At 45.5% G+C, this 144,179-nt stretch overlaps 6 protein-coding genes and 1 long non-coding RNA gene across 12 annotated transcripts; 4 read left to right on the top strand and 3 right to left on the bottom strand.

Annotated features, from left to right (window-relative positions):
* Positions 1 to 52,840: 52,840 nt before the first annotated feature.
* Positions 52,841 to 53,173, bottom strand: LOC140223422 (peroxidase 49-like). The gene has a single exon (XM_072295260.1). It carries the CDS (start codon positions 53,171 to 53,173, stop codon positions 52,841 to 52,843), a length of 333 nt encoding a protein of 110 aa, XP_072151361.1.
* Positions 53,174 to 61,650: 8,477 nt separating this feature from the next.
* Positions 61,651 to 62,886, bottom strand: LOC140223421 (uncharacterized). The gene is made up of 2 exons (XM_072295259.1): positions 62,154 to 62,886; positions 61,651 to 61,919 (listed from the first exon to the last, which is right to left on the bottom strand). Exons 1-2 carry the CDS (start codon positions 62,884 to 62,886, stop codon positions 61,651 to 61,653), a joined length of 1,002 nt encoding a protein of 333 aa, XP_072151360.1.
* A 20,816-nt stretch (positions 62,887 to 83,702) lies between these two features.
* On the bottom strand, positions 83,703 to 84,801 carry LOC140223363 (uncharacterized). Its single transcript, XR_011898767.1, has 3 exons — positions 84,307 to 84,801; positions 84,113 to 84,217; positions 83,703 to 84,008 (listed from the first exon to the last, which is right to left on the bottom strand). It is a non-coding gene; the product is annotated as an uncharacterized lncRNA (long non-coding RNA).
* Positions 84,802 to 84,811: 10 nt separating this feature from the next.
* LOC117865856 (uncharacterized) lies at positions 84,812 to 97,938 on the top strand. Of its 6 annotated transcripts, XR_004642649.2 has the most exons (8): positions 84,958 to 85,487; positions 86,763 to 86,894; positions 86,996 to 87,652; positions 87,727 to 87,789; positions 94,351 to 94,441; positions 94,556 to 94,604; positions 97,166 to 97,456; positions 97,540 to 97,938. XR_004642649.2 is itself a non-coding variant. In XM_034750108.2 (7 exons), the coding sequence occupies exons 2-7, from the start codon at positions 86,882 to 86,884 to the stop codon at positions 94,566 to 94,568; spliced, it is 726 nt and encodes a 241-aa protein (XP_034605999.1). In that variant the 5' UTR covers positions 84,836 to 85,487; positions 86,763 to 86,881; the 3' UTR covers positions 94,569 to 96,146. The 6 variants fall into 6 exon arrangements, 5 of the variants coding, with proteins under 5 accessions (XP_034605990.2, XP_034605988.2, XP_034605996.1 ...); XM_034750108.2 differs by lacking the exons at positions 97,166 to 97,456; positions 97,540 to 97,938 and having other exon boundaries at positions 84,836 to 85,487; positions 86,996 to 87,487; positions 87,599 to 87,652; positions 94,556 to 96,146; XM_034750107.2 differs by lacking the exons at positions 97,166 to 97,456; positions 97,540 to 97,938 and adding an exon at positions 95,685 to 96,146.
* On the top strand, positions 89,814 to 92,280 carry LOC140220028 (uncharacterized). The gene has a single exon (XM_072295105.1). The coding sequence runs from the start codon at positions 89,814 to 89,816 to the stop codon at positions 92,238 to 92,240; it is 2,427 nt and encodes an 808-aa protein (XP_072151206.1). The 3' UTR covers positions 92,241 to 92,280.
* On the top strand, positions 93,048 to 93,880 carry LOC117865857 (transcription factor PCF1). The gene has a single exon (XM_034750110.2). The coding sequence runs from the start codon at positions 93,063 to 93,065 to the stop codon at positions 93,579 to 93,581; it is 519 nt and encodes a 172-aa protein (XP_034606001.1). The 5' UTR covers positions 93,048 to 93,062; the 3' UTR covers positions 93,582 to 93,880.
* A 13,331-nt stretch (positions 97,939 to 111,269) lies between the features above and the next one.
* On the top strand, positions 111,270 to 117,310 carry LOC117865347 (ABC transporter G family member 25). The gene is made up of 13 exons (XM_034749520.2): positions 111,270 to 111,607; positions 111,761 to 111,837; positions 113,163 to 113,438; positions 113,550 to 113,613; positions 113,706 to 113,849; positions 113,951 to 113,985; positions 114,065 to 114,138; positions 114,325 to 115,211; positions 115,290 to 116,045; positions 116,131 to 116,279; positions 116,361 to 116,650; positions 116,738 to 116,862; positions 116,981 to 117,310. Exons 1-13 carry the CDS (start codon positions 111,378 to 111,380, stop codon positions 117,135 to 117,137), a joined length of 3,264 nt encoding a protein of 1,087 aa, XP_034605411.1. The 5' UTR covers positions 111,270 to 111,377; the 3' UTR covers positions 117,138 to 117,310.
* Positions 117,311 to 144,179: the final 26,869 nt, after the last annotated feature.

The raw sequence follows: 144,179 nt of genomic DNA, 5'->3' as shown, positions 1-144,179 counted from the left end.
TCGGGCTAGGTGATCATCCCGAGAAAAGGGGTCGGCAAGGCGATCCACACCAAAAAGGGGTCGGGCGCATCCGATCTCGCGAACCGGGGTCGGCCAACTTGAACAGACCCACAAAAAACAGCGGGTGTGGTCACAGCACAACTGACTTAGTCTAACATTCCAACATTTTGTAAAGAGTTAAAGGTCAAACTCAAGAATTGATTTCACTGGGATCTTTTTACAGAGGTGTTCCAACACAGGGAGTACTCGACTCAAGGCTAACCTATTACAGATCTTTCCAAAATTTAGGCTGCCGAGGAGTACAACAAAAGAATAGGTTCCCTGCAATTCTCCATCTACAAAGGAACGCTATGAGTAGGAGAAGGGGTGTCGTCCTCTTCAATGTCCATGCTGGACGCTTCCTCAACCTCCTCGGGGTCCTCTTGAGCTTCCAGCTGCATCTGGAGGGCGTGCATATCATCGAGCTCGGCGTGATGCTCGTCCAGATGAGCATTGGCAACCGCCAGCTCCATTTCCACTTCCATCTTCTCCTCTAATAGTTCGATCATGCCGTCCACCAAGTCGGCTACTTCTCCCTCGAGCTAAGAGATTCTGTCCTGCATGTCATGGATCTGAACGCCTCGTTGGATGAGCTGATATGTTTGGCCTACCTGGTCTCTTTTGGCGGCCTGGAGGTGTCCTTGGGCATCCACGGCGGTCCAAGCAAGGATAGTCATGGCTCGTCCTTGGAGCTCAATCAGCCGATAGAGGGCTGACATACACCGGATGTTGGTGGAGATGGTGACCATTGAGTAGGTGGTGGCCAGCACCTCGATATTGCTGACGCGGTCGAGCCACTCCGGGTCCAACCGGTTCCTGGCAGGGAACAAGCCGATGGGGTCTAGGGTGACCTCCAGTGGGTGCAGCTGACAGAATTGAGTAAGGAGCTGAAGAGCGGCTGACTCCCAGGTGTCTTCCGGGGCAAGGCCGTATGCTGATATTCCAAACGAGGGCCATTCAGGCCGCACAGGAGGGGGTGGTACTACTGCTTGTATGTTGCACGTTTGGACGCCTCGCTCCAGGTACAACCATCGCGCATACAACGGTGGGGACTGGTACCCGAACCATTTCAAGGTATCCCACAAGATCGCGCGAAAGCCCTCGAAGGGTAGACACGTCGAATGGAAGGTGCCGTCCGCTCTATACAGGACATGTCCGGGGGCGGCCATGTGGAACCAAGAACCAAAACCACGTGAGATGGACTCTAAAGGTCAGGGGTCGGACAGAGAAAGCATCCAGATTTTTAACCGAAAACAAGCTGGAGGAACTAGAAATCCTTAGAACCGAAGAAGAGCTTCTCCGAGCAAGGTTGCTTTAGAGGAGGGTGACTTTACAGATTCTTAAGCATATGTCGCATGCACGGCCTACCTCGTTCTCAACCAAAACAACTGCCAAAACTTGGTCTTACGCAGTTAGTGCCGGTGGCAAGGCAACCAGTACGTCTCTCCCTATAATAACTAGTCGGTTCTAGCAACGTTTCCTAAGCGAACGCGGTTAGGGTACCTGCAGAAAAACACAACCACACGAACCTTTCGTGCCAGCACCCACGAAAGCGTTCCCAAACATTACCGCTCACTATAGGAACGGCACCCATGCGTTCAAGGCTGCATGGACAACACTCAACCGTGGAAATAGGTTCCCTTTGAATGGAACCGTATAACCCTTCGCATACTCGCGATGCGGAATCAGCGCACGTATGATAGACGTGGCGAACAATCGTGTTGATAGGCTCGTTGGAATCGAACCGTACCAACCTTCGTATGGATTACATACGGAACCTGCGCACGTATGATAAACATGGGCGAAACAACCGCGATGATAGGGTCCTTTGAATAGAACTCCCCATCAACCCTCGCATACTCGTGATGCGGAACTCGGCACACGTATGATAAACGTGGCGAAGTGCTGGAAGGGTTAGCAAGATAACCAAATAAATATTAGCCACCTAAAACAACCCCAAAATCCCCTAGGGCCTCTCGCACTAAAGTCATCCTTAATAATCGTACGAGACAGTTTTCAAAGAGTTTCTTGCAACTTTTATCATTTCAAAGAAGTGTGTTAGGGCTTGTTGTGTTCTCTGTCTTACTAAACCTGCTCTGGTACCAGCTGTGGCGGATCACCTTCAGATTTGCTTAGTTAACCATGATTTAGCCGCATGATACGCGACGCTCATGCCTAACCGAGTAAACCCGAAGTGCCGTCGGATTTCATCCGATTTAACCACTGAACAGGACCGAATAGCAAACCCACACGAAGGTGAGCGGTTCGAGAGAATACACCAAGTCCACTGAGTTAACAAATTAACCATTTAGTTTGACCGTTAAAACAACATCAGAGTTTTACAAGGTTCAGTGGAAAACAACAACAAAAAGGTAAAACGACTAGCGGAAGCTACTTCATCGGGGTCGGACATCCCTGGTGAGGCCAACCGGGACGTCAAAGATCCCTCTCCTCACCGTCCGAGGAGGGATCCCACTCAACCGTCCAACTCGAAGGGAGTTGGGGCGGCCAAGTGCCAGCAGAAGGAAGATCGGAGGCAGCAACTTCACCTGAAAAGAAAGAGCCACAACAAGGCTGAGCTACTAAGCTCAACACGACTTAACCGACAGGGAGCACTCTAAACTACCTCTTCTAGACATGCAAGGCTTTTTGGCTGAGGGGTTTGTTTGCCAAAAGCGCTAGATGTATCATTACTTTCAAGTTTTAGCTTCGGTTCTAAGTTCATTATCAGGTCTAAGTTTGCAACCTATTCTAAGCAATCATAGAACCAACCAAAAGGTATATACAACATCAGCAAAACCATGTCATCATCAGATTCCTTACTTACTTAGGGTGACATAGCGATCAAGCAGTCTCAAACTGTGAGAGGCAGATGAATCGATTCGAGTTTCTTAACCATGCATGGCGAACCTAATCTCACGACATCCGCGCACCACAAGGGCCGCTTCCTGTGTCGGCCGTCCCCATCAATTCCCAGGCGCGTGTCAGGTCCAAACTTCCCTTGGCATGCAATGCTCCACAGTCCCGGCCTCTGCCGTACTGTGACCGCACTTGCACCCACATGATGCACCATGGGAACCTCGTTCCAGGGACAGCAGGGGTATAAGCCACGCCCTAGTTCAATCAGGTACTAGGCTTCCCCATCCCATACTAGGTATGAGATTAGTACTTTCAAACACTTGATCACGAACACCACCACTGTCGGGCCTTAGCAAGTTTCATAGACAGACGGAGCGATCATCCGACCACCAAAGAGTTACCTCAAACCCTGCCCCGTCCATCGTCCTTATAGTTGTGACAGAAGGGTAAAAATCCAACTCCTACAACTCGCGAGTGACAGGGAATCACTCAGCTTTTACCATTTCCTATTTAAGCAAGCATCTACTCAGTCCAACAGCTAGTGTTCAGATCAGGGGAGCTAAGTTATGCATCTAGGGTTCCAAACAACTCCTATACGTAAATGCACAAGATGTTAAAGAAGGCATGCGCAAGTCTGGTAAAACATAGGGGGATTCATGCAACTGGGGCTTGCCTTCGAGCAAAGAGGAAGGGAACTGCTTGACTTCTGGGGCAGCTTCAGCTTCTGGGGGCAGGAGCTCAGCTACACCATCATCTTCTGGCGCCGGGTGCAGCTCGTAGTAGCCGTCGGCGAGACGCAGCTCTACACGAATGCAATGCATTGGTTAGCATAGACGGTTATTTCAACAGCAACACTTGCAAGTCTGAGCCATGAAACTTGCGACAAGTTACAGGAGGGTGGGTAGGTTCAATGTAGTTGATGGAGATCAAGAGGTAAGGGTCGGAGGGAAGGAACTTATGATCTGACCCTTAGTCTAGAGGGTTTGATGTGCTAGGGGTCCTTAGACTCAACGCTGAAAGGTCCTCAAGTTTTACACATACACCCTCGGTTCAATGAAAAAGATACAGCCGAGCCCTCGGGCGAGGCGGAGAAGGGTCGGCAGAATAGACAGGGTCGGGCGAGACGGAACCGGGGTCGGGCGGATAAGAGGGGTCGGGCGAAGCGAACAAGGGTCGGCAGCCTACCTTCGTCTTACAGAGGAGGCTTGGGCGGAAGAACTAAGGGCTTGGGACGGCGACGAGAATGTCCGGCGGCGGCGGTGCTTCTTGTGGATCACAAGCAAGCTCTTGGGCAGCACTGAAAGCAGTGGCTGGCGGATCGGGGAAAGCGGTTTTGCTTGAGCAGAGAGGAGAGTTCCTCAGACTTAGGTGGTGGCGCTGTGAGCTCGAACAGGGAGTAAGAGAGATGGCAGCTAGGGCAAGGGAAACTCCGGTGGGACTTCTGCATTCCCTTTTATAGCGGCGTGGGAGTGAGAAGGGGGAGCGGCGCGAAGGCCGGGGAAGAAGCGATAGAGTGCTCTGCCCGGGCGGCGATTGAGCGATGAGGGCGGTGATGCAGGACTTCGGGGATGACGCCGGCGGTCATTAGGCACTGACGTCAGGGCGGCGCAGGCACGGGTTTGCCGATGGTTGAGATTTGGCGGAGGCGGGTGTCGTCGTGCGGTGGATCTGATGGAAGTGATCGGGAAAACGGCGCTAGGATCGAGGGCGCACAGGTGAGAAGACAGGCGGCTGCGGGTGCGTGGGTGAGCGCGGAGCAACAGATTGTCAGGGCGGCTTCTGACCGGGCGGGAAAAGGAGCTGTCGCTGCTGCGGTCTGGGTTAGCGGAGGAGGAATCGTCGTGTAGCGAAGACCGGGGTGGCGCGACTGTGGCGAGGTGACGGAAAAGACGGGCGGCATCGGGCTCTGCGGCTGGGATCTGGCGATGTGTTGATGGGTGCGGGCATCGAGGTGCTGCAGAAAGGGTAGAAGGGGAGCTTCCACCGCAATTGGGGAAGGGGGCGCGAGAGTCCATCCGGTCGCGGGCCGAAGACGGGGCGGAGCGGCGGGCGTTGGAGGAGTTGAGCCACGCGGCGGGGGAAAACTGAAGCGGGCATGCAACTCGAGTGCGCCTGTCGCGGGAGATCTGGGGGAAAAGATCTCGTGGGCCCACCGGTCAGTCTCGGTGGTCCACTGCTCGAACTGGAGGGCGATGCTGCGGGATGGCTTAGGAAGATCTGACGGTGGGTTGGGGGTCGGCGGGGTCGGAACTGAGGAGAGCACGGCGAGGGGTCGGATCGCAGGGGTCGGAAGATCTGGAGGTTGAACACTTAGGTTTGGAAAAACTAAGACAGGTGATCAGGGGCTCGGATTAAGATTTACGCAAAGGATTTTTGTCCGAGGCTGTTACATATGGGAACTCGAATACGGACCGCTGTACATGCCTCTATTTCTTTACAATTAGGTGAAGCTAACTGGTGTAACCACAGATCAGTACGGAATGACAATAGTAGATCTGAGCAAGACTGAATACAGTGATGACCCATTCGTACTTGCCAATGATGTGCATCTGGTGTTCTATGTGAAGGACATGTGTAGCAAACCCAAGAGAAATCCATAAGAGACATGGGAGTCAAAGTGCGTTCTTCCAGGTAAAAGAAAAATTGTGGGAGTCTAGGATAAAATAGACCAATCAGATGATTATGATCAGTTTGATGGCATGCCTCCATTCGCAGTTGAAGTTGATCCAAGCATCCTGCTATCCAAGGAAGAGGCTCCGTACTTACGCCGCGATCATGATCAAGGAACTTTCATGAAGAAGAAATTTTACAACATTGTATTGTAATGCGCTAAATTTACATGACCGTTGTGTAGTACTTGATACAATTTTTAATTTAACCTATGTATCATTTCATGTGTTCTTAAATTTGTTAGGTGAAGATTTATTAGATAAACATGAACAATGCTAACCACATACATACATGGATTTTTTTTGCGCGTTGAAATTATTTAATTGAATAATTTCTTGATCATAGCGATGCAGTAAAATAATTATTTTAGAGGCTAAATGAAATGGTATAGAATTAATGACTAAATCACACTTATTGTCAATATACTCGCTAATTAAATATATTTTTGCATGTACAAAACATGTGAAGTTTTTTGTTTTTGCATCCTGAAATGCAGTTTAAACATAAATAAAATCCTTTTCCAAAAAACAGGCAGGAGATGAAAGTGTGGGAAAAGGCCCTTTTATCTCGGGTGCGAATTGAAACTAGGACAAAAGGCCCCCCTTTTATCCTGGTTGACAACTGCAATCGGGATAAAAGGGTAGTTTTCGATTCCCGCCGGGGACGTACCCTTTTATCCCGGTTACAGTTAGCAACCGGGATAAAAGAGGGGGGCCCTTTTGTCCCGGTTGGTATTGGCACCCGGGACAAAAGGGTTGGTTTCGATTCGCACCGGGGGACGTACCCTTTTATCCTGGTTGCAGTTAGCAACCGTGATAAAAGGGGGGGCTCTTTTGTCCTGTTTGGTGTTAGCACCCGGGATAAAAGTGCTTTTAGTCCCGGGTGCCATTACGAACCAGGATAAAAGGGGGGGATAAAAGGCACTGTAGCCTTTTCTACCCCCCACGCTAGTTACACTTAGCCAAATTTTCACCAAGATCCCACGCCCTCTCACCTGCTCTGTCGCCGCTCGTCCACCTCCCTCGTCGGCCGCCGTCATCGTCATCTCCAATTGCCCTGGCCATCATCATCCCGCCGCCCGACCGCCTCGCCGGCGCCCGGACCGCCTCCTCCTCCATCGCCCTGGCCCGCCTCCGATCCTCCTCCGTCACGCCCCCTCGACCTCGTCGCCGCCGGCCGCCTCCATTGTGGGGCCTCATCTCCGCCTCTATCCTCATCGCCTCCTCCGTCAACGCCACCTCCTCTATCGTCGCCACGCCCTCGTCCGTCGTAGGGCCTCCTCGTTGCCGCCTCTGTCGCGCGTGCCACCTCCGTCCCTCGTCGCCGGCCGCCTCTGCCCGGCGTTGCTTCGCTCCGTCCCCACCTCCGCCGCCCCGGCCGCTGTCGTCCCGCCACCCAGGCCAGCTCATCGCCTCGGCCACCATCGACTGCGCGAGGTCCGCCGGCACTGGCGCCGCGAACGAAGGGCTCTTGCTAACGCAAGCCCACCGGCTTGCGTCAGCAAGGGCCTTTTTTATTTTTTAGTTAGAAAATGAATAGAAATTAGTAGATTAGTTAGAAAATCAATAAATATTTGTATATTAGTTAGAAAATGAAATTAGTAGAAATTAGTAGTAATTAGTAGTAATTAGTTCGAAATTTTGTAGAAATTCATTCAAATTAGTAGGAATTAGTAGTAATTTGCTAGAAATTCCAATAAATATGTATAAATTAGTAGAAATTTTATAGAAATTCTTACAAAGTACTACTAATTTGTTGAAATTTGTATAAACATTTCGGACTTTGTGGGATTCATGTTATTGTAAAATTAGTAGGAATTAGTAGTAATTTGCTAGAAATTCCAATAAATATGTATAAATTAGTAGAAATTTGGTAGAAATTCTTACAAAGTACTACTAATTTGTTGAAATTTGTATAAACATTCCGGACTTTGTGGGATTCATGTTATTGTATGATTTCATGTATATACCCTTATGTACATGTAACTAAGGCGATTTCTATGATTCATGACTGTCATGTATGATTCCATGTATGTTTCAATCAGTAGTTGAAATGGCAGACGACAAGACCGCAAGGTATCTCATGGAGCAGATAATTTCTGGTGATGGTAGTGGCAACAACCTTCCAATATCATACACCGATGAAGAGGGCACCCAGACGGACATGTTCCTGAACATGTCCGCCGACGGGAATGAAGAGCATGAGCCCCAGCAACACCTTGCCGTGGCGGAAGGTTCCAGCGAGGTATATATAATTTGTATTGTTTGACGCCACCGTTACTACTACGTACTAATTAAGGAATCTTGAACTGTTAGCCCTCTGGATCGACGCAAGGGCAGAAGACTCGAGGTCCTACAAAGGTGATGGAAGGGAGGCTTATCATCACGGAAGTGACAGAAGAGGGCAGACCGGTTGCTCCCGAGAAAGTAGAAAAGAAGTATGTGAGTCAGATCGGGGCAATCGTAAGGGACAACGTGCCTATCAGCATTAGAGAATGGAAGGGCAGAAGCACTAATCCGTACGCGCTCCCGGAGACACAAAAGAATATGCTATGGGAAGATGTCAAGAGACATTTCACATTCCCCGAAGGATATATTGAAAAGGATGTGAAAGCGTGGACGCTAAAGAAGATGGCTACACAATTCCAGACATTCAAGAAGATGCTGGATACCAACTACATTAAGAAGGGCTGAACTTCAGACTTCAATATGTGGCCAAAGTTGAGGGACCACTAGGAGGCATTTGTTGAATATAAGAGGAGTGAAGATGGTGTGAAAAAGATCCTGACTAACACTACAAATGCTAGTCAGAAGGGGTACCATCATCATCTAGGGTGTGGTGGTTATGGCACAGCCATTCCCAAATGGAGGAAGATGGAACAAGATCTGATCGAATGGGGAATCGTACCTGCAACTATTGAATGGTTCGAACGATCAAAAAATTGGTATTATGCTCATGGAGGCTCCCTGAGCCAAGAGGATGGGATGTTGATATTCAATGATACAATACGTGAGAAGGCCGAACGTCTTATGAAGAACATTGAAGATTCTAAGCCTAGGAGGTTGCAGGTGTACCAAGAGAATGATGAGCTCACATTGGCCCTCGGTAATCCCGAGCACCCAGGACGTTGCCGAGGATTCGGGGTCATTCTGTGGAACTTTGCTGTCCGAGGCGACAGCGCATCGTACAGAAGCCGCAAGCGAAGAAAGAAACAGATCGAGGAGAGCTGGTGGCAGATGCTAGAATCCAAAGTGCAGGCACAAGAAGAAAGAATGTTGGAGGAAATCAATCGTCGAGTGGCCCACGCAGTTACGGAGTTGGCTCAATCTGGAGCATTGCCGAATCCAAACTACGCCAGCCCTTCTCAACGCCTCTTGAGCAGTTGTGCTTCTACAGGGGTCCCTGATGCATAGACACCCAGGTTACTCGTGAAGGAGCAACGGTTCCCCATGGATGCCATCACGCAATGCACCACATGTGAGCTGCATGCACCGGTCGGCAACCTCACTATTAAGGTATACTTATACATAATATTTATGCAATCTTGTCAATTGATCCACGCCTCATGATCGGAGTTTAATAACTTATTTGCTTCTGCTATATGTACAGGTAGTGTATGGGAGTGCGTTACCAATCCTGGCGGGGCAGAGTAGTCATGGCATGGAGATTCCACCTGGCTACGCCAGCGTCCGCGTAGAGCAAATTGTTGATAGCCAATATGAAGGCCTAGAGATCAACCTCCCGGGAGGCGACGGGGAAAGGACACTGGCAGAAGCGCTTCATGGGATCATTCTATGGTGAAAACGCTACATCCTCATTCCCGGCACGGAGCCATCTCCTCAAAGCTCAAGACCGCTCCCTATAATCCCCAGCAGCGACCTTCTCCTCATAGCTCGAGACCGTCATCTCCTGCACAACCTGCTCCAGGACCATCACTTCCTGCTATATCAAGGTCTCCATCTCCACCACATCCTGGTGGTGGGAGCGATGATGATAATAACAACACCCCTCCCCGATCACCGTCACCGGGACCAAGAGCAGCCCAGATGAAGGAAGCTGCAGCACCACTAAAGAAGTCATGAGCACCACCTCCCAAGTAAAGATAGAGAAAGAAGAAAACAAAGGAGCCTGAAATGACTCGTAAGGAACGCTGGGAGGCAATGAGTCATGCAGAACAGTGGACAGAAATCCAGGCAGAGGCCAGTGCGTGGTTCAAGAAACAAGTTGAAGAAAAAAAAGCAAGGGAGATGGAGCCACCGCCAGTAAATCGAAGAGATTTAAACTTTTTTATCAGGATGGAAGAAGGAGCCAAGAAAAGGATACCACTCTTATCAAACTATGAACATGCTTTAGTAAAGGCTGATGAAAGGGACAAAAGGAAACGAAAGTCATCTTCCAGTGGTGCTGTCCCCGACCTTGGGCATTTATCAAAAAAAGATGCTCAAAGGGTAGCAGCAATGCCCTTGGATCAACAAGCAGAAGTATTGAAATTCATGCAAGAAACAGGTCTGGGACTTGATGAATGTTTAGGGCATGTTGAGACGCCAACTGCACCGCTCCCTGAGCCGAGATGGACTTATGAGCTAGGCAAACCTCTAGTAAGGCCTTCGTTGGTATGGAAGCTATCAACAAAGATGTACGAATTCCATCAATGGTACATGATGGTGTCCGCTGACTCGAGGGAGATGTTCAGCCTTAAGGTACAACCGATAGATTTTTATGGCGAAGGCAAGAAAGTTCTGTGGCTAGACTTCAAGGATATATACAAAGTGTACCATCATGATGCCTTGGACATCTCTCTGATCAGCGCTTGAGTTTTGTAAGTGTCCGTTTATCTCTACATGTAACTTTTGGCTCATATTAGTATTTTTTTGCGTGCGTCACCGTACTAACTTCGTCTTCCATTTTATGTAGGATGCTAATTCAGACGTGCCGACAAGAGGCATACCTACATATTGGCTTCATGGATCCATCCGTAGTTATCCAAAAACAGATACAATTATCGCCAGAAAAAACCTTGGTGGAATTAGACAATTTCCTAGACAAACAAACATTCAAGGATTTCATACTACTTCCATACAACTTCAAGTAAGTATGTGTATACCGTCTACTTTCGTTGTCTTTTTCCTTACCTGATTAATGTTAGTTAGCTCTAATATGCATGAACATTCTACGTACGCAGCTTCCATTGGATCCTTATTAAAATTGAGCCTGAAAGAAGCCACGTCAGTGTCTTTGATTCGTTGAGGAAAGATCCGGTGGAGTACCAAGACATGCAAGACATGCTAGGCTTGTAATAATTCTGGACCTTTATCTCTATGCAAATGTTTGTTTACTAAATTTTATCCCTGTTACACTATATCATTCATTATTCTAATCTGCAGCGCATGGAAATAATTCATAAGGACACACAAAGGTCCATTCAAAGAAAAACTTACATGGAACACAGACTTCCCGGTACGTATGAAGTCTGCACATTTATTACATTGTATAACACGAATATTTCATAAATTATTTTTTTCCGCACTGAAGTGCTTAAGACAGGAACCCGGAAATAATCTATGTGGCCACTACATCTGTGAGCACATGCACAGATTTATGGGACCCAATGGACTAAAGATTACGCCGCACAACTTTAAAGTACGTACAAGTAAAACTATTACTAGTTAATTATTTTCTAGCTCCTTATATTTAATTGTTCGTGTAACATTCACAAATTTCCAAATTATAGATGTTAAATATTCAACAAGGACTCTTGAAGGAAGAAAGAGTAGCGGCAATATGTGAAGGTCTCATTGGATTCCTAATGGACGAGGTGGTAAATTCAAAAGGAGAATTTTATTATGATGGACGACAATTAGACGCTCCGAGCAACACCTCGACGGGAAGATTGTAGATATATAGTTTGATTTATTTGTATATATAATACGCGCTAATTAAAATCAATTTGTGCTAGTTGAATTGTGTATATGAATTGTGTATATATATAGTAATTGTATAATTACAAATTTCATTCGTTTAAATACTAGTTCATTTCAGTATAAAAAAAATCTCAACTACTAAAGGTTAACAAAAGGGCCGCGGTACTACGTACGTGATGCATGAAAATTTCAGGCGCCATGCAGGGCGCCCTTTAGTCCCGGTTGGGCACCCTTTACTCCTGGTTAGGAAACCCAACCGGGAGTAAAGGGCCTATCCCGTGCATGGCGTGGCAGACTAACACCAACCGGGACTAAAGGGTGACCTTTACTCCCGGTTGAAAGACCCGGGACTAAAGACCCCCCCTCCCTTTTGTCCCGGATGGATTTTCGGGAGATATGCACCCTACCAACCGGGACTAAAGACCAGTTCTCTACTAGTGCATCAAAAGAGTTTGATATTTAGAATGAAAAAAATTGCATATACGGTGGCGTGCAATCTTAATTTTGTGTCTTGTGGATAGAGAACCTGGATCAGCTTTAGCATTTCCATCCTAATATTTTAGGTCTTTGCTGGAGGATAAACTAACAGCTCATATTTTGGTGTGTGATGAACCAGAAATAACAGAGGTACAGTAGTCCCATTCATAAGCTTTCTTCTAATCCTAGATAGAACCATCATGCAAATCTTATTTTGATGGCCATGGTGTTATACAGGAATAAATATCTTATGAATTTTTGTTCTTTGAGAAAAACAACAGAAGATTGCATTGGCTGGCTTGATTCCTGCAGCAAATAACACATATATTTTTGTTGGCAATATCCTTTAACCAATATTTTCATAATCAGGATTGAGGTAATCGCAGTGTTTGTCGGTGTTTTAGACCGACAACCGGCCTAGGGGGTACCTGTTGGCGCTAGAAATCGGTCAACCGAATCCCAGCAACCGACACACGACCCGGGAGAATCTGCTTAGCTCCTGTTCGGGTGAATGCCCTGGTGCGGTTCACGCGGCGTGCCAACCAATCTGACCTGTTGATTGGCAAGGAAGAACACGTGTTAGGTCTAGAAATCTCGATCGGCTGAGTTTCCGATCTTGAGCGAGTTTATCAACGAATCGGCCGATTTACTGTAACGATGAAATCGGCTGTTAAACAGCCTGATTTCTGTAGCCTTGTAGACGGGAAATTACTAAAACAAACGGTACAAAGCTATGATAACAACACTAGGAATAGATCTAATCGGCAATAGATAAATTTAACGATGGAAAACAGAGAAAGCCGACACTACCGATTCCTAGCTGGATAACTGGTGATAAAGACTAGAAAAACAGGTAGAAACCTATGAATCTAGCAAATATCGATAACTAGTGAATAAATCTAAACGAAACAACAGCGATACGCCCGGAGTTAAAGCTTAGATATTACTCGATAAACGGAACTTACAGAATCGGCCGGAGATCAAGATGATGCAGCCCTGCCAACCCGCACGAACTCGTGGAAAAGAGAAAAGCAATAGCGAAGTCGCTTGAAAGTAAGTACTAGGAAAAAAGTAGCTTGTTGTATTGATTGGTTGATGATTACAGATTTACAAAGGTAGCTATTTATAGCCCCGTACAGATAACTTCTTAACCGACTAGAATCCTATCTCTAATTCAAACAGAAAAAGAATATCTACAAGCACAATTCGTGCTAGGTTAGTTACTCCACGCTTCGTGGGCTGACCTCCACCTTATCCTTCCATCCCTTTCCAAGCCCATACAGGCCCAATTAATCCCCCCTCCTAATCGTCCGATTCCTTATCGGCAAAAGATTACCGATTGGGACTCTGGTGTATCCGGCCAAAAGCGAGACAAAGGTCACCAGCCGATTCCGCACTATAGCACCATTTGACCGATTCCCAACCGTGCTTCTTCGATTTCCTTTCTTCTTGGCGCCGATTCTACTAGTGATGAAATCTGGCGTCAACACATGCCCCCCAGTTTCGGAGTAAAACACAGTCTTTTACTTCGAAATTCTTTATAACCTCTCCTCCGAAACGGCCGCAGTGAAAATATCCTTCCGTTTCACGGTCTCCCAGCTGATCATTGCAATTTTTCGAAACAGGCGCCCACGACAACCACTACCCCCGAAAAACTCGAAGCGCCGGCACGGTGAAAATTCCATTTTTACCCCCCCTTCAGGTGTCCTTTAAATAGCGCTTCACCGCACTTCATCTTCAAGCTCACGTCTCTTTTCCCAGCGCGCGCGCATTCTTCCTCTTTCAGCACTTTTCCCTTGCCGCCGAAGCTTTCTAGCTCCACCTCCTATTACTTCTTCCCTTTTTTCTTCTAATGGCGGCTCCTTCCGGCAACTCTCCCGCACGCGATGCCCCAGAGTTAGCGCCTGCGGTAGTGGTGGCGACGACCGTCACTCCTTCCACAGATGAAGGAGCTCCGTCAGAGATCCCAACGGCGATCCCCATTGCGGCCCTATCGTCCGCATCCGCATCGGCGACCACACCGATCACTCAGAACTTCATCCCAGAGGTAAATACCGAATCCTTCCTCTATCGGCAATGTATTTACCTTAGATCTGTTTCTTACTTTTCCTTACTCCCTTTCTTTTTTAGGCGGTTAGGCCTAGAATTACTATTCACCTTACGGGAAGTCCTGGCCTTGTTTGTCTCGGTCCCATGGGAGACCCAGATCCGATAGATCTTGTAAATTCGGAGACTGACCGGATACCCTTCAAACGGTCCGATATGAACTTAGATCACTGGGTGGGTACTTTCAGATCCTGGCCGAATGAAACCCCAGGTTGGAGGGAATGGTACCAACGGATGGCCGCGTCAAGGAGCGTCTCATGGGACGAGCTGAAAATCAGCCAGTGCATCAACCTTTCCCTGTCTCAAATGGAGAAAAATGAGCCGTTAGTGATGGCGGCTTCTTATTTTTGGTCTGATGCACTTAATGCGTTCTTATTTGGGCACGGTCCTATGACCCCCACACTGGCCGATGTGGTCCTGTTGACCGGCCTGGACATATCCTCCCCTGACACACCCTTCCGCCTTTTGACCACAACGTCACATCGGCTGGACACAAGGGGAATCGGCGGTTGGAAAGGCTTCATCAGAAGTAATAAGAAGACCGGGACCGTTGAGAACAGGGAGCACACAGCTTTCCTGATGATGTGGCTAGAAAAACACTTCTTTTGCGGAAGAGCCGCCGGCCCAACAACCAACACCCAAGCCTTAGCTGAAGCACTGTCCAGAGGGGACCATATCCCTCTCGGGAAACATCTACTGGGAGCCGTGTACCACATGCTTCATCAAATCGGCACAAGACTATCCAAGGGAGAACTGATCGGCAATCAAGGCGGGCCTTGGTGGTTTGTCAATCTATGGTTGAACCTTTACATGAGCAGAATCACCCGGCAGCCGGTGGACCACATGACGTTCCCCAATATCGAATCGGCGGAGGACCCCACCGAACGTCGCCGATGCATGTCCTTTGGCGAAGCGGCGTCAGCTTTTCCAGGTTGTGCGTATTCTGCTACAAAGGTAGCCGAGTATTTTCGGTGCTTTTACAATGGATTTAATGAAGACGCAACCATTTGGTTTCCGTACCAGCGAGACAACCCAGTCTTTGAGCTCCCACCTGCTTCGATTCGACTTCTGGTCGATTTGATGAAGATCTTTATGAAGGGCTGATCAAACCAGGACTCCTACCGGCCAACTTCTTTTCAGGGAAGGATGCCCCTACGTACGAATTCTACAACCCGTCTGCTGCAGCACGACAATTCGGCATGGGTCAACTGCCGATTCAAGTGTATTTTGCTGGCCGAATCAAATTTAGAGATGAGCTCACATCTGGCCTGGATTACGGTCGGTTGTGAGACCGAGTTCCGGACTCCAGTACAATTAACTTGAATGATTGGCTATTATTTCCATTTGTCGTCCAGCCGTTCAAACTCTGGTGGGCCGAATGGAAGCAATTTCTCTTCTGCAACTCAGCATCGGCGTACTGCAATCTTCTGGATCCGGCCAACATCGACCCAAACGCCGAGGTACTTCTTATAGCCGATTTTTATTCTTCTTAACATGATTGAGTACTAATGATTTTATTGTTTCTTTAGGCCGGGAATCGGGCCCCTCCAACGCACAGCCACAGCGGACAGTTAATAGAGAGCCATCCTTACACCACCTATCCTCTTATCGGCTACAACGCCCCGTCAGTTGACGTGATCGCTGGCCGATCGAAGCAGGTTCATAAGAGGACCACCAAGAAAACCAGTCGCCGAGTCCGGGCTCGTACGGAATCGGCGGATCCTCCTGTGCTTGTATCGGCAGAAACTTCGACCGCACCACCTTCTCAGGTCATTCAAAGTGCTGATAGTCAAGTCATTACGCAAGCTGGGGCGGCCGCCGCGTCATTGCTGTTGGAAGCTATACAGGTAAACCTGAGCCTTACTGTTCCCGATTGTAATTCTGTTATTAACCCTTCTTAACCTTAGTCTACACAAAGCACTCCTGTGGAAGCGCAACAATCGGCAGCAGCTCAACCAACCATCGTCACGCCCTCTTTCCCACCTTCTGAGGTATAGTGCTTATCTTACCGATTTCCCGCGAGTATTTGCGTAATGTGCTTATTCAATCCTCTGACACAGGCCATCGGCACACCGAGCGTTCCTCGACCACCGATCTCTTCTCAGGGAGCTGGTCCAAGCTCCTCGCCGATTATCGTGGAATCTTCCTCATCCGATGAACCCATGGTGCAGGCTACTGAGCAAGGCACGACGGCTTTACAAGCGCAGCATGAGGAAATTCGCTTCAAGATGGTGAGTTCCTAACTCGGCTTTCACCCAGCCGATTTATTCTCATTCCCCGCTGACTCATCCTTTTTCTTCATTCTCTTCAGGAACAAGACTCTCCTGATAACAGCCTCTTTTCCTTTGCGGTTGCACTTTCTGATGACGAAGAAGTTGCTTCCCGCCAAGTCGCTCTGAGCTCCGTTCCTGATGACGTCCGAGCTAAACTTACCAATATCCGATCCCTCCTTCAGGCGGACATCGGCCGATTAGTAGAAGATGCTTCGCCGATTCGGCAACTCTTTAGTGATGTCAGCGGACGAGTATCAGAGGAGGCGGAAGAGGCCTTGGCGCCGGCGGCCTTCATTGAGTCCATGAGGATCCCAGTCTTTAGGGCCCTTCGCCACATGGCCGATCGCGCAAAACTGGCCAAGACTCGTGAAGATGAAAACGCTTTCAAGCGTCAGGCTCAAGAAGCGCATCGGCGTATCCACGTTCTAGAAGACTCCCGCCCGGCGATCATCGGTGAAATAGACCGCCTCAAACGTCGGAGGGCGGAACTTGCCAAGGAGATGGAGCAAGTGACTAAAGCAATCAGTGCCGAAGAGAACAAACTCCAAGAGCTGCCCTCTGCTATTGCCGATTTGACACGGGAGAGGCAGCGTCTTGCTCATGAGGCCCTGAGACTCCACCGCAGTGCAACGGAGGTCCCCGGATCGGCAGAAGAAGACCAACGGGTTCTTGACTCCGCCGATCAGATCCGGCGTCGGGCCATCACGGCTATCGATACCCTTCTGGGTAATCTGTAAAACACTGACCGTTTTTGTATGAACATTTACTGTCTTCTTTGACCACCCCTCGCGATGGCCTTTCTATTTACTGCCTTCCTTATTACCGATGGGACGTGGCCTCACCAGATTTCCACGCATTTTCCCATAAATATCGACCTCGGCGCCTACTCCCGATAGTATTAACTTGGCTCTCATTTCACTTCTCTTCTTCTTCTCATCGGCGCGACTGCTTCGTCATGGCTTCATCGTCCTCTTCTTCTGTTAATCAGGTGAAGCCCTGACCTTTACCTTCCCTTAGATCTTAGGAAAAGAATTTTTCTCCTTATCCCTTCTTTGTTTCAGCCTCAACGTCTCAGCCCGGAGCTCGTGCGCGCCATCGAGTGTATCCACTCTGAGGACCCATTGTCATCGGAGGACAAGGCGCTGATCCTGGCTCACCGAGAGGAACTCCAAGACCACATTACTGCCGAAGCTCGTGCGGTCTTGGATTCCGTGGTGAGTGAAGGTAATCGCCGATCTCCAACCGTCAGGGGCCGTCGCCGTGACGAACCTGGAGATGATGTCACCTCGGCAGCCCGCACGATCCTGGACTTCATGGAGAGGAACGGCGGCCAGCGACCTCCCACCGATAGGAACCGTCAGCTTCCTCGGACAGTCGTCCTTGCGGCGGCAGAGGCCTCGCGCCTCCGTGTTGTGAACGAGTTGGAGCGGAATGGGAAGGCATCCCAGAAGAAGAACAACTAGTTTGTTTTTTGTATTTTTTGTTCTAAGGGCGACTAATGTTTTGTCGGCCATGTAATCCGTCGCCCGTACCGAATGAATGTAATCAGCCGATCCGGTCGACTTATGTGTTTTAAACCGATTTGTATCGGCTACGTGTGATCGTGTTACGGTTGATTTCTTACGCTCCGACCCATATGCTAGGGTAGTATCTTTTTAAGTACCTTCCATTCAGAGCTCTAGTGAATTCTTCTCCTTCTATTGTGTCCAAAATGTAAGCATTTCCTGGAGCGCATCTGCCGATTTTATACGGCCCTTCCCAGGTAGGGGACCATTTTCCGAATTTAGGATCTTTCGACCCGATCGGCAACACTAACTTCCATACCAAGTCTCCGGGGGAGAACTGCTTGACTTTGACCTTCTAATCGTACCACCTGGCTACTCTTTTTTTATTCTCTTCGATACTTATCAGAGCCCTCAGTCGTTGGCTAGCCAAATCGTCGAGTTCCCCTTTCATCAGTGATGAGTAATCGTCGGCCGATAACTGGTCCTAAAGCGAAATGCGTCTTGATCCTGCCCTTGATTCCCATGGTAGCACTGCATCGTGACCGTACACCAACTGGTAAGGAGACAATTTGGTAGCCCCGTGACAAGCCATCCTGTACGCCCACAGGGCCTCAGTCAAACATAGATGCCATTTCTTCGGCTGTTCTTCGATTTTCCTTTTGATCAACTTGATTATCCCTTTGTTGGAGGATTCTGCTTGACCATTGGCTTGGGCGTAATACGGAGAAGAATTTAACAATTTGATTCCCATATCGGTCGTAAACTCCTCAAATTCCCCCGATGTGAACATTGTTCCTTGATCGGTTGTTATAGTTTGAGGGATGCCGAATCGGTAGACGATATGGTCCCTTACGAAGTCGGCCATGATAGCCGATGTCACGGCTCTCAATGGGATTGCCTCCACCCATTTGGTGAAGTAATCAGTAGCCACCAGAATAAATTTGTGCCCCTTGCTTGACGGTGGGTAAATTTGGCCGATAAGGTCTATTCCCCACCCCCTGAACGGCCACGGCTTGATGATGGGATTCATGGCCGACGCGGGTGCACGTTGGACATTTCCAAACTTTTGACATTCTTGACAACCCTTATAATATTTGAAACAGTCTTCGAGGATCGTAGGCCAATAGTACCCGTTGTTCCTGATCATCCACTTCATCTTATGTGCCGATTGGTGTGCTCCACATACCCCTTCATGGATTTCTCCCATTAGAGTCTTGGCCTCTTCTGTCCCAAGGCATTTAAGAAGGACTCCGTCAATCGTTCGATAGAACAGATCATCTTCGAGCAGTACATATTTGGTGGCATGAAAGCGTACTCGTCGCTCCACCTTTTTAGACGGATCCTTCAGGTAATCGGCAATTTCTTTACGCCAGTCGTCGGCTGTGAGTTCTAAAGCCATAGCGCCCAGAATTGGCCGATACCCAGATGCGTGCTGGGCGAGTTTATTTGCTTCTTCGTTGCGGTCCCTTGGAACATGCTCGATTACTGCCGATCTGAATTCCTTTAAAAGCTGTAAGCAATCTTCGTAATAAATTCTTAATACGTCATCTTTGCACTCAGCCTTTCCAGTCAGTTGATCCACAATAAGCATAGAATCTCCGAAGATCTCGACAGAATCGGCCTTGACTTCTCTCAATAATTGTAACCCTTTTAATACAGCTCTGTACTCTGCTTGATTGTTAGTAGCGGCGGTTTCTATCGGCAGAGAAAAATCATAGCTTGCCCCCCGAGGTGATATGAGAACGATGCCGATTCCTGATCCGACCCCGCACGACGATCCGTCGAAAAATAATTGCCAAGGCGCCAGTTCCACGAGGGCGATCTCCGGTCCACAGTGCTGGGCGACGAAATCGGCCATGACTTGACCTTTGACGGCTTTTGCCGATTCATACCGCAGGTCAAATTCTGATAGAGCCAAGATCCATTTGCCGATTCGTCCTTTCAATATCGGTAGTGATAGCATGTATTTTACTACGTCATCTTTGCATACGACTACACATTCTGCTGTCAGTAGATAGTGCCTGAGTTTTGTGCATGAGAAGTAAAGACACAAGCACAAACGCTCTACTGGAGGATATCTTGTTTCAGCATCCAGGAGTCTTCTACTGATGTAATAAATTACCCGCTCTTTGCCTTCAAACTCTTGGACTAGAGACGATCCAATAGCTTTTTCATCGGCTGACAAATACAGTTTAAACGGCTTACCAGTTTGAGGGGGAACCAAGACTGGCGGTGAGATTAAGTATCGCTTGATATCTTCTAACGCCTTGCACTGTTCTTCTCCCCATATAAATTCCTGGTCTGGCTTCAACTTCAGAAGTGGCATGAATGCTTGAATCCGTCCAGATAGATTAGATATAAATCTTCTAATGAAGTTCACCTTGCCGATTAGAGACTGCAGTTCGGTTTTGTTCTGTGGGGCCGCGACTTTGTTGATGGCCGCTATGGTCTTCTGATTGACTTCTATTCCTCGTTCGTGCACCATGAATCCTAAGAACTGTCCAGCGGATACGCCGAAAGCACATTTGTTGGGATTCATCTTAAGGCCGTGCTTTTTGGTACACTCTAGCACTTTTCGCAAATCGGCCAGATGTTCCTCGTGACTTTTGGACTTGACCACAACATCATCGATGTAGATTTCTACCAGGAGGCCAATGAGTTTGTGAAAAATGTAGTTCATGGCTCTCTGATATGTAGCGCCAGCATTCTTCAAGCCGAAAGTCATCACCACCCACTCGAACAGACCAAGATGGCCTGGGCATCTGAAGGCTGTTTTGGGTATATCCTCTTCGGCCATAAGTATTTGATTGTATCCGGCGTTTCCGTCCATGAAGCTAATGATTTTATGTCCCGCAGCGGCGTCGATCAATACATCGGCCGTAGGCATTGGGTAACCATCCATCGGTGTGCCTGATTAAGATTCCTGAAATCAACGCAAACGCGTAACTTCCCATTTTTCTTGTATACTGGCACGATATTAGAAATCCACTCGGCATAACGACATTGCCGAATAAATTTTGCTTCGATTAGCCGAGTTATTTCAGCTTTTATGTCTGGTAAAATTTTAGGATTGCAACGCCGTGCGGGTTGTTGGTACGGCCGATACCCTGGCTTTATGGGTAGCCGATGTTCAACGATAGATCGATCTAAACCGGGCATCTCGTGGTACTCCCAAGCAAAACAATCCTTGAATTCTCTTAATAAATTTGTCAATTTACACTTGTACTCTGGATCTAAATTTGCACTAATAAAAGTCGGCCTTGGTTTGGTTCCATCACCTAAGTCTATCATCTCTAATGAATCGGCCGACGTGAATCCGTGCCCTAGCTTCCCATCTTCTCGGGCGAACTGATCCATCTATTCTGAGTCTCCGGAGCCGACTGCTCGGATCGGCTGTAGGCCAAAATCGGTGACCTTCAGGAAATCGGTCTCCCACACCCTGCCTGATATGCATCTGACGGTTTCGCAGCTCCACTGCTGTGTGTCGGCTGCTGCAATGCTGTACACGGAGTCGGCTTTGACCACCTCGATGTTATCGCCGACCCATTGTACAAGGCACTGATGCATAGTTGACGGGATGCAGCAGTTTGCGTGTATCCAGTCTCGGCCAAGAAGCATATTGTAGGATCCCTTGCCATTAATAACGAAAAATGTGGTAGGAAGGGTCTTACTGCCGATGGTGAGGTCAACGCAGAGAGCACCACGAGCGTTTGACACCTTGCCCTCGAAGTCCTTGAGCATCATGTCCGTCCTGGTCAGGTCGTCGTCGCTCTTCCCCAGCTTCTGGAGTACAGCGTACAGCATAATGTTGACAGCATCTCCTCCGTCGACCATTAATCTAGTAAGGGGGCGACCGTCAACATGCCCTTTAAGGAACAATGCCTTCATATGTTGTCGTTCGTCATCTTCGGGTTTTTCGAACGTGGCCATCATTGGCTCCAAAGCCAACTGTGCTGTCTGTTCTTCTATCGCCGATACGTCATGTTGATTGGCGGGAGTCATGAACTCCATCGGCAGTATGAAAACCATGCCGATCTCGGCTGCCGATTCGTCGCCCGCCGATTCATCGTCTCTTTTATCGTTCCTTTTGGGGCGCCATACCTGAGGCCTTCCTTCCTTCTTGTCTGACGTGCTCTGTTGCTCTTCCTCTTGTTGCTCCCATTGGCGGAGACGCTGGATTCTCCGTTTTTGTGACTTGGTCAATCCGTCGGGGCACCACCTGGGGTTTATTGGCCTCCCCTCTGTCCTGGCGCGTTCCCACTCCGGTTCGCGTCCTAACGGGTTCTCGTCCATTACCCGAGCATCGGCCATGTCTTCGAGTCGGCTGTGAACGCTGGCTTTGTTGTTTGACTGATCATGTCGATCAGCCCTGCCCCCCCTGCCTATCATGGCGTTTATCTTCCGACCGATCATGTCGGTCACTTCTGCCCCCCAGCCGATCACGCACGGGAGGGCGCTGGTCATCTTGGTTGCGCCAATTCCTGCTGATCGGTTCTGGCCTTCCGTCCCTGGAGCGGGACCTGTTGAACGGTCGATTGCCCCGATAGGGACCGTTGCACTCTGGGCAAGTGTCGGCCGAAGGTAACCTGAGATTATTTTCCCAACAATGAATGAAGAACGGGCATCTCCAGTGCTCCTCGTGCCGACGCATCGCTTCTTCTCGGGACCTTGAGCGTTAATGTTGTCGTTGGTACTTTTGGAGCAGGAATTGGGAAGTAATGCGTGGTCCTTCTGACTCACCATCATCGTCCTCCATTCGCCGCTTCCCCTTGACATCTTCAGGCGTAGCTTGATTTCTGGGATCGACAGCACCACTCTTTTTGGCCGATTCGGACGTCAGCACTTTTGTTTGGAGGGAATTTTTCCCCGTATCAACCATGTTGGTAGGAAAGGGGTGTTGGTTGATCTTCATAGGTTTAGCCGGTTTTGCCGGCACTTCAAATTTGAGTCTGCCTTGCTCAATGGCCGACTGTATCTGTTGCCTGAAGATTTTGCACTCGTTGGTATCATGTGATGTGGCATTGTGCCACTTGCAATACTTCATCTTTTTTAATTGTTCAGCAGAAGGTATTGTATGGTATGCGGAGAGCTTAATCTGCCCTTCCTGGAGGAGAAGATCGAAGATTTTATCAGCCTTAGTTGTATCAAAACCGAATGCTTCTGGCTCCTTTTTGCCGAATGGGCATGATATCGGCTTCTTCCCCTTGATCCACTCCGCAAGTCCGATTTCGACATCTTCCTCATCCTCCAATTCTTCCAGGAACGCCACTTTCTTCTGGAAATTCCTCCGTGGATCGAATGGACGCACCTCCTGTCCGGATAATTGGTGAACAATCTGGCTCAGGCTCTCGAACTCTTATGAAGCATATTTCTCTTTAATGTGTGGCAGAAGGCCTTGGAAAGCTATATCGGCCAACTGCGCATCGGTTAGAGCTAGGGAGTAGCACTTGTTTCTGATTTCCCGAAACCTCTGTATATACGAGGGTATCGGCTCATCACTCCTCTGCCGGAGGCTGGTTAAATCGGACAGCTTCATCTCATGGACTCCAGCATAGAAGTACTTGTGGAATTGTCTTTCTAAATCGGCCCATGTGATAATCGAGTTTGGTGGCAAAGTTGTGAACCATTGGAAGGCCGATCCGGACACAGATGACGAGAACAAACGTACCCATAGGGCATCTTGTGTAGCTGCCTCCCCGCATTGGATGATGAATCTATTCACATGCTCCACGGTCGAAGTATCGTCCATCCCCGAAAATTTAGTGAAGTCAGGAACTTTATACCGATGGGGGAACGGCAATAGGTCATATGTGGACGGGTATGGAGTTCTGTAGGTATAAGTTTGCATTTTCGGCTTTAAGCTGAATTGTTCTTGCATCACCTCCGCAATTCGTGCCGACCAATCTGGTTGTTGCTGGTGAACTGTTGGCTGAGGTATCGGCACGTGCTGGAAAATTGGAGGCTGAATAAAAGGGGATTGATGAAAGGGTGGCATCTGAGTGTAATCCGGCTGTGTAGTAAAGGTCGGTTGTTTGAATGAACCACTCGTTTCATCACATAGTATGAGTGCTGCTATCTTGTTGACCTCCGGAGTGACAGGCTGGTATGGTGGTATGATCGGCCGAATGGCCGCCTGGGAGGATGCCTGGAACGGAGGGTTTCCTTGACTGGCCGATTGACTCAAACCGGCCGTGGCTGAAGGTGCCCCCCAGGGTGATGGGTTGATTGGAGGGAACGGAGCAGAGGACAGCTGCATGGAGCCATATCCCAACGGAGTTGATGATGCAGACGCGCCTGAACTCCCGCCAGGAAATTGAATCGGCTGTGAAGCCAAATGCGGATGAGCCTGATTTGGTGGAATCGGCTGAAAATATGTCGGTCCCCTGTATCCTTGGGGTATGCCTCCAGCAAAGGAATTGACAACGGCGTTGTGTACCATGTTTGAAATCACCGGGGACTGATCGATGAAGGCATGATGAATAGATTGTTGAATCATATCGGACATTTTATCCGAATCCTCAGAAATTGTGATCTGACGGGGAGTAGGGAAAGGAGTTTTCTTAATAGTCTCCCCGCTCCTGGAGCGACTGAAAGATTTCATGCAAGCTTTCTGGACTTGTTCCATATACTTGTCCAGATCTTCTTTTTGGTCGTCCTTCAGATCTGCTTTCGTCACCTCAATGACGTTATCTTCAGAGACTTCAGCAGCTTTCGACATGACGGCGGTTGTATTCGTCCCACCGGGCGTGCCAAAAGTGTGTTGGCGCTATAAATCGGTCAACCGAATCCCAGCAACCGACACATGACCCGGGAGAATCTGCTTAGCTCCTGTTCGGGTGAATGCCCTGGTGCGGTTCACGCGGCGTGGCAGCCAATCTGACCTGTTGATTGGCAAGGAAGAACACGTGTCAGGTCTAGAAATCTCGATCGGCTGAGTTTCCGATCTTGAGCGAGTTTATCAGCGAATCGGCCGATTTACTGTAACGATGAAATCGGCTATTAAACAGCCTGATTTCTGTAGCCTTGTAGACGGGAAATTACTAAAACAAACGGTACAAAGCTATGATAACAACACTAGGAATAGATCTAATCGGCAATAGATAAATTTAACGATGGAAAACAGAGAAAGCCGACACTACCGATTCCTAGCTGGATAACTGGTGATAAAGACTAGAAAAACAGGTAGAAACCTATGAATCTAGCAAATATCGATAACTAGTGAATAATCTAAACAAAACAACAGCGATACGCCCGGAGTTAAAGCTTAGATATTACTCGATAAACGGAACTTACAGAATCGGCCGGAGATCAAGATGATGCAGTCCTGCCAACCCGCACGAACTCGTGGAAAAGAGAAAAGCAATAGCGAAGTCGCTTGAAAGTAAGTACTAGGAAAAAAGTAGCTTGTTGTATTGATTGGTTGATGATTATAGATTTACAAAGGTAGCTATTTATAGCCCCGTACAGATAACTTCTTAACCGACTAGAATCCTATCTCTAATTCAAACAGAAAACGAATATCTACAAGCACAATTCGTGCTAGGTTAGTTACTCCACGCTTCGTGGGCTGACCTCCACCTTATCCTTCCATCCCTTTCCAAGCCCATACAGGCCCAATTAGTCCCCCCTCCTAATCGGCCGATTCCTTATCGGCAAAAGATTACCGATTGGGACTCTGGTGTATCCGGCCAAAAGCGAGACAAAGGTCACCGGCCGATTCCACACTATAGCACCATTTGACCGATTCCCAACCGTGCTTCTTCGATTTCCTTTCTTCTTGGCGCCGATTCTACTAGTGACGAAATCTGGCGTCAACAGTACCCTAGGTGGTCTTTTGTGCGGTAAGGGCCGTCGAGAATCAAGGAGTCAATGGTGACACTGAGAAGACTAAAGGCCAGGCTATGGCGGCGGGTAAGTTGATATCTAAATCCAAGAAGGGGAAGGAGCTGGTGCTGGCGGTGCCAAAATGTGGTCCGACGAACCAGACTGCGCCGCTGCCGCCTGGGATCACCTGGCAGAATTCTATGATGAGGGAGACGGCTGTTCAAGCTTTGGTTGATGCTAAACTTCTGCAGCCAAAACTTCAACTCGAGTGGAGGCCTGCCTTTGGCAACGCGTGGCAGTTCGAGGAGCATCCAAATGAGACTGTTATGCTTGCGCATTTTGTCGAGAGGGGATTGGCAGTGCCTGCTTCCGACTTCTTCAGAGGTATCCTCAAGTACTATAAGCTTCAGTTGGTTCACTTGAACCCCAATGGTGTGCTTCATATGTCCATCATTGTACAATTGTGTGAAGTATACCTGGGTGTACCTCCTAGTCTTGAGCTCTTTAGAAAATTGTTTTGTTGCAAGCCTCAGCCTAGTGTAGTTAGGACTGAGGTTATTGGAGGCGTCGGGTTCCAACTTAGGAACTCGGGAGCTTATATCGACTACAACTTGACTAATTTGCATGGTGACTTGAAGAGAAGGTGGTTTTATATTGGGAATCATAACCCTCATTTGCCGGTAGTCACTGGTCATGCCCCGAAGCATGCGGAGAACTAGGTGAGCGAGCCTGAGGATACTCCTGAGGTTTCCAACCTACTGAGCTAGATTGCTGAATTGAAGTCGCTGGGTTTGACTGGCATTAATGTGGCTGCCAGTTTTCTCAAGAGGAGAGTTCAGCCTTTGCAGCAGCGGGCTCACTCGGGTTCTGTGTACTCGAGTTTTGATGACCCGTCGAGTATGTCTCCTAATGATATATCTAACGATGATGTAGAGGCGCTGCTGGCAAAGTTCTTCAGGAATTATCAGGGAGTACCGGTTATTCCTGGAGTCCTTCGCCAATTTGACAATTGGTATGGGCCACAAGAGGTATGTTCTTTAGCTTGACTTGTATTTTTTGAGATGTTGGGATATCTTTGAGTAACAACTCGTTTGTAGTCCTGGGTTCTCTTTGGCTATCTGGCGCATTCTGAGGAGGAGTTGGTCGTTGATGACTCAGAAGACGAGCCTTCTTCTCCTGCGAAAAAACGGCGAGTAGTTCGGAAGAGGCCTGCTGCGAAGTCTGTTTCAACCTCGAGTTTGACCCTTGAGAGGTCGTAGAGTACCAAGGTACATAGTCATGCATTCATTGGTAGCTTTTGGTAGAGTTGTCCTGTAATCCTTTGATGATTTTAGTTGTCTGAGAAGGTTGTTGACGCGACCCTTGGTGGTGATGAGGCTACTTCTGATGAGGTAGTCGCTACTGCCAAGGATGATGTTGGTGTTGCGTCTGTTGAAGAATTGCCGGTGAGGGTGCCGCTTGCGGATTCTGGAGCAGCCCCCGAGCCAGCAGTCCCGACCCCGTCGGCTACCGAGTTGCCGGTCCCTGACCGGCAGTTTTAGGTTTGCCTGCTGGGGTGGCGGATGTTGCGAAGGCAAAATTGCTAGTGATCGCTGCTGGCTCCTTGTTGTCCAATGTTATCGCTAGTGGTGAGTTTTTTCTGACTATTTTTGTTAGTCCAAAATTATTGTAGTCTTATCTCTGATTTTTCCAGGACTTGGCAAAAATGTTGTGCCTTCGGCTGACCCTAGGGTGCCGAATACTCGACCGCTGTATTTGAGAAGAAACGTGTGCGGTTACCGCCACGGTCGCCTCGGTGAGTTTTCGCTTTCTTTGTAACGCATTGTCGATTTTCTGAAGGGCATGTGATGAGTTTTGTGTTTTGATGTAGGGACGTGGAGGACACTATCCCTGTGGACGCAGGAGTGGAGTCTTGTCCTTCGACTACTCTTTCTGCTCCCTTGGTTGATTTGTCCATTGATGATGTATCCGGGGTTGACACTAGTCGTCTAGGTGCCACCATGTCCATGCTTCAAGAAGTAATATGTTCGGTGGAGAATCTTGTGGTTCCTTCGGGTTCTGGTGGTGTACCATCCTCGACGTCTACTCGTGGTGTGCTGGCTTTAGTTTATGTGGCCAGGGCCAATGAGGCAGGTGCACTAGGTATGTAGTCGGGATACAGGTGTCGTAGACGTTGTATTGTTTTGTAACGACTAATGTGTGTCGTTTTAGGTACAACCTTGGGTGCAGCTCCAGAGCCTCAAGTTGTAAAGAATGATGAAGGTCCAGTACTCGAGCTTCTGTCGGAGTCGATGTTTCGGTGAGCTATCCTGAGCTTTCAGGTGTGTTGTCATTTTTGTCTGACTGTATTTTGCTGGAAACTTGATGATTTGCTTTTATTTGCAGGATCTTTATGATAGAGCTCAAAGGAATGCTCGGGCCCTCTAGGAGCGAAATGATTCTGTGCAGCGGCTAGCGCAATTGGAGCAAGAGTGCAGCCGTCTCACTGAGTCTTTGAAGGTTCATGAGGAGGTTGCGAAGTCTTTTGCTGTTGAGCGGAGGGATCACGAGGTCTTACAAGAGAAGTTGGAGAATCGCTACAAGTCTTTGAACAAGAAGTATCAAGGTGAGTATTTGCGATTTCTTTGAGTATTTCGGACTATACTTGGGATTTTTGAACTTGTTGGCTTTTTGCAGAGCTTAAGAGAAAAGAAGCTGTTGCGAATAGCCAGCTTCTTGATTGGAGGAACGCGCATGACCGAGTAGCTGATGAGGCTGATCGTCTTCGGGCATCACTGGCTGAAGCTCAAGCTGCATGTGAGCATCAGAGGGACAGGAAGAACCAGAATGGAGTTATGCTTGCTATGACCATGGTAGCCTGTAGGGACCATGGCCGGACCATAGGAAGGCTTTGAGGTGAGCTCCAAGAGTTGACTGACGCTGCTCGAGATGTTGTTAATGCCATTGCTCCTCTTGAGGATGACGCAGAGCCCCGTTCACTAGTCGAGCGTTTGAAGACTGCTCCGGGTAAGATTGCTGGCCTCTGCAAGGCTGTTTGTAAACAAGTCCTTGCAGTGGTCAAGTCTTACTACCCGAGGGCAGATATAACGGCGGCTGGTGATGGTGTGGCTCGGAACTGTACGGAGGATGCTTATGCGCAGTATCTTGAGGAGGTTGAGCCAATCGCTTCGAAGATGTCTGAGTTTGTATTTTTGGAGGAGCCTTAGGCCTATGTAGCCTTGTAGTCCTGTCGAGTATTTTACTCGAGACAATCTTTTGCTTGAAGTCTGATGAATGATTGTCAATCCTTGTCGTTTGGAGGGAGTATGAGTATTAATCGAGTAGTCACGGGGTTTGTCGAGTACTCTATCTTTTTACTCTTGGGAGGGGGTGCACGGGTGTACTGTACTCTTTTATCTTTTGCGGTGTGAATGCTTTCACGTGAGCGGAGTCAAAGAGCATCCTGACTCGTCAGTACTTTTTGTCACGGGCGAATAGTAACAGTGGTTGTTAGTTGTGGCGCTTGGCTATAAATAGACTACCACGGGATCGATTGGGATCGGACTTGAGTAGCAATGGATTGCTTTCGATTGCTGTTATTTGATTGTAGGGAGCCATCAAAGAGTACTCTGGTGCTAGAAGATTCCTCATAGATTAGAGCCACCTTCCCTCCACAGACTCTAGTGCTCATAGGGATAGCCACGATGCTAGAAGAATCCTCGTAGGAGTGTTCGTCACGTGCCTCATCTTGCAGCTCGTGATCCAGCTAAGTCCATGCTAGAACTCGCGAGTGATGGGTGATGAGTGTTGTGGTCTTTATCCGGCTCTCTTAGAGGTGGATGTGTGGCATGCGGTGTGGGACGGCTCGCCAAGGCTAGCAAAAGAGCAGCCTTGTTTTTTCTCCCTTATGCAGCACTCGGGATTCATCGTTGCCACTATCGAGGTAGCGGCGGTGCAGGAGTTGCTGGTACTATTTTGGAGGAGGACCTGGATGTGGCTGCATTTTGCGCAGCTTCCTTCCATGTGGGCCCTTCCCTTTGCAGTAGTCATTAGGCCTGTGTGCCCTTGTGATATTGTAAAAGCCTGAGGCTTAAATGCAGACTGCTAGTAGGCAATTGCTTGTAGTCTTTGTTGTGCTGTTATGTTGTATTTTGAGTACCCTTACTCTAGTATGAGTAGTCATATGTAACTTCCAAATTTGTTCTGTTGGAACCAATCTTGAGTAAAAATGGTTGATTTGTCCTTTGGAGTTTTGGAACTCATACTAAGGCTTCTAACAAAGTTGTTACCAGTAGTAGAGCGTCAGTAGTCGGAGTCGGGCTTTGTAGGCTCCGAGTAGCTAGAGTGAGTTTGTTTAAGGCTTGGGATGAAGGCCCGAGTACATTGTCTACTATGGGTAGTAGCGACAGAGATGTTCTATATTCCAGGAGTTTGGTACTTGTTCTCCTGAGAGTTCTTGTAGTCTGTAAGATCCGGGTCCTGTGACCTTGGATACGATATAAGGACCTTCCCATGGTGAATTGAGTTTGTGCAACCCTGATGTGTCCTGGATTTGTTTGAGGACCATGTCACCTAAGTTGAAGGATCGCTCCTTAACATTGCGGTCGTGGTATCGTCTTAACCCATCGAGGTATCTGGCTGTTTGAACTAATGCTGCGCATTTTGTTTCTTCTAGACTATCCAGATCTGTGCTCTTGTTTCTTCTGCCATTCCTTTGTCGTATTGTTCGACTGGAAGAGACTGCCACATGACATCCGTGGGTAAGATGGCTTCTCATATACTAGAAAATAGGGGGAGAACCCAGTTGTCTTGCATGGTTGGGTCCGTAGTCCCCACAGAGCGTTGGGTAGCTCCTTGATCCATTTGCCTCCTTTTGTATTGACGATATCGTGTAGCCTTTTCTTGAGAGCTTCGAGTATCATGCTGTTGGCGCGCTCGACTTGTCCGTTGGCTCGTGGGTGAGCAACTGAGACGTAGCGGACATCAATTCCACTATTCTCGCAGTATTCCCAGAAGTCGTGGTTGTTGAAGTTGGATCCTAGGTCTGTGATGATTCTGTTTGGAAAGCCGTAATGGTGTACGATTTCATCCAAGAAGTCGAGGACTCGGACTGCCTTGAGGCAAGTGACTGGTTTGACCTCGATCCATTTGGTGAATTTGTCGATGGCCACGAGTACTTTGTTGAAACCTCCTAGCGCAGTTGGCAGTGGTCCTATCATGTCTAGCCCCCAGCAAGTGAAAGGCCATGTTGGAGGGATTGTGACTAGTTTGTAAGCAGGGACATGTTGTTGTTTAGTGAAGAATTGACAGCCTTGGCATTTTCGGACTAATTGTTTTGCATCTGCCAACGCCATGGGCCATTAGAAACCTGCTCGGAAAGCATTGCCTACGATTGTTCATGAAGATGTGTGGTTGCCACAAATTCCTTTGTGAATTTCTTCCAGGATTTCTTGGCCATCTTCTTGGGTGACACACTTCATGAGTACCCCTGATGATGCACTTTTCCTGTAGAGTTTGTCTCCAACTAGAACGTAGTTTTTTCCTCATCAGGAGATTTGCTCAGGTTGACTTTTGTCGGATGGTATCTTATGGTCTTTGATGTAGTCGATGAAGGGTATCCTCCAGTCGACTTCTATCATCATGATTTCCCGATTGGTTTTTGTAGTCTTGACCACTGATGGTGTAACTTGTTTCGGTATGGATGGTTTATGGAGTTCATGTACAAAAATTCCTGCAGGAACTTCTGCATGAGTCGAGCCCATTTTTTATAATACATCAGCAGCTATGTTGTTGTCGCGGACGACATGATGAAATTCCAAGCCTGAGAACTTGTTTTCCAGTTTACGGACTTCTTTGCAGTAGGCGTCCATGTTGTCCTTGTTTCGATCGCATTCGTCATTGACTTGGTTTATAACGACTAGTGAGTCGTCGTATACGAGTAATCTTTTGATTCCGAGGGAGATTGCAAGACGAAGGTCGTGTAGCAGTGCTTCGTACTTAGCTTCGTTGTTTGAGACTTTCGGGGAAATGAGGAGCACGCCTGCGCTGGCTCCTTCGAGTTTGAAGGAACCGTCGAAGTACATTACCCAGTGCTCTGGCCTCTCGACTGGTGCTGGGAATTGGTTTTCTATCCATTCAGCTATGAAGTCGACCAAAGCCTAAGATTTGATGGCTGTCCTTGGTTTGAAGTCCAAAGATAGGGCTCCAAGCTCTACTGCCTATTTAGAAATTCTACCCATGGCATCTCTATTGTGGAGGATTTCACCGAGCGGGAAGTCGGTGATGAGTGTAATGCTGTGCTCTTGAAAGTAGTGTCGCAACTTCCGTGAAGTGAGCAGAATCACGTAGAGCAGTTTTTGTATTGGCAGGTACTGAGTTTTGGAGTTTGAGAGTACCTCACTGATGAAGTATATGGGTCTTTGGACTTTGTAAACATGGCCTGGCTTAGACTGTTCGACCACTACTGTGGTGCTGATGACGTGAGTAGTAGCCGCTATATATAGGAGCAAGTCCTCATTTTGAGATGGAGCAGTGAGGATTGGTGGTTTTGACAAAAAGTCTTTGAGTTGCGTCAATGCTTTGTCTGCCTCTTCTGTCCATTTAAACTTGTCCTGTCGTTTCAGAAGCTTGAAGAAGGGTAGACCTCATTCTCCAAGTCTTGAGATGAATCGATTAAGGGCTGCCATGCAGCCCATGAGTTTCTGCACATCCTTGATGCTAGCTGGTGCATGCATATTTGTGATGGATGATATTTTCTCTGGGTTGGCCTCAATGCCGCGATGGCTAATGATGAACCCAAGTAGTTTGCCGGAAGGTACTCCAAAAACGCATTTGGTAGGGTTAAGCTTCCATCAGAAAGCTCGTAGGCTTGAAAAGGTTTCCTCCAAATCGACAATGAGATCCTCCCGACTTCTTGTTTTGACGACTACATCATCTACGTAAGCTTCTATGTTGCGATGCAATTGCTTTTCGAAGCACATCTATATAGTGCGTTGGTAAGTTGCTCCCACGTTTTTTAATCCAAATGACATTGTTTTGTAGCAAAAGGCCCCAAATGGAGTGATGAAGGCTGTCTTAGCTTGATCTTCTTCTTTGAGGCTTATCTGATGGTAACCTGAGTAACAGTCGAGAAAGCATAGCAAATCGCACCTGGTAGTAGAGTCGACTACTTGGTCGATCCTGGGTAGTCCAAAGGGGTCCTTTGGACAGTGTTTGTTGAGGTCCGTGTAGTCGATGCACATTCTCCATTCATTGTTTTTCTTGCGAACGAGTACAGGATTGGCTAGCCAGTCAGGGTGAAAGACTTCTTTGATGAACCCTGCTGCGAGTAGTTAGGCTAGCTCTTTTTTGATTGCTTCTTCTCTATCTTGGGCGAACCTGCGGAGGCACTATCGCTTTGGGGTAGCTTTGGGGTCAACGTTTAGAGAGTGCTCAATCAGTTCCTTGGGCACACCAGGCATGTCAGCTGGTTTCCAGGCAAAGATATCGTAGTTAGCCCAAAAAAATTGATGAGCGCGGTTTCCTATTTAGGGTCTAGCCCTGTTCCAATCAGAGCTGTCTTAGAAGAGTCACCGGTCTGGAGGTCAACTGTTTTGAAGTTTTTCTCATTTGTTGGCTTTACCTTTGCTGACCCTAACTTGTTTTCTAGTATTTCGAGTTCTGTTGGGTGAAGTTTCTTTGAAGCTGAGAAAACTTGTTGCATAGGGCTAGGTGCTTGAGAGGTTGCGGCAATCTCCACGGCTTCGGTGTTGCACTCGTAGGATCGCCGTAAATCTCCTCGTAGCGTTAGCTCCCCTTGGGCCCTCGCATTTTGAGTACCAAGTAAACGTAGTGTGGTATAGCCATGAATTTAGCCAGAGCTGGTCTCCCGAGTATGGCGTGGTAAGAGGTCTCGAAGTCGGCGACTTCAAATCTAATGTACTCGGTTCGGTAGTGTTCCTTGGTTTTGAAAGTAACTGGCGGGATGACTTGTCCTAGTGGTATGGCTGCATTTCCTGGTACGACTCCGTAGAAGGGTGAGTCTGTTGGAGTGAGCATGTCCGTGACGTCAAGACACATTTTCCGTAGTGTCTTGGTGAAAATGATGTTGAGTCCGTTTCCTTCGTCGATGAGTACTTTTTGTAAGTTTTGAGCCTGCAACGACAGGATCGAGTACTAGGGGAAATCGGCCTGGTTCTGAGAAGTTTGTCCATTGGTCCCTTCTACTTAAGGTTATGGGTATCTTTGACCATTTTAACGGTGTTGGATCTGTTGGTTCGATGGCCATGATTTCCCTGAGTACCAGTTTACTGGATCGCTTGGATGCGGTACCTAGGATTCCGCTAAAGATGACGTTGACTATTTTGGAGGCGGTCTGGAAGTCACCTTCTCCTTCTTCGTTGTTATGGACTTTGTTTTTGCCTTTATCTTTTTTCTTGTTGTACTCCTTGGGAGGTGGTGGTGCGAGTAAGTCTTGCATTACTCGGCGCATGCTGTAGCAGTCTATTGCTGAGTGTTTGGTAGTTGGGTGCCATGGACACTGTTTTTTGAGTAGTTCGGTGAAGCTTTTGTTGGGATACGAGGTAGGCTACACTAGCGCAATTCAAAAATTCTACCGCGTATAACTAGGAAGAACTGCCGTATAAGGATCGCGGGATTACCACTCGACGCACTACTGGTGCGGAAGATGTAGATATGCGTCGATGCAGTGAAGACGATCACGTAGTCGTACATAGTCGATCAACGTAGTCGTACGTAGTCGATCACGTCCAGCAGCTCCTCAGCAGCTCGTCCACGTGCAGCAAGATCGCCTCCGGTGCCGCGGCTCGTCGTCGGCTCGTCGTGGCTCGTCGGTGGCTCATCCAAGTGCTGCAGGCGCAACACCTCCAAGGTATCCACACGTGCAGGGAGGAAGCGTCGCAAGCCGGACTGCTAGATCCGCGAGTTGCAACAGGCGAGGGCGTGGGAGGCGCGGCAGGTGTGTTTCGCCAAAAAGGCGGGAACCCTAGGGCGCCTCCACCCCTCTATTTATAGAGGTTCCTGACGGGCCTCTGGATCCGAGGCCCATTAGTACTTCTAAACCTAATCCAACTCGGATCAGATCCGAATTGGGCTTCCAGCCCCTTAAGTGTGTGACCCTATGGGTTCGGATACGTATAGACATGGCCCAAGTACTCCTACTCGGCCCAATAGTCGGTAGCGGCCTCTAGCAAGACGTGCCAACTCCTATACGCACATGAAGATCATATCAGACGAACCATCACAACATAATATACATGCTATTCCCTTTGCCTCACGATATTTGGTCTAGCTTCAAGCCGACCGCTCTTTCTCGATCCTGTGATTCGGAATCCCTTTGTAGGTTAACTCTTAACCGTACGTAGCATGGCCATGCATTTTCGGATCCGATCACTCGAGGGGCCCAGAGATATCACTCTCAATCATAGAGGGGCAAATCCCATCTTGATTGACCATGTCTCATAGCATGCTTCTTGACAAACCCGAAAACTACCTTTATAACTACCCTGTTACGGCGTAGCGTTTGATAGCCCCTAAGTAGGTCGATCCACATCTTGAATACATGCGACAATCTCAGGTCTAAGGACAAAGCGTATATGTTGTTTAAAGAGAGAACTACTTCTCGTGTTGGGTCAGTCCTAGCACATGTCTCCACATGTGCCCACATTATTAGTTCAACATCTCCATGTCCATGACTTGTGAAACATAGTCATCAACTAATACATGTGCTAGTCTAATATTCATGTGTGTCCTCACATGAACTCCGACTAGGGACAACTTTAGAATAACCATACAAGTAAAGAGTTTCACATACAATTCACATAATTGCAAATCAATTCAAGTAGCCTTCAATGGATATTCAATGAACACAACATACAAATCATGGATACAAATGGAATATCATCATCTCTATGATTGCCTCTAGGGCATACCTCCAACAGTCTCCCACTTGCACTAGAGTCAATCTAGAAGGTACCTAATATCCATAGCTCTTACATGCGCATCATGCTTAGCCTGCGGGAGTGGTTTTGTCCACGGATCAGAAATGTTCAGATTCGTGTGTATTTTGCATATCTTGATCTCACCCCGGTTAACGAAGTCTCGAATGAGATGAAATCGCCGCATTACGTGTTTGTTCTTCTGGTGGTTCCTTGGCTCCTTTGCTTGCGCAATTGCCCTATTGTTATCACAGTAGAGATTCAATGGGCTGGACGCATTCGGGAACACACCAAGCTCTATGAGGAAATTCCTTATCCAAACACCTTCCTTCGCGGCTTCCGAAGCCGCGATGTACTTGGCTTCTGTCGTAGAATCGGCCACCGTCTCCTGCTTGGAACTCTTCCAACTAACAGCACCACCATTTAGCGTGAACACAAATCCTGATTGTGACTTTGAATCATCTCTGTCGGTTTGGAAACTAGCATCGGTGTAACCTATTACAACAAGCTCCTCCTCACCTCCATAGACGAGGAACATATCTTTAGTCCTTCTCAAGTACTTAAGAATGTTTTTCACCGCTGTCCAGTGACTCTCACCTAGATCAGATTGGTGTCTGCTTATCATACTTAGCGCATATGAAACATCTGGGCAAGTACTTATCATTGCATACATGATAGATCCAATAGCCGAGGCATATGGCACTCTACTCATGCGATCCCGCTCATCAGCAGTCAAAGGACACTGAGTCTTGCTGAGATGTATGCCACGTGACATAGTCAAGAACCCTTTCTTTGCCTCTTCCATGCTGAACCGCTTCAACACTTTGTCAATGTAAGTATCTTGGCTTAAACCTATAAGCCTTCTCGATCTATCTCTATAGATATTAATGCCCAGAATATATGCCGCTTCCCCTAAGTCCTTCATCGAAAAACTATTTTTCAGTGAAGTCTTTACGGACTCAAGCATAGGAATGTTATTTCCAATCAGTAATATGTCATTCACATATAAGATTAGAAATACTACAGAGCTCCCACTAACCTTCTTGTAAACACAAGACTCTTCTTCGTTCTTGGTGAAGTCAAACCCTTTGACCACTTCATCAAAACGAATGTTCCAACTCCTAGATGCTTGCTTCAATCCATAAATGGATCTCTGAAGCTTGCATACCTTTCCAGCATTTTTCGGATCGATAAAACCCTCGGGCTGTATCATATACACGTCCTCAGTTAGGTTTCCATTCAGGAAAGCTGTCTTGACATCCATCTGTCATATCTCATAATCAAAATATGCAGCTATAGCTAGAATAATCCGAATGGACTTAAGCATCACTACGGGCGAGAAGGTCTCGTCGTAGTCAACTCCTTGAACTTGTCGAAAACCTTTTGCGACAAGTCGTGCTTTATAGATGTGAACATTTCCATCCATGTCCTTTTTCTTCTTATAGATCCACTTGCACTCTATGGCTTTAACACCATCAGGCGGGTCAACCAAGTTCCAAACTTGATTGTCTCCCATGGACTCTATTTCGGATTACATGGCACTCTGCCATTTTTCGGAGTCTGGGTCCATCATTGCTTCTGCATATGTCGCAGGCTCATCATTGTCCAACAATAATATTTCCCGCATTTCGCGGAGCCTTGCCGACCTTCGTGGTTGTGGCGGTGCTTCTCTTGCCATGGGTATCTCAACTTGTTCTGCTACGTTAGCATCACTCATTGATTCTTGCCGGATCGGCTCATCTTGAACTTCTTCAAGATGCACTGTCTTTCCACTCTTTTCTCCTTTGAGAAACTCTTTCTCTAGGAAAACCCCGTTCCGAGCGACAAACACTTTGCCTTCTGATCGGTTGTAGAAATAATATCCCAAAGTTTCCTTTGGATATCCCACAAAAATGCACTTATCCGACTTGGGTGTGATCTTGTCCGACTGAAGTCGCTTGACAAACACTTCACATCCCTAAATCTTTAGAAAAGACAAACTAGGAACCTTTCCAGTCCATATCTCATATGGTGTCTTAACTACAGATTTAGATGGTACCCTATTAAGTGTGAAAGCTGTTGTTTCTAGAGCGTATCCCCAAAATGACAACGGTAGGTCCGACTGGCTCATCATTGATCGAACCATGTCTAACAAAGTTCGATTACGTCGCTCGGACACACCGTTTCTCTGAGGTGTTCCAGGCGGCGTAAGTTGTGGAACAATTCCGCAACTCTTTAGATGATTGCTAAACTCGTGGCTCAAATACTCGCCTCCACGATCAGATCATAAGGCCTTAATTTTCTTGCCACGCTGATTTTCAACTTCATTCTGAAATTCCTTGAACTTTTCAAAGGTTTCAGACTTGTGCCTCATCAAGTAGACATAGCCATATCTACTAAAATCATCAGTGAAAGTTATGAAGTATTGGAATCCTCCTCTAGCCGCCGTGCTCATTGGTCCGCATACATCACTATGTACGAGTTCCAACAAGTCTACTGCTCTCTCAGGAAATCCTATGAAAGGCGTCTTGGTCATCTTGCCTAGCAAGCAAGCCTCACATGTCTCGTATGATTCAAAATCAAACGAAGTTAGAAGTCCATCAGAATAGAGCTTCTTCATGCGCTTTTCACTTATATGACCCAAACGATAATGCCACAAGTAGGTAGGACTCAAATCATTAGGCCGAGGCCTTTTAGCACTTACATTACAGACAGGTGAACCATCAAGATTTAAAACAAATAATCCATTCACAATGGGTGCAAAAGCCATAAACATATTATTCTTAGAGATCACACAACCATTGTTTTCACTCGCAAATAAATAACCATCCTTCATCAAGCATGAAGGAGACAAAATGTTTCGACTTAAACTAGGAACAAAATAACAATTATTCAACTCCATAATAAATCCTGACAGGAGGTGGAGTTGCATCGTCCCGACGATCAACGCAGCAACTCTTGCATTATTGCCCACGCGGAAATCAACTTCTCCTCTTTCCACGCTTCTACTTCTTATCATTCCCTGCATCGAATTGCAAATATGAGCAACCGATCCGGTATCAAATACCCAAGAATTAATAATTGTATCAGCAAGAAATATGTTGTCTATAACATTAACAACAAGCGTACCTGAGGTAGAAGTACTCTTACTTCCGCCATTCTTCAAGGAAGCTAGGTACTGCTTGCAGTTTCTCTTCCAGTGACCAAGTTCATGACAGTAAAAGCACTCTTTGTCTGGAGCAGATCCAGGTCCAGCTTTAACCTTGGGCGCTGGGTTTGGCTTGGACGTTCCAGCCTTGCCCTTCTTCTTCCAAGAATTGCCCTTCTTCTTAAAGCTGGGCTTGTTCTGTATAGCCATCACATGGCTGGTACTAGCGCTTTTCTTGATGTCAGCCTCTGCTGTTTTAAGCATGCCACACAGCTCATTCAGACCCTTCTCCGTCCCATGCATATGGTAGTTCGAGATGAAGTTACCATAGCTAGGCGGAAGAGACGAAAGAATGAAATCAGTGGCCAACTCTTGGCCCAGTGGGAAGCCTAGCTTCTCCAACCGTTGAGTGTAACCAACCATCTTGATTACGTGTGGTCCTACTGCTGCGCCTTCTGCTAGCTTGCTCTCAACAAAGGCCTTAGACACATTGAACCTTTCAGTCCTGGCCTGTGTTTGGAACATGTCTCTAAGCGCCACGATCATATCGTGCGCCTCATGGTTTGTTTCGAACTGCATCTGCAGCTCGGGTTCCATGCAAGCAAGCATAAGGCAGCTTACTTCGAGGTTAGCATCACATGCTTTCTTGTAAGCATTCTTAGCAGCAGCTGGTGCATCATCAGCAGGTTCTTCTGGTAGTGGGTTGTCTAGAACATCTTCCTTTTTCTCAGCCCTGAGAACAATTCTCAGGTTGCGGATCCAATCCGAGTAATTTGTTTCATTCAACTTGTCCTTCTCAAGGACCGAACGCAAAACAAACGGTGTAGTGCTGCTAGGTGCCATTTAATCTACAACAAAGTAATGCAAAATACACTAAGACAAACGTATCCATGATAGAGCAAATCACATTAAACTATTTTAACAGAATCTACTCCCACTAAAATCAATATCCCTCTATTGAAACTTAGTGATTCAGGATCCACAACTAACAAGTCCACTAGTGAGCTTTAGCATCACCGCTAGCAAACAAGGTAGATCGGTAAGCAACTTTTGCTAATCATATCACATATGACTCCTGTTGTTGGGTGACATCTCCATGTCTCGGCGTCCAACCGTTATGCCCCAAGGTCCTTAACCGTTAAGATAACCTCGTTAAGCAAACCAACCCTTATGCGTGTAAGTGTCCGACACAAACCCGTCTAGTCAAGGAAAACTAGTGGTACCCTAATTTCATAGACCCACCACTAATTGTACAAGACATGGGACGGTGCAAGTTTTAGTTGGGAGGGCATACTAACTTAAACTTTGTGAGGGATCGTTCTACTTCTAACATCACAGCATGCAGAAAGTAAAACATAAACAGAATAGCATTCACACAGTTGTGACACAGTATGGCCCCGTTTTCATATGGTGATCTCCATCTCCATAGAACCTGTTCACCATGGTGATCTCCATCTCCATGTTCCATGTGTGCCATCCTCCTGGTGATGAGTCCTCCAAGAACTAGAACATGCTATTACGCCTAATAGCTAGTAAAGAATCTAGTAATGAAGATTACATAGTTGCTTGGATCATCACAGATTGGTACGCAGACCATTAAATACAATAAAGTGACAACACATATGGCTCCTTCCGTGTTGCCGTACGCGCGACACGCAGGTCACGAATGAGTTACACACATGCATCACATACACAAGGGGGCCATACTGATCACAAGATACATACATACATCCTGCAAAACAGAGTTAGACGTCCTAACGTTCCAAACTTCGAATGCCCGAAACTCCATCTTCCAAGCCGAATTTGGGAAATCTAATTTCGCCGAAAACGGCAAAGCAATTGAATTTCATGTATAACTTTTTCTGTAGATCAATTTTCATATAAATTCGCCCCGATCCGAGATCGTACCAAAAAAGTTATGGCTGATTTACCGAAGCATACGCATACGGCAAAAATCACGACCCCAACAGTAGATCTCATCTACTATTGCACATCTAATGCGCCTGGCGTATGACCCTGGATCTCGATTCGACTAATCATATTGATCTTCGCTCACTGCAACTGGATTTACGTGTATCACTTAACTCCGATGGCGGAAACCGACCGGTAGGAGTATGTCGTTACACTACCATTGCAGCAAGGGCACGAAACCAGGACATAGATCAAACGGAAAACTCGCATATCTCCATATGCACACATCCCGAATCCAAAACTAAGCAGCTACGGCTCTGATACCACTGTTGGGATACGAGGTAGGCTACACTAGCGCAATTCAAAAATTCTACCGCGTATAACCAGGAAGAACTGTCGTATAAGGATCACGGGATTACCACTCGACGCACTACTGGTGCGGAAGATGTAGATATGCGTCGATGCAGTGAAGACGATCACGTAGTCGTACGTAGTCGATCAACGTAGTCGTACGTAGTCGATCATGTCCAGCAGCTCCTCAGCAGCTCGTCCACGTGCAGCAAGATCGCCTCCGGTGTCGCGGCTCGTCGTCGGCTCGTCGTGGCTCATCGGTGGCTCGTCCAAGTGCTGCAGGCGCAACACCTCCAAGGTATCCACACGTGTAGGGAGGAAGCGTCGCAAGCCGGACTGCTAGATCCGCGAGTTGCAACAGGCGAGGGCGTGGGAGGCGCGGCAGGTGTGTTTCGCCAAAAAGGCGTGAACCCTAGGGCGCCCCCACCCCTCTATTTATAGAGGTTCCTGACGGGCCTCTGGATCCGAGGCCCATTAGTACTTCTAAACCTAATCCAACTCGGATCAGATCCGAATTGGGCTTCCAGCCCCTTAAGTGTGTGACCCTATGGGTTCGGATACGTATAGACATGGCCCAAGTACTCCTACTCGGCCCAATAGTCGGTAGCGGCCTCTAGCAAGACGTGCCAACTCCTATACGCACACGAAGATCATATCAGACGAACCATCACAACATAATATACATGCTATTCCCTTTGCCTCACGATATTTGGTCTAGCTTCAAGCCGACCGCTCTTTCTCGATCCTGTGATTCGGAATCCCTTTGTAGGTTAACTCTTAACCGTACGTAGCATGGCCATGCATTTTCGGATCCGATCACTCGAGGGGCCCAAAGATATCACTTTCAATCATAGAGGGGCAAATCCCATCCTTATTGACCATGTCTCATAGCATGCTTCTTGACAAACCCGAAAACTACCTTTATAACTACCCTGTTACGGCGTAGCGTTTGATAGCCCCTAAGTAGGTCGATCCACATCTAGAATACATGCGACAATCTCAGGTCTAAGGACAAAGCGTATATGTTGTTTAAAGAGAGAACTACTTCTCGTGTTGGGTCAGTCCTAGCACATGTCTCCACATGTGTCCACATTATTAGTTCAACATCTCCATGTCCATGACTTGTGAAACATAGTCATCAACTAATACATGTGCTAGTCTAATATTCATGTATGTCCTCACATGAACTCCGACTAGGGACAACTTTAGAATAACCATACAAGTAAAGAGTTTCACATACAATTCACATAATTGCAAATCAATTCAAGTAGCCTTCAATGGATATTCAATGAACACAACATACAAATCATGGATACAAATGGAATATCATCATCTCTATGATTGCCTCTAGGGCATACCTTCAACAGCTTTGTCCGTCATCATTTTTGCGGGATCCCTTCTTCCCTGAGTTAGTCATGGAAGCAATGGTGTTGTCAGGTTTCCGTTTGCGATTTTAGTTACTCGAAAAGTTGTTTCGAGTATCACTGTGTCGGTTCCTATCCTGGTCATGGTTGTTATTGTCACGCCCGCGGTTGTAATGAGAGCCGAACCATTCTCGCTCTTTGTCTTCTTCATCTTCCCATTGTTGCACCATGACTTTGAGATCCTTGACAGTGAGTGGTCGTCATCTGCTGAAGTCTTGGTATGTTCGTCGATCATAGAGGCCATTTTGGAAGCACTCGATGACGTCTGTTTCTGAAATATCGACTATAGTGGCCTTCTTTTCGAAGAATCGTCATAAGTAGTCGTGTAGTGTTTCACCTTTTTTCTGTTTTACTTGACTTAGGTCGATCTTGTTGCCTGGTCTAGTCATGGAGCCAGCATAGTTGTTGGTGAAAGCTTTTGTCAAGTCTTCCCAAGAGTCAATTGTTCTAGGCTTGAGTGACTCAAGCCATGTTAGAGGCGCGGGTTCCATGCATATGGGAAAATGGATGACTTTGGTGTCATTATTGCCTCCGGCTGCCTGGACTGCCAATGAGTAACATCGGAGCCATTGAATTGGGTCTTCTTTGCCATCATATTTTGTGATTCCTGTTGGCTTGAATTTTTCGGGTAGTCTTGTCCTCATTACCCGAGTTGTGAAGGTGGGAAAGTGATTGTAGTTGTCGACTTCTCATTCGCGGCGACTATTGATTATTTCCCGTAGATCGCTGAAATTTGATACTTCATGGTTTTTCTTGATATGGCGAGGACTTTTTTGCAGAATTGGTGCAGCTGACCTCCCCAACATCTTTTTGTCGTATTGGAGCTTCGTGTTTGCTCAGTCCTTGGCTATGTTGCCTTGGTTGGTAGACTACTTCGTTGTTACTCCTTTGTGCTTCGTGGAAGCCATTGTTGATTGCAGCACCCTACTGCCCCTCTCGATGAGCCAAATTGCGAGGAACAGATGGGATTGGTGATTCCTTATCGAGTAGCTTGTAAGCTTGTTCTGCGAGTTGTGCAATTAGTCCGTTGCCTCGCTGCGCAAGTTGAGCTGTCATTTCATTATCTCTATCTTGAGGTATGAGAGTTGATATAAGGTTGATTGAGGCAATTTCTGTGAGTGGAGTGTTGTGCTCTTGAGCTTGTACTACGTCAAATGCTCTTTCAAGGTTTGTGATGGGAATGTTTGTAGCTAGCATTTGTCAGCGTTCAGCTCGAGTAATATTTCACATCCTTCTTTGGTTTCTTTGATCGGAAGTTTCATCTTGTGGGGTGTTAGCTGATGACTCGTCCTCTGAGACGCTGTCGAGTTGTGTTATCCGTCGAGGGGTTCTCTGTTGGCTAGTACCTACGTTGTTATTTTGAGTAATGACAAAGACTTCTCTGTCTGGGTAGTAGCTTCCAGAGTTTGATGTTGCGATTTATGTGGAACTTTCCTCGTGGCTTGTAGTGAGTGGGACGCCTTCCTGGTACGGAAGGTTGTCTATATGAGCAACGAGGCGTGACTCGTAGTCGCGGGCGAGGAGAGATGGTCTCATTCCTGGCCAGTGAATGAATCTGCCTTGCGGTGTTGAACTTATTACTAGACCTTGGGCTGGTCCTGATAGCAGGATCTCTAGGATGTAGTCCGAGTCAGAGTCGGAGTCCTTGTTTTCCCTGTATTCGAGTTGAGTTCGAGTGAGGAAACCTTGGTAGACTTCAGCTGTATTGCGGAGTCCGTATGGGAACCGTTTTGGAGTCGAAGTCGATTTGTGAAGTGACTGGGATCGACTAGTCCAAACTGGGGTCGAGTCTGCAGCGTAGTCGAACTCGGTGTTGTTGATTTTGAAGTTATGGTTTTTTCTGACCGAATCCTCTGTTTTCGGCTGAGAAAAGCTTTCGTTGAGAGGTTTCTTCCCCTGGATGTTGATGATTTGGCGCTGAAACGATCCAGCGCCATCGGCGATGCAGAGCTAGGATCCGAAAATGAAAGTTGCGCATGTCTCAAAGGTGAAAGCAGGCTTGATAACAACAGGTGCCATCGAACTCGCGTAGAGAAACTCGACGACTCCCCCAACCTGGCGTGCCAGCTGTCGGTGTTTTAGACCGGCAACCCGCCTAGGGGGTACCCTAGGTGGTCTTTTGTGCGGTAAGGGCTGTCGAGAATCAAGGAGTCAATGGTGACGCAAGGAACATGATTTAGACAGGTTCGGGCCGCTAGATCGTGTAATACCCTACGTCCTGTGAGTTTGTTGTATTGAACTTGGATGAGTTGAAGGAGTTGTCTTTGACGGGGTCCCTGCCCGCCCTTATATACTTGGGAGGGCAGGGTTACAGGTTTGAATCCTAATCGGGTACGGTTATAGAGTTCTACTCGGTGTAGACCGAGTAGTTTCCATATGCACACCTAACTAGTTCGAGCGGGATACGCTTCTTGCCGCGTAGCCCCCTAGTCTTGATTATATCCGAGTACGCCCCTTAGTGGGCCGTACAGGGCCTACTTGTGGGCCTAGGATGCATACCCGACAGTGTTCACTACCAGAATGTGCGAAGCTACCAAGTGTCAAAAACACTCAGGGAGCATCAAGAAAACACTCGGGGCAAACTTTCCCGAGGGTATACACTCGGTGAATCGCACTCGGCAGTGCCAAGTCGGGAATGTTAATGTTTTCCGAGTGTTAACAAGGAAACAGTCGGTGTATAAAATGTTTTCTGTGTGTAAACTTAAACACTCAGGAAACATAGAGCACACGGAAATGAAAATAGGTAACATGAAAATAAGTTGCAATATATCACATCTGAAATTTATCATAGTAATAACATTTAAGAAAATAAAGAGCATATGTTTCCTACAATACTACCGAACTGATGCCTATCTAGCATACCAAATTAGAAGAAGAATCCTCCACCCATCCTAAAATAAAGTCATTTTGTGGTTCAAAATTTGTTTCATATTTCTTGTCATTGTTAATCCATTTAGTATGTGCATGGATGTGGCAGAAAATTAGCATCAAATATGGCTAATAATTAGGGACAAACAAAGTCATTTTTCACTTTTTCTATTTTATCAGAGTTTTTCTACACCACTACAAAAATACCTATCATTACCACCCTATCCGTACTGCTGGTTGCTTTGTAACCAGCAATGATGATATATCACTACGATTTGTGATAATAAGAGAAAATTGCACTCACCGTACAACAACTTATTACGTCGGTGCATATTAGTCCAACAGCTTGTAAACTGCACAAACTAGTACATAACTTGTCAGGTGGGTGCAAATTAGTCCAACAACTTGTAACATGCTCGATCTAGTACAATAACTTATCATAAAAGTTACTGTACTAGATTGAGCATCTTATAAGTTGTTGGACTAATCTACACCCACCTCACAAGTTGTTGTATGGTAGCTACAATTTACTCTAATAATAACATGCATGATAATAAAATTGGCGATGATAGGTGGATTTTTACAACCGGTATAGCCATTTTTCGCATGAAACCGAACGAAGAGACAAACTTTTATATCTAAATTATAGTGCTCAACGAGATCTAAACCAGTTGATAATATTTTCATTTGAGACTGTTTAGGTGCTCAAATATTCAATAAAGTTATTAAATTATCAAGCAACCTCAGATGGAAACAAGCTCAATATCAAAGTTGTAGCACTCCACAATATCTACCACTTTATAGTTGATAATTTTTTTATTTGAGATAGTTTACAGTGCCAAATATACAATACAAGATTTGTATATGTTAAGTTAAAAAGCAACGCCCCTTATATAATCACAACATGCTTTGTAGGTGGGCATGTAAGAAAGCTATATATTGTGAGTCTTGAGGTTGAGGGTTTGGATGCCTAAAAACACATATTTTGATTTGTTTCCTGTTGTTATCACTGCCGATTCTAACCACAAACCGTTAGTGATGCCCTATTTTTAACCAGCAGTGATAACACTGCTTGTAATTTAGCAGTTGCCAAAACCAGCGGTGATGGGGTTAAGAACAGGAATTGGTAATAATGTTTATGTACTAGTGCTGAGTGATTTCTTTAGGGACGGAGGGAGTATAGGTAATTTATTTTTTATTTATCATCACCATAATCACACTGTAATATGCTTTGAGGCCATATGGATTAATTGCACAAAGGCTGCAACTCTTTCTAAATTATCTAAAAATATGATATAGCAAAACAAGGAGCTGCATCTGACATGGGGAGAAGTTTGAATTGGCTGCAGAAAACATGGAAATTTATTCATCAGGAAAATAATTGCTACTTGGATAGTTCCTAGCATAGAGAGTGTAATCAAATTAGTTTTATAAGATTCAATATTCCCCACAAAGAATGAAAAAGTAGATAGAAAAATTTTATTATGCTATGTCCTAATCAGGTGGAGCCAGGCCCACATTTGTCAAAATAACAATAGAATTTAGTTACAGTTTTATTTCCACATAAATAACTGCTACCACTCGTGATCTTCTACTCCATTTTCATATTCATCCCTGTTGGCTTTGCCTAAGGATCAAATGCACATGAGTATGGGAAAATCTAAAAACTCAACATGAACACAAGAGAATTTTTTTGGAACACAACTAGCACCTCTTCCTCTGTTGATTTCAAAGAGGGTTACATGGAGATATACACACACACACACATACATACATACATATATATAAATATATATACATATATATATACACACATATATACACATATATATATGGGCAGCCCCTAGCCTGTTTCACATTGCTAAGATACGTTCACATTATCTAAGACATGTTCACATGAAGTAATCAGTCATGTGACTGCTTGTTTGCTTCCAAGTCTACTAATATAAAATTCTGCATCAGGATTAATTTGCAACATTCTCCCCCCTAATAATCTTGATGCATCTCAAGCTTGTTAAAGCAATCGGTCTCAACTATGATTTGCTCAGCTCACAAGTATGATAAAGAACTCATCTCTTCAACATCTTCACACACATAGGATGGAGGCTCATCTCATCAACATCCTCTGCTCATATTTCCATGGTGTCTCAACTCGGGACGGTGATCACATCTCTTCCATGTCTTGGACACAGATCTACCATGGACACATATTTTCTTGTGGGACACAACTGGCACAAGAGCTCACCCTCTCATGGACACAACTTCATGAGAGAAACACACACCACTAGTAACTTAATTGCGCATACATAAATTATAATATATAATAGGATATGGTTCTTCATCAAAGCAATGTTGGCTTGTCATCATCATCAGCTTGAATCAAATGTGCCTATGCTCCTTCAACTTTTGACTTGCTGCACTCCCAAGTATAATGCCCAAAATCTTGGCAATTGTAACACCGCACCCTTGTCTTGTCAAATTGCCTATTGCATTTGCCTTTTGTTGCCTCCTGTGCTGGCACAGAGCACGTATGAGAAGTAGATGCTCCTCTCCATCATCAGCGTATCCTTTGGTGTGTTCCTCATGTGTCTTCAGCGGCCCAATAAGATCTTCTACCATCATGGTCTTCATATCGGCAAATTGTTCAATGCTAGAAGCGATTTCAAGAAACTTACAGGAGACAGCACGAAGTAATTTCTTAACTGCATAAATCTCTTATACTTTCTCACCAAGTGCTTGAATCTTATTGAAGATAGTCGTCAACCCGAGAGCAAAATCATCAACAGATTCTGCTTCCTTCATGCGAATCGTCTAATGCTCCGGACTTAAGAGTTTGCACCTCGACATCCTTTACATGATCAACACCTTGGTTCATCATCTTGAGAATCTTCCAAGCTTCTTTGGCTGTATCCTTTTCAGCCAATAACAATAGGGTTGCTTTTGGTACTGCTTGATAGATGGCTGCCGATGCAAACTTGTCCTTCCTTTCACTCACCAACTCCACTGGATCAGAGGGCTCAATTGCATCCCAACCTCCTTGAGCACGCATGAATACCTTCATTTTCATAGCCCAGATTGTATAGTTGGTCCTCGATAGCATGGGATAGTGGAGGGGCAGACCACTACCCTCTAGTGCTCGAGATGTTGAGCCACCGTCCTTGTTGCTGGTGAGGTCGCCTCCCACAATGACATACACCACGCTCTTGATATAACTTGTTGGCTTTGCCCAAGGATCGAATGCACATAAGTATGCGAAAATCTAAAGACTCAACAAGACTCAACACAACTAGCACATTCTTCTCTGTTTATTTCAAAAAGTGTTATATATATATGGGCAACCCCTAACCTGTTTCAAATTGCTAAGACACGTTCACATTATATTGGATATGTTCACATCAAGTAAATAGCCATGGCTCCTCGGTTTGCCATCAGTCATGTGACTCCTTGTTTGCTTCCAAGTCTACTCAAATTCTATGTCAGGATTAATTCGCAACAATCCCATGGTTGTGGCCTGCACCTGGAAGTCTATGGTTTTTGTTCTCTATACATATACCCTTTGCAGTAGACCTGATCCATATCTTTTTATACCCTACCACCACAACTCACAGCCATATTAAATTTTCTGTACCTATCATCCTAGAATGCTTGCATTTAACTTTTTATCTAGGGCAAACAATATATACATAAACAAATTAGTGGATTTCTCGTAAATTAGTTTTGCAACAAACTTTTCTATAATCTATATAGGTGTAATGGTTTAAGGTAAGAACTTTGATCATTCAGATGTCAGAAATGTAAGTAAGAAGAAGGAACCTCGGGAATGGATGGCTACTGCTACAAATGTTTAATAACAAAGAACATGCACAAAGTCATTTCAGGAAACAGTCATTAACAATATTATATTCTTTATTGCCGAAAACTGGATCACACAGAGATCTGTAATTGAAAACCAACGTATATATCCAAGGCTATACATATGCCATTAAGCCTTATTTTCACATTGTTCTTGCAATGTGCACTTAAGTGTGTAATCAAAATGACTAATAATTGCCTATCAGACGGCATGGATCGATGCACACAATCCACTAACAATTTGGTTATTTTAGCCATATTTCATACAGCTCTTCTGTTTTTTCTAAGTAGAACGTGAAACACAAACATGCATGCATAATTCTTCATTTAGGTATTACATACATTACCCAGATACTAGTTCAAGCATTAGATACAAAATTTTCAGTTGTCTTCTAATTCGTTTGAGAAGTTTCAGTTATCTATATGCTTCCCAAACTAACATGCTGTTCTCTTGGAATTGAATGTATACTGAATCTCTCTACATTTTCTTCTGTGGGGGCAGGTATATATCGAATGCATTCATGGGTGCAGTGGTTGTATAGCAACCTAATAGAATCTAACGGCTACTTTCGTTGTGTCTCTGGATGTGCTGAACATCGTGTTAAATTAAATTCCTTTAATTTGCCTATATGGTGCCCACAGCTGTCCAATCTGCATGTAAAATTATGGGTGTGTTTGGTTGGTTGTATCATTTGATTCATGTATGGAATGATTCAAAATAATAATGATCCTTTTGTTTGGTTGAGTGAATTGTACCAGCTCATCTAGGATGAGACCATCCCACTTAATACATTATTCTACTAATTAGAGTGAATCATATGGTACAAGCAAATTGGTCGAACCACTCCATCCAGGATCATCCATGCATGCATCATGTGGTGCATGTAACCAAACACACCCTATAGCTCGATCGAGGTCCTTCTTGCTTTGAATTCAGCACATGCAACACATATATGCTGTTAGCTATAGGCACGGATATGTAGATAGGTTGATTATATTGAACACAGGTACAAAAATGATTAGTAGGCACTACCGCACTAGGCAGTACTCAGGAATCGGATGCATTTCAAGCTATGGCCTGTACTTTTTGTTTCAAGTAAAGGAACACCTTTTCTAGTTTTGTTTCATTTGCAATCAAGCTTTTATTTCCCTCCCGGCAGCTACCTGCCTGCGGACTTCCAGAAGGAACTTAGAAGATCGTGACATACAAAACTAAACACATGACCAAAAAGGAAGGTACTTGATGAACTCAGGCAAGACGAAAACAACGTTCAGTTAACTGAAAATTTATTTATATTAGAGCATGTTCATATGTCCTATTTTGCGTTTTTATGCGATCATACATGACAAAGAATTTAGATGTCAAATGTAGTAGCTCAATTTGAAGCAAATCAATATGTGGTCAAGAGATTCGCCAGTACACGTGGAGCTTTGTGCAAATCTAGTAAAGAAGGGGCTCTCTTTTTCCTCAAATGCGTAATTTAAGAGACCCACCAAGCTACCCTTAGATACTCCTAATAAACTAAAAATTCATGTCTGTGCAAAATTGAAAGATGTGACAACGACCCTGCACTACAATCACTATAAAAATGATTTATAGGCGCCCCCCATTTTTTTCTAGGGCTGGCTCAAAATGCGGCCCGTTCCTACAAACAAGAGCGGGACTGTAGATTTCAGCCCGCTCCTGGAGACACATTTGCAGGGCGGGCCACCCCTAGAAATGGCTGACAAAAGCACCCATCCACCTTCTTCCTCCTGCCGATAACACCGTTCGATTGCAAGAGGTGCTGTCCAAAAATCTAAAAAAAGAAAATGTGGGGGGGGAGTTTTTTCAACTTGATTTCATTGGAGTTGGAGGTTGTAGGAGGTAAATTGATGCTAACCCAATGTTTTTTTAAGCTTATTGCATAGGTTTAAAGCTCAAATAGAGTTGCTTTACCTCTAGGTAGATCTAGATCTCCAAGGTGTGGATTAGCCATTTGGAGCTCAATTTACTTCAAACTTTTGGATGAAGTTAGGTTATTTAGGTAGGAGAACAAGATTATCTAATCATTCAGATGCAACTTTGATGTTTTAGCCTCATTCATGAATGATGAATTTCCTAGATCCAGGGGGGAGAGAGAAGAAGATTTGGTTTTTTTCTATATTTACACAAGCATGATAGTTTTTTTCCAAGATCTAGTGGGACAAAAAACTTAGGTTCTGATTATTTTTTAATTAGCACATATTACATTTAGTTTTTTCAATATCTACTCATACATGTGTACTTCATTTACGGTACACAATACTACCACTTAGTAGTATATAATATATATAAGATCAAATTGTTCATTATTATGAATATTTTAGTAATTATTACATGGTAAAAAATGATATTTCAAATGAAGTGGTCTTTTAAACTTTACGCTAGTATAAAAACTAAAATTATAGTGCCGCCATTTGTACTTTTTAGCATGATACCCTTACACTACATATACTACTCATGTATACTACCCCTACCACAGGTGAAGGTTTCAGTAGTGACCGTCCATCTAGGTGCTTTAGTCCCGGGTCAAAAATGAGATATCGAAGGCCATCGACGGGAGGAGCTTTAGTTTCGGTTGCAAAGACCAACTAGGACTAAAGCCCCCCACCCCTTTTAGTCCCGGTTGTAACGGCTACAAAATATCGCACCGATATCCCACACCCCCTTGTCCCGGTTGGTAATTCCAACTTGGACAAAAGGGGGGGCTTTTATCCCGGTTAGAATTTCGAGCCGGGACAAAACACCAACCGGGGCACGCAGGCACGCACGCAGCTCCTCCACTCTCTTTCTTATCTTCTCCACTTTATTTCCTCCTCCTCTCTCTTTCTTATCTCTCGTGCACACAAGCAGCTCCTCCTCTACCTTTCTTCCTCCTCCTCCTCCTCTCCCTCCTCCTCCTCTCCCTTTATTTTCCAAGCGGGCACTGCGGGCGACCGGCGTGGGTGGTCGGCTCCTCTCCCTCCTCCTCCTCCTCTTCCAGGTGGGCGAGCAGGCGGCTCTGGCATGGTTGGGTGGCAGCGGTGGGCAGCGGGTGGGCGCGCACCTCTCCATCCTCCTCCTCCTCTTCCAGACGGGCAGGTGGGCGGTTCCGGCACAGGCGGGCGGATAGGCGGTGGCGGCGGGCAGCGGGCTGGCGCCGAGCGGCCGGGGCGGGCTTGGGAGGCGGGCAGCCAGGGCAGGCATGGTGGCGGGCAGGCAAGGGCGGCCGGGGCAAGCGCGTGCGGGGGCCGGGCGGGCACGGGCCGCCGGCCGGCGGGTGGTCCATTTTTTTTATTTCTTTTTAACCTTTTTAAGTCCCGGTTGGTAAAATAAATCGGGACTAAACCTTTTGTCTTAAAAATTTAGTCCCGGTTGGATTTTCGGGATCTATGACTTTATCCAACCGGGACTAAAGGCGTGTTTTTTCCACCAATAATAAATAATCTTAACCGTCAGATGTCTTTATACTAGTCCTTTTCAAACACTAGTATAATCTAGTATTGTGTACCGTAAAAAAGCTCTTGAATTTTTCATTTTTTCCTTCGATAAAGCAACTGAGTTTGACATGTCGGGCTAATCTGTAAGTGTTATTATTCTTCCATCTTTCATAAAACCATGCAACCGCTTAATGTTACACGCATAATCCTACACTTTGGTGCCTTCTCACAAACAAGTGCAAGAAATAGATCCCACAGACGCATGCATCACTCACTCCTCATGAGTTGACAACCCTGCAGTTCTTGCGGATTTCCCCTTCCGAGCCCGTGAGAGGGATGTTCCCCATCTTGATCATGGACCAGCCGAAATTGCAGAAGAATTGAACCTCGTCGTGGCTGTAGGTCCGCACGAGATCCTTTGTGTTGGCAGTGCCTTCCGGGCTTGAAAAGAGGCCCTGGTCGGAGGACAACAGGCCCTTATTGGCTAGGAGGTTCTGGTAGTAGTAGTTGTCGAACACGTCGGCGGAGCTGACGTAGAGAGCGGTGGTCTGGTTGCCGTCGCCGCCTGCACAGAGGCTCTGAAGGCTGTCGGCGAGGCTGGCATCCAGCATCGGATCGACTGAATTCGTCGCCGAGAAGTTTGACAGGCGATTGCTGAACAGCACGCACCGGGATCGGCCGATCGTGTGGGCTCCTGTCCAATTTCAGGTTGAGAGCATGTGGGTTCCTTAAAATCTTAACAGAACAGATCACGTGAAACTTGATGTATAATTGATAATCTTAATAACTGCTTCTGAGTGAGCTACGAACGTGTAAGGACTAGCTCTGAAACTTGTAGCAGAACGTGGAAGTAGAAGTAGCTGTAGCTGATTCATGAGATTTACCCGTGTTGGGTCTCGATCAAACACTAGGCAAGGTGAAGCAATGTACGAAGACAATAATGATTCGAGCAAATGTAACAGAAGCTATCCTATCAATGAATAGTACCCGTCTTAGGGGGACGGTTCACCTCCCTTTTTAGGGCCATAAAGTTACATTTCCACATACCCATTATACCCATACCTAACAACTACATCCCGGGCATATCCCGTATAAGACAGTAACTTGACCCCTATTCAAGATGTCGCTTTCAAAGTGGGATTACATTTCTAACCCTTTCCAAGATCCTTATTACAAAATTGACCCACAGTAATGTGGTCCCAGGGCTGTCTTGATCCCTTCCTTCCCTACTCGTTAGCTTCGTCGGGACTAAGTATGCTTACGTATGCTTTCCGCCTTCATTGGTCAAAATCAGCTAACCTCGGGCTTTGGTCACAGGACCTCCCCGAAGTCAAGTTGCCGGGAGTTCCGTGGGGGCTTTAACTTCGGGAATCTTTGCCTGCAAAATCACAGAATGGGCATCTTCGTACTAGTTAACTTCGATTAATTGTTAGCTTCGTAAAAGAGTATAATGACGAGGTCAGCGTCGGTGTCGGGGAGAGGTCCGCGCTAGCTTCGTTCAGGGCACGTTGTGGGGCGGTCCCCAACAGTAGCCCCTTCGTGGGCGAGGTCAGAGACGCCGTCGACCGATCCCGCGAAAAGTCCAAAAACGCCCTCAAAACGTCACCCTAAACGGCGGCGCGGGCCGAGGCGATTTACCGTTAGACGAGGGTACAAACGTCATTTGCCATGCGGCGGTTGGTGATTCGAGGCACCGTAAAGGCGTCTTTTGGCATTTTTTACCGTGCCTATATAAGGTTTGCCGGGGGGCGGGTCATATTTTACGCTGTCGTTTTCGAGCTATAGCTTTTTGTTGCTTGCGCCTTCGCTACGCATCTTCGTTGTGTGCCTTTGTTGCCTTTTCTTGGCGGGGCGGCATCTTCGCTTTTCATGGTGAGGGTAGTTTCTGTTTGCTTGGTTGTGGTTGTTTTTCTTGATTTCTTTTTAACGTTCTGGCTTCGTTCTCAATGTTATGTTGTTCTGCTTTTGGTGCGACAGGCAGCCCGCATCAGGTAGAGTGTGCAGATAATGTCTTCGGTAGAGTTGGCCCTTCAGGCTGCCTCTGGTGGTGGGGGTAGTCCTGCTTCGCAGTCGGTGTCTGCAAGTAGCGGAGAGGCCGAAGGGAAGAGGTCAAAGAAACAGATTTATACGAAGGATGGTTTAGTTTCTGCAGAGGAAGGCTCTTCCGGCAGCAGTTCGCCTGATTGGTCTTCTGATAGGAACGAAGGTAAAGGTGAACAGGGCCATGCCGCTAAAGATATAGCAGAGACCGAAGTTCATGCTGTATCTTCGGATGAGGAGGCAGAGGAGGAGGAGGAAGGGGGAAAGAGGCTGGCGAAGCTGAGGAGGAGGAGGAGGAGGATGTCGAGGTTGAATCGAGGTCAGAGACGGCCGCTGGGGGGAAAGCTCAATGCATTCCTACACTTTACTTCGGGCGCTCCCAAGTGACTCCGCGAGACATTGCGTCTTTCGAGGAGAACAACTTCTTTCCTAAGGGGCTGGGCAGAGCGCCTGGGAATGAGGCAGTACCCGCGCTCAAGGTTGGTGAAGCTGTTGTTTTCAGGGACCTGTTTACTACGGGGCTTCGATTTCCCTACGATAGGCAGCTGCCAGTTATTTTGGATCGCTATCATGTTAGGTTGCACTAGCTGACCCCCAATGCCATCGTGAATTTGTCTAAGTTTTACTGGGTGCAACGCACTCGTTCGGTGGCAGTATTGATGTAGAGGGTTTTGCGAGGTTGCACGAACTTCATATCCAAAAGAAGAGGACTTACTCCGAGGATGGGAAAGGTGTTTGTGAGAATCATTTCGGATGCTGTACCTTCGTGCCACGCAGGAAGAACGATAAAAGGAATCTGGCGAGGGTAGAGCTTACCTTCGCGTAGAGGAACAAGTGGGATGATGCATGGCTGACGCATTGGTTTTATGTTAAAATTGAGATGGCTGGGGTTGGGACTGGATTCCCATTTTATGCGCCGTTTGGGTCGATGGACGTGCTCACAACTCCGTCATTTATTCATACGGCAGCTGTGACAAAGTGCGAGGCTGCTTATAGGGTTGTTGGGCCCTTCGTATCTGGACGTGACCTCGTAGAGGAGTATGTTGCTGCTAGAGTGTGGCCTCTGTCCGCTGAATTTGCGAAGCCATTTAGGCTCGTTGAGAAGAAGGTGTCTTGGAGCGAGAAGCCTGTGCAGTACCCCTGCTTTGAAACTGGTGTTGAGAGGGATGCCAACTCGGACTCGTTTGTCCAGACAGTGGAGAACATGGTTTACCAGATTTTGGGTCCCGTGACCCAGCCGGAAAGGCGTTCTTTTGAATCCGTTGTGAGACACGGGCGTCGTGTCAATCGGATTTTTGATTTTCTTGATATTGTGGTTCCGCCTCGTCCTGAAGTTGTGGACAAAAGGCGCCATCAGGGTGCTGGTCTTGAGCAGAGGAAGAAGGTGAAATTTGATTTTGCGCCCGCGGCGAAGCTCACTGTTCAGTTGCAAGTGGCCGCCAAAGTGAAGCAAAAAGCCCTGAACTTGGAGGCGCAAAAGAGGAAAGAAGTTACTGTAGGGGCTTCGTCTGCCGTGTTGCCATCGGGGTCGACAGCTTCGTCTGTCGACTTGAGCAAACCAGCACACGTCATTCCTGTCTCCGTGCGCCCTCCAAAGAAGGTCCCTGCTTTTGCTCCTTCATCCGCCGAGCCCGCCACGCGGACCAAGAAAGGGGCTAATAAACCTCAGTTTGCTCGTGTTACTATTTCAGGTGCCAAGGTTGACGCGCCTTCAGCAGCTGGTATCAAGATCACGGCACCCTCTACAAGCTCGAAGGCTAAGGGCGCACGGCCTCTCTTGATTGAAGCTGGGAAACATGAGAGGAGGGTTGCCGCCAAAAAGGCAAAGCTTGTGGATGCGTTCTTGTCTGATCCAAAGGGTGCGTGCGCCGAAGCTGTAAGATCTGGTAAGCATGTAGAGGTGTTTCTACCGAAGCTGCGGTTCTTTGATTGTGGGAAGGCCTCGGTGGGATTTTTGAAGGACTTGGAAGCAACTATGGGGGGCGTTGGCGAGGTTAGTTGTGAGGATCATGTGAGGCTGAAAGTTAAATGTTATGATGTAGGTGAGAGTTTGGCGGCGGGTCTTCAGGGACTGAACGAAGGTCTAGGCTTGAGCGGGCGCACGGAGGTTCTAGCGACATGCGCCGAAGGTAGGGTTTATAATCCACACAACCTGTCTTTGGTCTGGGGGGATGAGGGTGAAGATTGCGGGCGCTATACAGATATTGGCGGTTCAAAAAGAGGGGAGAAGGCGGGCGCGGCGACTTTTGGGGAGGTTGAAGGCAAAGGAGGGGTTGTGGTTTAAGTGGTGGAAAGACGGTGGTGACATCTAAGGGTGAGTCTAGGGAAGTTGTTCCGGTCGTCGTTGAGGCGTGAAAATATGAGGGTGAGAGCTGCTTGTAGGTGGTTTTGCTATTCGTAGCTTTTGTTGTTGTTGTATTACGCTTACAGTTGTATTCTTTGACGCACAAATTTTCAGCAAGCTGTCAAGTCAATGAGCTCGGAAGAGCTCTTTAACTTGGAGGCCAACCTCGTAAAGAAGGTATGATTACTGGATAATTTGGTGATGTGTGTGGTGAGTGTTGTCCATTACCTTGTTATGTCTTTGGTGACTTGGCTTATTGTTCTTTGTTTAAACTTGTAGGTGTCTTATTCTTCAATGATTATGAGGGATCAGCTTGCTAAGAGTGAGAGAGCAGCCTCGGAACTTTCGAAGAAGGTAGCTTCACTTGAGGCGACTATTGCTGCTATGTCCTTGGAGATGAAGAAGGTTAAGGTTGAGAATGTGGAGTTGAAAGAGGACTCTCGCAGACTCAGCGAGAACTACGAGGCCAGGGGCGATGAGATTGATCGTCTGGTGGCGGATATAGCGGAGCTGGAGGGCCAGATGAAGGAGAAGGACCGAATTATTGAAGGCTTACATGAGGGTGCCCAGCGTGACAGTGAGGTTATCGCGGGTTTGAAATCTAAGGTTAGCCAGATGGAGCCTGAGTTAGAAACGAAGGCAAAGCTGTTGAGCCGAATAGAGACTACACTAAGGGAGAGGTTCGAAAAAGTTCATGAAGCTTACAAAGTCTCCCTTGGTGTGTTTGGTGCTGAACCTGATGATTGCCCATTGGATGAGGGATGCGAGTGTATGTTCGAGTGGCTTTTGGACGAGGTTAAGAGTCTTCTCGAGGTCCTTGAGGGCTTGAACGACTACTCCGCAGTGTTCTATCTAGAAAGCACCCTTTACTTGCTGGAGCAACAAGGATGCGAGCATGTTAAGAATATTTCCAAAGATAACTACGTTGTGCCAGCTGCCTCGGAGATTGGCTGCACTGTCAAGTCTAATGATGTGGAGAATGCGAAGAAGAATTTGTTTGAGCGTATGTGGTCAACCTCCGGGCAGGACTATGTGAAGAGGCTCGCGTGTGAGCGGTTAGCACAGCTGCGCTTGCAGTCTCGTGTTGGCAACGACGAGAAGGATGCTGTGGAGTAAGTTGATGCGTGCTAAGGGGGGGTTTTGACTTGTTGGTTTTGGTGTACAAAGTTGACGAAGTCAGATACTTTATTTGTTTGTGAAACTATGCCCTCTAAAGTACCTATGTGCTAGTTTTGTTATGTATTCGACTTTTGTTACTGTTGTGTTGTATCCGTCTAAATGTGCTGGTTTCTGGCATAGTGAACTCGTTGCGAGGTTCGATAAGTCAAAGTCGGGTTGCTGCATTAGGCAACCTGCTGACTTAGAAAATGCGAGAGCCGGTTGATACAGCGACCCGAAGTTGCTTCAACCATAGTCGTATTCGTTGCTATATTTTGCATGGGTCGACCTTGTGCGAGGTCGTTCTTTTGAGTTGGTTGCCTTTTGCCGAGTGAGATCGAAAATGTTACTTGGGCCTTTTCGAGGTTAGGTGACACGAACCTTGTAAACTCTTCTCTTGCAAAGTTGCAAAAAAATTTCATGTTTTTTCGAAAAACGTCACCCCCCCTTTGCGATGTTGCAATCGAGAGGTCAGGATCACAGACTTGCAGATCCTTCCCTTGCGAAGTCACAGAAAATTTTCATGTTCGTTTGAAAAATGTCAGCCCCCCCCCTTGCAATGTCGCAAAAGAGAGGTCAGATAACACAGATTCGCGGCTGGAGGTTTCAGTGTCTTTGATCTGTAATGGCATTGTATTTACACATTAGGATTCCTGCGTGGTCTGGCGCGAGGTTGCGCAACTTGGTGTTGCCTTTTGCATACTCGACCGCATACATGCGCGAGGTCATGCAACTTGTATTTTTAGGGGAAGTTTCCTTTCTTTCTTTGTGAAAAAAGGTGTACATGGAACTGCCTCGTTAAAAACCTTACCTCCATTATGGAGGCCCTAGCAAGGAAAAGAGTGCAGTCCGGACTCTCTGACTTTACAAACGAGGTAAATTTGGAAGTAAAGAAAAGAAAAGAAAGAAAAACTATTCTGTTACCTTCGGCGTTGCTTATAGTTCCGCAAGCCGAAGGTAGCATGTACAATCATGGGTAGTATTTTTGTAGGCTATCAATGTTCCAGGTGTATGGGAGAGTGTTTCCTTGCTGGTCTTCGAGGTGGAGAGAGCCAGGTCTGCCACTTTTTGTGACAATGTAGGGGCCTTCCCATGTCTCTTGTAGCTTGCCTAGGTTTTCCCAATTCTTTTTCCTTTTGATGACGAGGTCACCGACATTGATCTGTCTTTCTTGAATGTGTTGGTCCCTCCATCTTTGGGTTTCTTCCTGATACTTGTCCAGGTTCTCGATGGCCTCGTTGATGTCATGCTCAATCATGTCTTTCTCTATTCTGGCAATTTCGTCCACATCCCCGGGCTTAAGGACTCTTAGGCTTTTGTTTTTTATTTCTTCAGGTGTTACAGCTTCGGCTCCGAATAAGAGCTTGAACGGGGTAAAGTATGTTGCCCTGGATTCTATTGTGTTATGGGACCATATGACTCTTGGGAGCTCGTCGACCCATTTGCCCTTTTTTTTATCGAACAAACATTTTTTGACTGCAGTGAATATGGTACTGTTCGCCCTTTCCATAGCTCTGTTTGATTGTGGGTGGTATACGGATAAGAATTTGATCTTCGTGCCGATGCTGGCGCAGAAATCTGTGAATGAGACGCAGTCAAACTGTTTGCCATTGTCAACGGTTAGTTCCCTTGGAACTCCAAACCGGCAGACAATGTTTTGCCAGAAGAAATTTTGTACCGAAGCCGATGTGATGATGGCCAGTGGTTTGGCTTCGGCCCATTTGGTGAAGTAGTCTATTGCAACTACTGCGAATCTACAATTTCCTTGTGCTATTGGCAGCGGACCAACTAGGTCCATGCCCCATCTCCGGAGAGGCCACGAAGGTGGGATGAGCTGGATAGGGAGCGAGGGTGCATACGTCTGCCTTGCTGTCTTCTGGCAGGCCTCACAGCTTTGTACGAGCAAGTGTGCGTCTGTGTGGACTGATGGCCAGTAGAATCCCTATCGGATTACTTTCCCTGCTAGAGCCTTGAGCCAATGTGGGTTTCGCAAAAACCACTGTGTATTTCTTTGAGCAGTTCGCTGCCTGTTTCATAATCGACATAGCGAAGCCACGGTGTTGAAATGCCTGTTTTGTAGAGCTGCCCCTCGATAATTGCGTAGCCCCTTGCCCTTTGCTTTAGGCGCGTACGTTCGGCCTCGTTCTGAGGTTCGAAGTGACCTCTAAGGAAAGCCATTATGCTCGCGCACCAGTCGTAACGCTGGATGGCGTTGACGGGGGCTGGAGCTTCTTCTTTGATCGAAGGTGAGGTTATGACTTTGTAGAATGTGTCGGGTGGGACTGGCTCGCCTTCTGCAGCTTCTTTTGCAAGCTTGTCCGCATTGTCATTTAGTGATCTTGGTATATTTTTGACATCAAACCCCAGAAAGTGCTTCTCCATGGCTCGGACTGCCTCAAGGTATTTAACGAGCTCTAGCTCTTTGGCCTCGCTATCTTTCTCGATGTGATCACGGATTACCTACGAGTCCGTTCTGATGATGAATGTTTGTTGCCCTATGGCTTTCATTTTCCTTAAGGCCAACAGCAATCCCTCATACTCTATGGTGTTGTTGGTTGACTTCGCGGTTGGTGGGAAATCTAGCCTCGCTGCATACTTGATTCTGGCACCTGTTGGTGATGTGACCACTGCTGCGACGCCTGTCCCTTTGCAGCACCAAGCCCCATTGTAGTGGATGACCCATGGTCTTTCAAGCTGTTTTGGCTCCTGCTTTGGCGAGGTCCAATCGACCACGAAATCAGCCAGTACTTGGGATTTTATAGCTGTGCGCCTTTCAAAGTCGACAACGAACTCTGAGAGTTCAGATGCCCATTCGGCGATACGGCTAGAAGCTTCCCTGTTTGAGGAAAGATCATGAAGAGGTTGGCTGGTTACAATGACTATTCTATGCATCTCGAAGTAGTGTCACAGTTTTCGCACTGCCATAACAACTGCGTATGTGATTTTCTCAAGTTCAGAGTAGTGTAGCTTTGAGCTGCTCAGGGCTTCGGATGCGAAGTAAACTGGTATTTGCCTAGTTTTGCCTTCGATTTCTTTTTCTTGAATCAACGCAGCGCTTACGACTGTTGCTGAGGCTGGGACGTACAATAGCAGTGGTGATTTGGGCTCTGGCGGGCATAGCTTCATCATAGATTGCAGGTACTCTTTGAGGTCTTGGAATGCTTTGCTTTGCTCATGTCCCCATTCAAGTGTTTTGGAGCTTCGGAGTGCTTTGAAGAAGGGGAGGCTTCGCTCTGCTGCTCTTGGAATGAAACGGTTTAGCGCAGCAACCCTACCCGTGAGTCGTTGGACTTGTTTGAGCGAAGTTGGCTCTGACATATTAGCTAGCGCCTTGATTTTATCTGGGTTGGCCTCGATGCCTTTTGTCATTACCAGGCAGCCTAGGATCTTTCCTCTTTGGACCCCGAATACACACTTTTCTGGGTTTAGCTTTAGGTTGGCTGACCTCAGGTTAGCGAATGTTTCTGTGAGATCCAGAATGTGGTCGCTTCATTTGGTGCTTTTGACGACGATATCATCCACATAAGCCAGGATATTAAGCCGAAGCTAGTTGTCCAGGACTGTTGCCGTCATCCTTGAGAATGTTTGGCCTGCATTCTTTAGCCCCTCTGGCATACGCACGAAGCAGAACATTCCAAAAGGTGTCACGGAGCTTGTTTTGCCTTCGTCCTCCTTCTTGATTCTGATCTGGTGGTACCTCGAGAAGAGGTCAAGTAGCGAGAGCATTTCACTGTTTGCAGCGTCATCCACTACCTTGTCAATCCTCTCGAGAGGGTAATCATCTTTTGGGCAGGCCTTGTTGAGGTCTGTGAAGTCTATACACATTCTCCATTTGTCATTTTTCTTTTTTACTGGTATTGTGTTAGCTAACCAGTCAGGGTACTGGATTGGCTTGATTACGTTAGCTTCGAGGAGCCTGTCAACTTCGGCCTTTACGGCTTGGACCTTTTCGTCGGATATTTTTCTTAGCTTTTGCTTCTTTGGCCTAGCTCCTTGCCTGATGTCGAGGCTGTGCTCGATGATTTCCCTATCCACTCCTTTGAGATCACCTGCGGACCAAGCGAAGATGTCTTTGTTCTTGTTGAGGCACTCGATGAGGTTGTGTTCTTCTTCGGGGTCGAGGTTGGCTCCAATTGTTACGAACCTGTCTGCGATGTACCCGTCTAGGAGTACCCGCTTTGTTTCGCCGTCAGCACTGATCTTTATTTTTTCTTTGTCCCACTTGGGCTCATTGTGGGTCTTTTGCTTTGCTGAGCTTTCCGCTTCGTTTGATGAGGCTAGGTGGTGGACATTTTTTTGGCCCGGAGCTACCCCTCTTTCTATATTCCTTGCCATTTGCTGATCACCGTACACTGTTATGACCCCCTTGAGCGCGGGTATTTTCATGCATAGGTATAGTTGCCTAATTGTTGCATCCATTTTGGTGATGAAGCTGCGGCTAAGTATTGCATTATAGGGATAGTGCATCTCCACCATGTCGAAGGTGATGTGCTCTATTCTTGCATTGTCGTGGTCCCCGAACGAGACCGGGAGAGCAATTTTTCCCAAGGCCTTCACCGGCTTTCCACCGAAGCCGAGAAGTGGGATGTCGACTGGGTCGAGCGTGTTCATGTCAATGTTCATTTCTCTGAATGCATTTGCGAAGAGGATCTCCGCGGAGCTGCCCGTGTCAACTAGGACTTTTCCAACTGTCCAACCTGCTATCAGCGCTTTGATGACCATCGCATCATTGTGCGAAGTTGTCTTGAGCTTGAAGTCTTCCCCCGTGAAGCTTATGGGCATGTGTGCCCATTCTGGCTTCGTTGGGGGTCCGTCGGGTATGATTACATTGACTTCTCTGAAATAGTTTTGCCTCTACCTCTTGTTCTCGAACTCTAAAGAGGAGCGTCCGGTGATTGGCATTATCATGCCGAAGGTAGGTAAGGAGTTTTGGTTGTTCTTTTGCATGCTGGGCTCTGGTTTGGGCATTATGGCTGGCATGCTTGGGGGAGGAGGTAGTGTTTCTTGAGGCTTTTGAGGCGGATTTGGGTTAGCATGTAGTGGGATTGTTTGGTGGTATGGTTGTATGTGGGGCGGAAGAGGCCAGGTCATTGGTTGCTGGAAGTTGGCGAAGCTGGGCTGGTTGGAGTAAAAGCTTGGGTGTGGGTAAAAAGCTGTGTGGTGGATTGTTTTGGGTGCTTGTGCGGCTGCTTTCGCGGCTTCTTCTGTAGCTTTCCTCTCTTCTTCTTTCTTTTTGGGGCACCACTATGTATTATGATGGTTCTGATAGCCATGGTTGACGCAGTAGAACGATTTTTGCTGTCTTCCTCGACCTCGTCCTCTACCAGAGTGGCCCCCTCTTTGGGTATTGTTGTTTTGGTTTTAGCTCTAGCTTTGGTTTTGGTTTCCCTCAATGTTCATGACGCGGTTTGGTTTTGGTTTTGGTTTTGGTTTTGAGGCTTGTTGTAAGGCGAAGATTGCCAGCTTCGGTTCTGGTTTGTTTGCCTTTCCTTGTTACGTTCCGCCACTCTTCTGCGGTGGTCCTCGTCAGACCTGATGTATTCATCGAGTTTGCTGAAGAGAACACTCATCGTTTTGGGCTCTTTCCCTGATAGCTTCGACGCTGTTGGGCCAGGGGTGAGGCCCGCGATGCACGCGGATATTGCTACGGATTCCTCAATGTGCGGTGCTTGAGAACGAAGGTAGACATATATTCTTACATATTCTACGAGTGGCTCCTTGTCTTTTTGTTTGCATTGGAAAAGATCTGCTTGGGCCGTTTGTGGGTAATGGAAGCCCTGAAAGTTTTGTGTGACCTTCGCCTTGAGGTCGTGCCAGCTAATCACCGTGTGTGGAGGGAGTAGTGAGTACTAGTTCAGTGCCGCGCACCTCCACGGAAACCTGCACGTTCACTGGAAGAAGCAATGCATTGTCCACTACCACAGGATCTTGGTGTTCGACACGGTGGCTGAGTTGTTCAGGCAGATGCGCCCCCCTGCTGTGAACCCCCGTGATATTATGCGGTTGTTTGACATGGATGGCATGCTTGCTGCATCGTGCAGCAAGGATGCCATGATGGGGATGAGAATCTTTGCGCTGCAGGACTACAAAATCGAAATCTGGTCATTCCAGTACCGGATCAAGCTGCCAGAGATGGAGATCCGGCAATTCCAGGAACAAGGAGATTGGTTTGCCAAGATCGTGTCTGAGGGTGACCTGCTTGTCATCTGCTTTGGCTGGCTCTTGCACTGTGACAGAATGGGCAATTTGCTGGCCAAGTTCCAGTATGATGATGATCTACCTGTGTTGATCCCTTATAGGCTCAAAGAAAGCCTTATTCAGCATACATTTTTTCAAAAGAAGCAGAACAAGACACCTTCTTCATTTATGCCATGTTAAATGTAAGTACTTTCATTGTTCTTACTCCTGAGTTCTGTTCTTCTGGTAGTTAAGTTAGATGTCATGCATTGTATAATGACACCATTATATATTATTCTGATTTTGGAGCAATTCAGAAATAGTTATATCGAAAAGAATTTAGTAAAGTGTCTCTATCTCTTTATAAAAGACTGCTGTTTGGACTAGATTGTGCACTTTTGACCCAGCATTGTACCCTCTATGACATATCGTTCTCATATGCCATTATGCCAATATGAAAATGTTCTCTATTTCATTTGGAGCATGTCTACCAAACTATTTGACAGTCAGTGGGGGGAAATAGATATAACATTGCTGCTGATATAAGCAATTGGTTCATGTTTGTTTTTCAGGCTTTGTTATCTGTTCGTTTTGGATGGTAGTGATTCAATTGATTTTTTATCATTAGAAAAATTGGTTGATATGACACAGATTACTTTTTCTTCTGAAAATTTCTGTAATTGTGGTTGTATTGGAAAATACCCAGCGATAAGCCTTCTGTCAGTTTTAGTGTTGAGATGTCAACATTTCTAATCATCTGTTATTCCCCCACATTTGGATTGACCTGAAGGCAACCTCGATCACATTTTTGAAAAATTATGCCCCTACGTGTTCACCATGTCGACAGTCAAGTTGCTTCATATTTGGTCCATCCAAATCGCAACAGACAGATTACGTGAGGATTTATGTTTTGTTCACCGAGAATTTGTACTTGCAGTATGCAATGACTCATTTGAGCATAAAATTTAAACCTGACATGGCCCTAGATGTGGCAATGCGCTATTAAATTAAACTATATAGCACATGGTCTTAAGAATGCAATGAATTCTGACTAAGAGAGTGATCTTTGATAAAGGACAAGTTTTTCTTCTGACCTTGATCATCTCGCTATTTATCAACACTATTGCAGCATGTTCTGTTGCATCATTACATGTTGATGTGAACTAATGCACATCCCGCTTACACTTTTTCTAGACATCACACCAAATTGTTTTGTGGAGTTATGTTTCCATTTTAAAATTTATGTCATGTTAAATGAAAGTATTTTCAGTGTTCTTACTCCTGACTTCTGTTTCCATCTTAGTTAAAATTAGAAATCATGCATTCAATAAGTGAGATCATTATATAGGTTATTCTGGTTTTAGACCAATTCATAAAAACATATTATAAATAGGAATTTTAGAAATACTATCCCTGCCTCTTCGAAAAAGTTTGTGAACTTTTGAGTCTTTTTCCCTCTCGAACACACAGGAGAGCTGCATATCATTGTATTAAAGGAAAGGGTATGAGAAACCAGTACCCTTAACATTGCTGGTCTAAGCAATTGGTTCCTGTTTGCCTTTCAGGCTTTGTTATCAGTTGGTTTGGATGGTATAGGTTCAATTGATCTTATATCCTTACGAGAAACTGTTGATATGTGATAGATCACTTATTTTCTTCTGAAAATTTCCAATGGTGATTGTATTGGTCTATTGGAAAGCACACAGTAATAAACTTTCTTTCAGTTCAGTGTTAACACGTCAACATTGTTCATCATGTGCTATTCCACTGCATTTGGATTGGCCTGAAGGGTGAAGGCCACTTGCATCACTTTTTTTTATAAGGAAAGCCCTTGCTAAGAGGAAAATCATCAAGTTTTTCACCATGTCTGACAGTCACGTTGCTTCATATTTGGTCTATTGAAATCACATCAGACAGATTACATTAGGTTTTAAGTTTTGTGCAGTGAAAAGAAGTTTTGGCCAAATTGTTTTGCCTTTTATGTTGGTCATTGATCTGAAAAAATTCCCACAACAGACCGTAGCTGGTCCTAGCAAAGATGGAATAAGGTAGCATGTTAAGAGATTTGTTTGTTTTGCTATTTACTCTGTTATGTTAGGCCATGTGAAATTCACTTCTGTCGAATGAAATAGTGGTGATGATGCATAAACTGCTAGAGCAAACCTCATATGAACGTATCCTCAGAATGTTGCATGCAAATTCAGTAATTTTTCATGAGGTGGTTATTAGTAATGTAGTAGTCTCATTTATCCAGTTCCTGCGTATGTGCACTCTTTGATATCTTATGCATATCTCCCTTGTCACCTTGTCAACTGCCTTGAAAGGGAAAAATGCTTGGTAAGAACATGTAAAACAAGGAAAATGTAGTTTATACTTTTACCTATTTGTAAAATCATTTGAAGTTAATGTTTGTGATCAGAATATCTACAATAGCTGTACCTTGTCTTCCTCATCCTGATTGTGAGAATATGTGAACTAGTGAGTACATATCACTACGGGACAGAGTCAAATTGCCGAGTGCCAGGGGCACTCGGCGAAGGGCAGAATACCCTCGGCGAACCGTTTGCCGAGTGTAACACTCGGCAAACGGCACACGGCAAATATAGAGTCGGCAAACACTAGTTCGCCGAGTGTCTTGTGTCGGGCACTCGGCAAAGACTTTGCCGAGTGCCCAGAAAACACTCGGCGAATAATTATTGAAAAAATAAAAAAAAATCACGCACCGCCACTGCTCCGCCGCCGCCGCCGCCGCCGCCACCATCCTCTCCTCTTCTCTTCAGGCCCCGGCGCCGGCGGATCCGGTGGAGGGGACGGGCGGGCGGCGGATCCGGGGGCCGGGGGCCGGGCGCCGGGCGAGCGGCGGCGGATCCGGGCGGCGGCGGCGGATCTGGGCGGCGACGGCAGATCCGGGCGGCGGCGGCGGATCCGGGGGCCAGGGCGCCGGGTGGCCGGCAGCGGCGGATCCGGGGGCCAGGGCGGCGGGCGGATCCGGGGGCCGGGGCGGCGGGCGGATCCGGGGGCCGGGGCGGCGGACGGATCCGGAGGCCGGGGCGGCGGATCCGGGGGCCGGGGCGGCGGCGGCGGATCCGGGGGCCGGGGCGGCGGGCGGCGGAGGATCCGGCGGCCGGCGGCGGCGGATCCGGGAGCACGGGGCGGCGGGCGGCGGGGCCGGGGCCGCCGGGCGGCGGCGGGGGCCTTCGGGCGGCGGCGGGAGGGAGAGAGGAGGGAGAGAGGAGGGAGTGAGGGGAGTGAGAGCCGGCCGGGTGAGGGGAGTGAGAGGCCAGGGGGCCGGGAGGCACTTATTAATTGAGGGGCCGGGCGGATGGTTTGCCGAGTGTCCTACGTTTTTTAAAAAAAATTTAAAAAATATCCAACAGTTTCAAAAAAATACCAAATTTTCACACAAATCAATATAGGTTTTCTACTGACTATACAATAAGTTTTGTAGTCAAACCGAACTCGACCATCACTTCGACTCTAAATTTTATCGAATCCTTCTTAAAGTTACTATTCTTCTTCTGAGATGCTTCGGTTTGTAATCATCGTACATGATGAAATGTGCAAAACCTTCTCAATTTTTTTCCACAGCCTCCACGTATTATATCATCACATCATGACAAATCTTAAGATTTTCAGACTTTGATTGTTTTTTTACAATTTAAAAATACTACTGCGACACGCTCATGATCGTGTTTCCTGAACAAGATGTTCGAAATTTCTTTTCATTTCATGGGTCAGGTCTCAAATTGGTCCAAATAACATGAATATCATTTTTCTACTCATTTTATTCCATAATTTGAATCACTTGCAGTTCAAATTTGACTTATACCAAAAATTCCCTTGAAATGCAATTAATTAATTAAATATAGCAAATAAATTCAAAAATATACCAAATTTTAACATGGAGTACCACATGTTGTATGTGGGGAGTAGAAAAAATTTCATGGTGAAAAGAGGAAAAAAAATTATTTTTTTGCCGAGTGTCAAAAAAAACACTAGGCAAACCCTCCCTCTTTGCCGAGTGTTTTTTTTGACACTCGGCAAACCCCCTATTTGCCGAGTGTTTTTTTGAACACTCGGCAAAGAGGGGGCTTTGCCGAGTGTTTTTTATTTGACACTCGGCAAAGCCACGATTTGCCGAGTGTTTTTTTTGCTGAGTGTTTTTGGCTTGGCACTCGGCGAAGAGCTTGTTTGCCGAGTGTCCGAAAAAAACACTCGGCAAAAAGAAAACACTCGGCAAATTTAAAGTTTCCCGTAGTGTATTCAATGTGTAGATGATACAACTTCTAAAAAATTGTGCAAATAGTATGAAAAATTGAAAATAAGTTGTTGAATAACGCATGCTACAGTCAAACACATTGTAAAAATTGAACTCTAAGCTTTGATATCATGTAAAAAATGATGAAAAATTAAGTGAATAATATCTTGACATTTCTTTTGGGTTTCCTTTTCAGCAGAAGTTTAATTGTTTTTTTCTCTTGATGGGTAAAGAGGGTTTGGATTTAGATTCGAGATCCTTCTCCGCACAATATACAGGTTTATCCTGTTGCAGTGTGATCAATTCTACTGGAGTTTGTTAGTATCATTTGCATAATCTTTTTTTTATAGCTGGTAGCATGGTACTATATGACACTAAAGGAGCATTGGATATATTCTCCTATCTAGCACCTCCAGTTTTAAGATCAAGTACTAATATATATACTGGAGTCTGGATATGATTTTGAAGTATCTAAGTTTCCATAAGGTCTTGTGCCTATATCGTATTTGATTAATCATATATGCTATAGGTCCTGCTATAATCTTATAATGATTTGTGCTGTTATATGAAAAACTAGATATTCAATAATTTTAGAATTTAATCTCAATTGTTCATCTATGTGGACCAGATTTATTTTGGGTGGTTTTTTAACACATGGAATTTACTGTTATCTTGTAGGGTGGTTCCAGAGATCGTCCATGATACGTGCTTGCCGCATTTTGGACTTCCAAAGGATATAACATGTTTTTAGAATGGTACGTAGTAGAATGAAGTACATCTGAATTGCACCTTTATTAGTGGAAGTAGCATGTGTGATAGTTCAACTGATGCTAATGTTGAACTGACTTACGACGACAAGGCTTTTGTCAGTGTGTTCCATCCTCCAGTTATATGATGCTCTAAATACTTCCCTAAAGTTGTGACAGAGTGACTATTGCTATCTTATCTATCATCAGGTTGTTTTGACGTGTGACAGAAAACAAACGTCATCTTATATTTATTTTGAAGTTTTTTTAGGGATGTATTTGATTTGAAGTATGTAACAGGTGTCCATAACTTCCATCGCTATGGTTGCATATATGTGGAAATCGCTGAAATGGGATTACCGTGGATGGTTACTGCTGTGCTGCTTTCATGTTAGTTTAGCCAACTTTTGCTGCTTTGTGATTATTGCCTGATTGGTTCGGTTGGTTGTTCGCTTGATTGTTAACTAGAAACCTTAGTTCCTGATTCGTTCGGTTGGTTGGTTGCTTGATTGTTAATTAGAAGCCTTAGTTTCCTGTGGCCTTGTGCTTATATCTTGAGTCAGGACATGGGACTGCATCTGACACAGTACAAGGACCATAAATCAGAAGTAACTTTGCTTTCCTGTGGCCTTGTGCTTACATCTTTAATTTTCTTCTCTTGGCCATTTCTCTTGTGAGAAGGTTTTATGCATGAGTAGCAAAAAGATGAACAATAACCAACATCATATTGTAATGGCTCTCTCTACTAAAATGGATGGCTGGTTTATTTTCTAGTACTGGGTACTTGTATAAATGATCGTACTACTATTCCTGATTGAGCCCAGTTCTAAACCTCCATACTAGAAACATGGTATGCCTTTGGACCGCCATTTTTTTTTCTTGGACACAAGGCTTTGCCCCATTTCCATTACAAAGCAACCGAAATGCAAAGGAGTCAGTTACAGAAAGAGTCTAGCCCAAAGACTAGGGATGACGAGAGAGGCGATTTGAGAGTCTAGCCCAAAGACTAGAGACAAGAGAGGTGGTTTTTTCACAGATGCTAAACCTGTAAGAGCAACTCTAAAAGCTTCCTTAGAATTGCTCCAAAACCTTAAGGAAAAAAAAAACTACCTCCAACAGCTTCCCAATACTTCCCTGTAAAAATACGCGGATGCTAAAAACACATCCATCTCCTCGCATATATGCGGGGTCGATCCTTCCCTAATCCCGGAATTTCCACCGAGCTGGAGTACTGGATGGGCATGGACACGGAGCTGCTGTACATCGACGGCGGCTGCGTGGGGCTAGCGGTGAGCCTCTTCATGCTCTGCGGCGACCGGTTCGAGGCCGCGCAGCTGTTCCGGTCGGGGCCCTGTCCCTGCAGGCCTGCACATGAATGCTGTCAGATGCATTCATGGCAAAAACGCAGAGCAGAAGACGAACGGCACGAGCTCTCGCACGGATCGTGCCATGAACGAGCTTGCATTCCTAGTACCTTCCGCCTTTGTGAGGTCATGGTAGTTGGCGAGAAGATCTCGGCCATGGTGGCACACTTCCGGTCCGCGCCAGCGGCGGGCGGCACGACGACGACGTAGAAGAAGCTCGGGAGCTCGAAGACGAAGGCGCGCGCGTCGACCCGCACCACGAGCGCGTCGCGCGCCAGCATCCACTGGTGGTCGCCGACGGTGCAGGAGGCCATGGACACCGGGTGGCCCTCGACGCGGAGCATGTGCAGGGACATGCCCCCGACCGGAACAGCTGCGCGGCCTCGAACCAGAACAGCTGCGCTCGCTCTTTCTTGAGCTGGAGGGAGAAGAAGAAAGAATGAGATGGGAAGAGAGCAGTGAGGCGCCGGGCTGGATCCAATTATAATGATGTGGTCTGTTTTGAATTATTGAGGGATAATTTTTAGCGTTTTGCTGTAGGCTGATATGTTTTTGGTTTTTTAGCATTGCCCCAATACCTTATTTTGAGGAGGAATTTGAACCTGGTTCAAGCTAGATAAGCAACTGGATAAGGCTTAGGATTCCCGGACAAAAACAAAAGATGATCCTCGAACTACCTCACACCCGCTTTAACCAACGTTTTAACTGTTTAACAGGAGGGAAGATTACAGACGGTAGAGTCTAAGGTATACAACAGGCAGGATAAGAGTCTTTAGTCTTTGTTCCCATTTTTCATCACGGCGCGTCGGTGCCCTCTCCTCGTCTGGAGTGTCTTCCTGGATGGGTGGCATCAGGGCCAGTGGGGGCGCCCTGGATTGCTGAGCCATCACCTTGTGAGCGCAGGACAGCAACACCCTTTGGGCCGCCATATGACCCGTTAATAGTCCTGTGTAGTATAGATAGTTATGCTTATGCATGTAACAAAGTTTTTTTAGTATGGCATCATTAATACACACACCATCCGCCCTGAAATAAAAAGCATTTTAGTTTGTCCTAAGTCAAACCATTCCAAGTTTGACCAAATTTAAAAAACAAGCAATATTATTTAGAATGTCAAATGTGCATAATTAGATTTCTTATGAAATATATTTTCATAATTTACTTATTTAATGTGTTAGATGCTCTATAAATTTGGTCAAACGTAGCCTAATTTGACTTAGGATAAAGCAAAATATCGAATGGAGTACCACTCAAATACAGCTAAGGGGATGTTTGGATCTTTAGAACCTCCTAAAATTTATGTCACATCGAATATTCGGAGGCTAATTAGGAGGACTAAATATGAGTTCATTATAAAACTAATTACACAGATGGATGCTAATTCACGAGACGAATCTAATAAGCCTAATTAATCCATCATTAGCACATGTTTACTGTGCAATTAGTCTCCATCTGTGCAATTAGTTTTGTAATTAGTCTATATTTAATACTCCTAATTAGTATCTAAACATTCGATGTAACATAAATTTTAGGAGGGACTAAAGAAACAAATACCCCCTAACTACTCTTAGCTAAATCCCTCCTTTCCGTGTAGCTCCATGGAATCTAGGCTTCATATGCTAGCGAAGTTGATCAGAAGTCACATTTGCTAAGTCAAAGTCTGAACTTGTAACCAAAATTAAAAAAAAATGTTGGAATATGACTTTGCGTGGCTGAGATTTTACACGCTTGTTGAGGATATCAGCACCTAAGAGATCAAATAAAAAATAAGATTAGATGTATTCATCTCCTTTTCAAACAAAAAGCAAATCTATTCACCTACCTTTTCAAAAGACAATAAAACATTAAGTAGGCGATGTATGTTACATTATGTTGTGTACTATTTGCTAGCTTCCTTCTTATATGCTCTGTTGAAGCTTCACAGCTTTTGGATCAATGGAGAATTAACTATATATTAAATAAATTAAACACATATTTGTCATTCTAGAAAATTTGAATAATTATTTTATCTGTTGACCTATTTTTAACGGGCGGAACAATGTTATGAACCTAGCACAGACGTAAAGGAGTTCAATTTAATTTGGACCTGGCTACGTAGGGCCGGCCCTAAGTTAGGCCAGCCGTACGGCCACCCCCGATTAGGAAAGAGCTAACCCACACCAGCGGCACGCTTTCCTATATTAGTAAATTTACTGTTTTCACGCTTTTTTCCTTCCCCGCATGGCTGCACCCTTTTCTCTGATGCCGTCCGCACCTCAATTCCTTCCACCTGATTCATCTATACTGCTTAAAAACGGCATAAACATCATCCAAATCATTGCTCGGAAAAATTAATTTTTTCACCCAAGAAATTCAGGATCAACACACAGAACATTCATCAGGCATCATTCAGCACCAGGCATGTGATTTAGACAAATAATAAACAGTGTCATCAGGCATCTTAGAACTCAAATATCAGGCAACAAATAGAACTCTTCAGACACTTCAGAACACATAACATCAGACCCCATTGAAAATGCTTTCCCCATGCAAATCTGAATCAAAATAGGATAAGTGACTGCCACATTTAACGTCTTAGAACTGCGCAGGCTGAGCTGTACACCTATTATATATCTCCAAATATGAAAAACTTAATAGTAGATCTGCACACTGCATGTACTCCCAGTATGTCCCGCAATATTGATTATTACTCGAGGATTTACTTTGTTTTGCTTATTACTGCACACCATTTGAGCATCCCCTGCTGAATACATTGATGACCTGGGATGTGATGACAAGAGAAAGAGATAATTAATGAACATATAGTACCAAGGCCAAAATAATAGGTCAGATCAGACTAAAAATCTGAACAATAGTTCTAAAAGAACTTGCTTTTAGATATAGCAGGAGTGCTGCTATTTCAATATGACGTGCTGAAAATTAGATGTTCAATAATATTATCCAACAAAGTACACTATGTTCCCTATTTCAGTACCATATTATTTCCTAATTAAGAACCATATAATTTCCTAATGGAATTCGAATATGTACTTCCATGTTTCCGCTCAATGTGGTGCATACTAGAAAAAATAGATCAGATCAGGCTAAAGAAGTATCTTCTCAGTGTTGGTAGTTGTATGTGACATATTACTGAAGGCAACCAATCAAAATGAATTAGGAAAAATCACAGTGAATCGGTGCCTAATGAAGTATATTATTTTGCCTATTTCTGAACTATGCTGTTGCCTAATCACAACCGTATTATTGCCTAATGAAGTATATAGTTGTATAATCCAGAACCATAATATTTCCCAATTCCTGCCCATATTATGGTCTGCTCATATTATTGCCTACTTCAGAATCATAACTTTGCCTAACCAAGAATATTGTTTTGCTTATTTATAACAATAAAGTTGCATAATTAGAACCCTATTATTGCCTATGGTACTAAACTGTTTTTTTAATATTGGACTACTTGGCTCGAGGACAGAGACATAGCAAAAGCCGGCTTGTTGTCCACGCCAATACAATTTCACCAAGATCAAAACATACCAACAAAACTACTCTGAATAGGTTCAACTGTATGTAACAGATAAAAAAAGAGCATCAACATATTATCACAAAATGCACATTACAAGTCTTCATACTTGCATAACCGATCTGCTACGCTCATGACTGCCATACAATGAGAAACAAAGAATACCAAATCAGTTAGCATGTAGCAGATAAGAAGAAGGGCAAACAAAATAAAAAATAAGTTGGATGAGGTGATTTTGCATAACTACTAACAGTGATTTGTCTAAGAATAGTACTTTGCCACCAAGAATAGCACTTTGCATAAAATGAGAGAAACACACTTTGTACATGATTTATAGTAACATGAATGCCCCGTTCAACGTCAGGACCTAGCCTCTTCCTGTGTGTTGTTATTTCTGTTCTTGCAGCAGCTGAGACCGTTGGATCATCAAATGCTGCTGCTGCAGGAAATGGAGTTCTAATAGCATCTAGGCTATGAATAGCAAAATTAAAAGCTTCACCTTTTACACAAAGCTAAACTGATAAGCTATAAATTCTTAATTTATAGATCATACGCCCAAACTTGCTTATCCATGGTTGCTAAATGTCTATATTGTATAGCCTACAATGCTTCATCGTAGGACCTAAATTGCTGAATTATAGAACCTAATATCTTTGACCTCGATCATTGAGAACTGGCACACCCTTGTTGCATAGTGGCTCGTATAATTGCCAAAATTATAAACTTAGTACTAAGGAATATGCATATACCATACTATACGTACCACATTGGATGATGACACACCACCAAGCGGACATCTTTGTCCTCAAGCCAGTGCCTAAGCTGCAACCAGATATGAAAGAAAAGGAAAGACATTAGAGCACATGTAATGTAACAAAAATACAGATCAATGTGACTTCTGGATAGCTAACAAGTAGTGCATGCATATTCAGTATATGATAGTAGAGTAGGCTAGCTAAAAACAAATGGCCATCAGGCAGCGACGGCACCCGCGTGATGGTGTTCTAACTAAAAAATTAAAAAAATCCTTGAAAAGCAACATGAATCTGACTAGAAAAAATGCTATTATCTGCACATGTTACTATAACTAGTGTTAATTTAGTTTAAATGTTACTCAAACTACTCAGAACTACTTTGTGTGTTGCTATAACCACTGAACAAAAAAATGGTATTATCAATGCCTGATGATGCATAATGCCTGTTGAATTGTATTATTTACACACATTCCTGTAAGCGCAAAAAATAAACCTACAAAAAGATAGTATTCTAGCAATCCAGGCTACAGGTACTACCAATCCAGGCGCCACTCAGAAATAGGACCGCTAGACACGCATCAGAAAAAAGATATTATTACATGATGTCAACCTGCAAAACTGTCGCACTTGTAACCCTGAACACACGAAATTCTCACATGCATTGTATGTCGCATTTATCGTGGAACTCGGAGATGAGCAAATCACATGACCCTATGATAAAGTTGCTTCGCATATGTGAAAACTTGCTGAAACCCCGCAAATATATTCAGTTACCTCAATGGTGTGGGGCAGAATGAAACTATCAAAAAATTGGTTAGCTAGCTACCTGTATGAATTGCCTCAACGGTCGCCATGAGTAAACTACCATAGACAACACAAAAATGTGATCCACCCCCAAATCCACACCACAAAATGGCCTAAGACTAGACTACAAGGCATGGGAGTAAATCGTAGATGGCAGGAGAAAACAAGAGGACTGAAAAAGGGTGGAGAACGGGTTGAAGGGGCGACAGTGGACGGACCGTGGAAATCCCCTCGCGCCGTTGCCTTGGTGCTCTCCGGGTGAAAATTAAAGGGAACATTGGAGGGTAACGAGTCCCAGTCTGAATCAGAATAATGGAATCAGCACATATTAATGAAGAAAACGGGAGAATCAAAAGGAAATAACTAAAATCTCTGGAGACCCTAGCTAATCACCATCAAATGTTGCATACGGAGATCCCATCTTCTCGACAGCGACGACGCCGACCACCCTCAACTCACGTATCGCGAATGCCTCCTACGCGCCGCCGAGGCACACTGCGCGGGACATCGGCGCGAGGATGCCCTGGGTGAGGTGGGCTGCGAGCACGACGACGAGGTGGTCCTGCGCCAGTTGCACATGCGCCAGGCCTCCGGTGATGGGACGTCGGCCTGGATGTTGGTCGTCCTATCGGAGGCAGCGGCCGCGGCCGGGTAGAGGGGCCAGCTGGCGGAGACGGCGAGGAATGCCCCGGAGAGAAGGTGGAGCGCAGTAGCATTGACGGCGAGGAGCATGCGCTTGAGGATGCCCTGGGCGGAGCATGTCCACAGCGGCGAGGCCGCGAGGGGCTACATCACGTGGATCCGCGGCGGCGGTGGCGGCGGCATAGCGAATGAATCGAATCGTGTCGAGGAGAGGGGGACTAGTGGGAGCAGAAGTGGCCGGATTGCGTGGTTGCAGATAGAAAAGTCGTGCCCTGGGGTTGTTGAAAAGGTCGCTTGCGCCCGTGCCTCTTATCAACGTTCGACGATGGATAGAGCCAGCCGTTCCCAGAGCCGTTCCCAGAACCATAAGACCAGCCTAAATGAAGTCATTACCATTTAATTTTTATAGGTTTTATAAGTATTTGAAATTTAATTTAACTTTTATAAGTTTTAAGTCATTACCATTCAATTTTTATGGTCCCCAGAACCATAATAACAACTCGAAACGTTTAAGATTCAATTACGTCACTCCATCCGACAAAAATATTGTTTTCGTAAACCGGTAAAATTCATGATAGGTTCACAAAATCTTTGTACATGTGACAAAAAGAAGTTTCTATGGGATGATCCGGACGTCTCCATGGGGATGTTCTCTCTGGGCCATCGTCGCTGGTGGTACTGGCTCTGGGTTGGTGGGCGATGAGATCAGAGGAATGAGGTGAAAATTGAAATTGGCGATTTCCTATCTTCTCCGGTGGGGCAGCTGCTGATGTACCACAGTGGAAGTAGATGCATCAGGGAGAGTGGTCCATGGCATTGGCTCTTGCAGCGAACCAAGATTTGGAGCTTCTCGGCGGCAAGATGGTACTCTCCAACTTTGGCGGCTCCGATGGTCGTCGGTGTTCATGGAAGAAGAAGGCAAAGAAGATTGTGCTGGACTGGTTTAATTTTTTTAGGTCTTCTTTGTAATATAGGGATGTATTGTGCTGAATTTTTAATACCATCCTTCCTTTCGTGAAAAAGTATATGTCTAAAATTTCATAGAATCGGCAAATATTTTTGTACCCACCATCTGAAAATATCTTACAAAATCAATCTCAAGTAGATCCCTTCCAGGGCGATACGGGCGGAACCCTAGCCGCATCCACTAAGCCCCCTCTACCTTCTCCCCAGCCACGCTGCCACTAGAACCAGCCACCGGAAGCCCATACGGCAACGAGGACGGCGGCGGCGAGGCAATCTTGGCTAGTTTCTCTGCTTTCGACGTCGTTGCGAGTGGGGTGGACCAGGCTCGACGGTGGCAGCGACACGTTGATCTGACTCGGGGGCGGCCGGATCTCGACCTTCCCGGATGGATCCGGCATTTCCTCGGTCGGATATGGGGAAGGGTTGCGTGCCACGGTAGCGGCGGCGCCGAGCCTCACGACACGGGCCGTCAGGCTTCCATCCCCGGGGGTGAGTCTGCGGCGTTGCGGTTGCTGCGTGGAGAAGCTCCCTCCACTCCACATCGGTGAGGAGGTGGCCTAGCCGGCGTTGGTGCCTGTGCGGGCACGAGCGCTCGGCGGCTTATGGTGTTGCGGCAGCGTCTGGAGGGATGGCGGTGCACGGTTGTTTCAGTGCACTTGATTAGGTTGCTCGAGTGTATGGTAGAGATTGACTAAGTGCAGTTTCTACGCGACTAGAGAGCAACAGTGAAGCGTCCCCACATTAGTGGAGACTAAATGTGATACAAATATCAGTCTTAGGAGGCTGATAACATATTTATTCAACAGATAGTTCAAATACCGTACAACTCCCGAGGAAGTGGGCGTGAAAGCCACACCACGATAAAAAGCAAATAAATAACAGCAACGAGCCAAGCTACTCCCAAAAGACAACACTCGGGACTACACGGCAGCAGAAGCATTCTAGGAAGGCCAACACCACAGGCAGGGTTGGGTGCGGAGGTGACCTCCTACTCAAAATCCTCGATGATGAAGTCCAGGTCCGCCTCTGTAGCAACGAAACAAAGGTAAGTACAAAAGTACTCAACAAGTCCAACCCCATCCATGGAGGGGGATACAATCAAGAATATGCTCAGGACTACAAGGATAAGGTTAAGGGTTATTTGCAATAAAGCTAAATTTTTCAACACATGCAAGGGTTCATTTTAAAAGAGTTTTTGCCAAACATTTTTAGTAACCGAATCATAAGGGGGGTTGATCCTACACAAGGATCCAAATTTTAATGCTACCGGACTCCCCCTTACCTGGGGAGTTAGGGGAAGGTGAGGGGGTCCCGTTTTGCCCCTTACCTGGGGAGGATTTGGCGATGGAAGGGGGGCGGTGGTGGATGAGCAGCGGCGGCAGCGGCTTGCTTGGTGGCGCGCAGGAGGGGGCGCAAGGGGAGAGCAGTGCTGGGGGTCTGGTAGGGTGATGGCGCGGTGGTGGCAAAGCCCCCAGGCGTTGGCCTCCTTTTATAGTGGCGAGGGGGAGGAAACGACGAATGGCCGACGATGTGGGGGCCGAGTCCGGCGAGCTTGGGCGCCGACTGGTGGAGCGGCGGTACGGGCCGGAGGTGCTGGCGAGGGAGGTAGGGGCCGGCAGCGGTGGGGATGGGCGCCGGGGCTTGCGCGGCCCGAGGGGTGCCGGTGCGGCTGGCGGTTCCGCAAGGCCAGCAGGGAAGGGGCCGGGCGCTGGGCGCCGGGCGGCATGGCGGGGAGGAAGGGGCGGCCGTGGGCCCCACGCCATGGGGAGGAAGGGGGCCGAGGCGCGCGCGGCAGGGGCCAGGGAGGGGGCCAGGCGTAGGGGGCCGGCCAGGAGGGTGGCGCTAGGCGCCAGGAAGAAAGGAGGACGGAGAAAGAAGAAGAAGGAAGAAGGAAGAAGAAGAAGAGAGAAAGAAAGAGAAGGGAGGAAAAGAAAAGAGAAAAAGAAAAAATAGAGGGAAAAGAGAAAAAGAAAGGGAGGGGTCGGCGGTGATTGCGGAGTGCGGTCGGGGCACGCGCGGCGGTTTGTTGACCGGCACGCGGCGAGATTTACGGAGAGGGAAAAAGGACCGCTGTCGGCTCTGGATGTGGGATGGCGAAATCGCCGGGAGGATTAGATTTTCGGGAGGTCAACGGTGAAAAGATTTTGAACACAATTTTTAGCTGGTGATTTAAGTTGGTGATTTTTGTGGATGTTACAAACAGGAAGCAGATGGCCATCAAAGTAGAATGATCCTGACTTCTAAAGTTTCTAAGAAAATAGCAAAGATAAGGACAAGTTGCTGCATAAGGTCGAATGCAAGGTTGAAGCAAGTTGAAACATAGCCTTTCTAACTTTCTTTTTGTCTCTTTTTTTCTTGTTTTCTTTGTTCCTCGTTTGAGGCATAGAGTCTAACTACTCATATATCTTTTGGTTATATAGCCGGATTTGTTTCATTGTGGTTGTAAACCTTCACACATGGTTGTAATCTTTACCTATTATTAAAGCAAGTAACGTCTCTGCCTGGATTTTTCGTCCATTGGGTTATTTTGCAAAAAAAACCCTGACATTTCGTGATATTAACCCGCAGTCCAATCTGAAGAGATGGGGGGCTCGGGTGGTAAAAAGATGAAAGCAAGGGATTAAAGCGAAAAGAGTTGAGCTTCCTCGTTCCCTTCCCCTCCCTCGGGGTATGGAGTTCCACCGCTCTCCGTCCGGCTCCTATCCCGTCCTCCGTCCGGCCCTTCACCCAGCTCCCTCGTTCCCCTCCCCTTCCTCCGCCGCACTCCGTCCGGCTCCGGGCCCCTCCGTCCGGACCTCCACCCCATGTCCACCGACGACCTCCCGCCATCCTCCGACATCGCCGTCATCATCCTCCATCGTCATCCCGCCGCTGCTCCGTCCGGATCCGGGGCCTGCGCTCAGTTCCCACCTTCACCCTCCACCCCATGTCCATCGACGACCTCCCCTCCCTCCCCCCATGTCCACCGACGACCTCCAGTGATTGGAGTGGAGGCTAGACTGCCACGAGAGCTCGTTTCCGAATCGAATCGGAATCGAGGCTGAGTCGGGGCCAGACTGCCAGGAGAGTTCGGTGCCTAACCGGATCGGAATCGAGGCCGACTTGGATCGGAATTGAGGTTACGTTCTTGCCTGTATACATAGATGCGGGGTTGCTGCCAGACCTGCTGAACCTGAATCCTGGCTCGCCGGACTACGCCAGCCTCCAGACCAGGATTCGCGATAGCATCACGGCCGCCGTAGTCTCCGCGGTGCTCTCATCCGTGTTCTGATCCCTCGGCCTTGGGCAAGCACTGGTCAGGTACTTGCATCTCTATTTTAACATATTGCGTTTCTTCAGTTTCTGGTTAGTCATAAAAGTTTTTGCATGGGATTTTAAGCTGTTTGTGTTTGTGTTATTACTTGAATCTATCAGATGGTATTTTGATCTGCAAGGTTCATTATGCTACTTTGTGAATTACAAGCCTGCTAATGTGGCTTTCAAACTGCACTGCCTTTTGCTGCTAATTGTGGTTAAAGTTATATGCAGAGAGTCAGAAACTAGGCTCTTATCATATTAACATACTCCCAATGATATTAGCACAGTCGAATAGTTAAGAAATTCCCAATGCTTTATTTTATATTATTCTTGCTGTTTGTTCTGTTCTAGCTTCACAATGTCTGATGATGCCTCCTCCCTTGCTGCCAGACCTACTGAACCTGAAGCCTGTCTCGCCGGACTACGCCCTCTTCGCCAACGCCTCCAACAGTGAGTACTGTCAACTCTGAACCCATCCGTCTCGCCACTTGTTCAGTCTCTACCACTCTGTGCACAATGATCGCCGTCGTTCTTCTCATGCAGTCACGCCATCAGCCGGCGGCACTCCGGCGAGCGACAGCACTGCCGGCAGCGGCTTCAGCCTCCAGACCGGGATCCGCGGCAGCATCGCGGCTGCCGTAGTCTCCGCGGTGCTCTCATCCATGTTCTGATCCCTCGGCCTCGGGCAAGCACCGGTCAGGTACTTGCATCTCTATTTTAACATATTGCGTTTCTTCAGTTTCTGGTTAGTCATAAAAGTTGCTGCATGGGATTTTAAGCTGTTTGTGTTTGTGTTATTACTTGAATCTATCAGATGGTATTTTGATCTGGAAGGTTCATTATGCTACTTTGTGAATTACAAGCCTGCTAATGTGGCTTTCAAACTGCACTGCCTTTTGCTGCTAATTGTGGTTAAAGTTTGCCTTAAATGGACTCTAGGGAAGACAATTACGGAACACTGCTCTCCTTTAATCATAAAACCCGCTAGCTTACTGTTTACTAACGATAGACAGACTTTGAGCTTACTGATTCTGAGGAGACCCACGTACGAGATTCTTATTATGAGGAACCGGAGTCCATAGCTAGCCACTATCTTCGTAGAGAAAATAAAAGCAGCCGCTGGATATTCAATTGTTTTTTTCTATTCAATAGACCTATGGTTGGATGGTCCCTCCTTCTATATATACCCCTTTCCTTGGTAGGCCTGGTAAGAAAGCAAATGAGAAACTGCACTGCCTTTTGCTGCTCATTATGGATAAAGTTATATGCCGAGAGTCAGAAATTAATAAAACTCTGGGAAATTAAATGAAACAAAACAGTGCACTGAAAATTTTGATAAACAAATACAACAAACAAATTACTCTCACGACTATTGTCACACCGTATGCTTATTTAGTGTGTCACACATGGCTAGACCTTGTCGTAAGCTATTTGGCCTCTAAATTCTGTCAAGCTATTTGCCCTCTCTGAATTTTATAAATTCTGTCAAGCTATTTGCTCTCTCTGAATTATTGCATAAATCATCAACTGCTACATAATTGATGAGGTTTCTAGGAACATCCCATATTATTACTGAATAGAGAAATTTTAATTTTGCTGCTTTTGCAGAAAATGGATTCTCATAACATTGAATCAAGCAATGCTGATGGTTTTGATACTCGACCTTTAAAGAAAGCAAAATATGAACAGTTGAATGATTGCGATTTATCACCATCGCCTCCATCATCAACCTCCCTGGCATCATTATGTGATAACATTGAATCAAGCAATGTTTATGATTTAGATGCTCGGCCCTTGAAGGAAGAAAAATCTGAACAGATGAATGATCTTGACATATCACTATCGCCTCCATCACCAACCACCCTGGCATCATCATCTCCGGTTAGTGTTTTTGCTGTTCATTTAATTTAGTGGATTGGTTAATGATTTGACAATTTTAGGGTTTTTTTCCAGGAAAAAGATTCTTACACTATTGGTTCAATTGTTGCTGAGAAAGTGGCATGTTCTGAATGGATTGACTTTGACTCAGATAATGACAGAAGAATTCTATTAGATGACGAGAAGCATCAAGATCAACATGAACAATACAAAGTTGATCATCAAACATATAACTATCTCCCACAAGGTATGTTTCTATGAAATTTTTATTCATTGTGTTCTTGTTTTTAACTTTTAACATCACGTTAAATTTTTTGAATATTTGCAGATTATGAAATGACCGACCTGGACTACTGTGCTCAAATAACAATAGAAACATCTTTTGAAACTGATATACTTGTTAAGATAGATGACATCTTTGTCACACAAGCTCAATTGTCATGCTTGCTAGATTCAGAAAAATTCCTAAATGATGATGTAAGTAACTACTTACAAGTGAATGCTCTTCGATCAACATTTTTTTCTTATGTAATAAAGGTTTGTTATTTGAATGTTTGTAGGTCATCAGCGCGTATATATGTTGCATAAAGGATCAAGCCCATTTAGAAAGTAGGAATGATGTTAAATTTTACTTTGAGAATCCCTTTATTTCTGTAATGCTAAAAAGGGATGGCAAGCTTGGAGTAGGTGAAGATGGTAACCATATCACAAAGATTGTGAGAAACTATCTTAAGCATGAAATGGTAATTTCTATCTCTATAGTTGACATGTTCTAAGCTTGATAGATTTTAATTTTTAACTGTTCATGTCTGGTACTAATTCAACTCTTCATTTTAGATTCTTATTCCTTTTACTGATATTAATAATTTAACAGCTGCAAGGACTACAATATCATTTGAACATAATTGGAAGGCAACAAAACTTGATTAGTCATAACTGGAAAGACCTCCAGGTTATTTCCTGGATAATCACAGAACAACTACAAGAGCCAATGCAGAAAGATGGGTATGTTGCAAAAAAAATATGCTAACATATATAAGATTATTTATTTTCTTGTTTGGAGTACTCAGTATTTTATAACCATGCAGCTCATCTTGTGGACTGGAGATTCACTATCTCATCCTATTACACAGGTTTTTGTTTTTTATCTTATCGAGCAATACACGCCAGCTGCCCAAAGGCTACTCGGTGACCACACCCCCGGCCGGCCCGCGTACGTACGTACCAAACTCCAACAGCCTCTGCAATAGTCTGCTCCAAATAAAAGTAGGAAAATAACAAGGTTATGGTTATGCGACATGCTTTGCTAATGCAGTGTAAACTGTACAGTTCAGTGATTTGGATTGGACCTCACCTTGTTATCAAGCCTTGGGGATGTCGACGAATGCCATGAGCCATTCCATTGAGTTTGACAGTAGGTGAAGCATGAATCGATGAACAGCCCCCACTCCCTTTTACCTTCAGCAGCCTTCAACTCATGGATGAGTTTCCTTCTGAATCCTGCAAAACACGGCCAAAGAAGAAAACATTTGTCGTCAAAGGAAACAGGACGGACAACACCGATTGAATGCTGAAAACAGAAGAGATTGACAAGCTAGGCTAACCATGAAGCACATCGATCTGCTTGGAACTGCAGTTCCCAATATTATCCTGCAATTGGACTATGTGTCTCCAGGATAGGATCCTACTGGCGCAACAACATTTTGGATCTGGAAAGTATAAGCATATTTACAGCAGTTAGGAACTAGGATGCTACCAAACGACAAGTACTAGGAGCAATTAGTAAGATTGCAATCACCTGCCAAGAATCATATTACGAGTTCACAATAAACGTGGGGGTGCTGATGCTCTTGATAAGTTCAGCAGGGAAGAAACACTAGAGCAAATTAAGAAAACATGTTGGCAAATGAGCCTGGCAGCATATCAAAGAGAGCTGAATTGCGTAGACAATGAGCAACTACAACTACATAAATCTGTCGGGTCCTTCTTTGCCAGGAAGTCCTTGGGCAAAACTTCACTGACATTCTACAACAAAATTCAGAAAATTTAAATCAATCACCAATTAGTATCAAGCTGCACACACGTGTTGAACAGTTACATCCCATGATCACATAAGGGAAAAGGCCTCAAGGTGAACAACTGCAGTCCACAGCTATACGCCGGCCCGCGTACGTGCGTACGTACACAACGGCCCCCAAACTGCTTTCTGTTCAGCTACCCACGGCCCACCAAACTACTTTCTGTTCAGGTACCCGTATGGCCGTATCCTATTCCTTCTGTGTCTATCCGGAGCTGCCGACGAGCATGCGCCCTTCTCTGTTTGCCGCCGCTCCATCGCCGCCGCACGCATCCTCCGGCGATTCGGGCGCCGTGGCGTCGCCTACGCATCCCGTCGCCGCTCCGTTCGGAACCGGGGCTGGCGGCTGGTTCCAACCCCATCGCTCCCCCCCTCCCCGGTGAGCGGCGCGCGGGGTGGGAGATGGACGGCGGCATGGGGCAGCTGGGCACGGCTGGAGGAGCGTCTCCTCCTCCACTTCCAGAAGGAGGCTCCTGCCCGTCGAGAATGGCCACGGCCACGACGGCGCCGCCGTCACCTCCAGGAGGTCCTCATGTCCACCGACGACATCCCGCCAGCCGTGTCGACCAGGTAATGGCCACCGCATCCTCGAGGCGGCAGCGAAGCGGGCAGTGATTGGAGTGGAGGCCAGACTGCCAGGAGAGCTCGGTTCCGAATCGGATCGGAATTGAAGCTGACTCGGGGCCAGACTGCCAGGAGAGTTCGCTGCCGAACCGGATCGGGATCGAGGCCGACTCGGATAGAAATCGAGGTTGCGTTGTTGCCTGTATAAATAGCTGCGGGGTTGTGGCCAGGAGCCCAGGACCTCCTTGCCATCGACAAACTGCTCAGCAAAACGCGCAGAGATAACCTCCATCAACGCCAACACATGCCGCAAGCTTCTTACTCTACTTCCACAAAAGGTACGTAAACATTTGGCCTCTCTGAAATTTGCTGATTGTGAGGTACCGTTAGTACACCACACATAAGAATGGATCCATGCTTCTGCCAACAAAGTACTCAGATGGCCAGTGATTGATATGCTCTACTGAAATTTCACCTTCAATTTCTACAGAAATAGACTTTTTGCTTTCGCATAGATGATGTCATTAAGTTAGTTAGCACCTTGAAGCTGAAACAAGTTATTCAGCGTTTCCAGGCTTGCTGATAGTTTCAACGTGATTTAGTAGCTGTACTCCCTGCTACAAAATCCTTTTGTGCTGGTTGTGAACTTGTTTGGTTGAGCCTTTTTCCCTGTCTGAATTAGCAGTTGAAAACTTTTTAATATGACTAATACCCTTACATCAGATCGCAAAAGTAATTATTAAAAGGAATATCAATCCCTACTGTTGTGTTAGTTAAACCGTGTATATCAATTTTTCTATGTTTAAGATTATGTAGTCATCGAGACAGTAATCTTTGTTGGTCATTTGTAGCTTTTCATTTAACAATAACTATCAAATTTACGCTCATGCTACTTATTAAAGGCATCTTGACATTTGAGCATGTTAGAGACTTAGAGTTTACAATGAACTACACTGACGTATTCTCTACTTTTTGGCATGCCACGTTAATTGAAGGATAGAATTTTAACCTTGCTATGTCCATGTGTGGAGAAGTGAATGTATTTTCAGTCGCTAAAATAAAAAGTTGAACTGATGAAACCTTAACTTAATTGATGTAACCTTAGAAAATTGCTTAAAAAGTGGTACTGTGTGCAACCTATTTTCATTTTCTTGATTTTTTGTTTGATCAGTGACATCTCTTTCATGTCACGAATAGATACAAAAGTCCAGCTATTTCTTTCATTTGTGGTATTATGGCTGTGCTGGATTGCTACCTAAATAATTAGCGGTAGGAATAAAAGCACACTCGCAATTTAGAGATTGAAAGTCTTTTTTTTTTTGCTAAGAATAGATTTAATCAGTCAACCTTGAACATCACAGAATCCTACTGTCATAACTTTTAGAAGCAAACTCTAGAGTTTTTGAAATATTGCCTATCCTGAAAACTTGAAGGTTCCATTCATAGAAGGCAACCTGTTGTTCCCAGAATTTCTTTCCATGATAGAACAGCATGCCATGGTTTTCCTTACTGATTTACTCAATGCACCTAGGCTAATTTGTTTGTTTGAATCAAGTTTATGTTAATAGATCTCCTCTTTGAATTTAAGCAATCCCCTTTCATGCTACTTGCAGACAACTCACAACAAAAGATTGTAAAGCTGCAATAAACGCTTGTCATTGGAGTTATAAGTGGGTCACCTTCTCAACATAGCACACACATATAGTTGTCTCCAGTGAGCACTATATAATCAATGTCAACTCCTGGTATGTTGAATATGATTCAAATCTTCTTCAAACCATTAAACACCAAAATAATGATTTAAGGACTCATATAGCTTCATAATATTATGTATAACTCTTTGCAGACAAACCATTTGAATCACCATCGCAACTCTTGGATCCCAAAGAGCAGAGAAGGAAAAGAGATAGAGATAGGTATGCACGGATGACTGATCAAGAAAAGCAGGAAAAACTCAAAAAACGTCGTGAAGCCTATCATCAACAAAAAAGAACAAGTACAAATTCAACTCAGATCCAAAAAAAATGCTCACAGGTGACTGATCAAGAAAAGCAACAAAAATTACAGAAAAAATGCATGCATGAGAGGGAAAGATATGCAAACATGCAACCAAACCAAAAGAAAGCAAAGTTAGAACAAGATTCTGCTAATCGTGCACGACGACGTGACACTCTAAGCAAAAATTCAATTGCAATGGAGAACCCTGCAAATCGTAACGAAAAGTTCACAGCTAGAACAATGGAAAAAACTCCTGCCCCACCAGATGAAGACTGTTATACGAACACCAAAGTCATAGATGATCTAGAATCTACAAAACAGCCAACAAACATGAAGGAAGGTAATACTCCCAATTGCATATATGACTCTCACAATCAGATAAAACATGCATCAATTTTTTACAATGTTAACAATCTTTCATGGACATATATCCCCTATTCAATGTGTCCAGCCAGCAAGGATGGAGAAGAACCAAATCAATCATTCATTGATGATGAACAATATGGTAAGGATATATACTAAATTTATATTCTCATCATGCAATGGAAAACATCATATAATTCACATATTTCTATGCAGGTGACGATGGAGCTGTATATGAAGAAGACACCGATGAGGAGGATAACATCATTTCTGGTCAAGGTATGATAAACACGTTACAATATTTTCACATCACAATGTGAGTACTTCTCTAATTTCTTTCATCCTACAAATCACAGCAGAATAGGAAGATATGGAGGTACAAATAAAGGAAAATGAGTCAACCGTTCCTGAGGATTCAAACATCAATGATCCATATGACATCGTCTATAGTAACATACCAGACAACACACACATGCTAAAACCTGTTGAAAATTGCAAATATTGCAACGCAAAGAAATTTCACCACGAACCTGAGGGGCTATGCTGTCGAAAAGGACAGATCAAACTTGCAAATCTTGAGACATCACATCAGCTCATGAGACTATGGATGAGCAATGACTCTGATGCAATACATTTTCGAAAGAATATAAGGTTTTCCAATGGACACTTCTCATTTACTTCTCTGTACTGTCGCCTCGATAGAGATACAACTACCATGAGAAACAGCGGTATTTACACCTTCCGAGCACATGGTCAGATCTATCACAACATACGCTCATTTGGAAAAGATGGTTCAGATCCTAAGCATCTAGAACTCTACTTCTATGATGATGATCCAACCCTAGAGCATCGTTACCGCTATTGCCGTAAGGAAATGTACGAGCAAGACAAACATGTATTACTCATTATAACCAATACTCTACGCAACAATCCATACTCTGAACAATTTAGGAGTTTGGGACAGGAAGAAAACCTTGAGTACCGAGTGATGTTGAACCTTGACCAAAAATTGGACCAAAGGACATACAATGCACCAATCACATCTGAGGTAGCTGCAGTTTGGATTGAAGGAAATGAACGGAGGAATACTTTTGACAGAAATGTAATACTACATGGGAACAACAACGAAATACAAGCAATCCGATCATACACTGGATGCTATGATCCATTGTCTTATCCTTTGTTCTTTCCAAGAGGTGAATTGGGATGGCATGCCGATATCCCAAAGGTTGGAATTACTACGGAAGATGTGAAGAGAGCTCATGCTAATCAAAATAACAAAAACAATGACCCAGGTAATTATTTCAAATATTAGTCTTCATAGTTACATATACTAATGAAATAATTGCCTATGCCACTAACAATCAATTCTATATGTCCAACACAGATTCAAGTGGTAGAATGTGGGTAACCATGAGAGAATACTACTGCTATAAATTTCATGTGCGACCCAACATATTTAACCAAATACTATACGGCGGATGGCTTTTCCAACAATTCGCCGTGGATACATACATCAAGATTGAGAGCTCACGACTGGACTTCATATGGAATCATCAGAAAGAGATAAGGGCGGATCTATACCAAGGCCTTCTAGATAGCATTCATGCAGGACAAGACAGGGGAGATGCGGTCGGCAAACGGACAGTGCTTTCATCATCATTTATTGGGGGTCCTCGAGACAAGATGCGTCGGTACCTAGACGCCATGGCTTTAGTTAGAAAATATGGGAAACCGGACATATTCCTCACGATGACATGCAATCCCAACTAGGAAGAGATCACGAATGAACTTGAGTTTGGTCAAACACCACAAGATCGTCCTGATCTTGTTGTTCGTGTTTTCAGAGCAAAACTAGAAGAAATGAAAAAGCAGTTGTTACAAGAGCACATCCCAGGCAAGGTGAAGCCTATACCTATGTTGTAGAGTTCCAAAAGAGAGGTCTACCGCACGCTCATTTCTTGCTTATAATGACCGGAAAATATAAGCTTACTTGTCCAGAGCAATATGATAGACTAATCTCGGTGGAGCTCCCAAACAAACAAAAGTACCCAGAGTTGTACAAGATGGTTATCAAACATATGATGCATGGACCTTGCGGTACATTGAATAAGAACTGTCCATGCACGAAGAATCGAAAATCATGCAAGAACTATTATCCAAGGCAATTTAACGCTACTACCATTCAAGGCAAGGATTCTTACCCATTATACAGGTGACGCGATGACGGCCACAATGAAATAGTCTGAGGGCACAAACTAGATAACAGGTGGGTAGTTCCTTACAACCCTTACCTCCTGCAAATGTTCAATTGCCACATAAATGTCGAGGTATGCTCAAGCATAAAAGCTGTCAAATACCTATACAAATACATCTACAAGGGACATGACCGCGCGTCTGTATGTGTAAATGGGACAAGCGAAAAAGAAGACATCGATGAGATTAAACAATACAGAGACGCGAGATGGGTGACACCACCAGAGGCACTATGGAGGATATATGGCTTCGAACTAAGCAAGACAAATCCTCCAGTCATGCAATTGCAGCTTCATCTTCCAAACATGCACATGGTTTCATACCATGGAAAAAAAGAAATCACGGAAGTTATCAACCGCGAAGGTATTGAGAAGTCAATGCTAACGGCATACTTCGAAGCTAACAGGACACACGAAAAAGCACGAGGCATCCTGTACCGTGATTTTCCAGAACATTATACTTGGCAAACCCAGGGGAAGTTTTGGCAACAGAGGAAAAGGAAAACGTTGTACCAGGTTGGGAGGATCGTCTCAGCACATCCAGCCGAAGGAGAAAGATACTATCTTCGAGTTCTCCTTAACCATGTGGAAGGCGCAACCTGCTACGAAGAGCTACGAACAGTTGATGGCCAAATATTGCCATCATTTCGTGAAGCTGCAGACAGAAGGGGCCTCATTGAGGCAGACAACACGTTAGATGATTGCCTGACGGAAGCAGAGTTATTTCGGATGCCATCCTCGCTGCGAAGGCTATTTGCAACGATTCTTGTGTTTTGTGAGCCCCACGACATCCGTGCACTATGGAACAATCACATCGAGGCAATGTCGGAAGACTATCGACGAAACTGCAAAAATGCAAGAACGGTCGAACAGATGGTATTAATCAATATTAGGGATATGCTGCAATCGATGGGAAAAGACATACAATCATTTCCTCTTCCAAAGATCGATGAGCAAAATGACACAAAAGACAATACACCTAGGGAGATCACCGAGGAATCCAACATCGAGGTGGACCCTGAGGACATGGAATTGCCTAAACACCTAAATGATGAGCAAAAGGCCGCCTACAATGAAATTCTAACAGCAGTTGACCATGATGGAGGAGGGCTATTCTTCGTAGATGGACCGGGAGGAACGGGGAAAACTTTTCTATACAGGGCATTGCTTGCAACAGTTCGTGGACAAGGAAAAATAGCTTTAGCAACAACAACCTCTGGTGTCGCAGCTTCCATAATGCCCGGAGGAAGGACAGCGCACTCAAGGTTCAAGATACCACTAAGGATAGATGATGGGGCTATTTGTTCATTCACAAAACAAAGTGGGACAGCCAAGCTACTTCAGGCAGCATCGCTAATCATTTGGGATGAAGCATCGATGACTAAGAGGCAGGCAATAGAGGCACTGGACAAAAGCATGCGTGACATAATGGATAAACCAAATCTTCCATTCGGTGGGAAAACAGTGGTATTTGGGGGAGATTTTAGACAAGTTCTACCGGTTGTACGAAAGGGTACAAGATCACAAATAGTAGATGCCTCACTACGCAGATCTGAACTCTGGAATTACATGCGTCACATGAAGCTTGTGTGCAACATGAGGGCGCAAAATGACCCATGGTTTGCAGAATACCTACTGCGCATCGGCAATGGCACTGAGGAGACAAACGATAAAGGCGAGATACGTCTGCCAAAAAATATATGTATTCCACGCACGAAGGATGATTCCGGACTTGATAGACTCATCGACAGCGTCTATCAAATGAACAACGCTTGCCTAGAGGATCCAAATTACATCACATCAAGAGCCATTTTATCCACGCGTAATGACTGTGTAGACCGCATTAATCTAAAAATGATTGAACGATTCCAAGGAGAAGAGATGGTCTATCACAGCTTTGATACTGTAGAAGATGACCCCCATAACTACTATCCCTCGGAATTCCTAAACACACTAACCCCAAATGGACTACCACCACATATGCTGAAGCTCAAGATTAACTGTCCAATAATACTACTCAGAAATATCGACCCAGCTAATGGACTATGCAATGGCACAAGGTTGGTGGTAAGAGGTTTCCAGAAAAATGCAATCGATGCAGAGATTGTGCTAGGACAACATTATGGGACACGAGTTTTCTTGCCTCGAATCCCGCTGTGCCCCTCTGATGATGAGATGTTCCCATTCCGTTTTAAGAGGAAACAATTTCCTGTCAGACTAAGTTTCGCAATGACAATAAACAAAGCTCAAGGACAGACAATACCAAATGTAGGCATCTACCTGCCTGAACCGGTTTTCTCTCACGGTCAATTATATGTCGCGCTTTCTAGAGCAACAACAGCCAAGAACATAAAGATACTAACAGCTGAAAACGATGATGAAGATGAGGACCAGAAGCAGGACAACAAAATCAAGTCGTCAGAGAAAAATAAGAAAAAGAAAAAAAAGGAAGAGCAAAAGCGACATGACACATAAGAAAGAGGTGAATCAAAAAGATACAACCGATAGATACACGAAGAATATAGTGTATTCAGAGGTCCTCACCAAATAGGTACTTGTCGAGCAACCTATAGAGGGACACAATTCCTGCAACGATAACAAGTCTTACTCGCCTCAGCTGTTTGTAAGTTTTCTGAGCATTCCTCATGCCGGTTTTGTGAATGTGTGGGATAACTGTTGTTGATATTTATTATTACTGTTTCAAATAGGTGATTCTCCTGCAAACAAAAAAAACACACTTTCTAAATGGTATGCCTTGATTGCTGTAATCGGAAGCATATGGATTTCCTTGATGTCTGCTTGCGGTCCAGGAAGAAGAGCAACAAAAGTGTCCCTGATGGTAATTAAAGTGACAAAAAGTTTTTATTGGGAAAATAACTTCCTTATGTCCGAAAAATACTCCATTGATTGTTTTCAATTATTTATTTGTGCTAAGCTTGATGGGATGGGCAACATTGGACACAAAGAGCGCAGGTCTTGCAAATGAAAATTCTTGTGCACAGTTAAAAAATGGTACGAACAAACGTAAAATAACGTGACAGCAAGTAATGACCCCTTCCAACATGGAGGTCAACTAATCTTGCATTGCTCACAGTCCAGCACGGAAAACCCACGTAAAGGTTAGTAAATCGATTGTAGAAATTGGAAAGAGGTGAATGAGAAATTAATTCGGCCCACCCAGCAGGATTCCTATATAACCCCTGGGTCCGTCCGTCCCTCCCGTCCCCATAGCCCCACCAGCAGGCAGGAGCCGGCCCCACCTCGCAGCCCCAAATCCCCCCTCCTTTCCGATTCCAAATGTCTTCCTCCTCCGAGCTCGTCCTCTACAACCTCGTCCCCGCCCCCCAAACCCTAAACCCTCCCCCACCCCACGCCCCCGCCGCCGCCGTCTCCGGCGACCTCACCATCTCCACCGCCGTCGCGGCGCCGCCCCAGGAACCTCTCCGCGGCCGGGCCCGCCGCCCGGCGAGGTCCTCCGCCGACCGCCACGCCAAGGTCGCCGGCCGCGGCCGCCGGGTCCGCATCCCGGCCATGGTGGCGGCACGCGTGTTCCAGCTCACGCGCGAGCTCGGCCATCGCACCGACGGCGAGACCATCGAGTGGCTGCTCCGCCAGGCCGAGCCATCCATCATCGCCGCCACCGGCACCGGCGTCACGCCCGAGGAGGCGCCCTCCGCCCTCGTCCCCGTATCCCCCGCGGCGGCCACCGCGTCCCTGATGCACGTCCCGTACTACACCGCGCTCCTCATGCAGCCGCCGCCCACCGCCGATTCCGCATCCGGCTCTGGCGCTGCCGCTGAGGAGAATAATAACTAGGTTAGGTAGAAGAATATTCTAAGAGTTAGGGCTGTAATGTTAGTCATTAGTTTAGGTTTTCTTATGTGTGCTCCGTAATCGTGGCATACCCCCTCAATAATTAACTTATTACCTTGGGGTATGCCACGGATGAGTTCCTTAGATTGTCAAGTTATTTAGGCAGATAATGGATTGAGATGGTAACCGCAGAAGAGGGAGAAACGACATTTAAGCAGTTGTTGAGTTCTGCTGATGTTGGGAACAAAGTCTGACGTCTTGTGGTGCTTCAGTTGAATCTGAATGTTCCTTTTGCTTCTGTACATGGTTAGTTGCTTTCTTATTTGTCCTGACTACCAGCTGCATTTAGTTTCTAGCCCAGGAATTTGTCCTGATGCTTATTCTTAGGGCCAGGTGGTACGGTGGTAGTGGAAGTTTGAAAGCTATCAAATTATCTATTGCTTACTGTCCTGGTGTCTATATTCTGTTCTGTGCATTTTCCAAATGTAAATGCAGTGACTGCTAGAAAGAGATTACCTGCAGTTTTGTTTGGATGGGCTTCAGTATGTGCTGTATGATTGTATTTTGTTGCATCCAGCAAAAGGGTAGTGTTACTTGAGAAGTGTGTTTGCACATTTACTTGTATTGATGTGAGGTCAAATTCCTGTGTTTCTCTATAAGGAGAAAGAGATTACCTGCAGTTTTGTTTGGATGGGCTTTTTGTTGCATCCAAGGAAAAGGCAGTGTTAATTGAAAAGTAGGTTTGCATGTTTACTTCTTGTCTTTATGTCAGGTCGAATTCCTGTATTTCTCTGTGAGGAGAAAACTTCACATAAGTGTCTGCACAAGCAGTACCAGTTGAACGAATGGGCATCTTTTTCACTGTAAGTATGCTGTTGCCTATCTACATGTAACCTCCAACTGCACATTCTTGAATCATATGAAGTACATGCACAACAAAAAGTATGACTATAGTGATTGTGCTATTTCTTCTGCAGATTGACCATATAACAACTAGGTGTGAAGTGTCCCCTGGCGATCAAGCTGGTATGTCGATTTGAATGCTTGTGCAGTTTATGTGATTTGGACTCACCAGTATGTCTATAGATATATTCAGGAATAGATGATTGGATGTGAAGTTTGATTCAATCCCTTTTAGAATTAGCTTCTGATTTAGTGGCATGCCTTAGGAATCTTTCTGTTCGTTTGGCTAGAAGATTTTTCCAGAGTTCATCAGTTGCTGGTAGCTAGTGAATTTTCTAACTTTTCATATTATCAGGAACTAACTTGACTCAAGAGTGGAATAAACCTAAAGAACTTTTTTTGACTAGTGCCTCATGGTAATTACCAATCCATGTGCCTGAACATACCTAGGCTATCAGCCCCCTTTAACTTTTTTCTACTTAATTATTGTTATCACTAATTTTTTGCGCGCTCTCGGGTGCCTCCTGTTGGGTTTCATCTCTAGCCTACGTGAATGTACTTGGGACTAAAAGGCTTTGTTTTTTGTTTCAAACCTGATCATTCTAAGGTGTTATGACACATTATTTGATGCTGCAGCCAAATTTTGACTGCCAAAAAACTGTTTTCTTATCTGCAATTCGATGCTGGATAAATCTCTGAACTTTGTGATTCTAGTATGATACTTTGGCATTTGTTTCCTGTTAGATATTTTCCCAGTATTCTTTTGTATTCTGGAATCAATTTTCAAAAGAAAACTTGTATCACTTCACAAGTTATGTGTTTGTCAGGGTTTATAGGCATTTATCTGTTGTTCGGTAATGTTGTTATATTATCTTATTATATCCTTCCATGGAGTTAGGATTTCTTCCGCTCCAGACATGTTCAAGTAAACTGCATGTGTTGCAGCTAAGGACTTGAGCTTTATGTTACCCCTGCCAGCATCTTTAGATTCCAGATCATAAGAAAATAATCATGCAGCATATTGTTTGGAACTTTTTAAATTATATTAAAAATTTTACTAAAAGAGATGTTATGCCATTAAGGTGGTAGAAAAAGTACAAAGTGCTTTTCCACTGAATCATCCACGCCATTCAATCACAAGAGCTTCATCTGTCCTGATTTTGTGCCCATATAACCTAACTAAATTCTTCTTAGCAACTTCAGGACTGCACTTGATATCCTCATGGACATCTCCTTTTGTGCCCATGGATCATACTACTGAATCGTGACACTTCTTGCTTTCGACCAGATTTGCCTCCAACTCTAAGTTTGGCCACATCTTAAGTGGTAATACAGATCCAGATGGTACCCTATTTCTTGCTTCTATGTCAATGTATGGGCCATAGTGCCATTTAGATGACTTGGACCTCTTCTTTTTCGGAAGGGGTTCTGCAAGACCTAGCATCTGGTAGTCAATTTTTCTTTTAATATGGACTATTTTCAGTACGGACTCCCATGTACCTGCTACGCCTGAAACTATTTATGTCGGCTTACCAATTTTTCTGTTTCAAATTTCAAATGTGACCTCTCCTTGTTGACCTAGATTGTCCAACTGCAAATAGGAAATACTACCAAGGGAATGGATTTCACATTGACACTGCATTTAATAGGAAATAGCTTCAGTTCTGTTCTGTATATAATGTTATGTGTGCTTCAATGGAATTCTTCGTCCCTGTCTTGTTTTTATTTAATCCCTGTAATGATAGGACTGAGGATTGTGGAACCAGATGTTACATGGTTCTGAAACTTGTTTGGATTAGTTTTGAACGACAATCCTACTATGTGTTGCCACTTCGCTGTATAATACCCCTAGAGCATCCATGATGAATAGTTTTTCTTACCGCATTGTTACATGTCACGGGGTAAACTTATGTTGCCGAAACTTGTTTGGATTAGTTTTTGAACGACGATCCTAAAATATGTGGCCACTTCGCTGTATAATTCTTCTCGAGCATCCATGATGAATAGTTTTTTTTTACCGCATTGTTATATGTCACTGTGTAAGCTTGTGGACTATTAGAAACTATAGTTCCCATACAACTATGCAACTATTGATTGGTAGAGATGATCGAGTTATTCATTGATCAATCGTTCTTAATTAGATTTTGTTGCGAGTTTCTCGAGAGGAGCAATACGGATATCTTGGCAAGGGATCATGGTTTTGTTACGTTGCGAGTTGCTTAATTGATTCAAGAATGCTATATTATGAGTAATAATTAGTCAAAGTATTGTTTTAACGAAGCGAAATATGTTTTATAAAAATACGGAGGGAGTATTTTGAGCTAAGATTGCACTACGTAAGTGACTGATTTGATGGTGACAGTAAAGATTAAAAAAGGGATTACTACAAATCGAAACAAGTTTGTGGTTTCTCTAGATCAAACATCGAAGGGTGTCAATTTGCCCAGTAAATGGATTACCCTTAAGTTATCATTTGTACTATCAGTTTAACGTTGGTCTGTGCCGGCTAAATTTCTTTTTTAGACATATATACTGGAAGTGTGAAAATAGTTTATATGTTATAAGAATATAGAAATTTGAATTTGTTCATGGATGGGCCTAGGCCGGCATTGTCAAGGCCCAATACTCCAAAGCCATGTAAAGCCCAGGTATTGACAATACTTCAAATCTTGTCTCATTAGCAGCCAAAATCGACTCCTGGAAGAACTGGCAACAGATAAATGACATCCAATTTGCATCCATACATGGTTAAGTTATCAATCAAGACACCACCAATTTTCTTCCATTTCGTCTCTATATAACCTGGGGCCGGAGGTCCAGTTCCAAAAGAGAAGAATAAGCAGCAAGAAGAGCTAGGCTCTCCATACCACTTCACTTGGCCATGGCGCTGCTCGTGAAGATGGGCACCGGTATCATGTTGTTCGCAGCTCTTGTCATGGCCATGGCATTCGTCTTCTCATCCTGCAGTGCAGCAAGTACATGCTTCGTTTGCCGCTGTGTCTTCCTGTTCGAATGTACCTGCAGTGCTTGCCCTGACAGTGATGCAATAACCTGACAGGCCCCTGCAGCCCGGTGGTGCCGTGCAACGCGACGACGTGCTTCGAGTACTGCCAGAAGAACAATTACAAGAACTTCCAGACGTCCTGCACTCCGGGGCAGTACTACCCCATCTGCTGCTGCCTGGTGCCGGGAGCAGATGGACTCTGAACGAAACGACGGCGGCCGCCGCCGCCGCCGGAGAAATGGTTCTGTTTAGCACGGACGGTGGCGGCGACGGTGGCCGTACCGCGATAGTTACCTACCGGGAACAATTGATTAACGTTGAGAGGAAATAAGTTGTGTAACGGCGAGAATTAGTTATCAAAGCGATGGTGTCTGCATGTTTCTTGTTTGTCGAATGCAGATTCAGTACTGGATCTCATGTTTTTCATGGTAATCAATGTTTCTTCACCTGTAATACTAGAGCTTTGCGATATGAATGCACGGGCAAAATGTGCACTCTCCTGAAATATATTCAGCAACTTTCTACCTTTCTCTTTTTTTTGTGAGAGGGTACAACACAACTAACGCACTTCACATTCACACCACACACACGTGTGCGTGTCCATACACACATTTATGGAAAAGATTAGGAGGTCTGCAACCTTCGGTGCACGGGGATGTGCAGCACCACTTACGCCACAAGTTTAGCAGAGCGGTGGTGTGACAAATCTTAACATACCACGTATACCTGGCCCATTAAACTCAAGCACCTATTGACTGAATATCGGCCGAACACGGCCCATTTATAAATTATATGTTTCAGCCTATTGCAACAAATGATGGAGCGACAAACACTCATGCGATGCAGGCAGGGTATGGAAATCCTATCCATCCTACGGAAGGTGGACAGAGGTTGTAACTTCCAATATTTAAAATCCGTGCAATGAATAAGGTTCATCAGATCTGCATCAAACCAAAATCCTAGCCTCCACTCCTCTCTCTTCCCCTACCTATGCTGCCGCCCTAGCGTACCTCCCTGTGCCGCCACCCCTCACCGGCCCCTGCGCACCTCCCAGCGTCGCTGCCAGAGAAAAAGGTTGAAAAAATATTAGATCAATTTTTCTTTGAAAAATGTTGGTGCAACTTTTTTCCGAAAAATATTGGATTCAATTTTTTCTAAAGAAATGTTTAGTTCAACTTTTTCCGAATAAATGTTGGTTCAACTTTTTCTTCGTTTCAAAGAAACGTTGGTTCAACTTTTTTCCAAAAAATGTTGGTCCAATTTTTTGAAAAATGTTGACAACTTTTTTGAAAAATGTTGGCAATATTTTTTTCAGTTAAATAGGCTTTTGGTCTGCAGTGTGCTATAGTGGGCTTGTTGAGCTTTATAGTTTCCTCTCTTAACCATCTTCCGGTAGATATATAGGAGTCCCTGGTAGGGTATTAGACGAAATTGTATAAAATGAAATAACAGCCCTCAATGGCGGTTTCAGTCTTCAAAGAGTGTACTCCAAATAAAAAAATTTCACCTCAATTTATTAATTTCTTAACATATCATAAAAAATTCTAATGAGGCACCCTATATAATAGAAATGGAACTCCCAAGTGAGTGGCCTAAGAAAAAAAACAGAGTAGCAAATCTGGGCCAAGCCTGTTAAAAAAGCGAGCCTAGTTGACTATTAGCCCAGTATGGCCCATTGCAATATTTGGTGGAGCAACACACATTCATGCAATTCGCGCAAAAGAAAAAAAAGAAAAGAAAGACACTTATGCAAGGCAAACACGACAAATTTGATATTTGGCAGTACACATCAGCTGCGAAGCAAGCATCACCTCGTTGCTTACTATCCTTGCCGATTAATGCAACACGATTATTATCTACCCTACTGATTGATAAAGATCAAAGCTCTTGGATCTAAAAAAAACTTGTTTTCTTGATTCAAAATTGGTCAGCCAACTCAGATCTTGTTTAGTTGCCCTGAATTTAGGTGTCCAAAATTACTGTTGTAGCATTATAGCACACTGTAGCGTTTCGTTTGTATTTGTGAATTATTATCTCAATATTGACTAATTAGGCTCAAAAGATTCGTCTCGCAAAGTACAACAAAACTGTGCAATTAGTTTTTGATTTCATCTATATTTAGTACTCCATGCATGTACCGCAAGTTTGATGTGACGGGAAATCTTCTTTTTGTATAGTGTCAAAATTGGAAGTTTGGATGTAACTAAACAAGACCTCAACTGAACATTTAGGTACTTTATTCAACGTAAAAAGTTGCGTATGCGCCGCAATTGATGTCACTGTGTGACGTGGTGAACGTTGCAGGGACCATGCTCCGTGGCTGATTGCCTTGACAACTGCAGCAGCATTGAAAAGTCGTCGAAGAAAAATATCAAACGATGATCATGTTTGGCGCTGCCGGAGTTTCGTGGCAACCTCCAGGTGCAACGTGAGAGTCAAATTCCACGCGTTGACCGGCCTTATCCGAGATTGCCTAACCCAAGTACGTACACTTCGGTGATTCCTACGCCAGGCATCGCGGCATCGCCTCATGCGTGACGGGTATCAGTTGGATTGAATGACAATGATAGATGGTCTTGACCATCCACCTCTTCCTATCCGACCCTGGATCATAGTAAATCTCGACCACACATCACTTGAATCCGACGGTCTAAATAAATTGAGGCCATACTTAAAAAAGAAAATCAAGACATTAGTTACAGCTAGCAGGCAGAATTTATTTTAAATTATGGGAAAGTCTAATTTATAATTTAAATGAATAGTAGGCGTGACTACAATCAATAAAACGCTAGGAACGTGAACAAATAAACCAAAATAAATTGAGGCCATCCGTGATTGCTTGGCCAAAGGTACGTCGTTCCAAAGAACTTGGTGTTTGATACCCACAGCTAAACTTTAGCCCCTGTCACATCGGATGTTTGATACTAATTAGAAGTATTAAACATAGTCTAATTACAAAACTAATTGCACAGATAGAGTCTAATTTGCGAGACGAATCTATTAAGGCTAATTAATCAATCATTAGCAAATAGTTAGTGTAGCACCACATTATCAAATCATGAACTAATTAGGCTTAATAGATTCGTCTCGCGAATTATACTCCATCTGTGCACTTAGTTTTGTAATTAGCTCATGTTTAGTCCTCCTAATTAGCATCCGAACATCCGATGTAACCCTGCTAAAGTTTAACACCTTGTATCCAAACACCCCCTTGGTCGATTTGGCATTCATACCTTGGTTCGTAGGGAGTTCTTGTTACGAAACACGGGTACACTACTCGCTAGCACACAAAATATAACCGTGTAAATAGGATCATCTGCGAGTAGATGGTCATAGATTATACCTTCGCTCGTCGTGCGTCGCAGCGGAAGTCTTGATGAAGCACGAGTAGTTGATTCGATCGACGTTGAGGAAGTAGTCGTACGATCTGACAAAGTGCGCAACCTAGCAACACCTCTACAGTAGTCCACACATACGGGATGGGACAACGAAATGGAGAGTGCTAGCACTCCACGGCACGTACTCGAAGATCCCCACGATCAACCTTTGATCCAGGAGGGAAGGCTGCAGGTGCGTGCGGCGGCAGCCCACCAGATGGCGTGCGGCAGGAGCCTGGTGGCAGGAGAAGCCTGGCCCCATGCGGCAGGAGCCCCCGGCAGCAGGATCAGAGAGCCTCGTGTGCGCTTGTTGCAATAAGATTAGGGTTGAGCTCCTTTAGCTGGTGATTAGAGCAACTTCAAGAGTATGCTAAAATTTTTTTCCCTCAAAATAAGGTATTGAAGGTTATGCTAAAAAATTCCTCCCAAAAACGTACCAGCCTACAGCAAAATGCTAAAAAACTAGTCTCCTAATATTTTAAATCAGTTCACGTCGTCGTATTGGGCGCATTTTAGAATTTGTTTTGTTCCTTTAAAAAGGATCACGCCGCCGGCTGGAAACCTCCTGTCGCCGCTGTTGATTTCCTCACGCCATCGAGTAAATTTGGTCCTCTCGCACCATCTTCAGTAGAATTCGTTTTTTTGCTTAAAAAAAGGATTAGATTCAGTAGCACTGTCAATAACCTTCCAAAGACACATAACAATGTCACAAAGAGCGCCAACGCTGTCAGTTGTCCTTTTTGACTGCAGGATAGCTCCATTATCTTCCTGTTCTGAGTTAAGGAAAGCTAGCAGGTTCTTGTACTCGAGAAGATTATCCTACAAAACAGCAAGATTTGACAAGAAATTATTTGTGCATTAGTACAGAAGCAAAGTAACAGTTTGGAGTTGACGAAAGGTACCTTCTGCAAATTTGTGCCACCGCCCGGTCCATTAATTGAGGCTATGCAATTGGCCATCAGATGAGCCAAGGATAAGATTTCAATCATAATTCATAGGTGCCAACTGATGACGTATTGATTGAGTTAATTCAATTTGTAGATGTCAGAAGCCACGCTCTAATTGCCAATTAGGAATTATAAACTTTCCACAATCCAACATCAATTAGGAAAAACAAGTTTGCGAGTCTAACCGAGAGCCTTTAACAGACCTGAGCTGCTGTTGAAGTAGGCGACGAGGAGAATGACACCCTGCAGACATGAACAGCTAAACCGTCAGCGTCAAAGGAGGGAGGAATACTAGGACGACGAGGGCAATGGTGAGCACGGGCGGCGAGCGCGACTTGGGGTGGAGCAGGCCGTCGACGGACGGCAGGCCCCCATTTTCCACCTGCCGGCTCGGGTTCACCGACCTCCTAGACATCCTCCTGCCCTCCCTCCCGAATCCGGCCAGCCATAGAAGCGCGTCAGCCGCAGATCGGAATCCCCTATGGTGCGAGGAGGCAGAGGTACCTCTGTCAATGGCACCGGTCGTCGGGAGAGGAGATCCGCGTCCCAGCCTGCCGCCGCATGGCGCTCACCGGTCGCCGGGAGAGGAGAGCCGGCACCGGGAGAGGAGGCCGCGCCGCCTGTCGCTGGGAGAGAGCTGCCGCCGGGAGATAGCGCGCTAAAAAAAATAGCGCGGGAAGGGGGCGCGGGAACGGAGTTCGGGAGGATTGAGGGAGCACTGCGCGTCGCTAAAATATGCGGGGTGGTGGGGTGTTTTTTCGCGTCGCTAATTTTTTTGGGAAGTTTTGGGTGGACTGTTGGAGTTCAATTTTTCTCTTTTTCCCTAAAGAAAGTATTGGGGATAAGATTAGCAGCCTCTTGAAGTTGCTCTTAGGAACATATTTATAAAGCTGGCTAAATGGACCTACAGTTCAGTTTGAGCCAGACCCTCTTGGACATCCAACAGTTCTCTTGTCACTTTCTCTTGTCACTTTGGGAGCTCTGATAATAAAGAACATCGGAATGATTGTATGTTCTATGGAGCTACCTCTAGCATACAGCTTGTCCTTAGACAAATTATGGACGAAGCTCATCTTAGGTGCATGGCAAGTGCTAGGGGTTTTGCTCATTTGGAGGTGGCCTCAAGATAAGTAGCTGCCAATAGTCATTTTGGTCGGGGTATTTCACTTTTCGTAGGCATGAATGTAATATGTGCTTTGCGGAGTATGAGGGGTGTGTGTGTGTGTTTCAAGTGTGGTGTATCTGGCGCGTTTCTTCTTTTTAGTGCAATGAAACACAACTCTCCCGTGTATTTGAATAAAACTCCAAATACAGCACCAACGGATTTGTTACATTTTATTTTTAGAACATAGAAAACCAACTTTGAAACCACCCAAAAGGACGAACTTGTCCGGTTTCAATAGTTGAATGACTCTCGATATCCGATTTTGCAGTCCGGGGTTGAAAATCAGACTGCTATGATAGTTAGAGTGCAAATTGGACTTTTCATTGAAAATATATAAAAGATGCGCAATTTCTTTACACTCATATTATGCTGCTTACATGGTCATGAAACATTCCTGCTTGTCCCAAAAGATAAATAAAAATCATTCATATGTCTTGTCCCAAAAGGAAATGGCATGCCCCTAAAAGGGCCATGCTGTCCGACCCACAGGCAAACACTATTATGAGCTCAACTGTTTTCAAGCCCATCTGCGCGTTAGTTATTATATATAATTTTCTTGTTATCAAGAACCTAGTGGTTCTTCACTCCACAATCCACATGATCTTTGTGTCAACCTTCAAAGATCGCGTCGTGGCACCCCCTTACGATAATGTCCAGATGCTGCTTTGAGCTTTCTCAACGTGACAGATCCAGACTGGGCTCCAAGCTCACATGCGTGCATGCGGAGGATTAGGATAACAAAGACATACATGATTGATTATTAGTTTCTCATGGGACAGATCCAGATCAGATTAGAAAAAAAGCATCATATCGATCTCGTATGTACGTGTGCATTATTTTGCCATAGGGTAAATTCATCTGTCATTTCAACTGACATGTGTCAATTTGGATTAAGAAGGTTGTTAGTGTAGTGGTAACCTCTCCAAGAGACACCAATCAGGTTCAGATTCTAGTGGCAGTAAAAAAAAAACCCTCACTGGAAAAAAAAAGAGACAAGGCACTGACCTGCATGACATATGATTGGTTCGGACCCTCCTATGGTGTAGTTGTAGTGGTCACCAACCAAATAGGTCCGGGTCGTAGTTGGTCCAGGTTGCGCTGTAGAGTGAAGTTGGGGTTCGGAAGTTTTCTTGGTTGGCTTAGCTGTTACTCTATCCGCCCTAGAATATAGCTACTTCTAGAATTTTTCAGATATATTAATGATGTAAATTAAGAGTCTATATTACCCTTTCATTAGTTTTGAATGCTAGCAAGCTAAATTAATTGGTGGCAAGCTAGCATGCGCATCTGGTCATAATTAATTTGCATGCTCTCAAGCTAAATAACTCACTTGAGAACTCAAAAGTAGCTACGACAAAATTTAAATGCTAGAAATACCTATATTCTGGGATGGAGGTAGTATTTTTTTTCTTAGTCCAATACCGTAGGGCGGTCTTTCCCGACTGGTCTAGAATTTTTTATACCTATATTTACGGGCGTTTTTCTAATCAACAAATTCGTACATTCTTTTAAGTCTATATCTCGGTTTAAAGTAAAAAAAAGGAGCTGCATTGGTTTTTCTTTAAAAAATAATCTGTTTCAGTATACATTACTTCTTGACTCATTGTGTGGTTGCAACCCAGTGTCAAGATCAATCAGGATTTTCTGAACTTATTATATGGCTTACCCACACAACACATTATGATATCATAGAACCAATTGCATCAGGACCTGTGCCTGTTGTTACGACAAGGCTTACACATGATGAGCTGAAGTGGCGATTTGACTTAAACAAAATCAGAAAAGCTTTATTTTTTGAGCACTTTGCCCTGGTCAACAGGCCCACAGATTTTGCGCCACATGCCTCTCCCTGCTGCACAGATTACATGCATATTCAGACAGGCAGAGTTGCTAGGAAGCTCCAAGTATGAAATAAGCCGTTGAAAGAAGTTGCCAAATCGCCCCCTGCACTGCGCGGCTATATTGTTTATTGCACCGTGTTGAAAAGGATTTTTTCGGTGTTGGAGCCAAAACGATTGAGCAAATCAACCACGCGGATGGATCCTCAAAATGTCTCCAAATGACGCTACCTCACCTCGGCCGTGTTGAATCCAGGTAGCCGGCAATAATCTTGATTTGCTTGCATTACTTTTTGCATGGATTTCGATGTTGATTTGTAGCAGTTTTTTTTTCTCCCCGCCTTTTCTTGTACGCTAGAGGGGGCAGAGTACGTTGCATGGAAAATATGTTAAATACCTGTAGGATTAAGGCCTCACTACGGGAAAGCTTAACGTCGCCGAGTGTAATTACTTCGCCGAGTGCTTTTCTTCGGGCACTCGGCGAAGTACCGTTTTGCCGAGTGTAACATAAAAAACACACGGCAAAAATAAAACACTTGGCGAACGACGGGTTTGCCGAGTGCCACCCAAAAAACACTCGGCAAACACCCAACAGGCACTCGGCAAACTTTGACACTCGGCAAACTGACGCCCACGTGACTTCCCCGTGCCGCCGGCGGCGCCCCTCCGTGACGGCCGTTAGTGTTTGCCGAGTGTCAATATAGGGCACTCGGCAAAGGCACTAGTTTGCCGAGTGTCATGATGGGACACTCGGCAAACCCTATAGTTTGCCGAGTGCTAGGGGGTACACTCGGCAAACTATAGGGTTTGCCGAGTGTCTTTTCACACACTCGGCAAACATAATTTTTTTTCCCCTCCTCCACCCTCCAAACTTTTTACACTCCACATGTATAGCATTTGGCACTGCATGGTAGAAGATGGACTATTTTTTGACCTATTTGCTATATTTAATCAATTAATTTCATTTAGAGTAATTTTTTGATTTAAGTCAAATTTGAACTGCAGGTGGTTGGAATAATGGAATAATATGAGTGAAAAAATCATATTCATGTTAGTGAGTCTAAATTGAGGTCTCACCCAGAAAATGAAAAGAAATTTCGAACATTTTGCTAAGGAAACAGGACTACGAACGTGTGGCCAAATGGTTGTTTAATTCTCAAAAATACAAACGAAGTTTGAAAATCATGAGATTTTGCAAGATGCTTTGATTTCGTATGCAGAGGCCGTGGTAAAAAATTGATAAGGTTTCGCACAAGTTTTGACATATGATGTTTAGAATTCGAAGCATCTCCGGAGAGGTTTCAGAGAAGTTCAAAGGATCCGGTAAGATTTTGAGATGAATCGATAAATGTAATTCTCATTGAGTCCAAATTTTTTTTTATAGGCTATAGAGAATAGATAGGTTCATGTCAAATTTTGGGAAATTTTCAGATCCGTTTGGTAATTTTTATTCATTAATTGCACGTATATGAATTTAATAGATATAAATTAAATATGAGCTATAAATCCATGAAATAATGGTACAATATTACTTAAAAAATGGAATACGCAATGTTTAGTGAATTGGACTAGGTTTACACAAAGTTTACGTACTTTTAATTACTAAAAGTGTTGTTGTACATGCAATATAGGTAGGTGTTTGCCGAGTGCTACGTAGGGCACTCGGCAAAGGGATGGTTTGCCGAGTGTCATAAATAGGGCACTCGGCAAAGTCATCCCGGGTCCACGTCGCAGTGTCAGTACGAAATTCGGGGAAAAAAAATACCCTTTGCCGAGTGCCCCGGATCTAGCACTCGGCAAAGGGTATGCCGAGTGCTAGATCAAGGGCACTCGGCAAAGGTGACACCGGGTCCACGTGTAAGCCTCAGTACGAATTTCGGGGAAAAGAATACACTTTGCCGAGTGCCCCTGATCTAGCACTCGGCAAAGGGTGTGCCGAGTGCTACATCACGGGCACTCGGCAAAGTTTTCGGATATCCTCCCCAACCGGCTAAGTCCTCACGCACACACCCACACATACACGCACGCGCCCGTCCCGCTGACCGCCCGCGCCGCCCGCCGCCGTCGCCGCCTGCCCCACGCCGCCGCCCGCGCCGCCCGCCCCACACCGCCGCGGCCGCCCGCCCCACGCCGCCGCCGCGCGCCGCCCGCGCCGCCCCGGCCCGACGCCGCCCCCGGCCCGCGCCGCCCGCGGCTGGCCCCGGCCGCCCGACGCCGCTCCGGCCGTCCCCGGCCCGCGCCGCCCGCGGCCTGCCCCGGCCGCCCCCGGCCCGCGGCCTGCCCCGGCCGCCCGACGCCGGCCCCGGGCGTCCCGCTGCCGGCCTGCCCCGCACACGCCCGCCGCCGGCCGGCCCCGACCCTCGGCCCCGCACACGCCCCGCACACGCTCAATACAATCATACGAAGGTTAGAAAAGAGGAGGCAAGAACAATGAACCTGACTAAGGATCAATTCATGAGGGTAAGTAAAGAACGTTGATGCTTACTATTTATGATTAATTAGGCTCATTTTCTTTTTCATACGCCACACGCTTGATGATGTAGGTGCTTCCGTGGTGGTGTCGTGCGCATATGCCGTGCTGGGAGAGGATGGTCGACGTGTGGTTGGAGCCCGGGTGGTTGGAGACCCACCTTTCTTGCCGGCAGCGGCGTTTGCAGATGCCGACTGCATCACACCATCAAGGCAGCCTAAGCCTTGATGAATATAGAGAAAAATGGGTACGCAACTTCAATTCTTTATTGTAACGTTCAGTTCTACGTAATTTTTAATGATTTTGTATTTTGCCGCAGTCGGCGTCACATGATGGCCGACCTTGCTCCCAGCTCAAGGCATGGGTCCTCTCCAAAAAGGGCAAGGCGACGGCCGATATAGATTTCAACCCAGACGACCCGTCCGAGGCGTACAGCCACCCTAGCATATACAGCCGCGTCAGCGAGTATACAAAGATGGCTAGGGAGGTTCACGGGCCAGACTTCGATCCGAGCTCCGAGGACATTGATGGAGAAATCGTGATGAGGGTGGGAGGAGGCAAGAAGCATGGCCGATATTGGATTGGCGACGGCGTCCTCGACACGGCCTCTACTCCCACTCTCTCCCAGATCCGAGCTAGGAGCACGGACTCGAGCCCGGCGGTACGCCCACGACCCACCGCTGCGCAGTTCCAGATGGAGGCTCTACAGGTTCTTTCTCTTCCATTCATCGTTCGTTTGTTGTTGTACTTTAGCTTTGCATTATAACATTGCAATAAAATATTGTAGGCCCAGGTGGAAGAATCAAGGAAGAAACAAGAGGAGATGGCGGCGCAGATGGAGGAAATGCGGCGGAGGATGGAGGAGGAAAACCGGATTAGGATGGAGCAGATGTTCCAGTACATGCAGAACTTTGCTACGAGCATGGGACAGACTTTGCCTCCGCCACCGCCGATGATGTTCCCTCCGCCTCAGCCACCCACGACTACTCCTGTGAGTCACTTGACACATTGTGTTTAAGATTCAATAGTTTAAATTTGACAACTTTAGATGTTACCTCAGAATGTCCTATCCTATGTGCAGAATCAATCGGCGGCTTCGAATAATGAAGATCAAGATTTGTCGCAGTGGTCTCCTTGGCCTCCACGGAAGTAGACTTGATTGTGAACAATGTGGAAACTAAATTGTGAGAAGAACTTGGATTTATGGATTATTTCGTGCTTATGTTGAACTATGCCTGTGGTGTTTATGAATTATGCCTGTGGTTGTGAATTATCCATGTGGTTGTTTATTACAAATGCCTGTGATATGTGTAATGTGAATTGAGAGGGGTCCGTTATACGTGGCAAAATATCGAAAAGGGGGGGTTCTGGTCACTTTGCCGAGTGTAACACTCGGCAAAGAGGGTCCTTTGCCGAGTGCCTTGACCATAGCACTCGGCAAAGGGGCATTTCCCATCCTTTGCCGAGTGCTATGGTCAAGGCACTCGGCAAAGAGGGCCGGTTTGCCGAGTGCCCGGGAGCCGGCACACGGCAAACAGAGCCGGCTTTGCCGAGTGCCCGGGTGCCGGCACTCGGCAAAGGGACCGTGTTTGCCGAGTGCCAGGCGCGTGGCACTCGGCAAACTCGCTGTCTTTGCCGAGTGTTGGCACTCGGCAAAGAGCAGGTGTTTGCCGAGTGCCTCCCGTTTGGCACTCGGCAAACGCGCCGTTATACCCGACGCCGTCAGTCCGCCATTCGCCGAGCACATCTGTTCGCCGAGTGTTTTTCGGCCGTCGGCAATATGTTTGCCGAGTGTCCGAGTTTTGACACTCGACAAACTAGGCTTTGCCGACACAACATTTGCCGTGTGCCCTTTGCCGAGTGTTAGCTTTGCCGAGTGTTTTCAGGCCTTTGCCGAGTGCCCCAGGCACTCGGCAAAAGTTCTATCTCCCGTAGTGCCTTGTTTGGTTCGGTTGCTTATTTTTAAGCACCCATCACATCAAATGTTTAGATACTAATTAGGAGTATTAAATGTAGACTATTTACAAAATTCATTACATAAGCGGAGGCTAAACGGCGAGACGAATCTATTAAGCCTAATTAGTCCATGATTTGACAATGTGTTGCTACAGTAAACATTTGCTAATGGTGGATTAATTAGGCTTAATAGGTTCGTCTCGTCGTTTAGCCTCCACTTATGTAATGGGTTTTGTAAATAACATACGTTTAATACTCCTAATTAGTATCTAAACATTTGATGTGACACTTGCTAAAAATAAGCAAAGGGAACCAAACACCCCCTAAACATCTTCTCAGAAGAAAATTTCAGAATGATATAGTGCTCAAACAAGAAGATTTTTCATAAACATTCGACATAATTACTATGTTCTTTTAATTGGTGTACTTCCGTACTCCGACGTTCCTCTTCCTTAGAAAAGAAACCTAGCTGTTAAAACGAATTCCTTGGTGCACATTAAGGCCAATCTCAATAAAGTTTCATAGGAGTTTTATAAGCATTAAATTTGTTGCCACACAAGTAAAATTGTTGATTTGGCAATATTATTATGAGTGGGAGTTTCATCAGATGAGAGAGGAGTTTCATTTCCATAACACTCAACGGTCATAGAATCTGAGTAACACTACAGTGAAAATGTGCATTGAGACTGCTCTCCACAGGGACACTTGCCCCTTCATTTGTCGCTAGTGAATGGATCTCTCGGTGGCCTGCCTTCCAAAATCGGACACAGCTACCATTAATTATTCATTCATGTAATCATGTGGTAGAACCCCTTATGTGAAGACTTCCAGCTTGACTTGGACAAATGGAAACAGGAGGTGGACACGAATGCCCCTCCCCGCGTCCAAATAAGGACACCAGACGAGCTCGGAAGAGTTCCACTGTGAAGTGTGAATGGCTTAATAAGAAGATAAAAGGAAAAAAAAGCAATGAAAAGTATTTGGACCATAGGTAATTCAGTGGCCCTAATTTCTGCCCAAGTTGGGAGGTAACCTTCCTATTGGTCATTTTTCAACCTTGTTTATTTGAATGAAAATACATTATGGACGTAAACACAGCATGAGTTCTCATGCCCTATGAATAGACGCATGCATAACTACTCTTATGATCACCTTTGGGATACTAAGTCGACATATTTTGAGATTGAAAAAATTACTATAGAAGCCTTAGTGTAATGAAAGAATAACATCATTTATTCTCTGACAAATTTACGAAAAAATACGATGGATACGTTGCGGCATAATAAATCTAATCAACTGAGCTACGCACAATTCGTAAATTAGAAATTCCTTAAAAAATTAGGGATTTTTTGTTTTAACATTGTTCCTGCCTTCATGTTTTGCCTCTTTCTTAGATTTTGGCCAAAATTGTTAAGAAAACGAGGGCACAGCACAACCACGGCCCTGTTTAGTTACCTCTAAATTTCCAACTTTGGCACTATGCAAAAAGAAGATTTCCTATCACATCAAATTTGCGGTACATGTATGAAGTACTAAATGTAGACGAAATCAAAAACTAATTGCACAATTTTATTGTACTTTGCGAGATGAATCTTTTGAGCCTAACTAGTCAATGTTTGGATAATAATTCATAAATACAAATAAAATGTTACAGTTATGCATTTATGGCAAAATGTAGACTTTGCCACTCCTAATTTAGGAAATAAACAAGGCCCACGTTAGAAAAGAGAGAGAACAGGAAAGAAAACGTGAAGCGGCAAGAAGCAGTCAGGTAGGCGGTAGGCCCATGTTAGCAGCCTACTAGCAGGCAGTCCACGCGCCTCCAAAATACTGAATCAACGGCTGCCATTTCAGCATCTCTCCCCCTCGCGCTCGTGCCTCGTGCGCCCTCTCCCCGCGCCAACGTGGCTCCGCTCACTCACCAACCATGGCGTCCAAGCCAAACCAAATCATCCTCAGTCTCCGACGATTTTTCTAACGCGTAGTACTCTCTGCTCACCGTATATATGATTCCGCTACAGCAAGCGTCTCTTTCTCATTCCCTCGCACGCCTTTTCCTTCGCCTCCGTCGTTCCCTCTCCTCTGTCCTCTCCCCGCGGCGCTGCCAGGTGCGTGCTAGCTCTCCTCCCCTGCCCCGGAATGCGCGATGCCAAGCCCCTCCGGCTCCAGCGGCGGGGCCCCGGCGTCACCCTGCACCTTCTTGTTGCCGTCCTCCTCCTCGCCGGCGTCGCACGAGCCCAGCGGAGCCCGCTGCCCCCGCCGCCGCCGCTGGCGCCGGCGCTGTCGGCCGTCGAGAAGCAGCTCAACAACCTGACCAGCCAAGTCGCCGGAACCATCTCCGACAAGTTCAGCTTCTGCGTCGCCGACCCGTAAGCTCGCTCGCTGCTCGCCTCGCTTCCCCATCGCCGCCGCGACGCCGTCCGTACGCCGGCGGAAGAGGGATAAAGAAAGAAAGCCACCGCGCGCCTTTTTGTTTCGCTTCGGATTCTGATCCGGTCCCCCGTTGCCGCGTTGCGTTGCAGGCAGGAGGATTGGAACGAGGCCTTCAACTACACGTCCAACCTCGCCTTCGTGGATCAGTGCCTCAAAGAAACCCAAGGTAAATCGAGTTCGTCTTCTTCGGCTCAATAATTCAACCATGCCTATTATATTCCGGAATACTTCATTCACCTCCTCTGCTTGCTTGCTCTGCTCTTCTTGACCGGGTTTCTGGTTGATTTGCTGCGTCTTCTCGACTTGTTTATTCTCATGGATCAGGGAGACAGGGAATCTTGTCTCGGGAAAGATTTGTTGGGTGAATTATTAATAAGTATTATAGTTTAGGGACAGGTGCCTATGTTGGATCAACTTTTCAATAAACAAGGTCCAAATACTCCAATTAATCCCAAGTGGACTCAGCTACCCTGTTTTATTTCCAGTTCTTTTTTGGATATCTACTACAGCATGTCACATAATTTATTTAATATCTCCTGATGAACTTGTAACGGTTGCTATCTCCAACTGATGACGCTTAGGATGACGAAGCAGGACTCTTCGGCGTTCCTTTTCCCTGTTAGATAGAAGACTTTACATGCCTTGCCCTGAAATAAGTCATATCTGTGTGATTTAGTAACCAAGCGGCGGATTTGTTTTCAAGAGCTGCGTATCTTTTCATTAAGAAGAAAAATGAACATAGTTCTTACAATGCGGACCTTCCCGAGCGCACGCACACGGTTATTTTACATGTTATGAAATTACATTGCGAAACCAAAACAACTTAGAAAAGAGCACAGGCAGCATCAGGGAGCTAAAGTGCTAAGTGCTGAAGCTCGTACAGCTGCATCCGGCCATCCTAAAACTGACAACAGAGTAGCACCGGCTTCTATCTAGAGCTGTGCTTGCTAGGTAATGGCCGCGGTGATCTGAGCAGTTGACTGCGTTGTCGCTATCTTGCACACTTCCTCACCATTTGTTACGACCTTGATAACATGAAGTGGACAGATAAAATTGGTGACATGTACTTTTGACAAGTGGAACCGCTACCCTACCACAACCATTTATTTGTGTTAGAGTATGCTTCAGTACAAAGGAATTTTGAACAGCAGCTGAATACAACTACGAGACTGCAGTTGGGTTTGACAAGCTCAACTCTAACTAATCGTATCTAGTGACGTTTGTATCTTTAGAAGTTAGGCACTTTGACTCATTCTCGTATCAGATGAATTTGCAGCCATTGTTATTTTTTTTTTGAAAGGGAACTTGCAGCCTTTATTATTTTACTTTACTTGTCGCATTAATCAAATTACGTGCTAATATTCAATCTAGTGTACAGGGAAAATTTGGAATTAATGAATCCCTTAATGAGTCAAATTTTGAATCCCACGCTTATATCTGGTTCAAGGCCACATTACTAAGTTTTGCATTGTATCTAAATGATTCATTCAGGTGATCTGCCGCAGCGTCTATGCACACCTGATGAAGTCAAATTCTACTTCTCAAGTTTGTATGACCGTGACGGTGATAAGAACATCAACCTGAAGACTAACATAAACTGCAACATATCTTCTTGGGGGAAGGGGTGTGATCCAGGATGGGCTTGCGCCTCCGATCCAGTCCCTGATCCCAGAAACCGTGATAGGAGCAACATTCCGCTGAGAAGAAGGAACTGCCAGGCGTGCTGCGAGGGCTTCTTCTGCCCTCGTGGTCTTACTTGCATGCTCCGTGAGTCCTATACACTTTTTCGTTTTTGTCAAATCTCAATTAATTTGTTTAGAGAAATCAGTCTATCGGGTTGTGAAATGACATGAACCTTTGTGTTTCTTTTGGCTATAGCTTGTCCACTAGGCTCATACTGTCCACGTGCCACGGCGAATGAAACAACTGGTCTTTGCGATCCGTAAGATTTTTCTTAATGTATTCCTATTGCAATAGGTTTCTTCATAAACAAATACAGTATGCCATGTATCTAAATTATGGTACTTTGGTCAGATACAAGTATCAGATAACTCCAAACTCAACAGAGAGTTGTGGAGGTGCTGACATGTGGGCTGATATCCAGAGCACTGAAGAAATCTTCTGCCCAGCTGGTTACTATTGTCCAACCACAACAAAAAAAGATTCTTGTACCAGTGGGTACTGATCTAACATTATGCTGTCAATATGATATGTTTTAACTTAAACCTTTATTAAGAGAAGTGGTTTGATTTGGTCATAATTGTGTGTTTCTTCTGCAGGCACTTTTGCAGATTGGGTTCCACCGCTGAAAATAGTAAGCATCGAGAGCATGACTTTGATCATATAATCGTACAAATTTTAGTTCAATGAGCTGAACTGGGATTAATTTGCAGAATGCATAATAAAGCGCAACTGTGATGAAAACGCAGATAAGGAAAACATCGTCATTCTTGGTGCTTGCATAGTGGTAAACCCTCTGGTCCAATTTTGTAATTGCAGAACCTTAATAATGACTATCTCTATCTCTTTGTTATAACAACGTAGTTAAGTTAGGAATAGTTTTTTACTGGAAGCCACAAATACAATGAAGTAATCAAGTTCACTGCCAATTCTTGTTTTTACGTATGATTCAAACTTCACCCATTCAACGCAGGGTGCATTGTGCCTGCTGCTTCTGATCATATACAACTGCTCAGACAAATTCCTCAGTATCCGTGAACGGAGGAAGGCAAAATCAAGGGAGAATGCCATTCAGCTGGCTCGGCAGCAGATGAAGGCGCAAGAGGGATGGAAGGCGGCAAAACAGTTTGCACGAAGGCATGTGAATGGCATGCAGGGTCATCTTTCACGCACATTTTCGCGAAGGAAGTCGTTTCGTCAGCAGGCTAACCTGGAGACTTCAAGCCATAGAGTGCAGGAAGCACCACTGATGGGAAATGTCAAGACGCAGGAACTGTCAGACTCTGCTGTGTTTGCAGCTGAGAGCACGAATGAGATAACTGAAGTGATGCCATCAGTTATTGTTGATGTCAGTGGTGAAGGAGAAGTTGTTGCTGCAAAAGAAAAGCCTGTGCCAAAAGGAAAGCACAGATCAACCCACACACAAGTATTCAAGTATGCATATGGTGAGATCGAGAAGGAGAAGTTCCGAGAGCAGGAGAACAAGAATCTAACCTTCACTGGGGTGATTGACATGGTGAAGGATCAGCAGAAAGAGATAACTAGGCCTTTGCTCAAGGTTGAGTTCAGGGACCTGACTTTGATGCTTGGAAAAAAGAAGCTGTTAAGATCTATCAATGGCGAGCTCCGCCCAGGCCGTGTGACTGCTGTCATGGGCCCATCAGGAGCTGGCAAGACCACATTCCTCAATGCCGTCACTGGGAAGGTGAACGGCTATAAGATGACAGGTTCGGTCCTTGTTAATGGGAAGAATGTTAACATCCGTTCTTACAAGAAGATCATTGGTTTTGTGCCACAAGATGACATTGTTCATGGGAACTTAACTGTGGAGGAGAACCTTTGGTTCAGTGCAAAGTGCAGGTAATAATGATTTCATATTAACTACGTTTCCAGTAATTAGCTCACCAGTTTCTGAACATTTTCAATGTGAACCTACAGGCTCTCTGCTAGAATGAAGCATCGCGACAAGGTCCTTATAGTGGAGAGAGTAATAGATTCTCTGGATCTTCAAGGGATCAGAACTTCATTGGTTGGGACTGTTGAAAAGCGTGGGATTTCTGGTGGGCAGAGAAAGCGTGTTAACGTGGGCCTTGAGATGGTGATGGAGCCATCCCTTCTAATCCTGGATGAACCAACTTCTGGCCTGGACAGCTCCTCATCACAACTTCTTCTCAGAGCTCTTCGGCATGAGGCACTTGAAGGCGTGAATGTTTGCGCTGTTGTTCATCAGCCGAGCTATACATTGTACAACATGTTCGATGACTTGATACTTCTTGCGAAAGGAGGATTAATGGTTTACAATGGTCCAGTTAAGACTGTTGAGGACTACTTCACAACCCTTGGAATCCATGTTCCTGACCGCGTAAACCCCCCAGACCACTACATTGACATTTTGGAGGGCATTGTGAAGCCTGACTCTGGCATCAAAGCGAAGCACCTACCAGTGCACTGGATGCTATACAATGGCTATGAAGTACCAAGTGACATGCAAGATGATGTCAAGGAAATTGGTGAACAAACCCCACAAATCAGGTCCAGCCCTTCAATGTCTGGTTCAACCCCTCACTGTCTCCCCCTCAGAAACGCTTTTGCAGAAGAGCGTGACCGTCTTGAACACCATTTGTCAAAACCGAAGGACTTATCTAGCAGGAAAACACCAGGGATCTTTATGCAGTATAAATACTACTTGGGAAGGTAAGAACAGCAGAACCTTTTTCTATCAGATTCTGAAAATCTTGAACAGCTACTAATCAGTTGTTACTGATATATACCATTGCAGGGTTACGAAACAGCGGTTGCGTGAAGCTAGGCTGCTTGCTGTTGATTTCCTGATACTAGGCCTAGCTGGTATCTGCTTAGGGACAATAGCAAAGCTCAGTGACAAAACATTCGGGATGCCTGGCTACATATACACTATAATAGCAGTTTGTAAGTTCAGATATACAGATATCACATTGTTTTCTCCACGAACATGGTGAAGAGTTCACTGACATATGTTATACCATGCAGCTCTTTTGTGCAAGATTGCAGCATTGAGGTCGTTTTCACTGGAACGATTGCAGTACTTTAGGGAAAGAGAATCTGGAATGAGCTCGTTGGCGTACTTCCTTGCCAGGGATACAATTGATCATTTCAGCACAGTTGTAAAGCCGATCATTTACCTGTCTATGTTCTACTACTTCAACAACCCGAGATCAACAATTGGAGATAACTACATTGTACTCCTCGCACTTGTGTACTGCGTGACGGGGATAGGATACACTTTTGCCATCTGCTTCAGCCCTGGTTCTGCACAGCTGGTATGTATGGTGCCGATTAAACATTTGTTCAACATCTTCTACATGATTGGTCACATATATTGTGCCTAATTCTGATTCTTTTTGCAGTGTTCTGCCCTTATACCGGTTGTTCTGACTCTGTTATCCACTCAAAAGAGCACCCCGATATTTCTGAAGAGATTGTGCTACTCAAAATGGGCACTGGAGGGCTTCATAATTGTAAACGCCAAAAAGTTAGTGTTTGTTCATGTCTGTTTCTTTTCAAACTAGATATTTTTTCTTTATACAGGCCCTATTTTAATTTGTAATGTTGAACTAGAACTAATGGTTTTTTCTCTCTTTTTTGTGCAGGTATCCTGGAGTTTGGTTAATAACTCGCTGCGGTCTGTTGTTCAACAGTAGTTTCGATATCCACAACTACAAGCTCTGTATTTTGATTCTGTTTATGTATGGTCTGTTCTTCAGGACTGTGGCATTTGGGGCCATGATTTTATTGAAGAAGAGATAACCATAGTCTAGTTATAGCATTGTTTCATACTTAATTTTTTCATTCATTTGTAAATTTGTAAATCAGTTTTGATGTAAACTTTTAGTATGCTGACTAGCAAAAAAATTAGGAAATTCTTTTTTTGACATAAATCTAGGGATGAAGCCATGAATAAAAAATCCCCATTCACTGCCGCTCTTTTTGAGGTTTCCTTGTATTTTGTGGCGACAAATACGAAAATGATAATGCTAAAAGACAGAAAAATAATTTGGCCTCCTAACCATTTTCATGATTATTTTGTCGGAACTTTTCTCATCTTTTCAACCAACCCCACCCCAAGAGTAAAGACATTACTGGCCCAATCATTCACCCCAAGGACCCAAGCATAAGTCTTAATCCTAACCCTAACCCAGTCACGCCTTCCGCACAGCTGGATGCCGATGGCTCTCCACCTCTAGATTGGAGGTAGCTCATCAGGAGAGCTGCATACATTGCAACTACATTTAGCAGCAGTGATGTCGCAGAAAAGAAAAGCAACGTGGGTCGAACATGTGGTCCGAGAAAATAAAAGGCCACATGAAAACACAGAAGACTCATATTTTTAAATCACGAAAAATATCTCGAAACTCCCAGAAAAGTTTGAAAAAAATCCAGAGATAGTTTGGGACATGAAGAATAGAAATAAAATATTTGGAAGTTGTAAAAAAATTACTAGAACCTTCCAAAAATTGGATAAAGCTATATGAGAAGAGGAATAAATTTGAGAAGATTTTGAAAAATTCAAGAAAAATCTAATCACCATCTAAACATATTTTTGAAAACTGTTACACGCTCAAGACACTAAATGCTATCGGCATGAATGCAACACGCATAAAACAACTTTATATCATATTAATTTAATTTAGAAAAATAACTAATTATTTTCCTATACTAATTTTCCTATCAAGAGAATAAATCTTGAGAAACTTTTTAGAATTAAGAGAAAATGTAACTATTTGTGCAACTTACTCAAATCCTAAAATCAAATATTTTGGGGTGTGACAAACATTTAGATGGAAATTGAATTTATGTTTTTATATGTGTTTGTAGCCTTATATTTTAGAATATCTAATTCAACCAACTCTTGGGATGTCTCGGTCCCTTTAGTGGGCTGGTCATCGTGGTCTGAGAAAATAAAAGGTCACACGAAAACACAAAAGATCCTTATTTTTCCGAATTAAATATTCAAATCAAAATTAGCTAGTGGAGGTAGGGGTAGAGGGGACACCCCGTCTAGTTGTCCTGATGGGCGGTATCTGCTCCCTCCTTTTGCAACTCATTGTCGTCGTCGCCGGTCTTGTTGCTGCCGCTGGATCTGCCAAAGTCCTCCATGGATCCGGCCATTCTTCATTCGCCAGTTTTCTCGTTCATTCACTCGTCCTCAAGCACAGAAGCACCATCATCAGAGAACGCCATCGACTGGGCCGCCTCCACTGGGTGAAGACCAAACTGTTCAACTACACTACGAAAAGCTAGCACATCTACACCATCGAGTAGATCACTCCCTGGACCAAACCCCAGCTGACGTTACTAGCGGGGGCCTCTTCCATCCCGACGCCATCGGCGTCCATTGCAGGCGTGCCGGCGAGAGCTGCTCCAGAATCCAGAAGCTTGACGCATGTCCTTGGTCAGAGAGATTTTCCTCGTATTCGACAGGATCTATTCTCTTCATTTCAAATTGTAGGTCGTTTTGATGTTTTAGTATATAGTTTTTGCTATGCATCTAAATATGGTATATGTTAGATGCGTAATAATCTTTACCTATTATTAAAGTAAGTAACGTTTCTGCCAGGAGGTTTCGTCCGTCGGGCTACTTTTGCAAAAAAAATCCTGACATTTCGTGAAATCAACCCGCGGTCCAATTCTGAGTATAGGGGGGCTTGGGTGAAAAAAGGAGGGAAGGGAGGGGGTTAAAGGGGAAAAACTTCTCCCCGACCTTGGCCTCGGCCGCTCAGGCCGCGTGCCCACCCTTCACGGCCGCGCCGCACCGCCCGCCACGGCCGCTCGCTTCCCCCTCCCTCCGAGCCGCGCCCTGCGCCGGATCCAGATCCGGCGGGAGCAGGGAGGGGCGGTGGGGAGCGAGGGCGGGCAGCGGAGCGGCCTCGCGGCAGCCAGCGGAGCGGGCGGCCGGCGGCCCCCTCCATGCCAGGCGCTGCTGGGCTATAGCTGCCCGCCCGCCCGCCACGGCCGCTCGCTTCCCGCTTCCTCCGAGCCGCGCCCTGCGCCGGATCCAGATCCGGCGGGAGCAGGGAGGGGCGGCGGGGAGCGAGGGCGGGCGGCGGAGCGGCCTCGCGGCAGCCAGCGGAGCGGGCAGTCGGCGGCCCCCTCCCTGCCAGGCGCAGCTGGGCTACACGCTGTACGCCGAAATAAAGGTGTTCGAGGTGGCCGCGCTCTTCCCCGACCCGGCGGCGCTGCTGGCCGCCAACGCGCTCGACTTCGAGGGCCCCGGCACCGCGCACCGCATCCTACCCATGGGCCTCTTCGTGCGCGTGCCCACCCACTGCTCCTGCGCCAATGGCGTCCGTAAGTCCGTCGCGGTCCGCTACGCCGCGCGCCCCGCCGACACGCTCGCCACCGTCGCCGACGTCGTCTTCACGGGGTTCGCCTCTGCCGACCAGATCCGCAACGAGAACAGCCTCGCCTCCACCGACCCGGACGCGCCGCTTGACGCTGGGCAGAAGCTCGTTGTCCCATTGCCCTGCGTCTGCTTCAACTCATTCGACAACAACCTGTCCGTCGTGTACCTCTCCAACGTCGTGCAGGTCAGGGATACCTTGCCCGCCATCGCCTCGAGCTACGAGACCACCGTCACGGATGTCATGAATGTGAATGCCATGAGGAGTCCTGTGGCCGCACCGGGCGACAATCTCGCGATCCCGTTGCCAGGTACGTTCTCATGAAATAACCAAATAGGCAACTTGATCGTCGTTACTGAATCTGTTTATTGAAATACTATGATCTAAACAGCAGCAATATGCACTTGATGTTGGAAGGCCATGTAATCTGAATTTACTAGAAATGCTCTCATACGATTCGTACACAATGTGCATATGGGCTTTGGGAGTTTTCTTAATGGCATTGTCATCACTTGCATTGTCCATCCTGCTCCAGTACCAAGTACACCGGTGAACCATTGTTGTCGGCATGTAGGCAGGCGTAGGCGTGTCCAGGCCTCCAGGATAGGCGTGGAGAGTAGGGCGTTACTTCTTTCTCCTTTACTCAATATATTAGTTTTAATTTCTCACAAGCACGTGCTCATCTATTGTGTATGGAAATGGTATGAGTTCATCTTCTAAGAATCATTTATTACATGACTATATATAGCTGGCCACTTTGAGTTACGATCGTTACTATGCTCATTCACGAGATTACAGTAACTCTCTCCTAAAGAATTTGTTTAGTGTGTGTAGTATCCTGTGGGAGTAACAGAGTAGATGCAAGGCAGTAAATCTGTCCTGGTTCTTCAATTTTTATCCTTTATTTGTCATCCATATGGGTAGCTTGAACTGGCAGTCTAGCACTATCCAACTTGGTATATATACATTAATTAAAATAGCTGAAATATTTAGGTACATTATAGAAATGTAGGACAACCTGGCAGTCTAGCATTGTCCAACTTGGTGTATACACCGTAGGTAAAATAGCAGAAATATTTAGGTGCATTATAGAAATGCAGTAGGCCAACCGGAAGAAATTGGTGGCTCCCTTTTTTGTTAAGGATAAATTAGCACCTAAATTTGCCTTGACGAGTTGGATGTTTTTTTTATTATTTTGCTCGGATTTTTTATGGTCATTGTACTAATGCAAAACGATGGTTTCAAGTGTATTGCTAAGGAGGCTGAGCTGATGTTTGAGTTCCTGAGGCTTGAAGCACCCATTGATGATGAATTAATCACCCAGTGCACAACAATACGCTTGTGTGCCTTGAGCCTTATGAACTGCACTCGGGACAATTCTGTTTCTGCATCCGCTGTTATGTTGGTACGTGCTTGCCTTCAAAAAACCCACCTAATGTTATCATCCATCCATCCATTTGACAAACCAATGATCATCACCTTATGGATCATCTGTCAAACTTTATAATACCATCCATCCATTCTTGAGCCTTATGAACTGCACTTTACACAATTTTTTTACTACTAGCTTGTCGGCTCTAATGGTATACTAACGTGTGGCTTCAATTTAAGGGTATAGTGAAGGAGGCTGAAATGATGTGTTCGTGGATGCGTAAAAATAATAAGCCAGGCGTGTCCAGGCCTCCAGGATAGGCGTGGAGAGCAGGGTGATTGGTGATGAGTTTGAACCACTTCTTTTTCCTTAACTCAATATATTAGTTTCAATTTCTCACAAGCACGTGCTCATCTATTGTGTATGAAAATGGCATGAGTTCATCTTCTAAGAATCATTTATTTATAGTTTTTTATAGTTTAATAATAGGGTTTAATTTCACCTGCGTGTATGTCCAAAACTAAAAAAGTGATATAAGAAACCGCGCAAAATCAAGAAAAATGTTTGTGTGTACGACGAAACTATTATTATTGTTCCGAGTGCAAAACCCGTAGCAACGTACGGGCATCTTTGCTAGTATCTATTAACCTAGAAAAACCAAAACGACCTGCAATTTGAAATTATCTTGTATTCAGATTCTCTACTGCGACACCTCTTAAATGTGTGTGTGTGTATATATATATATATATATAGAGGACTATATATATATATATAACTATACTGTATATATACCCTGATTATGGAATAAGCTCCGTACCCGAACTCACCCGTCGTATCCGGCTCGCACCTTCCCTCGCGCCCCCAGCTTCCCCCAGTTTTTTCTTTGCCTTGTTTTCCCGAACGTGGTCGTCCGTTCAGATCGTGCAGTTCTCATTCTGCTCTCGCCCCCGCTCGCTGCCATTCGCTGCCGCCGCCGCTCGCCAACCGCCGCCTCCGCGACGACGAGTTCGTCGCCGTCTGGGTGCGCCAGACACGGGACGTCGCCTTCGAGGCCGAGGACGCACTCGACGACTTCCTCCACCGCGCGGGCCGGAGGGGAAGGGCTCCTCGGAGCCGCGCCGCCGCCGCGGCCCCGGGCTGCGGCGTCGTCGGTTGGTGGCCACGGTGCGCAGGCCAGGTCGCTCTCCGCCACGACCTCTACGGCCGCATCTGCCAGATCAAGAAGCGGCTCGACGATATCTCCGAAAACCGCGCCTCCTACAACATCGAGCACACGCCCGCGCCGGCCTGGGCCGCCTCCTGCTCCTCCGCCACCACCCTCGCCACCTGGTACGCACTCTCCGCACAACCAAAAATTCACGACGGAATTACTCTTTAGATTGGCTGCTACAGATTAGAAATTACAGGCTGAACACATTAAATGGATGCCCGCTTGTGAGGATTAATTGGCATCAATTGCCGGAGCTGTTCCCCCTCCAGTTCCTCGTTGCGTTCTTGTCGTCGCTCGCCATCCGCAGCCACCGCCGCCACTCCCCATCTGTAGTCGCTGCCGCCACTCGCCATCGGAATCGGCCGCCTCCAATCTCCATCCGTTGCCGCCGCCGCCACAGCGTTCTCGCCGCCAATCCCCATCCGTAGTCGCCGCCGCCACTCACCATCGGAACCGGCCGCCTCCAATCGCCATCCGCATCCGCCGCCGACAATCGCCATCCGCTGTTGCTGCCCGCCTGCCCGAGCTTCTCGCTTGGGACGGACGCGGAGCGTGTCGGGCACGGACGCGACGAGGTGGCGCGGGGACGTGGTGCTAGGTCACCTTCGGTGCATCCCAAGCTGATCGCCTTTTCCATCGCTCCCACCCTCGATTCGACGCGCCCAGCCGCCGGCGGTGAGGGCCTCCACCGCATTCAGTTGACAGCACCTCACCCGCAGGCCGTCATCTTCAATCCGGTATTGGTTTGACTGCCTTCCACAGCTGATTCCGTAGGTCCTCGTCGGTGAGCACTCCGTCGTGCCCCTGTTCTTCTTCTCTTTAATTCGTTGCTCATGTGCGCCCCTTATATCATGCAGCACCGTCGAGTTCCTGCCGGCCGAGCCATGTCTGAGCCGGGTATTAGATTTAACAATCTGAGTTAACCATTTAATTTCACGCATATTCTGTAGGTAACTCTGGGTCGCGGTGCGGATTTCCTCCCCCGTGTCAGGCAGCTTTCCCATCATCCCTCCGAGCTGTATTTTTTTTCATTTTCATACTTACTCATGGAGTCTTCAGGTATGTGCTAAATCGTTAGAAAACGAGTAAAGAAAGAGTCTTTATTCTAGTTCTCTCTAATTATTTTCTTCCCTGTGTAGAATCGGTTTCTTGTTTAGCGAGGTTCTCCACAGATCTGCTCAACTAGAAGGTCATATGTGCATCATTTTTGTCTGTGTTCTTTATCTTGTTATTGCTAACTCCGTCATCTCTACCACATTCCTAAGCCTGCCATAACGTTTACAACCTTGTATTCTTTTCAGTTTGTAAATAAACCATGTAAAGAACTACAACATATTTGAATCGTAGCCACTCCTTGTACTCCTTATTGCTGTCACGATATATGTTCAATTTGATTTGTCTCCCAGGATGGATACTTGTCAGCGGTTGGTGAATAGGATGCCTATCAACTCGAAGCTAGCTGTCTTCGAGAGCACACAGGAGAGAGAAAACTGCAATTTTAGGACTCCATACAACGCGCTTCGCTATTTTAGGACTCCTATCGTTGACTTCGTTAAAATGATCCTCGAAACGTTGGCACTTTGACATTTGCTCATTTTAAATACTTTTCCCGAATGAAATACATGTATTTTGGCATTAGAGGACCGTATTGCCCTTAGGCCTTTTTTTCCTAGACGATTCCTGCCCTTCCCTGCTCGACGTTCCGTTTCTGTCGCCCTCGCGATGAGAGATCGCGACGCGCCGCCGTTCCTCACCCTAGACGCCGCCGTTCGTCACACCGGAGGTCCTGGCGTCCGCCATGGATGGAGAACCGTTGCCTGGGGTCATGACTGCGGCACTGGGTGCCATAGCCGCGGCAGCGGCTGCCCTACCCGTACCGCCTGGGGCCATGGCCGTGGTGCCGGGTGCCGTAGCCGCGGAACCGCGGCAGCGGATGCCCTGGTGCGCCACCTGGGGGCATGTCCATGGCACCGGGTGCCCTGGCCACTGCCCATCCCGTACCGCCAGGGGCCATGATAGGGACGCCTAGTGCCCTAGCCACGGTGGATGCAGCTCTGGCCACTGCTCCTCATCCGGCAATAGAGTACAACATTCCTGTTCTTGAAGTGCAAAGGTATTGGCTGCACTAAATTTCTATTTTTTTTACCACGATAGTAGTAGACAATAGTAAAACGTGAATTCATTGTTTTAGGCCCCAAGTAGATCATGTGGAAAATATGGAAAGAATTGATTGGGATAGCATACAAATAGTGGAGACACATGATGACGAAGGTCGTATTGCACTTATGAGTGAGTCACAGATTTGTGAGCTTTTAGGCTTGACAGAGGAGGACACAACAAATATACCTGCACAAGGCTTTGATTGCCCAATGGATGAGCAGGAGCATGATGATGAGCTTGGGCAAAATAATGATGGTGCTGCCATTCCTACTAGTGATGAGATACTGGGTGAGATGGTCATTTCATATGATAAGAACAACCCATCAATGGATTTAGGAACAGTGTACCCAACAATGGAGGAGTTCAAGTTGGCAGTGCGGCAATTTGCCATCAATAAGGAGTTTGATTTGGGAACCGAGAAGTCATGTAAGACGAGATATAGGGCTTTTTGCAAGTCCGGTGTTGAAGATTGCCCTTGCCCTTGGAGGATAAATGGCACCAAACATAAAGGCCAAAGCACCGTGGAGGTGAATAATTTTTTTTCTTTCATTAATTCTTCTTTTTTATGTAAATTAATATGAATCTCATTGCTTTTGTTTTTTGTCTTAGTCGATAAGCATACATGTGTATCTAGCATGAGGCAGATAAGTACAACTCCAAGTCTGAAGTGGGTAGCTAGCAAGGCTGTGAGTATCCTTAGAGATGATCCAAATATTGGTGCTAAGGAATTGCAAAAGAAGTTGCAGACAGATCACAAGTGTCAAATTGCATATGACACTGTATGGCGAGGTAAAGAAAGTGCTCTTGAAGAGGTTTATGGCAAATGGGAAGAGAGTTTTGAGCTCTTGTTTAGGTGGAAGGCCGAGGTAATGAAGCGGTGTGCTGGGAGTGTCATTGAGATTGAGGTACTTCAGGTGGATGGTCAAGTATATTTCCACCGTTTGTTCTGTGCGCTTAAACCATGCATTGATGGTTTCTTGGAAGGTTGTAGGCCTCATTTGAGCATAGATGCTACATCACTTAATGGAAGGTGGAATGGTCAATTGGCGGCAGCTGTAGCAGTTGATGGTCACAATTGGATGTATCCACTCGCTTATAGCTTCATAGCTTCGGAAACAACAGACAACTGGACTTAATTCATGGAACAATTAAAGAAGGCTATAGGTGACCATTCACTCCTTGTTGTTTGTTCTGATGCTTGCAAGGGCTTGGATAATGCAGTGAAGAAAGTATTCCCAAATGCAGAGCAAAGAGAATGCTTTTATCATCGTGTCAAAAATTTCTCGAATAGATATAGAGGGTTTGGCCAGATATATCCTGTGGCAAGGGCTTACAGAGAAGACATATTCTACGAAAATATAGCATGAATGATGAAGGAATCATCAGAAACAGTGAAATGGTTACAGACCAATCATAAGCTATTATGGTATAGGTGTGGTTTCAATCCAGAAATAAAGTGTGACTACATGACTAGTAATGTCGCTGAGTCATTTAATAACCGGATTAGAGACCATAAAGACTTGCTTGTTGCTGACCTAGCTGATAAGATTAGAGAAATGATCATGGTAAAGTGGAACAAGAGAAGAAATATTGCATATAGGCTACCTGAAGGCAGGATACTTCCAGCTATTATGCATCAGCTAAAGGGATATTTAAAAATTGTACCATGTTCTAATTGGAGTGCAGAGGTATGGGAACATAGCAGCAGAGTAGAGAGGCATATTACAAGTTACACCAAAGGACTTGTACATGTCTTGAATGGCAGCACACTGGTAAGCCATGTCAACATGTATTGGCCTATGTAATCCACCAACAGGGAGTTATCTTGAATAGTTTGTGCATGAGTACTACTCGGTCAATATATTCAGGGCTGCTTATGGAAGAGAGATTGAGCCGATGATAGACAAAACACAATGGCCACAAGTTGACCTACCATTTTTAGTTGGTGCACCTCTTGCTAAATTACCTGTTGGAAGACGAAGGAAACTAAGAAGGAAGGGATGGATGGAAGGTGGCCACAAGAAGAAAGGTGGTGAATTTACCAATGGGGGTGAAGGTGAGAAGGGATGTGACAACGATACTGCGCTAACAAATGAAAAGGGAAAGAAGATGATCACAGGAACTATGACTTGAAAAAAAATGTGGACAAAAAGGTCACAGGCAAGCTAGTGCTAAGTGCCCACTAAATGGGACAGCAAAAAAGAGGTAAGAACTGATTCTATTTATCAAGAAACTTTAATGAAAATGTCAATATTAATTTATTTGATTACTTGTAGGAAGCGTAGGCAATCTAGGAAGAATGTTACAAAAGCTGCGCCAACAGAACCTAGCATCCCACGACAGCGCCAAAAAAAGATGACTCCAAAGAGAAAGCTACACATTGGATGAATTATTTTAGTTGTGATGAGATGTAAACTCATGCTTTATTTCATATGACTTGGATCTCGTTTGGAACTAATTTATGGTCTTCTGAGATGAACTTGTTTATGCTATGAGATGAGCTCATTTGTGCTAATTCATGATTTTATCTATTACTTGTAATTGTGTATGGATCATCTTTGATAATTTATGTTACATATTAAACTGTACATGGTGGCCAGCTAGCTCAAGCCACGACCAACCATGGTCAGGCGGCGGCCAGCCAGCCCAGGCGCGGCCACGACCACCAGGCGGCGACCAGCCCAGGCGCGACCACGACCAGCCATGGCCAGGCGGCGGCCAGGCAGCCCAGGCGCGGCCGGCCAGGCTGGCGGCCAGCAGCATGCAGGAAATGCAGGAATCATCCAGGAAAAAAAAGTCGGAGGGCAATACGGTCCTCTAATGCTAAAATACATGTATTTTATTTGGGAAAAGTGTTTAAAATGAGCAAATGTGATGTATAACGAAGTGCTAATGTTTCGAGGGTCATTTTAACAAAGTCGACGATAGGAGTCCTAAAATAAATAGTGAAGCGCATTGTTTGGAGTCCTAAAATTGCAATTTTCTCCACAAGAGAGGTATGCACGTGTTTATAATTTCACTGCCTCTTCTCTGGTCTACTGTCTTTTCATTGATTATTGGACTATACTTTAAAATTTCATCTTTCTCACTTCAGGTTCGAGGTTCCTCTACGACCTGAGTTGCGATCCTCTTATCCAGTGGGTGATGGCCTGGGTCGTCTTTTCAACAGCAACCCAACCCAAATGTTCCTCAAAAGAGTTATGTTCCTCATGACCCCGGCGGTGATTTGACCATGATCCGGGGTCCAAGAAATCTGTTCGCCGTACTAGGAACGTTTGCTTTCCAGGAAGGACAATATGCATAAGGTGATGCGCAATTGCAAATTATTGTTTAATTTTTTACCTGAACATAAGCTGCCACATAAGATTGGAGAGTATGTGATTCTTGTGTCATTTGACAACATTGGTTGCTGACAGCATTGATTTGTTTATCGATCTATTGATTGAGGAAGGGGGATGATTTTTAATTCATTCTGTGAGGGATGGTGTGATTTGATCATTAAAATGTTGTCCAATTACATATTTCTATGGTGATTAGCTTGCATCCCACTGCTATTTTGTCATCAACTAATTGCTAACCGGAACTCCACTTTTACAAAGTAACTATAAGAATTAATCGTTACCCCTCTAGTCGATGAACTTTTTTTTATTTTTAACCCTATTTTTCTTTATTTTTAAAAATAACCTCAGCGGAGGTTTATTCGCGCGGCCTAACCCTTTTGGCCGCGCTAGACCGCCTGGCGCGGCAGGAACATGCTGCCGTGCCACATGCACTGGCATGGCGGCCCCCTGCCACGCTGGTGCGGCGAGTCGCGGCGCCCACCTGGGCGCTGACGTGGGCGTGCGTTCGCCGCGCCAGCCCGCCTGGCGCGGCAGGGCCAACACTAACTCCATGCGCCGGCTCCCTTCCTCCTCCCTCCCTCCTTTCTTCCTTCTCCAGACACACCACACAGCAGCACCTTGCAGCGCCGGCCCCCGCCACCCCACCCCCAAATCCACCAAAAATCCGGCGTTTTTGGTGGGGGAAAGTAGTGGGAATCGATCCCTGCTTCGTGTGGAAGGTATTCCCCTACGTATTCTCGTGTTTTACCGTTGCATTTGGTAGATCGGAGGATGTTTAGGTGACTTAGGGTTAGGTTAGTGATTTGAAATTTCAATGAAATGCAATGGTGTTTTGTGTTAGATGATACGTAGTTCATACGCAATTGAGTCTCTGCCCGCGATATTGACGTGTAGAACTTGTTGAATGCTTCGATTTAGGTATATATTCATCCAATTGTGTGGTTTACATGACATCTATTTTTTTTATATGTTCAATTAATTAGTCTCATTTTTGTTTCAGTGTTTGTATTTTGTAGATCGAGTGTTTACATTTTATCAAAATGATGTATATAGCTAGTATGGATTACGTGTGTAAAGTTTGTTTGTGTATTAAATTTGTTGCACTTGATTTCCAAGTGAGATGGCGTCGTTTGGTTGTGAATACAAACGGCGTAGGTGGTATGTGCGTTATGTGGGCGAGTCCAATGTTGTTGGTCCCGTACCTCCTGCTCTTCCGGTACCACTTTGTAGATGTGGCGCGCAAGCAGAGGTGAAACAATCAAGGCATCCAAAGACAGCCGGAAGAGCCTTCTATGTATGCAAATGGACTTTTGATCCATTGCCTGCCGCACCATGCGATTTCTTTCAGTGGATCGATGGACCCGACAAATATGATCTTAGGATCCGCCTATTCCCATATCATAGCACAGAGCTTAAACCATACCATCAGTTTAGGCGTTGGGTTCCTCCTCCACCAAACCCACCTAGGATGATCGATGAGGAGAAGCAGGAGGCTGCTTGTAGGCGTGTGAGGGATCCTCCCATGTGCAAGTGTGGTGTTCCTGCTAAGCTTATGCGTCCTAACTTAGGGGATCCACCTAAGTTTACTCCATTCTTTCGATGCTCCCTAAAGACTCATGTAAGTATATTACGAGAATATTAGTATGTCGTTTAGATAGCAGTTATAATTTTGCAGTATATTGTTCATACTTTAACTTGATGTATTGCTTGGAAGTTGGAGCAGCGTTTTGTAGTTACTTTACATATGAGTAGTTCACGTCATGGGTTTTTTGCAGGATGGGTGGCCGTTGTGTGATTTCAATGAGTATATATACGGCCCAATGGCAATGTGGCCAACAGAGGAGGAAGTGCGGGAGTTTGAAAGTGAAAATGCACCGTGGCCATGTTTGTCCTCTCCTAGTGATAGATGCAAGTGTGGTATATTGGCAACAGAAGGTGTGGTGCCTTCTGAACTTGGATATGGTTCGTTCTGTGGAAATGCACATGGCGATTACTGGGTTAGTAACTACTCATCTCTTATGTTTTATGAATTTTGTAACTTGATTCAAATTTGTAAGAATATTTAATTGTTGTTGCAGGAGGGAAGGACATGTGATTGGGAAGATTTTTGTGGTCGATATGATTTGTTATTAAAGTTGGGAAATACATCGGAACCATGGAAGTTAAGGAAACAACAAGAAATTAAAGAAAAGATTAGGAAGAAGTATGATGTGCCTAATCCTGACGACGACTTGCTTTGAGGAAAAATATATCAAGATATGGTGCATGAGACTGGAGTGAAACCTAAAGGACTTTATGCAAGGAAAACTATTATTAAGTATTGGAGGCAAAATAGATCGAAGTATCCACGACCTCTAACTGAAAATGAGAAGAGAGAAAATAGGAGGAAGTTGCAGGAGGAGAGGGAGTTGGAGAAACAAAGGTTGATGGAGGAAAGAGATCGCTTAGGTTATGTGGTTGATCCGAATGTGAAATACCCTGAGGGTTCATGGGAACAATATTTGCAGCAAGTTAGGGCAAGAAAAAGAAGGCTTGAAATGGAAGAGTTACAACAAAAAGCGGAAGAGGCACAGATGGAGACGATGAAGGCTCTTGTTGCCGATTTACCTGTTGGTAAGGTTAATGTCGATAAGAAAGGCAAGGGAGTTGTTGTTGCCGGAGATGATGATGATGATGATGACGACGAGTTACTATATGAAGGTGACTCGGACTAGATGAACGTGTTGATGTAGCTGGATCATGTTTCTCTATAGCTGTGAAAACTATGTAGAACATTATGTTTATGTTTATTCTGGGAACTACAATTAGTTGTCAAAAACTATTTTCATTTCCGAGAGAACTATGTTCAAACGCATCAAAGTTTGCCGTGACATGACTGGCTTCTTGTGGTTTTGGCGTGCTGTTTTCCTGACCTCCTGTCCACGGATCACCGTAGTCAATCTCCATGCATCTTCCCGACCCGGAAGGAATAAGGTAGACCTGAATGGAAACAAAGGCAAACCGACGAAACATCCCGACTAGACGACGACGTCGTGAACTATGCGAGAGAGGCCAGGCCGTGCACAGGCCGTGCACAGACCAGCGTCCAATTTCCACGCGTTTCCTTGGGTCGCTTGCAGGAAACCGGACGGTAGATTCCTTGGTTCCTTTTTATTTCATCTTTTTTCTGTTTCTCACATACAGCACTTCTCAGGCAGCTGATCTGATTTGCTACCTACTCCTAGTATTCTGTACTACTAGCTGATCGAGTGCGTAGAGAGTGAGGTAGTGGAGTGAGAATCACTGTAAACGTGTCGAACGTTTCGTAACCCCCTAATTTTCAACTTTTGCAAATTAATAAAATTTGTTAGAATTTACAAGAATTTAATTACTTTTGCTTAAAGATTTAAGGATTTTCTAAGGTTTTATTTAATTTCTTGGGCATTTAAATCTTTTCTAAAATGAATCATAGGAGTTAATTATTGCATTCAGGCGCATTGATTTTGGTCGTTTGAATTCAAATTAGTATTTGAATTGATGTTTGAATCCTTTTCAACCAATAGGAAAATCCTTAGGTTTCGGGGGAGGGGGGGGGGGGGGTTTGGCCTTGCCGCGCCAGGCGGCCTGGCGCGGCAGGGGGGAGCTGCCGCGCCAAACGAAATCTACTTTCAGGAGGTTTCGCCGGGGGCGGTGGCCGGTCTTGCCGCGCCAGGCGGCCTGGCGTGGCAGGGGGGAGCTGCCGCGCCAAACGAAATCTACTTTCAGTAGGTTTCGCCGAGGGCGGTGGCCGGTCTTGCCGCGCCAGGCGGCCTGGCGTGGCAGGGGTAAGCTGCCGCGCCAAACGAAATCTACTTTCAGTAGGTTTCGCCGGGGGCGGTGGCCGGTCTTGCCGCGCCAGGCCGCCTGGCGCGGCAGGGGTGAGCTGCCGCGCCAAACGAAATCTACTTTCAGTAGGTTTCGCCGGGGGGGTGGTGGCGGCAGGGGTGCGCTGCCGCGCCAATTTTAGTAAACTTTCAATAGGTTTCGGCCCAGGGGGGTGGGGCGTCAGGAGCGCGCTTTACAATCCGAAACGTATTTTTGTGCTGAACATTTACGGAAAAATACACGAACTACAAGTACATCATGGAGCAAACATATAACATTGTACGGACATAAAAAAACGTAACAACCAACTTAGTCTTTTACAAACGTGACATGAATAAACCTAACAACCAACTTATGGAATAATTGGGCACATGCTAGGTTTAGTGGCGTGACCGCCGCTCATCCGGAGGGCTAAAAGGATCTCTTGGGCGACGCTCCCTCCTTGGATGCGTGGGCAGCACATTGGCGCTGCCAACGTCGGTGTGGTCCCGGGAACGACGACGCCGGCGTGGCAACCGGGTATGAGTTGCAGGTTCCTATTGAATAATTGGGCACAAATAATAAAATTTGTATGACACTTCAGGAGCGAACATTAAAATGTATAATTGAATTTGGAGGAACTTCTGAATATACCTGGCTGGACTCTCCCTGCGTCTGAGTCACAGGTGGAGCATCGTGAGAAATCTCGAGTTCCTCACCATACGTAGGGTCATCATCCTCAGACTGCTCACCTTCCGAGTCCTCGCTTTCCTGAGGGGATGCGGGTTCCTTACCTCGCGATCTCCTGCTAGGACCTGCCGCAGTGGACGGTGTTGCAGCCCTGGGGGTAGTCACCAATGCAGTCCGACGTGATCCTGAAGAAGTACCCTGGACATTGCCCCCGTCGTGCGCATCTGAGGATGTCATGCAGTTCATCCTCTGCGCCATTCGCCTGCAACTTTTACGAACCCTCTGCCATATATTCACGACTATGTTATTGATGGTTACAAAGATAGTACGAGTATAAGTGAAAATTTGTTTGGGCTTCTACCTCTGCAAAAGCACGAAGCAGACTATCACCTTCCCCAACAGCGTGCTCCATAATCACGCCCGCCTCGTTAGAGAGCCTTGCAAGCTGCTGTCCCTGCACGCAGGAGTTTTCATTCCATAAGTGATCAATGTGACGATACTATAATTACAAACCGAAAGCTTACCATGTAGTCGTGGAGAGGTGCACGCTCAGGCTGTGTCCCATGGCGTGTCATGGTGTCGTACGCGTCAGCTATGTCAGCGTCATCATCAGACGGTGCATCCTCAATGGGCACATTAGTCCAAGATGGTTTCACTTTGGTTCTCGCTGAAGTACAGTACCATCTTATGTACTCATTGTTGGGTCGCCAGTACGGTCCACCTTCAGGATCGCATCCTTCCTTGTTCTGCCACAGGTGGATGTACCGGTCATGCTTCACTCTCCAATCATTCTCCTTGTACCGCTTTCTGCGGTCGATACTGCATCAGAAATTAGTGAAGTATTAGTATAACACATTAATTGCGTTAATTGAATACCCTCCAATAGTTATTTATTCCTGCGTACCTGTGCAGCAGCTGCGAAGTCGATAATTCCAAAGGAGGGCACGGTTGCATCCTCCCAAACTGCCGCATCACCCTATGCGGCATATGAAACTCTACCACGTAGTACAGTATCATTGGGGTCGTGCACCTCCACAGCTCTCTGTCTCTGTAGCACGTCGGTGAAAAGACGATATGGCTAAGCTGCTCACGGTCATACGGTTTCCATTCCACCTTCAAAAATTTTCACGCAATACTTATTTCATCTACCATTATACGCAAGTTAGCTTAAAAAACTATTATGGTTACCAAATTACCTGATGCTGCGTGAGAACATCAAACTCGTTCGTGTAGGCCCTGTAGCGCCTATCCGGATTGCCACGAACGGGCCGCACATGCTTCCACACGTGATAGAACGTGGGAAGAGCATCGTCTCGATGCCATGGCTGAAATTGCAAGTAAGTCCAATTGGTCACATGATACAATAGTTTTTCGAACATTAACGTAGAAAAAGGAATTAGCCGTTGTGACTTACATCGACACGGAGGCGGGAAGGTCGACCCACGGGCATTCGCTCCCAAATCCATATCTGGAGCATATAAGTGCACCCTCCAACATTGGAATCTCTCGCTGTGCGCCGGCAAGCCTCACATAACTGTCTGTACAGCCAGGCAAGAGCCGCTGAGCCCCAACTGTAAGTGGCTATGTTTTCCCAAACTTGACCTAGAATGGGGAGAACCATCCACGATACTGTGTTCCCAGCTGCATCTGGAAGGAGGAATGTACTGACAAAGTGCCATAGCCACACTCGAGCAAAGCGCTGCACGACCTCGTCATTTGCTCCCGGAGGACACACCTCGAAGTGCTCCCTCAACCATGCCGAGCTAACACCGGACGTCTTCTTCGAGCTATCTCCGCCCTCTGGCTCTGGCGGCCTAATCCCAATATGCATCTCGACCATATCACGCCAATTCTCATTCTGGATAATACCTGTCACTGGCTGCCCATGCAGTGGAAGGCCGAGTATCATAGCCGCATCCTGCATTGTGATGGTCATTTCTTCGAAGGGCATGTGGAACGTGTGAGTCTCCGGACGCCACCTGTCGACCATAGCGGTCAACAGTGGTCCGTCCATTGGAGGGAGACCCCCCACGACCTGAACAGCGATATCCAAGAAACCTGCTCTCTGCAGGTACTGGGCGTACCGCTCATCCCACCTAAGTGGTGAGTGCACCCTAGCCCTGAGTGGTGTCAAATTCTGCAAAACATTATAAGATTATTACCAAAATGAGAAGTCAATCCAATTGTGAATAACGGGCTTCTAAAGTGGTAAGTAACACAAATATGATACAAATGACATTTGCAGTATGAAATTGTTTACACTCTACACAAGCGAATAGTAACGATAGGCACATCCTTAATTTATAAGAACATTTCATACGAAAATCTTGCAATTCTCATCCTAAGGTATGCATTCATCAGCAAAAATTAGCAACCATTGTTATACCTCATTCAGGTCCGTGAGGTGGTGGGCACGGTGGTGCAAGTCGTAAGCAGCCTCAAGAAGAGGGTACCCCGGGGCCGCCATCCTAAAGAAACAACATAAATGATCATTAGTAAAAAGCTTCATTACATAATAAGTACGGAAAATATGATAATGTACTACTATAAAAAAGATAAAATAATAGCCACGCATAATACAAGCAACGCGCATACCCAATTGTTCGAAGTACGCGGCCTATTACTGCTCGGTCTAGATTTAGTGCCTTTTGATTTTCTACTGCGGCATGTGCAATTCCTGATGATCTTGTGGCACTTGGAGCAATGATTTTCCGACTTGTCAATATCAAAATCACCAGTATCATAATCTGCAGAAAGCCTCCCTTCGGACACATCCATCTCGCCTGTGAAACGCTTCTTCTGCCGCCTTCCTACTTTATTTCTCATTAAACTGGGGTTAGGCACGTACCCTACCCCTTCATATGCCGGCCATTGTGACGGATCTAGGTAAGGTTGAAAGCTTGATTCCCAAATTTTGATGGTGTGCTCCCTAGAGTACAACGGTGACATGTACATGGGGCTTTCAAAGTTAAGACCTCTTGCCTTGCAAGCTGTAATGAAGTGTGAACATGGAAGGTGCAACAATTGAGGAACATTGCAGGTGCACGAAACTTCGTGCAGATCCACTCTATAGTGTCGGCCTCCATGACTCTCACCCCCAATGTTAGTCGTACCGTAACTTCTTATAGAATACACCATCCTTTCTGGCCCGTATGGTTCTGCTAAGTGGTGCACGGATCTAAGCTCAGCCTCTGATAAATAATTATCTGCAACTTGCCCAATTCTATAGCCTTGATCTAATATTTCACGTGCCTTTCCCCATCGGTTCACAAAGTAGGCGTTGCATTTTTCGAATGTGTATTCAATAATTCCAGCGACGGGCCTACTTCGGATGCCTTTGAAAACTCCGTTGAGTGATTCCGAGAAGTTCGTGGTCATAATACCCCACCGCATCCCTCCCTTATCGAAAGCCTGCGCCCATTTATCCTTGTCCCCCATTTCACCCTTCAACCATTCTTTTGCGTCGTCGTTCAAGTCCTTCACTAAATCTTCTAACTTCTCACGAAATTCTCTCTCTGTATGAACCTTGCATAATAATTTCAATTTTCCAATCACACGATTGCTCTTCTGCCGACGCGACATGTTGGCAGCAAAGTGCCTCATGCACCACCTATGCACAAGCGGTGGAAAACCATCAATGTGGTCCTTCGCACAATTTAGAAGCCCATGATGCCTATCTGATATCATACACACTATCCGTGAAGGTCCAAGAACATGTACCCGAACAAGTTTCATAAACCATGACCAACTCTCATTATTCTCACTCTCGACCAAGGCAAAAGCAAGAGGCACAATCTGTTGTTCTGGATCTACAGCAACTGCCATCATTAATGTACCCTTGTACTTGCCAGTCAAGAATGTACCGTCCACCAGTATCACAGGACGACAATGTTGAAATGCCTCACTACATTGAGGGAAGCACCAAAATACCCTTTGCAGTATATGCTTCAACACTCCATTGTTAGGAAGCATCATGCCACATGAGTTGATCCACCATTTAACTCCGGGATTGTAGTAGGTTATAGCTGAGAGTACCCTAGGAACCATGCCGTACGACTCCTTCCAGTCGCCCAAAAGCAGGGCAACAGCGTGTTGCTTCGCCCGCCAAGCCTTCGAATACTTCACACGGTACCCACTAAAGATGAAGATGGACTCCACGAGTGATGGCACCAATGTCTCACTGTCTTTACGGATAATGCCTAGGATACGCCGTCCAAGGTACTTTGCTGTGCACTGTACATGCTCTCGCTTCGGCTGTGACGACCGACAAGTATGCGGTTGCACAACATTTGAAATTCTCCATTGTCCGGTGCTTGATATTAGCCGAGACCATACACGCCAATGGCATCCTTGCTTGCACATCACATTGTATCTTAAGTTCTTGTCAGAATGAACTACGCTAAAAGGTCTATGTAACCTCACCGCGTAGTCAGCCAAGAAAAACTTCAGCTCCTCAAGACTATTGAACTTCATCCCCTTCTTAATCACTGGACTCTCACCAATGGACGTCCCTTCGGCATTCACCATACTAGATTCACATATTGCTTTGTGAACCATACTTATGTCCTTATCATTGGGAACGGATGGCAGTTCGACATCACGTTCTTTTAACATCCGCAACTCATACTGGGTGTAAGAAAAACAATCGTCCATACGACGAATGCCTTCTACATCATGTACGGTTGCGGTATCAAATTGCAGTCCATCCTCTTCATTTTCTACCCCGACGTTCTCATATTCATGCCCACCACTCTCAAATAGTGATTCCTCCTCTACCTCCTCACCTACTACCCCATCTTCCTCCAATTCATAAACTTCGGAACCCATAGAGACATTATCAACATCTATATTTGCTTCATCCCTCTCAAAAATGTTATTGGGAAAATCATCATTGGCAATAGCCAAGTCAAAATCACGTTCTGTTTCACCTAACACGTGATGCAACATTTCTGACTCCTGGGTACCATTATGGTTCACTACCGTCACTTCCTCCCTCATGACAACATTTGGGCCAGGCATACGAACAATTTCGACTATAACCTCCAAACATGCAACATTAGCTTCGTGCACAACATCCTTATAGTGCTTCCAATTCGCATCGGATGCTAACTTCATGAGAACATAATGAGCTCTAGCTTTCCCACAATCAAAACGACCTCTCAAACTGATCTCATCCGCTCTACATCCATACTTCGTCATTACACGGTCAACTAAATCACTAAAACTTGGAGGACCATCAAATATTTCAATTGACTCATTCATATTCTCTAACTCCCCATTTTGTTTCACAACACCACCATGAAAAAATCGAACTAAACGATCCATCTACAAAATACAAACATTTCACCATGTCATATACACTACACATTGCACATATTCGACATATCAACTACACACATTACATATATTGGACAAATTGCAAACAAAAAATACACATATACATTACACTATACGATTCAATGAATATATCCTTAAATCAATAAGTTCTACACGTCAATATCGCGGGCAGAGACTCAATTGCGTATGAACTACGTATCATCTAACACAAAACACCATTGCATTTCATTGAAATTTCAAATCACTAACCTAACCCTAAGTCACCTAAACATCCTCCGATCTACCAAATGCAACGGTAAAACACGAGAATAAGTAGGGAAATACCTTCCACACGAAGCAGGGATCGATTCCCACTACTTTCCCCCACCGAAAACGCCGGATTTTGGGTGGATTTGGGGGTGGGGCGGCGGGGGGCGGCGCTGGAGCTTCGGGCTCAGGCGTTTCTGGAGGAGGAAGAAAGGAGGGAGGGAGGAGGAAGGGAGCCGGCGCGTGGAGTTAGTGTTGGCCCTGCCGCGCCAGGCGGGCTGGCGCGGTGAACGCACGCCCACGTCAGCGCCTAGGTGGGCGCCGCGACTCGCCGCGCCAGTGTGGCAGGGGGCTGCCGCGCCAGTGCATGTGGCGCGGCAGCATGTTCCTGCCGCGCCAGGCGGTCTGGCGCGGCCAAAAGGGTTAGGCCGCGCAAATAAAACCCCGCTGAGGTTATTTTTAAAAATAAAGAAAAAAAGGGTTAAAAATAAAAAAAAGTTCCTAGTCGATATACTCAGGAATGTTGAACATTATTGTATCTTAAAAAAATATCATGGCTGACATCCGTGGATGAAAGGAACTCAAATTTAGCAACCCCATGACGTGTTTCTGAAACATTCATATTCAGCATACTCCTGCTGGCAAATGTTGCAGTCAACAAACATTTAATAGAAAAACTGCTAATATGCATGATTAGCTAAATGTTTGGATGGATTAAATCGATTCCCAATTGATCTAAAGGCTGCAGCTTTCAGTTATATAGATATTTAAGTTACCTTGCTGAGGTTGTTATTGTTCAGTTCACAAATTTGTGTCAGTTGTCTCCAGATTCTAAAATACTATTTTGGTTGTTTTGTTGATTTCGCACTAGCAGAGAATATAGTTTTCTATGACCAGACCTAAAGATCTTTTGCTATATGGATACACTCTCCTCTTTTGGAGATATATGGTTTCCTATCTCAACAAGATCCAAAATTTGTAATCACGATAACCAGTTACAAACTTTGTACTTGCAGGGGGCGTGCAACTTTTGTGTGGTGTAAGGCTGACCTTTCTTTAATTGCAGATGTAAACTATAGTAACATAGTCCCTTACTTACAGGGTCTTGCCTTGCCCCTGAACTATATACTGTGCTTCCATTAATATTTTGTTTAAAATGTTACACTTTACTGATTTGTCAAATCAACTTGGGTTCACAAATCTTTGTGGCTGATGGCCAGGCTTGCATTGCATATTTTGTGGCTTAGTTGCATAGCATTAAACCTGCACCTGGTCAACAGGATTTGATTAGGCACTACAAAGTTGAGTATACGATGCTAATTTTTGTGCGGTGTATCATTCTAGTCATGGCTAATTGTAAAATATTCATGTTTTATGCCATCCCACCCTCTGTCCAAACAAAATGCATTTATGTATTTGCAAATAGAAATCTCCATGATGTTGAGTACATACACATACTATTTATGCTTCCATGTACATCATTATTTACGACTAGGAAAATTCCCCTCATGCTATAGGTTGCATAGATTTAAAATGTTTATGTCCATAGATGGCATTATTTCTGACATAGCTAATCAGTCATAAGCTCATAAATAGCCATGGCTTTTATGATTTGGCTAAAGGCAGGCCCGGCAGCTGCCTGCTACTATACTATATCCTCATTGGGCGTCCTGTCATCGGAGACACTGGTGGGATCGCTGAACTGCTCATTCCCCTTCCCCTGTTCATCTTTGTTGCAGCTCGATGCTAAGATTTGAACTTCATATATATGTGTGGTTCAATGGAGAATTTGTTTGGTGATACAAGTGATACAACCTATATGTGCACTTACGTTTTCCTTGACTTGTGCACATTTAACCGTGAAATGTGTTGAAATGCCTTTTGGATCAAACCTTTTTGACATTTTCTGTCATTTTTTTTGCCTGAATCTCCTTTATGTGGCAGAATAGCCCATTGTCAGCAGTTTTTGTTATACTTTGTCTGAATGGTAACTTCAATGCGGTCATATGGCCAGTTGAACCGCTGTCAATGGAACATTGAAACTTACTTGACCTGCACATGTCTATTTTTCTGTACAAATATAATCTCTTTTGTTGATACGGGGTTCTGTCATAGGTCTATTTATTCTTGCCTGACGATAGAGTATGAGCCTGTAGAGATTTGTTCAGATCTGTTTCACTCATCTTTGTTCAGATTTGTTTGCCGAGAAGCTACCTTTACCCAGAAAGTTCAGATGCATAATTGTTATAATTTTATGATCTATATTGGCCAAAAGAAGCTATTGATCTATATTGCATATTTAAAATAGCTGTTTCTCAATTTTTTTTTGCATTCAACTACAATATGAGCTCAGTACAAAAGATAAGCTAATTAGAATGTGTCATCAGATTTGCAATTAATTCTTGGAGGATCGTGTGAACATTAGATTCAGAATGCTCTTCTATTAGGATGTTACATCTTCCATACGACCACTCAAAGTAGAATTTTCCATTCAGATCAATGCCAAGTTCATTCAGTGAAAGAAATTTGCCACCTGGTGTGATGTACCTCCATGGTCCTGTCATTTGTTTACAGGATTTATCATTTTTCGCTAATTTTGAATTCAAGGTGCTAATAAGAAAATATGCTACTAGAGGCAGACAAAAGCTTGATGATGAACTAGAAGCGCCAATCCTTTATTTCCAGAAAACAATCATAGTGTATTTTCAGCTCGTCTTCTGCTAATGTTTCAGATTATCATTTCCAACACTGTTTTTTCATTTCAATCAGATTATAATAGTTAGGAATCACAAGCTAGCAATGCATCCTCCTCAGCTGATCATGGCAGTATCTTTGTCACTGGCGTCTGCCATGCTGTCCACAGCTGCGTTGGAGTACACTTGCTGATCGTGCTTGCCATTGATCCATGGCCATTCAAGGGTGAAGATTTTCAAGATTCTTGTTTATATGATTGCTGTTGCCATAGAGTTCCAGATTATTTTAGTGTTTTTCCTTCTCTTTTTTTTTGGCTCAGTGTTTGCAGCATTTGAGGAAGTATCAGCGATGGTTGATAGTGATACCAGTCAGTCCAGCGAACTGAGAATGACACAGATCAGCAGAACCGGAGGGCCATCTTGACGTTGGTTCCTGAGAAAAATGAAGTAGCAGAGTGTACAAAATAGTCAATGAAAAAGCAATGTACTAGTTTTATAAACGTGATCATGTAGCCAGTTTATACACGGTTAATGGAATATCAAGTTGTACTCAATTTTTGTGATTAAATTCGAGATGAATCACATGTCAAAAAATTTTCATTTTGCACATTTTCATATCTAATTGTAGCTTCATCAATTGCTTGGCTGGGGCGACAACAAAAAAAAAAGAGACGTGCGATGACCTCTGTTGCGGGTAGAAAGAAACAAAAACAGCATGCGGAAACAAAAAATCATCAACTCGGGCGGAATAAAAAAAGAACGGAGGGAGGGGACAGCTTGGGGCGCGTTTGGTATTCCTCGCTTTGCCCTTTTTTCTCACAGTCGGTATGAATCTCTCCCAACTTTCTTCACTAACTGCTTGTGCTTCGGCATACCTCAAGACGTGTGCTTCCTGAACTCATCGAAAGGATCTCGGACGAGGGTCGTAGGAAGACATCCAATTACTATTCTGATTCTCACAGCGCGATCATGACAGGCATCGCAAATCGCTATCCTCAGTACAAAGCCGCTGCTGCTCTTTCTTAATGCCTCACTGCTTGACCTTAGAAAAGACGAATTAGACTGCCTGATAGACTACTACTTCCTTTTCTTACCCGGCCAAAAAGCTATAGATTCCAAATAAGAGCACATCGACTAGGGCCCAACTATTGCTTTTTTTACTATTAGTTAGCAGTTTGTTCTTTTAGTTCTGTTGTTCTGTAGTCAGTTAGCTAGCCCGTAGCCTTGTTAGAATCCCTGCTGTATAAATCTGGTTGCCCAGTCCTATAGTAGTCTAGTTCAGTTGTATCGATCAGTGCTAGCTCAGTAGGAACATATTGAATAGGAGTTACAGCCACAGTTTGCCCAGTAGGAACGTATTGTTGTCCAGTTGTTCCTTCCCCCGACTCAGCTACTTCATTCTCTAATAGGCTTGTTGTACCCGATCTTGCTATTGACTCCCTAGCTAGCTCAGAAGGAATGCTTGGATAGTTGGAGCAGCCGATAAACCAGCCACAGCAGAAACGATAAACCAGCCACAGTTAGTTTCAACGAGGCTAGCAGGAGAAGCTACTCTCTTTTTAGTCGCATCCGTGCCAGAGAAGAGCAACAGGAGTTATATTCAAGTAAGTTTTGGACTTGAATCAGAGATTGGATTGACATCCGAAACAGATTCCTCGCTTTGCTCGGCAAGCTTGCCTGGCTAGGCAAGGATCTTGCTCAGTCAGGCGCTCGGATGAGTCGCCGAGCCACGTACATCGCAGCTGAGGCCTTGTTTACTTCCTAATTTGGGATAGGCAAAATTGACATTTTGCCATAAATGCGCAACTGTAGCGTTTCGTTTGTATTTGTGAATTATTGTCCAAATATTGACTAATTAGGCTCAAAAGATTCGTCTTGCAAAGTACAACAAAACTGTGTAATTAGTTTTTGATTTCGTCTACATTTAGTATTTCATGCATGTACCGCAAGTTTGATGTGATTGGAAATCTTCTTTTTGCATAGTGTTAAAGTTGGGAGTTTGGAGGAAAGTAAACAAGGGCTGAATCGAGTTACAGCGCCATGAAATCGAACTCCGCGGGGGACAAATCGAACCTTGTTGCCGCCGAATCGAGCTCCCCGCTGCCTGGTCGACCTGTCGAATCGTGGTCCCCGCTGCCGTGTCGAGCGCGCCGGCCGACGCATCGGACTCCGCTGCGGCCGAATCGCTGCCGCGTCGAACAAGTTACGAGGGTCGTGGAAGAAGTCGCCGCCACCGCTGCTGTTGTCCTGGCCGTCCGAGAGGAGGATGACGCTGGCGACGGCGTTCCTGTGCTGGCGGCCTTGTCGAGGCCGCCGTGGATGTTGGTGCATCCGTCCGCGACGAGGGTCTCCACGGCGCTCTTGGCGGCCTTCCTGTCTGCCAATTTCGCGTCTGTGGTGGTCTGGTGGAGCGCCGGTCTGTGGGGTCCCTCACCGTAAAAAAAAAAAAAAACGGACCGCCGGTCTGCGGGGTTTGCTCGCGTGTGTGCGGGCAGGGGAACGGAGCTCGGGTACGTAACAAGCTATACTTTGATATCGAATAGCGGAGGCCAATATATATTGCCCGTTGATTAAAAAAAAATCCGCACGTTTCGTGTAGTTTCAGTTTCACCACCACCTGTTCTCAAAGACAAAACGCCGCATCCTGTAGCGTTGGTACTTTTTTCTGCAGCGGGGACCCACGCGTTAGTACTTTTTTCTGCAGCTGGGACTCACGCTGGAGTGTGGGGCCTTACTCTGAAGGTCCTGCTGATTACCTAGCTATATTATTCTTGGATTTCTCATGATAGATTATCATCATGACAAAAAAAGATGCATAAATTCATTGAAAATAGGTAGTAGCGGAGAGCGGTGCAGGTACCCATTCCACAGGCAGAATGAACTTATAGTACCATATCAATTCTAACCTTGTACAAATGAAAGTAGGCATGAATAAACTTATGAATGGTATTCAACAAATCCTAGTGTTGAAATTATATTAAATGCTGGGGATAATCAAGAAAAGGATATGAGGTTTGTGTTTTATTAATAATAAACCTATTTCATGCAAGGTGAGATGAGTTTTGGAAAAGAAGAGGAAGAAAGTATATTCTATCTAAGTTTTTGACCCTGGAGGGGAATCTTACCTCCCCTACCAGTTCCCAAGTTTAAAGAGCACAAGGTACCGTCATGATCCTAGGCCAGCTTGCACCTTATTTCACAATTACTCTCTTAGGGCCTTGATCCCATCTCGCCAACACACATGTATGATAATAAACAGGAGCTTTGACTATGTGAGCTCATGACCATGAGCCTCGGCTATCCAGATAGATTAATGACTCTGCGCAGAGGTGTACACTTTACCCATACGTTCGATCAGGCCATACCTCAGCTTCAGACGGTACTGACTACGAGACCTGTACCCACTGACATCTATCTCTAGACAACATTTCCTAGTTTCATCCATAGATACGGTTGGGTCCTAAACAGAGGTCATATTACGTCCACTCATGGACACTATCCCAGGAAAATAGATGCATCATAATGTGGCATACAATGCCACCGGGTCCTCTAGGCCTCAACCTATGACCCGTGCTGA

The sequence above is a fragment of the Setaria viridis genome, chromosome 7 (genome assembly GCF_005286985.2).
Source record: "Setaria viridis chromosome 7, Setaria_viridis_v4.0, whole genome shotgun sequence".
NCBI classification, from domain to species: Eukaryota; Viridiplantae; Streptophyta; class Magnoliopsida; order Poales; family Poaceae; genus Setaria; species Setaria viridis.
Note: the sequence above shows the minus strand (reverse complement) of the source record. Positions and strands in the feature narration are given on the sequence as shown.

What these genes read in the sequence shown, in the direction of transcription:
- LOC117865857 (XM_034750110.2), top strand. Translation starts at nt 93,063, where the DNA reads ATGTCTTCCTCCTCCGAGCTCGTCCTCTACAACCTCGTCCCCGCCCCC.
- LOC117865856 (XM_034750099.2), top strand. Translation starts at nt 87,881, where the DNA reads ATGGAGGTACAAATAAAGGAAAATGAGTCAACCGTTCCTGAGGATTCA.
- LOC117865347 (XM_034749520.2), top strand. Translation starts at nt 111,378, where the DNA reads ATGCGCGATGCCAAGCCCCTCCGGCTCCAGCGGCGGGGCCCCGGCGTC. An exon ending in AAAGATTCTTGTACCAGTGG is followed by an intron (nt 113,850 to 113,950) that starts GTACTGATCTAA and finishes TTTCTTCTGCAG; the next exon opens with GCACTTTTGCAGATTGGGTT. An exon ending in ATACACTATAATAGCAGTTT is followed by an intron (nt 116,280 to 116,360) that starts GTAAGTTCAGAT and finishes TATACCATGCAG; the next exon opens with CTCTTTTGTGCAAGATTGCA.
- LOC140223422 (XM_072295260.1), bottom strand. Translation starts at nt 53,173, where the DNA reads ATGCTGGATGCCAGCCTCGCCGACAGCCTTCAGAGCCTCTGTGCAGGC.
- LOC140223421 (XM_072295259.1), bottom strand. Translation starts at nt 62,886, where the DNA reads ATGCCCATAAGCTTCACGGGGGAAGACTTCAAGCTCAAGACAACTTCG. An exon ending in CATCTTCGCTTGGTCCGCAG is followed by an intron (nt 61,920 to 62,153) that starts GTGATCTCAAAG and finishes GAATGTGTATAG; the next exon opens with ACTTCACAGACCTCAACAAG.
- LOC140220028 (XM_072295105.1), top strand. Translation starts at nt 89,814, where the DNA reads ATGTTCAATTGCCACATAAATGTCGAGGTATGCTCAAGCATAAAAGCT.